The sequence below is a fragment of the Sinohyriopsis cumingii genome, chromosome 2 (assembly GCF_028554795.1).
Source record: "Sinohyriopsis cumingii isolate HCF-2022 chromosome 2, ASM2855479v2, whole genome shotgun sequence".
Taxonomy (NCBI): Eukaryota; Metazoa; Mollusca; class Bivalvia; order Unionida; family Unionidae; genus Sinohyriopsis; species Sinohyriopsis cumingii.
In genome coordinates, this window is record NC_142962.1 from 112946812 (window position 1) to 113090990 (window position 144179).

General features: G+C 35.3%; 2 protein-coding genes across 3 annotated transcripts; one reads left to right on the top strand and one right to left on the bottom strand.

The window, feature by feature from the left end:
- The first annotated feature begins 870 nt into the window (after positions 1 to 870).
- Positions 871 to 64202, top strand: LOC149805626 (uncharacterized). Of its 2 annotated transcripts, none has more exons than XM_089950261.1 (42): positions 871 to 969; positions 5567 to 5682; positions 6240 to 6481; positions 9471 to 9646; positions 10337 to 10437; positions 16753 to 17024; positions 18284 to 18448; positions 18794 to 18837; positions 19523 to 19546; positions 20406 to 20530; positions 25512 to 25832; positions 27937 to 28132; positions 28356 to 28624; positions 29784 to 29997; positions 30367 to 30609; positions 31375 to 31530; positions 31943 to 32137; positions 32874 to 33122; positions 33384 to 33588; positions 33971 to 34143; positions 35373 to 35537; positions 36072 to 36194; positions 37872 to 37997; positions 38577 to 38708; positions 39082 to 39198; positions 41040 to 41294; positions 41647 to 41775; positions 42336 to 42461; positions 43236 to 43361; positions 43906 to 44031; positions 44462 to 44710; positions 46624 to 46743; positions 47396 to 47644; positions 49831 to 50109; positions 50371 to 50406; positions 50858 to 50970; positions 51519 to 51583; positions 54577 to 54737; positions 55747 to 55858; positions 56396 to 56412; positions 59789 to 59925; positions 63510 to 64202. In XM_089950261.1, the coding sequence occupies exons 2-42, from the start codon at positions 5575 to 5577 to the stop codon at positions 63525 to 63527; spliced, it is 6459 nt and encodes a 2152-aa protein (XP_089806387.1). In that variant the 5' UTR covers positions 871 to 969; positions 5567 to 5574; the 3' UTR covers positions 63528 to 64202. The 2 variants fall into 2 exon arrangements, with proteins under 2 accessions (XP_089806387.1, XP_089806388.1); XM_089950262.1 differs by having other exon boundaries at positions 912 to 973.
- A 15282-nt stretch (positions 64203 to 79484) lies between these two features.
- On the bottom strand, positions 79485 to 91513 carry LOC149805627 (centromere protein S-like). Its single transcript, XM_089950264.1, has 4 exons — positions 91380 to 91513; positions 88812 to 88969; positions 87543 to 87609; positions 79485 to 82107 (listed from the first exon to the last, which is right to left on the bottom strand). The coding sequence occupies exons 1-4, from the start codon at positions 91422 to 91424 to the stop codon at positions 81979 to 81981; spliced, it is 399 nt and encodes a 132-aa protein (XP_089806390.1). The 5' UTR covers positions 91425 to 91513; the 3' UTR covers positions 79485 to 81978.
- Between the last annotated feature and the right edge of the window lie 52666 nt (positions 91514 to 144179).

Consider the following 144179-nt stretch of genomic DNA (forward strand, 5'->3'; position numbering starts at 1 on the left):
ACAAGAACAGAGACGTTTATATTTAATATAGTCCTTTCCATGACACAAGAACATAGACGTTTATATTTAATATAGTCCTTTCCAAGACACAAGAAGAGAGTCGTTTATATTAAATATAGTCCTTTCCAAGACACAAGAATAGAAACGTTTATATTTAATACAGTCCTTTCCATGACAATACAATCAGGATGAAGCAGCTCTATACTCTAAATGCTATTTGGTCATACGAGTTCGTCTTAAAGGACCAAGCCTTCGCTGCCTTTGTATCAATGACGCTTTCCTTCTCTGACATTTCTTTATTTATAATGAAACGAAATAAATTTGAGAACATTGTATAATGGTCTGCATGTATTTATTACTATACTATTATTATAATTATAGCGATCTAGTTTTCCCGAGATCTCTCACAAGTCTCGCGTTACGAAAGGAACCAATGAATGACAGACAGACATAGATCGCGTTTTTATATATGTTACTTTTTTAACTTTTGCGACATTGATTTACCATTAAATTTTTCGATATGTTCAAGTTTTCAAAACGCTAGCAATTTTAAATATATTTCAAAACTCCCACGGCACACCTGCAAATCTTTCGCGGCACACTAGCTATATATAGTTATATATAGTTATATATAGTCATATTGATATACAACTAAAAGCCATTGAGCTAAGGAAAGTATCAATGCTTAACACTAGACATCAAATCTGAAGGGTGTGGAAAACCTCAGTGAAAGAAGGCGAGGATCGACAACTGACATGAAAACAATAAATCCGTTATAACCGTCTAACCTATCAATTTGGAGAGCATAGATGGGCTTCCAGTCCAAATAATCGATACAATCCTTGATGTATAAAGTCTGGTAACTTCCTAATTCAACACATTGACCACTGAATGCAAAGAACTATGGCTCGAGAGAAACATTGATTTTCTTCAAAGTATTTTTTCTTTTGATTTTCTGAAGACGAAAAGGTAGGTAAGTTTAATTTCATATTTGTCTTGACTGTTTAAAGGCTATCAGTTCGGACATGGTTTTTCTTTGTGCCTCAACATAATAAAGATTAATTCCGTTGAATAATTGAAACTTTTATATTTAGTTCTCGAGGATATAGCAAAGATGCAAACTTTTGTATACATTGTTTTTTCATTTTTAAAGATCTACTTTATCTAATATTATCTTTTCATTACCAAAGTACAGCCCGCATTTCTCCGTCTTCTCTGAGTTTTTCCTTGTATATGGTGTTAGACTTCCAACGAGTGCTTGGTATAAGTTAAAATCTGCCTCTTCTAATTCTACTCACCTGCACATTATCATTATTATTATTATTATTATTATTATTATTGTTATTGTTGTTGTCTCCATATGCAACTCTTGTTTCTAATGAAGGTTCAGTTTTGTTGAGGTTTTTTTTACTTTCTCTTAAAACAAAAGATAAAAGATAAATTGACCTATCGGCGATTGGTGTATCGCTAAGAGCCTCGCCTCCTACGATTCTCTTGGATAGGGTTTTTATAGCACGAACTTTTATTAGGAGAGCAGTGTTTTGGACACTAGGCATTTTAGGACCATAACTTATCTCCGTTATGACGTGGAATACTAGAAATCAAACTAATGCAAAATATTATCGATATAAAAAGACAATGATAGATTTAGTTGAAATCTAATATTCCTTTGCAAAGTTCTGCTGCATAATGGAAATTTTGGATTTTAAACATAGCTTTAAAACGAATTCAGCCATATCGCAATGAAGTCTGAAGTGTGGTAGTTTATAGCGTTGTCCACCACTGGGGCAGCATGTCACAGACATGTAGCATGATACCCCACCCAGTCACATTATCCTGACACCAGGCCGACCAGTCCTAACACTAACCTCTTAATGCTGAGCGCCAAGCGAGGCAGCTGTTAGTACTATTTTTATAAGTCTTTGGTATGACTCGGCCGGGGTGGAGGAGTCATGACTTTTCTAGATAATGATATAGACAAATGGAGATCGAAATCTTTCGAGGTGTTATCAACATAATCCTGCATATCAAATATGAACAAAATCCAACAATAACCAGTAAAGTTGTCTAATGAGAAATCAAACAGTGGGAAAAAAGAGATGACGAACGGACGGACGGACAATGTGATTATTACAGACTCTGTCGACTTCCTCCAACTGAGCCCTGATAATGTGCTTTACTTTCAAATATTGTGAAATATCCTTTCCTGTACTTGAATCGTGTGGACCCCTAGATACACTTTCATTCACTTTCTGATGGAGAAATTTTTTTAAATGTACCTCTAGTTGGCACTATATAGCCACTATTGTGCTGAGATGATGTAAAACGTTACTATATACATGCCTAAATCACGTGGAAAAACTTGAGTTTGTGATATTTGTTCATATCTTTCTATATCTAGTCACACACGCGGATTATTTGCTATTGTTCATTTATTTCTATATCTAGTCACACGCGGATTATTTGCTATTTTTTCCTATCTTTGTATATCTAGTCACACATACGGATTATTTGCTATTTGTTCATATCTTTCTATATCTAGTCATACACGCGGATTATGTTGTAAGATCCATACAAATTTATTTCAACATTTTCATTTCTAAAGCATGAACTGTTTTTTATTGTATCTGGTCATAGTTTTGTTACACGTACCTCCACCGAACGAATCTTACCCCATTTACCTTTATCCTTTTGCGATCCCCACCGCGTAAAACTTTACAATTTATAACATGTAGGCAGGTCCGATAAGCAATGGAATCAGGAGCATTTTTTCGACGAATAAAGGTAAAGGTTGTTTATTCAGTATTTAATTAATTGTAAAGTTTGAATCTGCTATAGCCAATGCTCTTCCTACGAGCCAAGAGACGCATCACAAACCATGTGACTTGTTCCACACACACACACACACACACACACACGAACACACACACCAGTCTGATAAAATAAGAACGATAGAGTAACTTGATCGAGGTGCTTATTTCGTAGAGTGTGGTAGTGGAAGTACGTTGGATTTTGTGAGACTGGTAGGGGTGCATCGTGATCCGATGTCATTCCGCCATGAAAAGAGGTACGATACCACAACCCATATCAATTTAAAGTAGTGGTGATAGTTATGTTATATATCCCGAATAAGTATTTTACAATAAAAATACACATTTTAATTTGTTATTTTTTCCTTTTTCCTGGACTCCCCATAATTCTACTCACATTGTACATTGCGATAAATTCAGCGTATCAGGAGTCCCTTCAATCAACCATTATTAGACTGCAAAGAATCACAAAGAATCATATGCGATTCTGATATGCGCTTCTAGATCAGTTTCGATAAAAGTATCCCTTACCAGGAGTTGTATAATGGTGAATATTTAATAAGTGTAAATATAAGATTGCCGATTGTTGGTGTCTTCATCAAGCTAGAGTCTCTTTGGTGCAGTTCAGTTGATGTAGCTATAGCTACAATGATTAGACAGTGATTAGATAGGTCGGTAGGTAGGTAGATAGATAGATGGATGGATGGATAGGTGGTTGGATGGGTGATTGGATAGATAGATAGATAGATAGATAGATAGATAGATAGATAGATAGATAGCTCTGTAGGTAGTAGTTAGTTAGGTGGGTGGATAGATAGATAGATAGATAGATAGATAGACAAATAGATAGATAGATAGATGGGTAGGTAGATAGATATATAGGTAGGTATGTAGATAGATAGAAAGGTAGACAGATAGGTATGTAGGTAGGTAGTTAGGTAGATAGATGGATGGATGGATAGATGGATGGATGGTTGGATGGATGGATGGGTGATTGGATAGATAGATAGATAGATAGATAGATAGATAGATAGATAGATAGATGGGCGGATGGATGGATGGATGGATGGATGGACGGACGGACGGACGGACGGACAGATAGATAGATAGATAGATAGATAGATAGATGTAGTTGTTGTAGGGTTTAACGCCATTTTCAGCACACGATGGACCATACATGGCGGCCAGTATTAATGATGGAGGAATAACCCGGGATAACCCCGGAAAAAACACCGACCCACTAGATAGATGGATAGATAGATAGATATAAATTCCGAGACATCAACCCAACATTAAAATGAATTATTCATATAAGGCTATGATCAACTTTAAATGAGACAAATACTCTTAAAAAAGAATATAGAAATTTGTTATTTTTGGCACGTTTAATTTTATTTTGCATGGTAATAGTGTATAATTTTATAATTTTATTCCTTAAGACAGCGATAAAAACTTATATTGCCGGCAATTTGTGCATAGTTTGTCGTAGGTTGAAAAGAAAGATACTGAAGATCGTTTTTAATTTTTTTCAAACATTTTAATTTTTCCTCTAAATTTAAGTCCAATTTTTAATTACTTTTCACGAACAATTTTCTATTTTCTTCAAACACTTTGTTACAAATTGTGCTAACTATTTTTTTAATAGTTTTTAAAACTCGTTGCGTTTAAAATATTCCATTCAAATGTGTCGGAAAATTCTTAAATGCGGAAATATTTATTAATGGCCCTGAGTAATATGTATTTTCAAATCAATAATAACTAAAAATATATCCTCAAATAATATAAACAAAACGGGCAAAAGTAATAACTTATATATGCAATATCTGAATTTGTTACTTCATCTCTTGATGAATATTTTAAAATAAAAATCGCATGCCATTTGAAGGTTAAATATTACATATTTATCTGTCATATGTACTTTAATAAATTGAAAGGAAAGTAGCCACACCCTAAAAACGGTAAGCTGGAGAAATATAATTATGACATGTTAGTTGATATCTTTCCAAAATATTTTAATGGAAGATCTTTAACGCAAAGTAAGTGTATATAGAAAAAAAATTATAAAAAGATATAAAAACAATTTTATGAAAACCAAACATATATTAAAAACAATTACTGCAAAACGTATGATATTCCATTACAAGTTATATATTAAGCAACGTCATGACAGAAATAGATGCAAAAACTTTGCAAAACAAATCTACATGTTTTAAAAATTCTATTAAGAATGTTTCAAAACAAATGTATAACAAAACTTTTCAGAAATAAAATCTTAGAAAAAAACATTTATAAAATGTCAAACAAATTTGTATTATTCGTCATAAATATATTTTCCCACATTATTTAAAGAATTTACAAGCTTTTACAAATATTAAAAAATGTTTCGAACAATACATTACAAATATGAACAGAATGTTTTTGCAAAAATTTAGAAAAAATAATTTATAATATACGAACGATAAATTTTGAAACGCTATGTACAAATATTTTGTTCAAATTAAACAAAAAATATTTGAATTAACATTAAGTTTTGGGTGAAAAATATTTATAAAAAAAATTGACAATCCGTTATTTGTTATTAATATATATATATATATATATATATATATATATATATATATATATATATATATATATATATATATATATATATATATATATATATATATATATATATATATATATATATATATATATATATATATATATATAATTATTACATATATATATATATATATATATTGTATTTCCTGCAGCTGTGACAATGTCTCTGTTCAATGTTATTGTGTTACTGCTATCAGTGGAATATTGCTTTGGATCACACTTTAGAGGTGGTATGTTTACATGGACACCAACAGAATATCAATCACAGGTAATCTATTATTCAATGTTATGTAGTAATGAGGTCTCGTATAGCTTCTTCTTTGCTTGACTGTAATGTGAAGCGTAAATTCTTTAGCATTGCACAGTTCTGAGTATAATGTGAAACTTAAATTCGTTAGCGTGGCACAATTTTGATAACATTGCACAAAAGATACCTTATAATTATTATTCTTTACTTTTGATTGATATATATGGATTAATGTCGCTTTTAAACAAGAAAGATTTAAGATGAACACAAAAAATGGAAATAATTGTTGCATAATGTACCAACAAAAGTAGGAAACATCGTTGCTGGCTTCATTTCTCTTTGTTCCACATCAGAACACCAAAGAAAAATTAATAATAATAATAATAATAATAATAATAATAATAATAATAATAATAATAATAATAATGATGATAATAATGATAATAATAATAATAATAATAATAATAATAATAATAATAATAATAATAATAATAATTATTATTATTATTATTATTATTATTATTATTATTATTATTATTATTTTTATTATTATTATTATTATTATTATATACCAATAGATCAAGATATCCTACCGAGTGACTTGGAGAAGATCGTCTGGTCATTTCTGTAACAATACTCATATTATATCTGGGAATCTGCTCAGTGGTGAAGGACAACTTCAGTGTGTTACAGGATGCGTAGGTATCCTGTCCTACCTGAATTATTACTGTACGGATTTCAGTGAATCTGAAGACTGGACTACTGGGATTAGATCATTCGTTTACAATCTAAATACTACCTCTACAGAACTCACTTTTGGGTATGAATTCTTCATATTTGCCTCTGAATAAAAATTTTTGTTTGTTAATTTTTCATTCCTTAAAGTTTCCGTATGTAGCTGGTTGCATACAAAGCTAATTGTGTATATAGCTAACAGTGTATCTAACGTATTGCGTATATGGCTGATTGCGTATATAGCTTATTGCGTGTATGGATAATTGCATATATACCGCATTGCGTATATAGCTATTTGTGTATTTAGCGTATATAACGTATTGCCTATATAACCTATTGCGTATATAGCGAATTGGCTATATAGCTAATTGCGTATATAGCGTTTTGGGTATATGGCTAACTGCGTATATAGCTTATTGCGTATATAGTTTATTGCGTATATAGTTTATTACGTACATAGCGTATTGCGTATATAGCGTATTGCGTATATGGCTAATTGCGTATAGAGTGTATTGCGTACATAGCTAATGGCATATATGGATAATTGCGTTTAGAGCGTATTGCGTATACAGCTAATGGCATATATGGCTAATTGCATATATAGCGTATTGCGTATATTACGTCTTTCGTATATAGCTAATTGCGTATACAACGCATTGCGCACAAGCTAACTGCGTATATAGCGTATTGCCAGTATAGCATATTGCGTATATAGTTAATTGCGTATATATATATATATATATATATATATATATATATATATATATATATATATATATATATATATATATATATATATATATATATATATATATATATATATATATATATATATATATAATTGCGTACATAGTTTATTGTATAGATAGCTAATTGTGTATATAGTTTATTGCGTATATAGCTAATTGCGTATATAACTAATTCCATATATAGTTTATTGCATATATATCTAATTTCGTATGTAGTGTATAAGGTTAAATACGTATATAGTTTATTGCGTATGTGGCTAAATGCATATATAGCGCATTGCGTATATAGCGTTTTTTGCATAGAGCTAATTACGTATATAGCTAATTGTGTATTAACTAATTGCATATATAGCTTATTGCATATATAGCTAATTACGTATATAGTTTATTGCGTATATGGCTAATTGCGTATATAACGTCTTGCATATATGGCTAATTGCGTATAAAGCGTATTGCGTATATGGCTAATTGGATATATAGGGCATTGCTTATTTAGCTAATTCCGTATGTAACGTATTGCGTATATGGCTGATTGTATATAAACTTATTGCTTATATAGTTTATTGCGTATATGGCTAATTGCGTATATAGCTAATTGCGTATAGAGCTAATTGCGTGTATAGCTAATTGCGAATATAACTAATTGCGTATATAGTTTATTGCGTATATAGCAAATTACTTATAAATCATATTGCGGATATGGCTAATTGCTTATATAGCGTACTGCGTATATAGAGTATTGCGTATATACCTAACTGCGTATATGCTCATTGCGTATAAAGCTAGTCTTTAGTTCATTGCGTATATTGATAATTGCATATAAAGCTAATTGCGTCTATAGTTTATTGCGTATATTGCTAATTGCGTATATAGCCTAACGCGTTTACGGCTAATTGCGTATATAGCTTACTGCATATATGGCTTATTGGGTATGTAGTTAATTGCGTATGTAGTGTATTGCGTAAATGGCTAATTGCGTATACAGTTTATTGCGTATCTGTAATAGTTGGCGTTGTACTAATGTGTCAACAGTCTCTTGTTTAATCACAGAAAATATTATTCCAGTTTTTGAATTCCATATAAATTCTAGTAAATGTCATTGTTCATGAATTATTAGAGCACTTTTGTATTTCCAGGGAAAACAATCACTTGAATTCAATAATTTGAAGAAAAATTAAAATTCAGCCCAAACTGGACAGAACATAATACAATTTAATGTGTCAAATATTTTTAGCCCGACTGACTAGCTTTTATTAATACACCTGTTATACACCTAATTAAAATGAAAAACAGATTCCCTGATGGCGATCAAAAGTTCATCCTTCCGGAAAAAGATAGAAGTTTGTTTACTATTTGACGCATGCTTAATGACACGTAGAGTATGACCTTGACTCAACTTATTAATTCTTACTCTGAGAAAGATAATTTAAAAAATTTAAACATTTTTTTACTAAAACTTTCACTGACTTTGGAATAAGGTCAGCAACTAGATACAATGTTTCTATTAATAGTTGTTTACATCGAAAATAAAAAAAAATTAAAAAAAACTTAAAAATTAAATTATGGACAATTGCTTACATCGTAAATAGAAAATTTAAAAAATATTAAAATATAAATTCTGGACAATGTCAAACACAGTAAACAATTTACATTACATTAGCAAGTAATGGAATAAAAGAAATTTAAACAAACAAATTAAATCTGCATAACAGCTTATATAGTTAATTGTGTATATATCTAATTGCGTATATAGTTTATTGCGTAGATAGCTAATTGCATATATTGTTTATTGCGTATATAGCTTATTGTGCATATAATTTATTCCGTATAAGGATATTTGCGGATATAGCATAATGCGTATATGCCTTATTGTGTATATAGTGTATTGCCTATATGGCTAATAGCGTATAGAGCGTCTTGCATGTATAGCTAATTGCGTATATAGCTATTTCCGTATATAGCGTATTGCGTATATAGATGATTGCGTTACTCATACAAAATACTTATAAGTTCATCCACTCTTGTGGAAACGGACATAGCGACAGCAAGAAAGATACTTTCGATGGAAACCTATAGTTGAAAACGGAGCAACTATCAGCATGTGTTTTACATTTACATGTAATACTTTTTATATAGCAAATATTGCTAACGACAATAACCTTTCGAAACATCTGGTCATAAAGGATTATATTAGAGTGAAATAGTGACTAGACATATTTTAATTGCTTCCATTGCGGACTTTTAAATGTTGTATGAAGTATACCACATTACAATAGAATTGTCTCAAATCAATTTTCTTATCATCTGCTCCTTCTTTATTGAAAGATTTTCCGGTTGTTGCTGGATCCCTCTTCTAATGGGAGGAAGCTCATGGTCTTTGCAAGCAAGGGGAACTGTGAGTAGAAGAGAAGACACGGGAAAAATAAATTCTTCTCCCTCTACAAGTATATCACCGATAGTCCGAGTCGCTCATGGATGTAATGCCACAATAAATCTTCTAGGTAAAACTTTAAGCATCCAAATAACATTAAAACGTTTGCTTTCTTTCTTATGATGTAATAACAATATGTGGATCCCATAAGTTTTGTTTTTTTTGTAGTTTTTTTTTGTTTATTTTTTTTTTTTTTTTTTTTTTTTTTGCACACGTAACATATAAGTACAGCGGTGCCCTAAATTCATATTTCCCAAATAACATATAGGAATTTCACTATGCTTCTGTCATAATCTAGAATGCAAGTTTCGCTATTCATTCATGTAAATGATGTTAGAGTAGATAATTGTGGAAATGCAAAATATGGAAAGAGTTTATTATTATTGCTTCCTTGTCTAATTGATGCGGTCATCCTCCTGTTTACTTTTTTCGGTAGAACTCCTGTCATAGATAAGTGTTTTTTTTTCTCAGGCTACAAATATCCTCTGCAAATGTCAAGTCGTAGATTGAGAACGACTTGCGCAAAGAAAACTGCTCGTGTCATTTACATTTGACCCAGAATAAAGGTACATAATTAGCAACCATTGTGCTAAAACAAATACGCTTGCCCAATGTACAAAGCATTTGAAACATAGCAAACAAAATCGTGCAATCCTTATAAGACCGTTTCAGGCTCAAATAATACATTCTTTCAACATCCAAGCAAAATAAAAATAAAAACAAAAAGACAAGCAAAGCCGTATTTATTATTTCATCTCAGTCTCGGATCCTGATGGTGACACTGTACGATGTCGTTGGTCCAATGGATCTGAAGAATGTGCCGACATCTGTTTATCCTTCCCTGAAGCGGTTTTGAACGAGGTTTGTATTTCTCTATGTATCTCTCTATGTATTTTTAATGTATTAACGGTACCATAAAGGCAACTTTTGTTTCCTAATACGAAAGTTTTTTTTAAAATAAATAATACGTTTATCTCAGATATGTATTCTCTTAATAGCATGAAAAATCAACTTTCAGATAATTTCAGAAATTAAAATGTCTCTAAGGGAGCATAAGAGATTGGGAAAGCAAGGAAATATATATAAAACCATCCATGTACGATTATTGCAAAAGTGTTTTCTTTGGGGTTGGGGGTTTCTGTCATTTTAGATCTAGAGTGGTTACAGCGTCCGTATCGGATGCGGGATGTCTTGGGTTCGAACCCCGGCCGAGTCATACCAAAGACTTCTAAAAATGGTACTAACAGCTACCTTGCTAGGCGCTTAGCATTAAGAGGTTAGTGTTTGGACTGGTCAGCATGTTGTCAGGATCGTGTGATTGGGTGGGACATCATGCTACATGTCTGCGGCATGATGCCCCAGTGCTAGACATCACTTTAAACTGCCACACTGCAGACATCGTAGCGATATGACTGGAAAATTGTTAAAGCTACGTTAAAAATATAAATCACACACACACACACACACACACACACACATATTTTAGATTCATTCTTAATTTATATTAAACTCACTGCTCTTCACCACTGCAATCCACACACACACACACACACACGTGCGCGCGCACACATACATTTTATAGTTATGTATATCTAATTTGCATTGTATGCTGTCATTCGTCCATGATTATGTACATTTAATTTGATCGCCCTTTATCCATAATTTAGTGGATCAGTTTACTAATGTCTCCTCTTTTTAAACAATATATTCCATAGATAAGTCTTGTCTTTGATTTTGGAATATATTTTAATATCATTATTATTTGTAGGTAAATATCCTTATGTAGCTTGTTTAGCTTGAAACTTTCTAGAAGGAGTATTGTTTATAAATTAGGTAAATCACCCTCATCCTGGTTCAGTTATCATGTCTTTGTTTTTTTGTTTTTTTGAGGGAGAAAACAGACCTTCTGTATTCCATATCTTAACATCAGTCTTAGTGGAAGCAAATTTAGTTGTTAACACATAAACACTATTCAAGGTAATTGGTACATCAGTGCATTTAAAATTGAAATTTATTTGGAACACTACTTGAATTTACTGGAATTCGTTCGAATACTCTAATATGTTGGACTTGTGATGGAACGTTCAGGACTATTTGGGATTTGTTACGATCGTAAGGTCATAAACAAAGTGACAGAAAGAATACAAGCCAACAAATTTTGCTAAACTTAACAATTAATTTAATTATCAAAGTTATTAATGAAATATTAAGGAACGTCCAGAATTATAAATTGAATACAAAATAATCCTGAAAAAGTATATGAATGTCAGAAAAAATGAAAGGTTCCTTATAAATTTCAGAACAGGAAATAGACTGGTCCCTCACTAATCGTAATGTAGTCAATACTGCGTAGTCCAGAACTTCTTTGAATAATTTACAGTAGTTCCAGAATAATAGTGTAGTTCCAAAAATTTGCAGTTTCAATTTCCACTGAACAGCGCAAGCGAATGATTTTCCTCTCGAACAATGTCTAAGTATAATATAAAACACGTCAGCAGACTTGATGTTACAACCTGGACATCAGAAATAAGAATGACTCCAAAATAGGAATCAGTCTCATTGCTGAGTTCTTTCCTTATATATACCTACAATAGTCTATTACAAAATTATGTCGCAGTATACCCCACGTGACAGATCGTACGCCTCAATTTACCATTTCAAAATACCTATTCACGTGACATAAGTCATCCAGTAGGAATAAATTACTTCTTTTAAGATACCACCTGACTGGTCTGTCAAATGGGAAAAAGACCGAACCTCGTAAACATATTTACTAATACTTCTATTATTAGTAATTGTCAACACATGCGTAGGCATCTATTTATAGATCCTGTACACTTTTACATTCTTTGATATCTTAAAATATACCCTATATACGCATGAAATCAAGATATAAAAAAATCGCTAAAGTTTACAGTAATGAATAAAAATTAGAAATTATATACCAGGAATTTTTAACAAATATAGATATAACATAACATATTTAATTCAAAATACTTGTTTTATTTTTAAATTTTCACTTAGTATTCCATTGAAATCTTGAATTTTACAAAACTTATAGGTTTTCGCTCTTTTATGTTGCTTAGTGTAAGACCGTGGAGCTGTAACAGGGTTTATTATCAACACATTAGCAGAAAGACAGGAAAATTACATTACGCATTCATCGAAGGGGCACCTGAATTAAACAGAGTTTCAACCTGATTTTCATTTTTATGTTTTTTATTTATTTATTTTTTATTTATTTACTGATTCATTTACTTATAATTACTATTATTATTTGTAGTAGTAGTAGTTGTTGTAGTAGTACTGCTGTTTTTGTTGTTGTTGATACTGTTGATGTTGTTGTTACGACCTATATAATATAGTTATATGATTATACGGTTGCCAGGCCCCTCCACATTGTTGCTGTTTGTTGTATACAGATAGTGCTTCTATTCCCAAAAAGCTGCACAGATGTTTATGAATTAGTTTTTAATTCATTTTTTTAAATATCTGGGGGTGGGTACATTTACTAACAATGGGATAACTAATTTTTGCATGACGAAAGTTAAAGAGTAATATATGTACGATTAAGGAAATGGTCAAGTCGCTTTATATTAACCTAAACTGGTCCAAAACTGCTCCATTGGTCCAAATTTATTATATTAAAATTATAATCTATTAATTCTATAATTAACAAAATTATTTACTACAAAGTTGAACTTAAGAGAGAGAGAGAGAGACTATAACTGTTATGGCTTTGTTTGAAACTCTATGTGGCTCAAGAGGAGAGGGAATTCCGCTGAATATAATCTCGATGAAAATGTAAGAAAGAAAGTAATCTAGAAAACAGAATCGTACACTGTTTACTATACATAATCATAAAGTTTATTTTTTTTAAAAAAAAAAAAAAAAAAAAAAAAAACACCCTCACCCGGTGTGTCCCTCTGGTCTTAACGTGCTCGCCTTATCTAGCCATTGTGGGTATGTGAGAAAGCTTATCGGTAACTTCCTGTAGGTCGGTTGTTTCTTCCCAGTCTTTTCCCGGGTTTATCCTCCACCATTTATACTGGCCGACATATATAGCATATCGCGTGCTGAGAAACGGCATTAAACCCACAGGAACAACAGTTTTTATTTAATCAGAAATCACATATAGAGCAGAACAACAAAATACTATTGATGTTACTGAAATTGTCGACGGCTACTAAAACTTTGTACATCCAGGAAGTGTTTATGTTGAAATAAGCAGAACATTCGACTATATTAGGTACACGAAAAGTTTTAAAAAGATGTCATTGAAAAGTTTTCTCACTTACTGTCATGAGTGTAATATGACACTTTTCGTCAGATTTTACAATGGATTAAATGAAGGATTTTGCCCTGTGATACATGTTGCTATCTCTTTCTTACATTGGAGTTTTGCTTGTTTTGTTTTATTCTGATTATAAATATAATCATGTTTTGGAATAATTTATTATGATATAACTTTTAGAAAACAATAGAAAATAATGCATATGTCCTCATTCTTGAAATAAACCGAAGGAAAAAAAACTTTTAGTGTGAATAAAAATAAATCGAATGTTAAAATAAACCAACATGAAGATGATAGCATCTTTTTAAGTTTGCAAAATACGAATTATGCTAGAAGACACGTTAATTTGAAACTGAATGGTCCTGGTGACAAAATGTACAGACTATCGGAATATGAACGCGTAGCTGCAAACATATTACACGCAGAATCAGGCTTCCTTGGGACTATTTTACGGTATGTCATATAATGATTTGCCGAATTAAATTCGAAAAGTATATATGTATGTATGTATGTATGCATGTATGTATGCATCTGTGTGTGTGTGTGTGTGTGTGTGTGTGTGTTTGTGTGCATTTTTTGTTGTTGTTGTTCTGAGGTTTAATACCATTTTTCAGCACAAGATAGGCTATACATGGCGGCCAGTATAACTGTTGGAGGAAGAACCCTGGAAAACCCAGGGAAGAACCACCCACCCACGAGAAGCTACTGGCAGGCTTTCCCACGTATCCACGCTAGCCGAGCCTTGGACTCGAACCCACGCAGACAGAGTTGAGATGGTAGTGATCCGGAACGGTGAACGCTTTAGACCACTCGGCCAACTCGGAGTCGCCGCTTGTATGTATTTATGTATGTATGTAGGTCTCGAACCTTCCGATTGCTCCGGCTGACTGGGCGGATGAGATCAATCAGAAAATCTATCGGGCAAGAAGGCGGTTCAGCAGTGCACTGTGGAGTGCAGAGGGCACGTCGGAGCACAAAATAAGACCTGGATATAGACTGTATGCAGAGAAGTTGCCAGCCGTAACAACTTATCGTGATATTGAATCCGACTTCTGCGGCCGAGAGGGTGAGGTTGTTCCAGCGCAACAGCCTCTTCACCATGATATACTTCACGCGCAGGTTTTTCTTGTGTAACGCTCGTCACTCAAACCTCTGCGTCCTCTTTCTTTCTACTCTGCGCATCTTCAAAGTCCAATGGCGATGGAGGAGAAACGAAGCGGAGGGTAGAGGTTACTACTGGCACTCATAGTTCCAAACCTATACGGAGGCGGTCTGTGTACAAGTGGTCGTTTGTCTTTGAACCAGGAGAGCAAAAGAAGTCCGGCAGCATCCCAGGCTATTGAGCAGCCATGTTTAGGTCAGCACTGCTCACCGTAGTAAGGCAAGGGACAAGAAATCGTGTCCTAAAAATGGCCTCTCCTATAACCATATCTGGACGGATATCCGCGGTTGGCAGTTAACCCTTAATGTGGACGACACTATAAGCATGAACAAACCAAACTCATTATCGGCACATGGAACGTACGCACGCTCGTGGACAAAGAAGATATACCCAGGCATCAGAGAAGAACAGCCCTCATAGCCAGAGATGTGGGCCGATACAAGATTGACATTGCAGCTCTTAGCGAGACACGTCTAGCCATTGCAGGATCTGTCTGCGTACCCAAGGGTCGCTACACCTTCTTCTGGAAGGGGAAAACAGGAATTGAACAGAGAATCCATGGAGTCGGTTTTGCCATTCGTACTGCACTTTTGCGTCTATTTTCAGTGGTTCCTATGCATGGGAAAGAACGTTTGTTGAAACTCCGCGTCACCCTCTCTAAGTTACGGTATCTCACCTTCATCAGTTGGTATGACCCGCAGCGAAGAAGACAAGGAGACCTTCTACGAAAGTCTCGATATGGATTCAGACCAGATCGGAGCACGATCGACATGATCTTCACAGTGAGACAAATATAGAAGAATTGCCTCACAAAGGCCTTCGATACAGTCAACAGAGATGCACTTTGGGTCATATTAGCACGAATCGGTTGCCCTAGGAAGTTCATTAGGATGATCCGACTTTTCCACGACGGCATGACGGACTCGTTATTCTAAAACCGGGATGTCTCCAAGCCATTCAATGTTTCTAATGGCATGAAGCAGGGTTGTGTTCTTGACCCAGTATTAATCAACCTGTTCTTCACATGTGTCCTGAACCATGCTACACGTGATCGCCAGAAAGGAGTGTACTTAAAGTACAGACTGAATGGCTCTCTCTTCGACCTTCGGCGACTGAAAGACAGGTCCAAAACAATGGAGAAACTTATTCTTGAAGCACTTTTCGAGGATTACTGTGCTCTCATGGCACACACAGAAGCAGATCTCCAGATCATCGTTACTCGCTTCTCGGAAGCCTCGATACTCTTCGGAGTCACTATCAGTCTGACTAAGACAGAGGTACTTCGCCAACCATGTCCCAGGCACCATCGCTCTCCCCAGATTGTGTATATCGAATACACTCAACTGAAAGCTGTCGATCACCTCAAATAACTTGGAAATATGTATGTATGTATGTATGTATGTATGTATGTATGTATGTATGTATGTATGTATGTACGTATGTATGTATGTATGTATGTATGTATGCATGTGTGAGTGTGTACATATACATATGAGTATTATTATCTGGAGATGGGTGGGATGTCGTTGCACCGTGTGCAAGCAATAGTTTTTCTTTCAAGAACTAGTCACATTCTGAACTAAAGTATATAGTCTTGTTTTATACAAATATTTTACACCTCCTCACGTTGATAGCCTATCCAAAAAATACTTTCAAATATGTAATGTAACGTGTAGAAGTGAAGATATATGTTCCAAAGAAATACTGCAATGTGTTATAGGAGACGTGCACCATATCATACCAAGCGACCAAAAATGCAGGCTATTACGTAGTGGCCGTGCAAGTTGAGGACTTTCCAGCAACTGGAGGCACTGTTCCCTACAGCAGCGTTCCAATACAGTTCTTGGTAGATGTTTATTCAACGAGTCAGGGGTGCTACAATCTACCAGAATTTATACCACCTACAAGAGCTGATCAAGATGTTGTGTACATTAATGTCAATAAAGCTTACTTTGATAAAATCGTTGCCATCAGCAACGTCCAAACTAAAAGGTATACTAGTATCAAGACTATTAATTAGTATCAAGCCAATTAATTAGTATCAAGTCTATTAATTAGTATCAAGTCAATTAATTAGTATCAAGCCTATTAATTAGTACAAAGTCTATTAACTAGTATCACACCTATTGATTAGTATCACACCTATTAATTAGTATCAAGCCTATTAATTAGTATCAAGTCTATTAATTAGTATCACACCTATTGATTAGTATCAAGCCAATTAATTAGTATCACGCCTATTAATTAGTATCAAGCCTTTTAATTTGTACCAAGCCTATTAATTAGTATCAAGTCTATTAATTAGTATCAAGCCTATTATTTAGTATCAAGTCTATTAATTAGTATCAAGCGTATTAATTAGTATCAAATCTAGTAATTAGTATCAAGCCTATTAATTAGTATCAAGCGTATTAATTAGTATCAAGTCTATTAATTAGTATCAAGCGTATTACTTAGTATCAAGTCTATTAATTAGTATCAAGCGTATTAATTAGTATCAAGCGTATTAATTAGTATCACACCTATTAATTAGCATCAAGCCTATTATTTAGTATCAAGCGTATTAATTAGCATCAAGCGTATTAATTAGTATCAAGCCTATTAATTAGTATCAAGTCTATTAATTCGTATCAGGCCTATTATTAACTTTGTCACATCTTCTGTATTTTCTAAATGCCTTTGCCTCTGTTAGTTTTCTATTTGCACTTCTATGTTAAACTAAGGTAACTTATGAATTGTATTGTTCAACATTATGGTTTTTCGTTTGGTTCTGATATACAAAAAGGATTTGATTGATGCTTTGTCGCAGTTTCTTAAAATTTTTTATTCTCATGCATTTTTGAACAGTGTAATATCTACAGCAATATTGATACATATATAAGGAATGAGCAAATATAACAATGGGTTTTTTTTAGAAGATCGATTTTTGCACATATATCAGTAAGGTGATGCCGTCGACTTGACGAGCTTTCAGTCTGGTAGGAATTTTCAAGCATAAATGACGAAGATGTAATATATCAGCGTTCTTCTCCTATATTTATACGAATCAGTACTTGCATGAAAGACGAATATTACACAGAGTCGTTGTTAAGACTAACACCTACATTAATTTTTTTCTGAAATATCACTGCTGGTTCTAACACAGAACATAAACTTTTCTTTTTATTGAAACAATGACCAAGTGATTAGCATCCCTTATTTGTCTTTAATGATGTGTATCTGGTTTGAGATAAGTAATGATTTATCTTCAGAATTGTTGAGATTACAACAGTCTCCCCGAGCGGTTTCATAAAATCTAATTTGGCCGAGTATTCCGACGTGCCAGGATCGTGGTATGTCAACATCACCTGGACGCCTTCTACTTCTGATGCAAACAAGATGCACATCTTCTGTTTTACAGCTACCGATGAACTGCGGTAATTAAGTGATTTTATATTATTTCCCCGCCGAGACTTCGTGCCTTTTCAGCCAGGGACTCGATTGCTTTCTGTTTTAAAAATTTGTATGTAATTTTAGAATCACCCTTAGGCAAATATCACGTTGGGCTAAATTTAGCAGTTTATTGCTATCCCAAATGAATGTTTCACCTGACTGGACACTCCTACCTTTATCCGATATACATTATATTAAGATGGTTACTTACATAGCTGGAATATAGCACAATACTTTACACCTATAAATGCAAATCAATGATGAGAAAGACATTTCAATTTACTTTTGTATTTTATGCAAGTTTAAGGTCTACGAACTTCTCATTGCAGACTAACTAGTCAACAACGATGTATCAATTTAATTGTATCACCCGGTGAGTACATACATACATACATGCATAGATACATACATACATACATACATACATACATACATACACGCTCGAACATACACAAATACATACATGCACCTATCTACCTGACTACCTACCTACTTACCTACCTACCTAACTACATACATACATACATACATACATACATGCACACACACATACATGCATACCTCCATACCTCCATACATACATACCTCCATACATTCATACATATATAACATGCATACATACATTCTTACATACATACATACATACATACATACATACATACATACATACATACATACATACATACATAAAGAATTATATGAAAAAACAGTTTACATTTAATGCATTTAAATTTACTATCATTCGTAGTATAGTTTCTTATATTTTGTTCAGTAAGTACATGTATTTGAGATGATGCCGTAAACGTCGTAAACAAATCCAATCAAAATTTCAGGTCCACCTTACATCGCTAAGCACTTCAAATTCCAGAACTTGGCTTCAAATTTTGCTGTTTATGCGAATCCATTTTTATAGGAGCGTTATAGTGTTATGTATTTGTTTATTAAGAAAATCATAACATTTTATTGTGGTCATTTCACATTTATCTCAACGTTATATTTATGTTCTCAATTCTTGTATTGTTTTCAATGTAATATTCATAACTTGTACCTATTTTCAGATGTCGTTATAGACGGATCTGAAGGTAAGAGTCAATACTTAATTACATGGTACGTTACATATTGAATAAATTGAACATAATATGATATTCTATTTTTAGGAAGGTCTAAACATTCTACTTTCAGGAAAGTATGACCTATTATTGTCAAGGCGTACTTTCAAGAGTTGCAATAACTTTTATATTGTTTTATGCTAATCGACAATAAATATCAAAAGTATACAATTGTTCTGAGTCTATGGAAATGTAGCCATCCTGGCCATTTTGGCATCGCTGTCAAGAAAATGTAACTGTTGAATACAAGTATCAAAACGTTTGCCCTCTTTTGTCCGCCTTTTTTCCATGATACACTTATCAAATCTGTTTAGAATTTGCACTTAGGAAAGTTTTGTGGTACGCAGAAAAAAAATGGTATTATTGTTAGAAGGAATAAACATCATACGGAATCTGATTCTAGAAACTATATTGAGGCACCAGTTCATTTATTTGAATCCCATACAATGAAATGGTCAACAAAAATTATCATGCCCACTTTAGTTTAAAGTTTCACGCAATACCATGATGAAATAATAAGTCCTTACAAATTGGTATTCCTATTTTTCATGGAACATGGAATATGACAGTGTCTCGGCTACAATTGATAATACCAAGTTTGACTGCATAAATTACTTGAATACATGAAGATATTATGCTGTAAATATACCGTACAGAACAAATGGAATGGGTTCTTTAAAGATTCTTACATTATTATTAGTATTATTATTATTATTATTATTATTATTGTTAGAACTTCGACTATTTATCAGTATACATGAAAACTATATGATAGCCTTATACGGAAAATACAAAAATGAATACATGCAGTTCTTTTAATGACATATTTCAGCACTGCAGTTTCAGTATGGACCTGCAATCGGGGATACTACCGTAGGAGTCCATGACGGAAAATGCAAACTTGTTTCCAAAGAATACACATTTCCGATATTCCGTTTGACTCATTCAAAGGTTTTTGTAAGTATATTTTCTTTCTTCACCGAATAATTTCATAAATATTTTAGCAGAAAGTAGCCATAAATCTTAATTCTCAGAATGTATGATTTTAAGACAGTTTACGCATCTTGCATACTTAATAGTTCACAAATTTAAGTCACTGTATGTAAAATAGCCACTTAAAAAAATTGTGACTAAAGTTTAAAAAAAATTAAAGAACTATAACTGTGTTTCATAGTTAAAGAAAATACAATCAGTTGCTAGCAAATTTGAGAAGGTAATATATTTCTCGTTAATACTTTTATTTCTCTTGTATAATCTGCTTCAATGTATGTTCTAGGTCTGTAGAGAGAGAGAGAGAGAGAGAGAGAGAGAGATGATGATGTTCTGTTCAGTCTAAAAGAGTCACGTCAATTAAAGTCCTCAATTTTTCTTTCAGTTAATATATGCATCACACCCATTCCAATTTTTTCTTCATTCATTCATTCATTCATTCATTGGCGACTCATTCTCGAAAGACCATGCGAACAACGCCCTTGGGGTGTTGTCTGTCTCTGTTGGCATCGTCTGCTGTGGCTGTGCAGGCCTATACGTGAGTGACAGTCCCTATTGCAGTTGGTACAGACATACTGGGAAGTCTGCGTTACTGTGGTTGCTGCTGCGTTCTTCTTTCTCTTACGTTTCTCTGCCGCCAACTGGCCTCTCCTCGCATCAGCGACTGATATGCCATTGTTTACCATCAGTCTCCAGGTGCCTCGGTCCTCGGCCAGCTCTTCTCAGCCATCCGGTGAAATGTTGCATGCCTTCATGTCCCTCTTGCACACAACTTTGAAACGGAGTGAGGGGCGTCCGACTCTTCTCATGCTAGTGGCCAGCTGTCCATATAGGATGTCCTTTGGCAGCCTTCCATCCTCCATGCGTGGGATGTGTCCCAGCCCTCGAAGGCGGCGTTTAATCAGCAACGAGTACATGCTGCGGGTACTTGCACGCTGAAGGATCTCGCTGTGTGGAACACGGTCTTGCCAGCTGATTTTCAGGATACGTTTTAGGCACCGTATATGGAAGGAGTTGAGCCGGCGTTCTTGCCTCTTGTAGGTACTCCAGGTCTCACTTCCATATAGAAGGGTGCTGAGAACGCAGGCCTGGTAGACTCGGACCTTGGTGTGCTGTGTCAGCGCGTTGTTTTCCCACACCCTCTTCGTTAATCAAGCCATGATGGTGTTTGCCTTTCCAAGCCTTCTGTCCAACTCCATATCAATCGAGAGAGTGTTGCTGATGGTTGACCCTAGTTAGGTAAAGTTGTTGACTGCTTCCAGGGTGACACCGTTGATTTTGATGGAAGGGGCAATGGTGGTATCTTGCACACTGACATTTGTTTTTTCCAAACTGATGGTGAGACCAAACTTCATGCAGGCATCAGCAAAACGGTCTCCCAGTCTCTGGAGGGCTTCCTCGGTGTTGGCCACAAGAGCGGTGTCATCTGCAAAAAGCATCTCCCTGATGAGCACAGCTCTCACTTTGGTCTTTGAGCTCAGTCGTGCCAGGTTGAACAGCCTCCCGTCGGACCTGGTGTGTAGATATATGCCATCCGTGGACGTGTCGAAGGCGTAGGACAGGAGCAGGGAGAAGAAGATCCCAAAAAGTGTTGGTGCCAGCACGAAGCCCTGCCTCACGCCGCTGTTAATTGGGAAGGAGGTTGAGGAGGATCCATCATACAGGACTGTTCCCTTTATATCTGCATGGAAAGAGATTATCATGCTGAGGAGTTTTGGGGGGCAACCAATCTTACTGAGAAGTTCAAAAAGGCCCTTCCTGCTGACCAAGTCAAAGGCCTTGGTGAGGTCGATAAACATCATGTAGAGTGGTTGACCTTGCCCTCTGCTCTTCTCTTGGAGTTGTCGTAGTGAGAAGATCATGTCTGTTGTCGACCTGCCTGCTCTGAAGCCGCACTGTGATTCCGGGTACACACGGTCCGCCAGCAACTGCAGCCTTTTGAGTATGATGCGGGCGTACACTTTACCAACGACACTAAAGAGCGAGATCCCTTTGTAATTATTACAGTTACTGCGGTCGCCCTTGTTTTTGCAAAGGGTCACAATTGTGGCATCTCGCATGTCTTGGGGGACTACTCCTTCCTCCCAGCAGAGGCAAAGTAGCTCGTGCAGTGGTTTAATCAATGTTGGTTTTCCACGTTTGATAGCTTCGGGCGGGATGCTGTCACTACCTGGTGCTTTGTCGTTTGGATGGGAGTCGATTGCTTTGCTGAGCTCCTCTAAGGTTGGAATTTGTCGAGCTCTTCCATGGTGGGCTGATTCTTTATGCTGCTGAGGGCTGCATCGGTGACTGACGTTTCTCGGGAGTATAGCTCTGAGTAGTGCTCCACCCATCTGGCCATCTGTTGCCCACGGTCTGTGATCTTCTCTCCCGTCAGAGATTTCAGGGGAGCGACCCATTTCACTGTAAGGCCTAGAGCCTTCTTGATGCTACTGTACATACCTTGGATGTGTCCGGACTCGGCACTGCGCTGGATCCCTTCACACAGTTGTTGCCAGTACTCGTTCGCACACATTCTAGAGATGCGTTGGGTGTTACTTCGGGCACTTCTGAGAGCAGCAAGCGTCCGTTCATTAGGGCATTTTTTGTAAGCTATGAAGGCTTTTCGTTTATCCTCGATTTGTGGTTCCATCCTTGATAGGTGTGCATTGAACCAATCCTGGCTGGGTCGTTCCTTCTTGCCAAACGTTGACTTATTTTTACTGTAGATGGCATCCTTCATGGCGTTCCACTTGGCTGTAGCGTCGTACTCAGGCAGGTCCTGGAGAGCCTTGTCCAGGGCGGACACATACTCCTCCACCTTGGCAGGGACTGACATCTGCGCAGTGTTTATGCGAGGACGTCCTTTTGGTTTTGAGCTGTGTAGTATGTGTGGCTGTAGTCGCACTATGCTGCTCACGAGGGCATGGTCGGAGTCGCAGTCTGCACTGTGGTAGGTTCTGGTGGAGAGGACGCTGTTAAGGGCAGAGCGCCTGGTGATGACCAAGTCGAGTTGGTGCCAGTGATGAGATCTGGGGTGTTTCCATGACACTTTGTGTTGTGGCTTACACTTTGTGACGCACAGGCCATGGTAGGTGCATAGCTTCAGCAGTCTCTGACCGTTTTCGTTGGTCTTTCCAGTGCCATGATATCCGAGGCAGGTAGGCCATGACTCGCGGTCCGCACCTACTCTGGCATTAGAGTCGCGGAGGAGGAATAGTGGTTCGCTTTTGGGGCATCCTCTGATGTGTTCGTCCAGCTGCCCATAGAAATGATCCTTCGCGTCTTCTGACGACGTGAGAGTTGGGGCGTAGACACTGATGATGTTGACAGGACCTGAAGCAGTGGTGAGGCGGATGGACAAGAGACGCTCAGTGCCCCCTGTGGGAGGTTCAACCGAGGCTAGGAGATTGTTTTTGATGGCAAAGCCCACTCCGTGCTGGCAGGGCTCCTCAGGTTCTCGGCCCTTCCAGAAGAAGGTGTAGTTTTCCTCTCTGAGGGAGCCACTAGAGGCGAGCCTGATTTCCTGGAGGGCAGCAATGCTGATATTTAGTATGGTGAGTTCGCTATCGATGATGGCCGTCTTTCTGGTGTCGTCTACTTCTCTGAGGTCGTCGGAGATGCCTGTACACATGGTGCGTACATTCCAGCTTGCAAATCGAAGAGCTGGAGTCTTCTTTATTGGTTTCTTGTTTCTTTTGTCTGGTGTGGGATTACCGTCTACTTGTCATGCTGAACAACACACTGAGCTCCAGACACCCACTGGAGCAGGCAGACGATGGCGGTCAACACCTTATTGACCGGGGGCTGCCCGTCTTGAGGCGGGAGATAGTTGGCCAGTGGGTCACTAGGATCCCTCCCACCGTCAAAGCTGACCCGTGGCGCCCCTTCCCTACGCCAATCGGGTGGGACTTATAACCCGTAAACTGTCAGCTTCCGTGTTGTTTCCTCACTCAGTAGCGAGACTGGAGTGTCCTCTTCAGGGCGTAAACCTGGGCGTGGAGTATGGAGATCCTGGGCTGCCCAGACGTCAGGATCCCCCTCTCGACCTTGCTGGTGGGTCCAAAGGAATGCTGAGCATGACATTTGGCACCAGTTTGGATGCAGGAGCTGCCTGAAGGAGGTTGTAGTCGACCCACAGCCGCCTTAGGAGCTCCACTCCGGATTTTCTGTATGGGTTTACTCCCATAGCCTTTCCTTCTCCCGAAGATATCCACAAGGCAGTGGAGCCATAATCCAATGGCTGGGACTTGGTGGGTTTTGAATCAGAGTTTCCTTCTCCTAGATGAACTGCCTGACAAGGCTAACGAGCTTCATCTGCCCGGGTTTGGAGTCAGAGTTTCCCTTCTCTTAGACTGGTTGCCTGACAAGGCTAACGAGCCCAGTCTGCCCATCCAGTTATACCGCCGGGCACTCGGTCGCGCCACACAGCAGGCTCTGTTTAAACAGGGGGCCTTGCGTGAAGGTGCAGCTGTGGGCACAATAATGTAGGAGAGACCATATGCAAGTAACCTCCTGCCACGCGAGACATTGGTCCTGCGCCGATCACTACACCTGGGAAGGAGAGGCTATGAGAGACGCTTCACTTTCCTTTGGCAAGCGGGACGTCAGGCCCAGGCCACTTTCCTTTGGCAAGCTGGACGTCAGGCCCAGGCCTCGCACACCCCCCTTTAGATTTATCTCATCTCATCACATGTAAGCGCTTAGATTTCTTAAGCATAAATTCAAGTAAGATAGTGTTTGTTTCGGAGAGGAGATTAGTTCAGACTTAAATTTTATTCAGCAACTATGTTTCATTTGTACGAATTATTATAGTTGGAGTTACTAGAAGATATACATTCCCTTGTGTCATCAAAATAGAGGTCAGTAGTTTCGTTCTATGTTACGTTTGAAATCTATATGATGTTACTTCTCGTGCATACTCTTATGACATCTAAACATAATATATTTGTATCTTGTCGTCTTAAAGGTCTGCATCACCGGTATCGTAACGTTTGATGAGCCTTTTGAATCACCTGGGACAATTGATGGATCGGATATGAAAAGGAGAGCCATCCTAGCGCCATATTTTTCTGATATAGACAAAGACAGCTGGAAGTATGGAGGGAATGTGTACTACCATGTCCATAATTCACTGAATAGTTTTATTAATGACTCTTCTAACGTACAGACTGCCATAGAAATGATACGAAAAATTCATCGAGATGTGGGACATTTTGAAGCCCAGTATGCTTTGTTTGTTACCTGGCATCGAGTTCTTCCATCCAGGGCAATCAACCGTCATAATGAGGTAGGACAATACGAGCGCTTTGAAGAAAAACACAAGAATATTTATGTAAACGTCTAGGTAGCGGATACAAAAATGTCAGCGAAAAAAGAAAATCAGTAATACAAACCATATGGCGAATAACAATCCTTTCAAGTGCACCGGATCCAGCAAGGGATCACGTGTGTCAGGGATTGATTAAGATAAATGCAATAAACTGACAACAAACAGTGTGAAACTCATATCTAGCTAGCCTAAGCGCTTTCGATTCTTTAATGAGTCTTTTACAAAACATATACAAGAAAAACAAATTAAACATAAAATCGTTTATGTTTGCGAAACGTTACATGGCTGTTTCACCAGGAATTCAATCTTTCAACTTTATTATGCTTTAACTAGTTTATTTCAGCTTGTAGTTGATACTGAAAAATATTTGTATTGACCTAGAAATTGATGAGCCATAACGACGTCTGTTATTTTATGTAAATTTATGTAAGCGCAAATTATATACCGGATATTTCATTGTTATAGTAGTCGTAGGCTATTAAGACGATTTAGAGAATGTTTTAAAAGAAAATGTGTCGGCCTCAAAAGATAATTTTATTTGTGCATGGTTGTCTTTTTCTAGTCTTATAGTCTAAAAGTGTGGCCAGGGGAGGAGAAGTGTTCTGCGACCGGGCTTCTGTACAGCTTCTCTGTCATCCAGTCAGATCTATGAAGGTTGATCCTTTTGTGTAGCTTTTCATTTTCTCCGGTATACTGAAGGCCACAGATCTTTCATGTGATGAGATAAAAGACATTCTCTGTTTTGCACGTTTTGTTTGGACCATGTATGTTTTTTAGTTTTTCTCTAGTCACTGTGCTAAAACGATGTCCTGGTCTCTATCGTATGTTGGCAGGTTATGCACCTATTATCGCCACAGGGGCCAGATTGGCTAGGGTGGTCTTGATTAGTGATTGGTGATAGCTTCGCCCTGACTAGGATTCCCTTCAGGTTTTTGGTCTCCGGTAGGCTACTACAGGTTTGTTAGAGAGGATTAACTTTAATGCGTCTGACGATACCACGATGGACCAGTGTTTCCCGATGATTTACCTACATTGTGGTTGTCTGGATGGTAGGTCAGGATAAATGGTATCCTATCAGCTTTTTCCTTCTTTCCATATTTTAGTAGGTCATCGCGGTTTGTGTGTTTAGCTCTTTATGTTGCCTCCGTAATCAGGTCATTGTCCTAGCCTCGGTAAATTAAATGTTTAGATAGATCTTCATGCCTTTTTATGAATGTATCATCGTCGGAGCAAATACTGTATATCCTCAGTGCTTGGCTATATGGGATGTTCCTAATGCAGTGTTTTGGATGACAGATACTTGGGAGGAGATACTGATGTTTGTCGGTTGGTTTCGAGTAGATGTCTGTATGGAGTTTGTTTTGTACAACTCTGGTTGTTGTGTCCAGGAAGACGTAGTTTGAGTTGGAGAGTTCTGCCTTTAATTTTATTGAGGGATGGAAGTTGCTTGCCTTTGATATGAAATCATCCAGACTTTCTCTTCCACAAGTTATTGCCAAGAGCCAATACGATTTGTATTCTTTATATTATCAACCTCGTATGGCACGATCTACCTTTTGTGTGATCTAACATCCTTTCAGTTCAGTATTTTTTGTCGTGTTAGTGTATACGTTCCAATTATTTCCTTCTTGTATTTAAATATTTGTATCATCTAGTAGAATGGAGACGATGTCTCAACCAATACAGAAAACACTCAAATCTTTTCGCAATGAAACTAATGCCTTACTTCGTCTAAAGCATCATCGCACCTTTTCGCATCATTTCCTCGAAACAAATACAGTCACTAAAGGTCTTTAAATTCATGTCAAGCCGCAAATTATTGGCAAGAGCTCAAACAGATTCAGAAAGAGACCTCACACATGACCTTTTTCTGAAATACAATTCAATATATGGAGATACTTTTATAATTCGTACTTTTTCGATTTTGAATGGATGGAAAATAATTGACCTATCATATTAATTGTTTTCAAATGTGGATGAAAATCTCTTTATATAATATGTTGTTTTGGGTTTGTGTGTTTTTTCACTAAGTATACTGTTCAAAAAATTCCTGTATTTGCAGCGGATGAGCTTTCAACTTGCATTGGTAACAGACGGTGTGTATACATTTGCATTCTACATCTACTTTAAAGATGGTATGAGATTAAGAAATCAACAAGTTTATGTTGGGTACACAACTAAGGACGGTCATACATATATGGATTATCGATCTTTTACCTCATCTGTTCGTAGCATGGACGCTGCAGTAATATCATTCGGTAGGTCAATCTTTATTTTCTCAATCTTTGTAAAATTGTCTGTTGTTGATTTAAGTCAATTTTAGTCGAGCATCGACTGAAATATCGCATTCCTTATTACATTTTTAACAAATCGTTGCATTGCTACAAAGCAATTACTTTTGAAATCAGTATTGGGACTGAACCAGAATTCGATATATACTCTCAAGAGATTCATAGTTTTATTCTGATTCTTCTGATTCAGGTTACACAGGAACATTGCATTATCGTCTCACGTTTCCATCCCTCGGCCCACAAAGCTCTCGTCAAAGGTGTATCAACTGGTACTTGAAGGAAAGAGTGCACGAAGACGAAATTCGGGAAGGCTTGAATAGAATGCCGTTATGTCCGTGCAATGCAATCCATCTTAGTCAGGACCGGTTTTACAGCGATACCGACTACTTCTATCAGGGAGATGCCTTTTGCACGTACATTCTTCCTAATTGGCAATTTCACCCTAGGGAATCTGGAAAGGTATTTATAAACATATATCTTGCTAGCCTATTGACACTGACGTTTATAATTGGTTTCAACAGTAATATGTTCACACTAGTATAGCCAACGCATGCAATATGACATCATTACAATTTTGTTCTCACCATTGATTAATATACATACCTAACCTTCCTAACCTTAATCTTTTGGATTTTATTAATTTAGTGGTAGTAAAACATGTCAGCTAAAATATTAAAGATTATATTAAACATTTGTGATACTAATCAAGTCTCTTCAATGTAAAGAATAGTCAGTGTACGACTGTTTTCAAACTTCCTATCTTCTTATGCTTCAGGTATAACAATCTTGTGGTGAAGTACCAGATAGTATTATATACTAAAGTATGAAATATAGAAACTTGGCAAACATTTTTTCATATTTTGTTTAATTCCTATGTTTTCACATGTGAAACATATATCCTTATATATTCACATGTGAAAGAAAATTATTTTCCATCATGCCATCAACACATAATTGAGTGGGCCGACAAAAGTTGTACCTGCAACAACAAAAAAGAGTAACTTGTTAGCTAGAACAAATAGATAGAAACTACATCACATTTCAGAAAATCAATCTCTGATAAGATATTTGACCAGACGCCATTCGCGTCGCTCTGAAGTTATTTCACTTTACTTCCTTAACAACAACAACAAACCCACAGTGATGCATTGCTGAATCGGACTTGCACTGTTTTCAGATAGGGTCAAATAGTTTAGAACACGACAAAAAGTTAATTAACTGCGACAGATTAGGTCCACTCTATCCTACCGCTTTCTTAACTTGCCTATATGTATGTGATCATGCTATGAAAGTGAGGTGAATTTACGAAACAGTAGGTGGTGCTGAGCGTGTTGTGCCGAGTAAGTTTAATCTTCCAAACTTATATTATGTTGCATGTCCCGTATATAATAAAAAGATTTCTCCTATGTTAATACCGATTACATTTCATCACGTGGTCCCAAAAACTATGTGTTTTAATTCTTGACTTTGCACTTTTTAAAATATCATGTTTTTGGCACCACACGATGATATATATCTGGTATTAAGGTAGATAAACTAAATAGTGGAGAGAATACCATTTTTATTATTCAAGGTAACGATTATTAGTCTGGCATGATGTATACAATTCGAATTTCAGACTTGCTGCTATCACAAAACACACGGTTATTTCCTTGGTTATGGTACTGACGCTGGAGGATTTGTTAGGTACCATCCATACAGGCAGATGGTGAAACATCTGAGTTATGACAAGGATATGAGAAAAGTATGCTGCGTGGAAAATCAGCTCTGTTCCCTTTACCACAGCGTCCGACCAATAGGACAGTGTTATACTATATTTCCTCCATGGCATGGTACGAAGAAACATGATACGTTCACACATTTCGACACATATGTATCCTTTCCTAATGAATGTAAGCTTCCCTGTAAATATGAATTTGTGTTATGTGTTTGATAAATTTGATTGTCAAGTGTTTGTTGAAATATAGTACAATGAACACGCAATCACTGTTGCAAGTACTGAGGCAAATTTCGAATGTAAATTGTATTTAGGCTCCTGTATTCTATTTCATTTTACTGTACATAGGAAAGTTTACTATTCTTGATGGAGTGCTAAAAGATAAGAATTATTAAGCGTATAATTTCAGTACATGAACTGTATAAGAAATACATTGAAGAAAGTAGATTTGTTTTTTGCTTGCTTTTTTTTTTTTCATTTTTAGCACCCGCACGTGGTGATCCGCATATAATGACACTTGATGGACAGAAATACACTTTCAACGGTTGGGGAGAGTTTACACTGCTCAGAATCAATTCATCCACGGAGGAGTTTGAACTCCAGGCCAGAACTTCCCGGGCAGTGACGAAAGACGGTAACATGAGTGACGCAACAGTATTCTCGGCTTTTGCTGCCGTCGATAAAAATGGTGCAAATATTCATGCCGAAATGAGTGCCACAAAGAATGGTGAACTTTTTTATATTTGTATCTTCTCTACTGTGATGCATTATATGTTTACATGTATGTTCATTGTATTCTGGACCTTTGTTTAGCTATCTGTCAACTTACGCGTAATATGAAACAAAACCATGAACACAGAACATAGCACCTTACAAAATGAATAAACAAACATAAAACATGTTAATGTGTGTGTGTGTGTGTGTGTGTGTGTGTGTGATAACAAGTGAAACACTGAATTAGAGTAGAGTACTCTTTAGGCCTGTGATTGCAATAGTCACTGAGCTAGAATACAGTACCCTCTCAAGTCCGGGATGATGATATAAGAACTAGGTAAGAGCACAGAAATATCTTAACTCCGTCATGACAGCAGAGACAGCGAAAGTAAAGTATCCTCTCGGGGTTGTGATAGCAAACGAGGCACTGATTTACAATAAATTATTCTCTCGGGGATGTGATGAAAGTGAAGACACAGAGTGCTGAAATAGCCATGGAGACACTGAGTTACAATAAGATATCCTTTCAGAGCTGTAATAACACTGCAGACAGCGCTTTAAAATAATATATCCTCTTTAGACTGTCATTAAGGTGCAGACACCAAGTTAGAGTACAATTCAATGCATAGATCTCTTTAAAGAATATAATGTTAAACACATTTGATATACTCCAATAGACTGTCATTTATTGTAAGGTTTAATTCACATTTGCCAGGTTATGTATTTAAGATTGTTGTACACATATTAATTCATCATCATGTACATTTCTTTGTTTCAGGCCTCAACGTTTACGCTAGGATGGGCCCAGGATTGCCGCTCGATGATTACACATCTGACTACATGAATGTGCACAAAGATTTCAAATTCGCATCAGACTACCTAACAATTTCTAGAAATAACGAAAGCAACGAGTTGAGAGCTGTTTTCTCCTCAGGTACCAAATTACACAGTGCAATAAATAAATAACAACGTTGAGATTTCTTTTATGTCGACAAAATGAATAAGTGGGGACTTGTACATTAAAAAGCCACCAATTAATTGTCAGAAAGAGAACACTTTGAGATTGATCAGGTCATTCTAATACCAATATTTGACTAAGATATTATATTCTTTGCATAATATAACACGCCTGCTTTACATAAACCATACTTTTTCGAATTAAAAAGACTTGTAGAAACTCAGTAATTGCAAATCTATTAGAATAAGTGCACGTTGTATTTTGGACGTACTTTGTATATTAAAATATGTCTTTAGTTGATTCATTATGATTTGCGATATTTAATAATATTACTAAAATAGTAGTACTAGTAACGCATATCTCAAGTTATTATGCATAACCATTGCAGGTATAGCTTTCACTATCGGAGTTTCAGTCGATATGCTCAACATCGATGTTGTGGTACCTAAAACGTTTACCGGAATGACTGTTGGCTTAATGGGAAATTTTGACGGTGATCCTCTGAATGACTTCCAATATAAAAATGGGACAATGCTATCCAACAAAATGGAAGACAAAGACATATTCGAATTTGGAAAGACATGTAAGTGACTATGATTATTAGGTAAGATTATGTTTAATTTTACATGGTGTCCATATAGTCACTTTGTGTGTTTCGAATTAATGCGGTATTATGCGTGTCTTAGAATGTTTTGTATTACCTGGTTACCTTTCATTTCTAGCAAAACCAACAGGAATTATTACTTCACCAAATGATGTTCAACAGAATCAATTGCTATTTCGTCTTGTTGGCTAAAAATGTATACCTGTAAATAAAGAAGCACATATTTTGTCAAATTGTATGTTTTGTATTAGAAAAGTATTGCTTCAAGTAAATATTTAATGTCCGCAAATTCAAGTAAATATTTAATTTCCGCAAATTCAAGTAAATATTTAATGTCCGCAAATTCAAGTAAATATTTAATGTCCGCAAATTCAAGTAAATATTTAATGTCCGCAAATTCAAGTAAATATTTAATGTCCGCAAATTCAAGTAAATATTTAATGTCCGCAAATTCAAGTAAATATTTAATTTCCGCAAATTCAAGTAAATATTTAATGTCCGCAAATTCAAGTAAATATTTAATGTCCGCAAATTCAAGTAAATATTTAATGTCCGCAAATTCAAGTAAATATTTAATGTCCGCAAATTCAAGTAAATATTTAATGTCCGCAAATTCAAGTAAATATTTAATGTCCGCAAATTCAAATCGCCTCATGTGAGCAAGTGATTCTGAAAAGGAACGCTTATTTAAACAGATAATTCCTTCATTTTAAAGGGGCTATTGAGCCTAACAAGTCTGCTTTCTGGTATCCACGTGGGACAGACTACAATGATTACTCCTACCTCAATTATACGCCAAAGTTCCTTGCCGACGCAAATAGAACAAAGGTAGCATATGCAACGGATTTTTGCGGCGCACAGGAATATGAGTGCATCTTTGACCTGGTGTTTACAGACAACGAAGCTGTTGCAAATGAGACCAAAAGACTCGTACAAGTCTCTGTCGAGATGAATAAGTTATTAGGTAAAAAACATTACTAAAGTGATATCTTTTTTCAATTAAAAACCAAAACATATGAATGGCAATATAATTAGTAATTCTGAAACATTAAACAATGGAAGTGAATGAAACGGTTGCTGTGATTATTATTAGTTGCACCAGAAGGAGCAGAATGAATGCATTTGAATTCTTGAAAAACGTTTATGCAATTTCAGATAATTTAAAAACAATATCGATTCATTAGACATGCATGCACCTATTTAAGCCTTATTACTTTGATTTAAGCCAATCAAGTGCCAAGTATCAACGGTCCCATGATAGTCAATGTTACCACCAACCAAACCGTCACCTATCAAGTGAACGCAACAGATGATGGTGTACTTCGATTTCATCTCCTTGACGGCCATGGCCATGTTAATATTACCAACCAAGATAACAGTACAGCACTTGTTACTCTTTTGCTCAAAGACGACTATCCCATCAACGTCATGTAGGTATAACATGTTAAAATATCTGATATCCTTATATTTTTGGCAAATCTAAAGAGACATCTTAGTCTGAAGCCAAAATACAAAGTAGAAATGACACATAAATGTAAAATATGTCATAAAGGTAAAATATGTCGAAAAGGTAAAATATGTCATAAAGGTAAAATATGTCATAAAGGTAAAATATTACCCATATGTCGTAACTTAGCTTTCATGCTGTAATTCTTGACAATTATTTATCAGATTGCGAATTAAATACAGCTGTGAACATTAGTGACAGCGTCTATTTTCAAGAAATAAAAAAAAATTGGCGAATCGTATTCATTTGAATACAAAATTTGGTTTCGTTGTTGACACTACATTGATATAATTTTCGTATTTTAGTGTTACAGTTATGGATGAATTCAATGTACAAGCAACACCTCACCAACCCATTTTGGTGCTCTGCTCAACTTGCAATCAAAAAGGAACATGCGACTTTGCAGACTATAGTGATGACGAACGTTCTTCAGACACATTCAAATATGCCACATGTAACTGTGACCCGTATTGGGACGGTGGGTATACATCAAATAAATCTGTTCAAAAATATTAAAAGCTTTTTTGCACCATTACACAACTATAGTTTCATTTAAATCTTTGATATGATACCAGATGCAAATTCATATCTTGTATTTTATTTGTCAAGCATAAGAATTATGTTTTTAATACTTTTAATTAGTGTCACTTGACCTGAACACAACTGTATGATTGCACTCGTTATACGATAAAAATATATTATTGTATTGAATGAAAGTGTACATCGGCAAATTGTTACTCATGTATGGTCTAAAACTAAGTAACAGAAAGAAGTAAAACCATCAAAGTAAAAATCTGAAAGGAACTTGTAGTATTGTGAATTAAATCCCAAGTAATCCTACATGTTAAAACATGTAGATTCCGAATGAATTCTAAGTATTGAATGCGCTGATGTACCAATAGTTATGAAAAAGCCGATGTAACAATAGTCTTTATGTTTCCCAATGATAAAGTCCAGAATATCTTTGAATTAATTCACAAAAATTCAAAAGTAATATTTTAGTCCTAAATATCAATAAGTATTTTGTGATTCCAATGAATAAATGAAGTAAATGATTCCACTAAAATTATATATGTACACAATTAAATAATAATTCAGAGACTGATTTTAAAGTAGGAAATAATAATTTGTCTACCTTAACCTTATCTAAGAAGCAATGCCACTCTGAAATGACCAGCAATCGGCTCACACGATCACTCTCAGAATTAAAGTTTGTAAATAAGGCCAGACCTTGAACTGAAATAGCAGTAAACAACTTACAAACATGACATTAATCAGGTAGGCCCAAAATATGTCCTCAATCACGGACAAAGGTCAAGCTTATAATACAAATTACATATACATAATACAAATAACTGATGATTTTAATTAAGATAAATCTTACATAAAATATAGCATATGTGATTCCGTTTCTCGTTTTTGCACATTGATCCTCACGGGATGTGTAAATGACTTTCGTTTAACTGTAATCAGTTTCGTTTACACAGCGTCTCGCAATATTGAAGGGAGGGGGGCGCTTGTTTGTCTGGGTAGGGAAGTTTTCAGAGTTTCAAGCGATTTAATACAAGGCTAGTGTATAATAATAATGTCATAGCTTCATACCTTCATTCATTAATACATGCATTGGAAACAAATCTTCAAGTGTCTTTATTGCATGCTTTTACAGTTATATTAACATTAGTATAATTGTATATGTGCAAATGACAGGCCCAGAGTGTGAATTCGATAAGAACGGATGTGCTTCACAACCATGTTCACCGCTACGACAGTGTACCGATATCCCAGCAGATATCCACCAGTCTTCTGGGATTGGATACAATTGTTCTGAGTGCCCAGCAGGATTTCTGTCCATGGGTGATGGCAGATGTGAAGGTTGGTATATACAGGTCAAGGAAAAAATAATTCGTCATTAAAAACACTCCTCTACAAATCAAGTTTAGTCACAGTTTTTAACATTGTCAAATACACGTCATTAAACACTTGTGTCCAATATATATTCGTTAACTTCAAACTCAAGGACTTCACAAGTGTAATTAAAAACGTGAGCTAAAATATTAAACTCCAATTATAAAATTATTGTTTTCTATTGTGCTTATAGTTTCTCAGTAAAGAAAATAATCGTGTTTTTTTGCTACAAAGAATTATAGTCGCCACTTTCAACTGATCTATTAAAGCATTTACTCAATACTTTTTACCTGGGAATGTTAAGAATATTTATTTCCAGACTCATAATTAAGAACTGAGATTTTAGATACATGATTTGTTTTGCCTTAGCACATAAATATCCCAACAAAAAATGCAAATGAACCAGAACAGAATCAGCTCACAATATGATTATAAAGTAGAACCTAAATAATGGCGCAAGACTTATTTGTTACTGGTGCATTTTCCGTTCCATATTCACAGATATCGATGAATGTAATTCTACCAATGGAGGGTGCTCGCAGAGCTGTAACAACACATATGGAAGCTTCATTTGCTCGTGCTTTCAGGGTTTCAGAAAACCAGTTGGCTCAAATATATGCCAAGGTACCATTTTAATTCATTAATGTACCATTTTGATTAATAAATGTACCAGTTTCATTAATTAATGTACCAGTTTAATTCATTAATGTCCAACTTAATTCATTAATGTACATTTTCATTCATTAAAGTACCAGTTTCATTCATTAAAGTACCAGTTTCATTGATTAAAGTACCAGTTTCATCCATTAAAGTGCCAGTTTCATTCATTAAAGTACCAGTTTCATTCATTAAAGTACCAGTTTCATTCATTAAAGAACCAGTTTCATCCATTAACGTACCAGTTTCGTTTATTAAAGTACCAGTTTCATCCATTAAAGAACCAGTTTCACTCATTAAAGTGCCAGTTACATTCATTAAAGTACCAGTTTCACTCATTAAAGTACCAGTTTCATTCATTAAAGAACCAGTTTCATTCATTAACGTACCAGTTTCGTTTATTAAAGTACCAGTTTCATCCATTAAAGAACCAGTTTCACTCATTAAAGTGCCAGTTTCATTCATTAAAGTACCAGTTTCACTCATTAAAGTACCAGTTTCATTCATTAAAGTACCAGTTTTGTTCATTAAAGTACCTGTTTCATCCATTAAAGTGCCAGTTTCATTCATTAAAGTGCCAGTTTCATTCATTAAAGTACCAGTTTCATTCACTAAAGAACCAGTTTCATTAAAGTACCAGTTTCACTCATTAAAGTACCAGTTTCACTCATTAAAGTACCAGATTCATTCATTAAAGTACCAGTTTCATTCATTAAAGTACCAGTTTCACTCATTAAAGTACCAGTTTCATTCATTAAAATACCATAAAGTACCAGTTTCATTCATTAAAGCACCAGTTTCATTCATTAAAGTGCCAGTTTCATTCATTAAAGTGCCAGTTTCATTCATTAAAGTACCAGTTTCATTCATTAAATTACCAGTTTCATCCATTAAAGTACCAGTTTCATTCATTAAAGTACTAGTTTCATTCATTAAAGTGCCAGTTTCATTCATTAAAGTACCAGTTTCATTCATTAAACTACCAGTTTCATTCATTAAAGTACCAGTTTCATTCATTAAAGTACCAGTTTCACTCATTAAAGTACCAGTTTCATTCATTAAAGTACCAGTTTCATTCATTGATGTGCATTTTCATATTAATAGTTGTATTGAATAAATATGACTGCCTATTAGAAAGTTAAATACCATTGTCAATAAAATGTCGATTTGAAGTAATGTAAATTAAATGCCCGACTTGTTCCGGTTATGTTCATTGCCTTCTTAAACTTGGAATTGTCCTATATTCTCAATGACTTGAAAGGAGAATATATGATTATCAGAGGTCAAATAAATGCAATTTATACTTTCTGGTAGTAGAAAATAGATGCCTTATGATGAGAGTTGGAATATTTAAAGAAGACATTTTTATTAAAAGAATAAATCGACCGGGAGCAGCATTAGTATCTTAAAATTTTGGAATAAAATAAAAAGAAGTTGGATGTTCCATTTAAGATTTAAATTTTTAGTTGTATTTCTTTTCGGCAAAAACAATCACGCACCCATATATATATATATATATATATATATATATATATATATATATATATATATATATATATATATATATATATATATATGGTATTTTTATATTCTTCTATTAACTTAACGAACTTGTGCTACAGTTTGAAATATCTTATGTTTAAGATATCAACGAATGTTTTGATGAGACAAATAATTGCGACCAAATCTGCACTAACGTTATCGGTGGATACAACTGCAGTTGCTTTGAGGGATTCTTTTATGACAGCATGGCGGGCAAGTGTGAAGTTGGTAAGAATTTTGGTATTACAATTTGCACCAATATTATGAACGACACGCGGTCTACTTCTCATCTTTGCCTGTTAGTGTTTCTCACACTGGCTTGAGCTATTGTTAGATGTTTGGGGTTTCTTTTGTTTTGAACATCATACCTTAACTCCTCGGTCAAATGTATAAAATATATTTGATTCAGCAGACAACAATCGTGCAAAATAAATTACACTTATATGTCAGCCACATTTATCAAGCAATGCATAAATACGTCTAGCGCCCTCTTACGGCCTTCAAATGTCTCACAGATCATATTTGCGCTTTTCCAATATCGTATGCAGATAGAAATCGTCTACAGGCTGTACTTATATGAATCCGATTGTTAACATTTGTGCCCATTAGTATTTCCTTTGTTTCTTAAATTATCATTGACAAACTCCAAAATTCAGACAAGGTTCGATGTTCATATATTTATTTAAGGAAAGTAATATAAATAATGCAGATATTATATGAAAAATAATATAGCAAGGCAACTGACAACTGCCTCTGACATTTTAAGGATGGAAGATTGATCACCCATAACCTTTTGTATTCCTACAGGAAATATACCTGCTGGATGTATGTTTCGCGACTGCAATGGTACCCATGGTTGCAAGACGGACGAACACGGAAATGCCACATGTTTCTGTGCAAAGGGGTTTCAGCTGAGTTTAGATGGAACAAAATGTGTTGGCATGTATCTCAGGTGGTTTCCATTAAAACATAGATCTTCCGTGGCCTGTATTCAAACAGTTTTTTGATTGCTATCTTATCAAGTTTTCGTTACAAGAAATAATAACTCTCGAACTATCTTAAGCTACGCCGATTGTGAATATGACTGCAAAATCTTTATATTGCGTAAATAATTTCGAAACAATTGCAATATGTAGATGCGTAATTTGACATTTCCTCCATTATCTTTATTCCCAAGTTACTAAAGTATAGCATGGATAAATTCTTCAGTTACATGTACTTGTTTGTAATTTTTAAAACCTTTCTGACTCATCAGCGACAGTCGTTATCGAAGTAGGTTTCTCACATAGAGGTGTACTTTTGTTTTAATTAGATATAAATGAATGTCAACTGGGACTGTGTCACCACCGCTGTACAAACACAGAAGGAAGCTTCTACTGTTCTTGTTTTGATGGCTACAGCTTGGAAACCGACAAATCTTCGTGCATGCGTTAGTATATTGTATCATTTCAGTTTTGATTCCTTTAAAAGTTTTTACATTTCACAACTTATTTTAGATATATTTGTCTAAATTTAAAACAAAGTTTTAAGCTCTTTTCGACCGAGAGAAGCAGTTAATAAAGCACAACGTCAAAATGATTCACTGGAACAGTACTAAGGCCCACAGGGTCTAAATGTTCTAAAGTACTAACTCATTCGAACAGTACTAAGGCCCACAGGGTCCAAATGTTCTAAAGTACTAACTCGTTCGAACAATACTAAGGCCCACAGGGTCCAAATGTTCTAAAGTACTAACTCGTTCGAACAGTACTAAGGCCCACAGGGTCCAAATGTTCTAAAGTACTAACTCGTTCGAACAGTACTAAGGCCCACAGGGTCCAAAGGTTCTAAAGTACTAACTCATTCGAACAGTACTAAGGCCCACAGGGTCCAAAGGTTCTAAAGTACTAACTCATTCGAACAATACTAAGGCCCACAGGGTCCAAAGGTTCTAAAGTACTAACTCATTCAAACAGTACTAAGGCCCACAGGGTCCAAATGTTCTAAAGTACTAACTCATTCGAACAGTACTAAGGCCCACAGGGTCCAAATGTTCTAAAGTACTAACTCATTCGAGCACTACTAAGGCCCACAGGGTCCAAAGGTTCTAAAGTACTAACTCATTCGAACAGTACTAAGGACCACAGGGCCTAAATGTTCTAAAGTACTAACTCATTCGAACAGTACTAAGGCCCAAAAGGTCCAAATGTTCTAAAGTACTAACGACCATGAGGACAAAAACAAAATCTTTATATTTGCACATAACGTTTCTATATCGATAGGACGCTGAATGCGATAAATCTAAGGCTTTTCTGTTTCCCAACATTATTTAATAAAATATTACAAAAACTATGCTATAATGTCAATGCTCATTCTTTTTACGCAAACTTTATCAGACACGATGCAAAATTTAATTCAGAACTTTGTAACGTTTTCACGTTGCAGATACATATTTTGTTTTACTTTGTCACTTATATATTCGATCATGTTAACTATCGTGCCACCGCGAGCTTATTCCGTACTTGAAACGAACGATAATTTGAATTTTAGTGTAAGCCACATGCATTCGATAGGCGATCCGTAACATAGGTGCTCGACGCAAGCTTGATGTTGAGGAAAAAAAAGCGATAATCTGAAGGAAACAAATCATACAGAGTGACAAAAATACCTCAGATTACCCCCATGATCCGTTCTGACATAGGACCCTCTCTATCATAATAAACAAGAGAAGGTACGTAACTTCCAAATATTTCGTTCCACCCGTGACCCTCGATTTCCTTCTGCTATTTCCGTCGTTAAAGGCACACGACCATACTATGTGGCTTGTTTTACTCCTGAGATATGTTTCTATTCATCAAGCCATATTGACTTTTTCTGCGTTGTATTAAACTGAAGTTACGGGCTCCGAAACGTGCGGAAAAGAATCATTTTTAGAATATTACCGTTCTGTACTGTTGAACTTATATAATCGTGATATATAATCGTGATATATAATCGTGATATATAATCGTGAATTCTTTAAAGGTTACATCGAGAGGTCATAGGATTTCGGAAGTACTCGTGGGAGTAACGCCTTTAACGTTAACTATAAAACGGGGCAGGGGCGTAGCTGCCACATAGCAATAATATGCAAGCATTTGGGCCCACGAATTATTTTTTTACACTATAGATTAGACATGGGCCCATCGGTAAGCTTTGCATAGGGTGCCAAATATCATAGCTACGCCACAGAAACGGGGCTCTATATATGTCTTAATAATAATAGACAGAATTATTTTCTTTACCCGATAGCATGTGCAATCCCTACATACGGCAAAAACTGCAACAACACGTGTGACTGTGGACAAGGCGGAATCCGATGTGACCATATAAAAGGTTGCATTTGCACAGAGGGATGGACAGGGAAAAGTTGTGACGAGGACATTGATGAATGCAAAGTCCCAAACATATGCAACGACAGTTATAAAGATTGTGCTAACACAAATGGGTCATACACATGCAATTGTATAAATGGGTACACTTTAAATGCCCATGGATCATGCGAGGGTAAGTTGTATTTTTATTATATACTGAGTAGATAATTATAAGTAATATATATATATATATATATATATATATATATATATATATATATATATATATATATATACAGAGAGAGAGAGAGAGAGATAGATTCCAATAAAAGTATTTTTTTAATTATCTCAACCTTGAAAGCCCAGCGTAAGAGTTCATATATTTTGTCTGACTACATTTAGGTTAAATAGTTCACAAGTATGTCGTCAAGTAAAATTTCTTTCATAGATAACTGCATTTTTAATATGCCAAAAAACTGACGATATTTACAAATCGTACATTTCTATGGAAGATATTGTTTTATTCTCTGTAAAATATATTTCAGATGTGAATGAATGCATTGATCCTGAATTGAATACATGTCAGCAAGTTTGCAACAATGAGATTGGCGGATTCTCATGCAGTTGCCATTCTGGTTATGTACAAAGCAATAACTTTACAAATCTGTGTGAAGGTAAAAGAGAATATAAACTTTCTTCTCCTTCCTATATTTGTCATACAATAGTGTTACAATTAATAACAAACTAATTGGAATTTTCATCAGCTGCATATTTGAAGAAAAACGCTTAAAATGTTATACTCGAAATTCGAGTGTTTCTGAATATGAGAAAAAATGTAAAAATATCCTTGCATCATTGTCTTTAGTCAAACCACTGATATGTAAACAGAATCGGGTATTTTTTGCATTAATGTACTGTTGTTGAGATAGTAACGCTTTTTGCCTGATCGTAAAAAAAAAAACTAAGATCACCAAATGTCATCTCATCAACAATTAAAATAGTTTTGCACATGAGACCAAAATCAGGGAAAACTGTATCCGTTTCACATATGATTCTTACCAGTTCTACAGAGCAAACTTGAGTAAAGAGCATTTGGCCTTTGATTATATCGATATGCTTAGAATAACAGGAGGCCTTCGATTATACTGTCATGGACAGAATAACGCGAGGAATAGATTATTCCGTTATGCATAAAATAACATGAGATATTAAAGAAAAACTCTGTTCAATCTAGATGTAAACGAGTGCCTGATAGGTCAAGCTGGCTGCCAGCAGATATGCGAAAATGGGGATGGCAGATATACTTGTAACTGTTACTTCGGATACGTTTTAAACAACGACAGAAAGACATGTATGCAAGGTATGCAGGTTTAATTATATACATACCACAGCTTGTTATGAAAGCATGCGCGTATGATGTAGATTGATGTAAGACATAATTTGGCTGTAAGGTTATATCTACTGTGATGATGTGTTGATTTTCCTGTTGCTCATAACAAATTCTTAAAACCTCAAAAGGTAAAGCAAAGACGCCAAAAATTGGCGATTAGTCAATCCTAGTGCGAAAGCAGATAGCCATAAATTGACAAATGAAAGCAAACGTTATAAAAACACCCCAATAAAAACATTTTTATAGTATCTTATCTCGTGTTATAGTACATAAATGCGTTTCGATGACTCCGATTAACTAAGTGGGAAGTGTCTGATACAAGACGGAAATGGAAAGCAGTTGAAATAAATAAGTATTGTTTAATTTTTTTAATTCGTATTCATATACTGTGAATCGCAATATCCCAAACGCTTAGAGACCCTCCGCCTTTCAAGTTTATTTTTTTATTTTTTTTTATTAGTTTTTCTTTCCTTTTCTTTTGGATGACATATCAATCTAAATGTTAAATTCAATATAAAACATTTCAGCAATAAATGTTTTCCTATTACATAATTGTCTCTTAAAGGCTTTATACCGTAAAGATAAGAAATCTTGAAGGTCATGACATAACATTTGATTTTACAAAAGATATTACGGATATGAATTAATTTTATACAAGCACACGGTCACACACTTTAAATTAGTAGACGGAGAGAGATTTTATTTATGATTTTTCTCATTATTCAATTAATTCTGCTTTTATAGTCAAAGATCCGTGTTCGCAACTTGCGAATTTAAACTGCAGCCAGATCTGTGTCCTGGAAAATAATCAAGTTTTCTGCTCCTGTTTTATTGGATATAAATTAAAATCTGATAACCAGACGTGTGAAGGTAAGAGATACATACTTTTCATGCTTGAAATTAACGAACAGCAACCTAAGTGTATTCCACTATTCAGAATCATTGCGGTAGTTACGATAATGATGCAGAAAAAGGAATTTCGAAAACAATTAGCTACCTTACACTAATTATATTCAAACAGAAAAACAAGGTATAATTAACTATGAATACTTATCGATACGTTACCCTAACATTAAATGTTATACTTTAAGAATTGTTACGCCCATGTATACATTACCCTAACATTTTATGCTATACATTAGCCCTAATCTCTCTCTCTCTCTCTCTCTCTCTCTCTCTCTATATATATATATATATATATATATATATATATATATATATATATATATATATATATATATGATTTAGTATGCCTGTTTATACGTTACCTTACAGGTATGTCAGATCATAACGTTTCCTATTATACTACATCTGATATTGATATCTTTCATTTTTCAAATGATTTGTAACATCGTAATTCCTATAGCAGTAGTAACATATATCCATTGTTTTCAACTTTAATTACATGGCGAAGATGTCAATGAGTGTGAAGACGCGACGTTGAACAAATGCAGTAACAACTGCACGAATACAGTGGATGGATATATTTGCTCCTGTCCAGATGGTTTCCACCTGGACAACGACGGACGAACATGCATAGGTAAGCAGAACTTCTCCAGCAATTACGTTAGTGCATAGACGATTAATTCTGACGTAAATCAAAAATAAACCAAGTAAATTTGCGCAAAAGCAGGAGGATGTAACCCTCAGTGCACAGCATCGTTAACATGGTACAATACATGGATGTCCACTGAGAAATCTTTAATGTCAAAGTTAATGCAACTCAGTAAAGCATCCAAGCTGTCTGGGGAAAAGATGAAAAACCTAACTTTATAGTCTAGTCGCCTAGATAGTGGTTAGTCTTCTTTCTTTTTAGGGAACAGTAACCGATTGTAGAGAAAAATTATATTTATAAATTTCCTGGACTTGGAGGATACCCTTTTTCCTTGCTTGCAATTTAAATTTATTTAGCACATGTTGCGGATTTTTTTTTCTTCTTCTCAAATTCCTCTATTCTGTCTTTTCCAAAGTGTGCGATGCGTTTCACTACGGACCTAATTGTTCACAACCATGCAACTGCGATATTGGTACTGACAGGTGCGATCATAAAAAAGGGTGTCTCTGTAAGCCTGGATGGACTGGCACACATTGTAACCAGGATATAGACGAATGTGCCTCCCATCAATGCATAGGTGCTAATTCCACGTGCATCAACACCTTGGGATCCTATGTTTGTGATTGTTTGCCTGGTTTCAAGAACGTAAGCAGTGTTTGCCAAGGTTTGCATATTAATTCATTTTTTATATCAAAATGTTTCTTTAAGTCGAATGGTTTCTATTTACAACGACGGTCTCTATTAGCTTAGGCTTTCAAGTATAGTAAATACGTTTACTTCTTTAATATTTGTTTACATTTACCGATCAACATAATAAGAGATACGTACGCTACTAATTTGACTCTAGAACATCCATGGTAGAACATACTCATTACAAACTATCCCATTCATATATCTTGGATGTGGGAGATATTATTACGAACTATCCCATACAAATATCTTGGATGTGGGATCATATTAATATGAACCATCCCATACAAAAATCTTGGTTGGGACATATCATTACGAACTATCCCATAGAAATGTCTTGGATGTGAGACATATCATTACGAACTATCCCATACAAATATCTTGGCTGTGGGACATATCATTACGAACTATCCCATATAAATGTCTTGCATGGGACATATCATTACGAACTATCCCATAGAAATGTCTTGCATGGGACATATCATTACGAACTATCCCATAGAAATGTCTTGCATGGGACATATCATTACGAACTATCCCATACAAATATCTTGGCTGTGGGACATATCATTACGAACTATCCCATAGAAATGTCTTCCATGGGACATATCATTACGAACTATCCCATAGAAATGTCTTGCATGGGACATATCATTACGAACTATCCCATAGAAATGTCTTGCATGGGACATATCATTACGAACTATCCCATTCAAATATCTTAGCTGTAGGACATATTGCGAACTATCCCATTCGAGTATATTGGATGTGGGACATATCATTACGAACTGATACAAATATATTCTATGTGGAACATATTAATACGAACTATGCCCTATAAATATCTTGGATGTAGGATATTTCATTACGAACTCGCTGATACAAATATCTTGGATGTGGGACGTATCATTACGAACTATCTCATATAAATATCTTGGATGTGGGACATATCATTACGAACTATCTCGTACAACTATCTTGGATGTGGGACATATCATTACAAAAAACCCATACTAACATCTTGGGTGGGACATATCATTACGAACTATCCCATAGAAATGTCTTGCATGGGACATATTACGAACTATCCCATAGAAATGTCTTGCATGGGACATATTACGAACTATCCCATTCAAATATCTTCTATGTGGGACATATCAATACGAACGATCCCATATAAATATCTTGGATGTGGGACATATCATTACGGACTATCCCATAAAAATATATTGGATGGGACATATTACGAACAATGCCATACAAAGATCTTGGATTGGACATATCATTACGAACTATCCCATACAAACATCTTGGGTGGGACATATCATTACAAATTATACCTGTGTATATACTTTGGCTTGAGTCAACATTTATTTGTCAATAAGGGCAAATGATACTCGTGTTGGTACAACCTGAATTGTATATCTTAAAAGCAGTTTTGTTTTTGGTTTATTGAAGACGCTAGTAAATATCGATGAATATTGGTGTGAAAGCTATCATGTATTGTGCTTTTCAAGGCTTAAATGTACATTGTTCAATTCAAACTTTCATGAGTATCAAAAAAAAATTCAAATAGTTTGGTACTGCAGACATAATGACATACTTATGTCATCTTTATTTCCTCCGTAAAGATGGATGTCAAAAAAAAATTCGTAACAAAAGACATAATATATATTTTAAGTGCTTCTATCTTTAATTTTAGTTCAGTTCATTTTATAGTGCTTATTTGCTTCCTTGTTTGTTTATTTATTTGTTTAATTTTAATTCGTGCATGATTTATATTTTGTCAGAAAAGATTATACTTTTTGTAGGACATGTTTTATTTTTTATTTTAAATATAATGAAATACTTTCTCGCCACTTAATAGATAACTATATTTATCTACAGATATCGATGAATGTGATGACGGCCGGCTAAACGAATGTGCTCAAATCTGCAATAACAGTATTGGAAGTTACAGCTGTTTCTGTCATGACGGATTTTTCTTAAATGGAACGTCATGTCATGGTAATTGATTTTAATAATGGTTTTCTATACTTTTCATTATACAAAAAGTATCGCCACTACGAACAATTAAATCCAGTTAATATTTATCCCAGTTATTTTTCCAACATGTTTTAGCTTCTTTAACAAGCTTTGGTGACCACATCAGTTCAAAACTCATGTACATTCGAAATACCTAAAAATCTTATGTGTTTTGTTTTTCCTTTTGTTTGGCTTTTTTTCTTTATTTATTCTTGTTTGCTTTTTTTAAATCCTCGGGTATGGTACTAGGACGATTTACATACGTTTCGCTCATGCTGTTTATTGTAAGATGTAAATCTCATATTTGAAGCCAATTTTATCATATACTTCTAATACTTCTTTCACTCATCTAGTGGATATCTTCTTTCTTTTAAAAGAACCGTAAAGGATTGTATGGAAAAAAGTATATTCAGTTTGCAGTGAAATTTCCCGGACTTGGATCATACCATATCTGGTGCTAAATCATCTAAATGAAGCTTTTTGTTTGTTTGGATTTTAAATGTACTTACCTTTACTTGAGTGAGTTGTATCTACTCTTTTATGTGAATCACTTCTCAAGCTAATTTACGATACGTTAAATAAGAAAATGTTATCTTTATTTTTTATCGTACCTCAATGTTCCTGTTCTTAACAGTGTGCGATGAATTTCACTATGGACCTAATTGTTCTCAACCGTGCAACTGTGGTATTGGTGCTGACAGGTGCGATCATAAAACAGGATGTCTCTGTAAGCCCGGATGGACCGGCACACAATGTGACCAGGATATAGACGAATGTGCCTCCCATCCATGCAAAGGTGCTAATTCCACGTGCAACAACACAATGGGATCCTATGTTTGTGAATGTTTGCCTGGTTTCAGGAACGTGAGCAGTGTTTGCCAAGGTTTGTATATTGGTTAATTCATTTTAAATCAAACTGTTTCGTTTAGTGAAATGGAAATTTATACTTGCATGTATAACCAAAGTCTTAATTGGTTTAGGCTTTCAAGTCAACTAAATCTGGTTAAATTTTCAATATTGACACTAATGCATGCAAATAATAAGAGAGATGTACCGTACTAATTTGACTCTTTAATAACCCATGCAAATCACTTGGATGAAATATATCATTAGGAACTATCCTTGTGCAAAATAATAATGGTTTGAGTTAACGTTCTTTTGACAAAAAGGCAATAGATAAGAATGTGCCGATAAATCTATGTTGGCATGTCATCTAGTTTGGTTTTTAAAAGACGCATGTACATCTAGGGGAATGTCGATTTGAAAACTAGTATTTGTTGTGCCCTTTCTAAATATGAATGTTCATTGTTTGGTATTCTTTGATATTAGATAGATAATGACAGAGACATATCAACCCTGTTTACTCACCCAAGATGGGTGTCAGCGGGCATGGAAATTCCTAGCGGTTAATTTTTTTTATATTTCTTTTCGGTATATTTTATTGGGTTTTTTTCTTCAAATTTTGTTGCTGTAATTGTTTTTTTTGTATTTAGTTTTGGGGGTTTTACAGTCCAACGTTGGTACTAGGATGACTTGAATGGCATTTATCTTGCAGTTTACACTAAGTCGTAAATCTCGTAGTTAGAGGTTAATTGTATCATATAGTTATTTCGCTTAAGTAGAAGATCGTATTCCTTTTTCGTCAGTGAACAGTAAAGGGTTATATGGGAAAAGTATATTTAAGTTTTATTTAAATTTTCTGGACTTGTATCATTCTATATTTGGTACTAAAACATTCCAATAAATATTCTTTTGTTTGCATTTAAATCTTATTTTTCTCCAGTTAATTGTGTTATACATTGTTTTAACGGCATAACTCTCCAAGCTAATTACGATACGTTCAAAAGTATATATATTACGTGTCTTTTCTCTTTTGGCTCTATGTCGTTTATCAAATGTGTAATACATTTCGCTATAGACCTAATTGTTCCATACCTTACAACTGTAACATTGGTGCTGATAAGAGCTGAATGGGTTTCCGTACTTTTCAATTTGCAAGAAATATCGTCACTGCGAAAGATTAAATCAAACTGGAATCTTAAGACAGGTTATATCTCCAATATACTTCTGAAAACGTTTCAGTGACCATTTCGTTTCAGAGCTCTTATACATTAAAAAATAACGAAAAATTCTGAGTGGAGTTTCCTTGTGGTTTTTCCTTTAAGTGTCATGTTTGGTACATTTACGATTGGTGCAACTTTACGTACTGTTGTTTACTGTAAGTTATAGTTGTTATATTTGGAGGTTAACCTAATTATATAGTTATTTCCTTTAACTAGTGGTTATCAGTTTTTCTTTATGGGGAATCTTAAACGATTGTATGTAAAGAGTACATTCAAATTACTGTGAAATATTGTAGCATTGCGTTGTACGATATTTGTTACTAAAACCATCTAGAAGATTTTTTTCTATTTTTTTATATTTTGTCCTAATTTTTTATTTTATTATATTTACTTTTTTTATTTGCATCACTTCTCAAGCTAATTACGATACGTTAAATAACAAATGTTATATTTGTTTTTATTGCGACTCCATGCTCTTGTTCTTAATAGTGTGTCATGTATTTCATTATGGACCTAATTGTTCCAGGCAGTCCACCTATAGTAACGGTGCTATCGTAAAAAATAGTCCCTCTGTAAGCCCAAATGTGCTTGCAGATAATGTGCCCAGGATGTAAATATCTATAAGTATTCCGTGATCTACTAAATGTATGACGACGATTATGAGCATCGATATAAAGCACAACGACGGGAACTTCGCTCATAAATGTCCAATTGCTATATCTGATAAACGGGCATCACATGCTGTTCTATATGCTAAAATTTGCACGGAGACTCCTTTTATGTGCAGGTAAAGTGTAGTCATTTTGTCTTCCAAACGAAAGTTATATAATTTAAAGTAACTGAAATTTTTTGTGGTAAAGTTACATATGTAATTAACTTGGATTTGTACTCCGTTGATTTACCCAGATCTGTATTTGTATTTTATTTTAATTATCTAATTATTTCTGGTCCAGTAACTTGATGGTGAGATTTACCCATTGCATCGAAATTTATCTGCCTTTTTCAGCTTGCACAGACAACACATTTGGAAGCAATTGTAGTTCTTTGTGTACCTGTAATATCTCTAATTCACTCAATGAAAAGCAGACATGTGATCCTGGTAACGGAATCTGTCTGTGCAAGAAAGGCTGGATGGGACCTAGCTGCTCTCAAGACATAAACGAATGTGAATTGGAACCAGGAGTATGTAATAACATTTCCCATTCGGGATGTTACAACATGCAGGGATCCTTCCTCTGTTCGTGCCATTTTGGGTATAAACCTAACGGAAGCGAGTGTGTTGAAGGTATTACATATTTTGCCTTTTATCATTATCTACTTAGTCCTATACAGTTGGTAAGAAAATATTATCTTCAAGAACTGGAAGAATGTAATGATATCTGTGAACCTAGATCCTTATTATATTACTGTTATCCAAACTAGTTTCAATGCAAAATGAGAGTAGTAGAGATGTAAACATTGCCACATATGTTTCCTGTCCCAAGAATTTAAACGTTTCGCAACGTTCATAGTAGATGAATCTATACTCTGTTTTCAATTTAAACAGATTTGCTGAAAACTACAACACCAATATCAATAGATGGTAAGTGTATATACTTTCCTTTGCATCGTCACTAATTGTTTCAAAATACTTATTCGAAACGATTCGTCTTTCATTCACCATGTCGCAGAAAATTATTTCTCAGGCACGACAATATTCCTACAAAGTTAAAGTGTCTAATTAAAGGTTTTTAAATGAAAACATTATTAATCGGAATGAAACCAATTCAAATGCAACTAAGTGCAATCCATTCAAACGTATAATTGCTGTGTAGGATTGGAAGCAAGCAGTTACGTGTTAAACAATCTCACGAAATAGAATAAGTACCATTTATTTTCTTATGCAATTAAATGGGGAGTCCATCCCCTCATTCCATGCAATGCCTAATAAATTAAGCAACAATGAATTTTGAAATAATATTTTGAAGTATATTGTACATACCTAGTTAATTTCAGCAACATTTTGCAGTTTTAATGTATATGCATTCTTTCAGCCGAATATACCTCCATTAGGTGTAGTATCACTATGAACTTAACGCTTCTTCCATCAATCGATATTAAAGTTCCTGAGAACTACGCCAGAATAGAGTCTGATTCTGTGAATGCGGTAAGTTGGTATTACGAGTCGAAGAGTCAAATGTAATTGTTTCCTCTCTCAACATTTATTACCTGCAATGCAATACCTTTACCAAAGTACTATAACATTACAATTTTAGATACGCTGGCCTACGAATTCATTCACTGAGTTTCATGAAAATAAAAAAATCCTTCCTTGCCTTAAGTCGATTTGGAGGATGAAACATAATATTTGTAAAAGAAATTAAAGTCCCATAGGTTTCACGTTTGTTTTCTTAATTTATCTGGGCTTTACAATATGATCATAAAAGGATAGAAATTAGGTCGTTGTAAAATGAATATATTACAAGATTATAAGTGTATATTATTTATATGATTTGGGTACCCTTCCATGTTTTGTTTTTTTCGCTTGTATTCTTCTCTTTTATATTTATATTCTAATTATTTCGGAGTAAGCTTATCTGTCATCGAATAAAACTTATTTAAAGCCACAAAAGAACCTAAATTGACTCACTCAATGCATAATTTTTGAATATGCAGAGAATTAAAACATATTGCAACACATTTACTTTATTTTAGCTTAGTGATTTCTACCGACGCAAGATGGCTCAGATGTTTGTAAGAATCATCATATTTGCAATTCGGTAAGATTTTACATCCTTGCATCTTTTAAGCAAGCAGTTTTGAAACATATTTTGTACTACGACCCTATAAGGGGTTTCACGGTTGCAACGGAGTTACTGATCTTAGTGCCTAAAATTACCTCCCTTAGCTCCAATGCGAATGCCCACAAAAAAATTCTAGTTCCAGATAGTTCACCGTTCTACGCTTGGTTAGTGAAAAAAAGTCAACAAAGGAAGGAATCTTAGCTGTACTACAGATCATTATGGTTAAACCAATGAATCAATTGTATATGTCAAACATCATTTGTTCATATTAGGAGAATAATTATAGACATTAAATAAGATAATTACTATCAGATAATTAAATATTTAATTTAACATACTTAAATGATATTAAATACACTGTCCATACCTGATAATATAGATTCACTATTCATAATTTCAGATACATTTGTAGGAACATTTCACTCTGCTCTCCGATTTTAAACATGTATTGCACATTTTTGGCTATATAACTTTAACGAAAACAATCTCAACAATTTGCATTTTTCATATGTTGATATATCCTTCTTTCTCAGTTACTTTTGCAAGGCTAATAGGTTGTTTATAATACGAGTTAAGACAGTTATAACACAAGTTCGATAAGAAAATTATAACACGAATTCGATACGTCAGCTGATTTGTAATGCTGAATATTTTAAACCAGATTTTTTTTATTAAATGGAACACAGTATTTTAATGTATTCAGAGGAACTTGAGAAAGCAATAATTACATTAGCTCTCATAGCGATAAAGGAGTGTAATTAATGCAGACGGAATATTTATTCATATTTGGGTGTAAATAACGTGCAATATTCAGATTAAATAACATGCCCAATGACGTTTTTTTTGTTTCATTTTCTTTTTGGCTTTTGACACATTAAGTATTGGACGGTATATGCAATAACTTTCAGCATGATTTTTCTTTGCTTATGCTGACACGTAATAACTCAAATTTGCTGGGGTCTTTAGACAACATTTCTGATTGCCACCAGCAAATTCATCTAGAACAGCCTTCTTAAAATTAGTTTAATTCTATTTAACTTTCTTGCATCAAATAGGTAAGTTTTAAAGATCCAATTATTTCACAGATTCCGTCCTATTACTTTGGTTCGCCTTTTTCTGATTGCCACCAGCAAATTCATCTAGAACAGCCTTCTTAAAATTAGTTTAATTCTATTTAACTTTCTTGCATCAAATAGGTAAGTTTTAAAGATCCAATTATTTCACAGATTCCGTCCTATTACTTTGGTTCGCCTTTTAAATCAATATTGATCCACGTGACCGGATGTAAAATTGCAAACAGTATGATTTAAAAAAAAGAGACTGCTTGTAAGAACATACTCTACAAGTCAATAATAAATGGATGCTCACAAATATTCATATTTGTTGTCTTTATCAGTCACTATTTCTACACGTATGCAAACACATATTCATTCGAGGATATACATACCCATACACCAGATGAAAGGAGACAGACATACATACTGACAGACAGGCAGATAGGTGAGAGCCACACATGTCCTATACATGCATAGTATGTCTAACATCGATATTTCTCCAAATTTCATACTCTAAAATTTCAAACCGTTCAAGGAAATAAAATTAAAATAATCATCAAGGAGACTCGTACGTGCGCCTGTCTGTTTAAGCGTGGTTGACATTTGTGCATTTTGAAAAAAACTAAATTTCATGATAAATATAATGAACATTAATAGAAAAGCAACAGTCTAAATCAATAATAAAAGAACCTTAAGAAGTTAGAATTTTTTTCTCGTCGTTCAACTTCCATTAACTGCGATGATTGAAGCTGTAAAAAAATAAACATATTTTCATTATTCTTCAAGCGAGATAAATTGCAATAACTTTATGCAGCGATACACTTTGACACAATCAAATAATACAAACTAGAGCACAAGGTAGTAATGGGAAGATAACGAAGTTCTGAAATGGGCAGAGAATATGTATTTGAAAGCTGGGAGCCGCGCAAATTAGTTTTAAAAAAAGATGTAAAATTAATTTATCAAACATTGATATAATTTCTTTTTAAGATAGTGAGATATCGATCCTGCTTGCATAATGTGAGCGGTCTATCACATTTTCTTGATCTACATCTGCCATCTTAATTGATTGAACTATCCGAAGTGAGTTGCACCGATATGCCCTCTGGTGTTTTCAAGTGGAGATACTAACCGTGAAACCCCCTATTGTCTTAAAATAAGTTATAGAAAAGAATTAGAAGCAACAAGCTTTGTAAAAGTCAACAAACAAATTAATTTTCCTAGAATACAAAGTGAAATGTAAAACAAGAACTTGCGGTATTGGGAATTAAATCTCACGGAAGGCTAAAATTAGAACATGTCCTAATAATTAAATTTCTGAATAAACTTTAGTGAAGATCCAAATTAACTCCAACGCTGAAGGTGTTGAGGTGCCTGTGGTTACCAGTATAATGCTAATATGCCAAGTCTTTTGTTGGACTTAAATACTATATAAGAATTAAATCCTTATTTGAAACGTAATTATAACTTGAAGCTTCTATTTCCAAGAATGATATTTTAATGAGTACTTTATATTTCCGGAGAAGAATCACTTCAATAAAATAAATTGAATAAATCAACTCGAGCCCAAATGAATTACTGGACACAAACAAAAATACAACTGACTCTGTTAAGATACTAAAGCACGAATGAGTAATTTTCAAATAAACAATATTTACATTTGAAAAAAGACGTAAAAAGAGACCACGGATAAAGGTAAAATGTACATTATTCTATTCTATTATATATATATATATATATATATATATATATATATATATATATATATATATATATATATATATATATGAAGTATAATATACATATCTTGTTAATTACAGCAAAATTTTGTATGTGAACCTTGACAAAAAATGGCTCACCTGGAGAATAACTGCTCAATCGTGGTGTAATTTTTACTTTTGTATTTTATACCAGTCGAGGCAGCTTGATTCTGGATTACAGCATCATCACAAAGAATTCAGATGAGGCCCTCCTAAAGTTAGCAGAGGCGAATGCAAACTTGGCATCAGGAGAGAATGTCCAATTAGCAGGGGAAGAGATTTCAACACTTAGACTTTTTGTGGAAGGAAAAGAATGTAAAATCCTAAAAAATATTTATTTTGCTTGAACAAATATGAACCATATCTAAATAATAAAACATGAGTCACATTTCTGAGTGAAAAATATTACATTTTTATAAGATTCATAATTAGGTATGCCTTTACTTGTTGTCAGTTATATTCCAAACATGTTGTGGCAGTAGTTATTACCTTTGTTCATCGTACTGCTGATTACGGACATGGTTAAAACGATAATAACCTTTATTCATTACTCATCACTGCATCTATCTTATTAAGATAATCAATTGTTATGTAAATATTTTTGAGGTTGTTTCCTGTCTGACTATATAAAGGAAACTTAAAGAAAATGGCTTTGGCACTGATGTACTAGTACAGATTAATGTAAAACTTCTTTCTTAGTGCCCATTAGTACCAATGAGCGTCAGACTCTTTCCATAATGTCTATTAGTGCCAATCGATGTAAAACACTTTTCTCAGTGCCTATTAGTACCAACTCACATACAACTTTTTCTTAGTGTGCATTAGTACCAACTGATGTAAAGCTCTCTCCTTAGTGTCTACTTGTTCCAACTGACGTCAAACTCTTTTCTTAGTGTCTACTTGTTCCAACTGACGTCAAACTCTTTTCTTAGTGTATACTTGTTCCAACTGACGTCAAACTCGTTTCTTAGTGCATACTTGTTTCAACTGACGTCAAACTCTTTTCGTAGTGTCTACTTGTTCCAACTGACGTCAAACTCTCTCCTTAGTGTCTACTTGTTCCAACTGACGTCAAACTCGTTTCTTAGTGTCTACTTGTTCCAACTGACGTCAAACACATTTCTTAGTGTCTACTTGTTCCAACTGACGTCAAACTCTTTTCTTAGTTCCTATTAGTACCAGCTGATGTAAAATTAGTTTGACGTAAAACTCTTTTCTTATTACCAATTGACACAAATCTTTTTTTAGTGCCTATTAGTACCAATTGACACAAAATATTTTTAGTGCCTATTACTACCAACTGACGTAAAAATCTTTTTCTTAGTGCCTACTGATATCACAACAGATAAGTTATTGTGTACGAGTTACCTGTCTGTGATAGGAGACTGTGCCTCCGGCAAAGAATGTGTCATTATCGACAAACGACCAACATGCACGTGAGTATGGAATACATAAATATTCCCCACATACATACATACATACATACATACATACATCCATCCATCCATCCATACATCCATCCATCCATCCATACATACATACATCCATCCATCCATACATACATACATACCTATATACGTACATACATGCATACATACATACATACATACATACATACATCCATCCATCCATCCATCCATCCATACATACATCCATCCATCCATCCATCCATACATACATACATACATACCTACATACATACATGCATGCATGCATACATACATACATACATACATACATACATACATACATACATACATACAAATGAACATGTTATGGAATGCTGTACTTAAAAGTGAATAAGCAATCTACTAAACAGTCATGTACATTCAGTCTTTATTAATCTCCTATATCTTCAATTTAGAAAGTTTATTTTCGTTCAATTTTATTTTGTCTTTATAATAGGCACTAATTCTATTTTCTTATTTGCTCTATGTCCACAATAACTTCCTGTTTGTGTGTTTCTGTTTCAGTTTGAAGAAGCAAGAAGGTAAATATTTCTGAATCCATTCACTATGAAGAAGAAGGCGGGAAAGAATCTCTGAGTCCTTGACCTTTCAATTTAATCCTATAGTGACCTTTCACATTTAAAGAATATTAACTTTTCACTTTAAACTTATATTATCCTTTCACTTTAAGCTAATATTAACCTTTCACTTTAAGCTAATATTAACCTTTCACTTTAAGCTAATACTGACCTTTAACTTTAAGCTAATATTGAACTTTCACTTTAAGCTAATACTGACCTTTCACTTTAAGCTAATACTGACCTTTCACTTTAAGCTAATAATGACCTTTCACTTTAAACTAATATTGACCTTTCAATTTAAACTAATATTGACCTTTTACTTTTAAACTAATATTGCTTCAAAATATTTTGACATAAAATCTGTATCAAAGACACTGCTGTAAATTTGTCACCAGTCATAATAGTACAGTGGTAATGATCTCATTTACTGTTTATATTGTGGCTATGTAACAAAGAGTTTATAGTATGTAGTTTATAATTTGTACATGTATTTTATTTTTATTATAGAGGTTTAGCTTTCACATATATATTTTATTTCATATAGACTTTAAACTGTGACCTTTAACCTTTTATGTTTAACCTTGTAGTATATTTATTTTAAATTATTTTGGAAAGGTTAAACTTGTAATTCATGTTTTCATTAATTTGGAAGGGTTAATCTTGTAGTACAAGTACTTCATATTTGCAATAATTTGGAAGGGTTAATCTTGTAGTACAAGTACTTCAGGTTTGCAATAATTTGGATGGATTAATCTTGTAGTACAAGTACTTCAGGTTTGCAATAATTTGGATGGATTAATCTTGTAGTACAAGTACTTCAGGTTTGCAATAATTTGGATGGGTTAATCTTGTAGTACAAGTACTTCATGTTTGCAATAATTTGGATGGGTTAATCTTGTAGTACAAGTACTTCATGTTTGCAATAATTTGGATGGATTAATCTTGTAGTACAGTACTTCAGGTTTGCAATAATTTGGAAGGGTTAATCTTGTAGTACAAGTACTTCAGGTTTGCAATAATTTGGATGGATTAATCTTGTAGTACAAGTACTTCAGGTTTGCAATAATTTGGATGGGTTAATCTTGTAGTACAAGTACTTCAGGTTTGCAATAATTTGGATGGATTAATCTTGTAGTACAAGTACTTCAGGTTTGCAATAATTTGGATGGGTTAATCTTGTAGTACAAGTACTTCATGTTTGCAATAATTTGGATGGGTTAATCTTGTAGTACAAGTACTTCATGTTTGCAATAATTTGGATGGATTAATCTTGTAGTACAGTACTTCATGTTTGCAATAATTTGGAAGGGTTAATCTTGTAGTACAAGTACTTCAGGTTTGCAATAATTTGGATGGATTAATCTTGTAGCACAGTACTTCAGGTTTGCAATAATTTGGAAGGGTTAATCTTGTAGTACAAGTACTTCAGGTTTGCAATAATTTGGATGGATTAATCTTGTAGTACAAGTACTTCAGGTTTGCAATAATTTGGATGGGTTAATCTTGTAGTACAAGTACTTCAGGTTTGCAATAATTTGGATGGATTAATCTTGTAGTACAAGTACTTCAGGTTTGCAATAATTTGGATGGGTTAATCTTGTAGTACAAGTACTTCATGTTTGCAATAATTTGGATGGGTTAATCTTGTAGTACAAGTACTTCATGTTTGCAATAATTTGGATGGATTAATCTTGTAGTACAGTACTTCATGTTTGCAATAATTTGGAAGGGTTAATCTTGTAGTACAAGTACTTCAGGTTTGCAATAATTTGGATGGATTAATCTTGTAGTACAAGTACTTCAGGTTTGCAATAATTTGGAAGGGTTAATCTTGTAGTACAAGTACTTCAGGTTTGCAATAATTTGGATGGGTTAATCTTGTAGTACAAGTACTTCAGGTTTGCAATAATTTGGAAGGGTTAATCTTGTGCTACAAGTACTTCATGTTTGCAATAATTTGGATGGATTAATCTTGTAGTACAAGTACTTCATGTTTGCAATAATTTGGATGGGTTAATCTTGTAGTACAAGTACTTCAGGTTTGCATTAATTTGGATGGATTAATCTTGTAGTACAAGTACTTCAGGTTTGCAATAATTTGAATGGGTTAATCTTGTAGTACAAGTACTTCAGGTTTGCAATAATTTGGATGGGTTAATCTTGTAGTACAAGTACTTCATGTTTGCAATAATTTGGATGGGTTAATCTTGTAGTACAAGTACTTCAGGTTTGCAGTAATTTGGATGGATTAATCTTGTAGTACAAGAACTTCAGGTTTGCAATAATTTGGATGGGTTAATCTTGTAGTACAAGTACTTCATGTTTGCAATAATTTGGATGGGTTAATCTTGTAGTACAAGTACTTCAGGTTTGCAATAATTTGGATGGATTAATCTTGTAGTACAAGTACTTCATGTTTGCAATAATTTGGATGGGTTAATCTTGTAGTACAAGTACTTCAGGTTTGCAATAATTTGGATAGGTTAATCTTGTAGTACAAGTACTTCATGTTTGCAATAATTTGGATGGGTTAATCTTGTAGTACAGTACTTCATGTTTGCATTAATTTAGAAGGGTTAATCGCAAAGTATTTTAAATTAACATTTATTTTGATGGGTTAATCTTGTAGTACAAGTACTTCATGTTTGCATTAATTTAGAAGTGCTAGTCCGCCAAATATGCATGTGCCACCTTTTGTGCATGCATTTTTACAACTTGAAATCAGTACTATCTGGCCATTATTGTGCCGACATGCAGGTAATCAAATATATATATATATATATATATATATATATATATATATATATATATATATATATATATATGCATGCATTCATGCTTACTTATCATGATCCAAAAATGGACAACTAAACTTCCCAATTAGTTAATTTATACAGTTTTGTAAAAATCCTAAAGATAGATTTGCAATTTAAGCAGTGAGAAATACTTGTTATACTTTTTGACTAAACATATTTATGAAGCATCAATGAACTACAATTTTATTCCAGCTACCTCAAATACAAGACATTTAGAGATGGCAGCATTTCTATTAGCTGTAGAGATCAGCTAAAGAATGTAAGTTTCTGTCTGGGAAAAGACACATATTGCAGCACTAATCATAGCAACACGTTACAGAGAGAAATACCATAATGTCTACCAGTACAATGGTAGCAAAAAACATTTGGTTACTTTTACGTTATTTCATAGTAGTATTACTGTACACATAGTAGTACTACTGTACTCAGTAGTGATCGACGAATCTTGAGAACAATACTACTCTGAAAACTTAATCCACTTTTAACAGAAGACATATTTAAATTAACTTTACTGTTTACAGATAACACCCTCCTCTTCGTAGCAATTGGAATAGGTTCGGCATTTTTCGTCCTGCTATGTCTCGTTGTTACTGTGATGGTTTTACGTGCCAGGAAATCAAGACAGAATTATGTTACCAAAAAGGACACTCTACAGAAGGTATTCCATTTACAACTACTTACAATCGATGAATGCAACATGTCACTTATGTTTACCATAGGAAGAGGTATCTGAGAACATTCAACGAATCATTGCATAGCTTTATATTTATCAGATTCTTATGTAAGGAATCTAATCCATTGGCTTGTCATGTTTTGATAGTCTCTGCACTACCTATTGAATAGCAAATTATTTAACCCTGGTTTATCTCAAAGTTGTTATAAGCCTTCAAGAAGGAAATCATGTACCAAATGCATCGATTCTCTTCGCTGAAAATAGTAATGCCAGCTACATCACCAATGGATCCATGTCTAAAGATTTGCTTCAAGATTTTGCTTAGAAATAAACAGCTGGCTAAGGCATCTACACATCTATACAGAAGCACTGTACATGTACAATTATGACATTTCATATAAGTAACTAATAAATTAACCAATTAACAAGATTACAGAAAATGGAGTGACTTACCAAAGTGGTTTATGAGGTAAAATATAGTGTATCAGGTATTGTTGTATAAAAGTGATAGAAGTAATAATAGCATTTATAATAAAACAATAATGGTAATAATAATAACACCGACATTTATTGTTGGAACATTAACATCTGGCCTCAAAATTACATTACTGTTACATATACAGCATGATATATTGTTATAAGTTACATACTGATTGATTGATATGCAATGATATCAACAGAAATAGTCCAAAAGTATGCAATATTTTATTTTTATGACACTAGTTTTGCGTAATGTTGTAAAGCCTTAGCATCATTATATATATAGTATATACAAGTTGTTGAAAAGGACACAGTATTTGTCGATATAGATTTTTATATCTACCTAAATTGACTATGACAGGGAAGATTCCACTTTCAAACGTACACACTAAACGAACAATATACAATGCAATCGTATTCAAACTGTTTATATTATTAATAGCAGAAATCATATCATATCCTGTTATAAAATCGTGGTTTTTCCACTAATTTCAGAACTCATTTCATGCAAGAAAATGTATATACTTCTCTACTTTGACACCAATAACGCTATGCTTGTCAACCTCGCCCTTAGTAATTCAAGATTTTATCATACCATATGAAAAAGTAAATGTTCAACTTGATTTACACAATATTTCCAGTAATCAGCCCATGTTACCTGTAACTACAGTTTTGTTTTGTAAATCTAGTGGATGGCATCTTTAGACGTTTAAGTAGGTATTTTATTATCCTACCATACCTTATCCTTTGCATTAGCATTCTCCCAGGTTGGTGACAAATAAAGACGTTAGGTGTTTGTTCAGTGATTTCCAGTGAGCACATTTCAATATCTTCATCAAAACGACCACATCTCTGACCTATAGTATAGAATTCACATCTCTGACCTGTAGTACAGATTTCACATCTCTGACCTATAGTACAGAATTCACATCTGTGACCTAATGTACAGAATTCATGTTTCTGACCTACAGTACAGAATTCACATATATGACCTATAGTACAGAATTTATGCTATTTTATCAAAAAGTTTGAAAACATTCTGAAGACAATGAATAAGCGCAATGTATTGTTGGTTTTCAAGTGATACAGTACTATTGCTGCTTGTGCTGATAGTATTTCAGGACACATAGAACACACAGAAAAGAAATTTAAAAGAGAAAGTTATTGCTGGTAGGCCATCCTCGAAACACCAACTTTATGTACTGTTGTAAATATCCCACATCGAATTACAATGCACTCGTGTTTTCTCGGTTTACTTTCAGTTTATAGATACTGTAGTGCTTCTTGAGTATATCAATTTATAGCTAATATCAAGTTACAGCTAATATCAAGTTACAGCTAATATCAGGTTACAGCTAATATCAAGCTACAGCTAATATCAAGCTACAGGTAATATCTACTTACAGCTAATATCAACTTACAGCTAATATCAACTTAAAGCTAATATCAAGTTACAGCTAATATCAGGTTACAGCTAATATCAAGCTACAGCTAATATCAAGCTACAGCTAATATCTACTTACAGCTAATATCAACTTACAGCTAATATCTACTTACAGCTAATATCAACTTACAGCTAATATCAACTTACAGCTAATATCAAGCTACAGCTAATATCTACTTACAGCTAATATCAACTTATAGCTAATATCAAGTTACAGCTATATCTAATTACAGCTAATATCAACTTACAGCTAATATCAAGTTGCAGCTAATATCAACTTACAGCTAATATGAACTTACAGCTAATATCAAGTTACAGCTAATATCTACTTACAGCTAATATCAACTTACAGCTAATATCATCTTACAGCTAATATCAACTTACAGCGAATATCTACTTGCAGCGAATATCAACTTACAGCTAATATCTACTTACAGCGGATATCAACTTACAGCTAATATCAAGTTACAGCTAATATCAAGTAATCTCTGCAGTTGAACTCTAGCGGAACTCCAGTTACATCAAATATCAAACAATTTCTTTAGATGAACTGCAGTTACAGCAAAAATGAATAAATCCTGAGAATAATAATGCTACCAACGCAATACAGCAATTCAGCACATAAATATGGAACTTCCAATCATTAAAGTATAAAACAATAAGTGATAAGATGCAGCGTTATCTGTTACCAACAGGACAGTTAACTAAATGTTAAAGTCACACCTTGCGTCATCTTCCAACACACTGTAACTTTTTGATACATAGCCTTAAGCATCATTAATAGTTTGCTAGTCAAACATTTTAATTAGTTTAGGAAGAAAATAATAATAATAATAATAATAATAATAATAATAATAATGTGTGTGTATCATTTGGATTTAAATGTATCTTTAACCATTTTCAGTCATATTGCTAAGGTGTCTGCAGTGTGACAGTTTATAGTGATATCTGGCACTGTGGCATCATGCCTCAGACATGTAGCATGATGTCTCACCCAGTCACATTATCCTGACACCAGGCCGAGCAACCATAACTGTAACCTCTTAATGCTGAGTGCCAAGCGAGGCAGCTGTTAGTAACATTTTTTTTATAAGTCTTTGGTATGATTCGGCCGGGGATCGAACCTATGACCACCCGTATCCAAAGTGGACACTCTAACCACTAGGTATCCGGAGTGGTCAATAATAATAATAATAATAATAATAATAATGATAATAATAATGATAATAATAATAACATGTTAATGCTAGTATGATATATAGATCATCTCAATGTGACATATGATAGAAAATTTATCATACTAAACCAATTTCTCACTTTTCTATTTCATGATGATTCTTTACTTATCTTTTAAGTCTTTAAAAACAGCCTGACAAAACTAAAGCAAATTCAAAATGATATCGACATAATTTGTGTAATTTCATGTTCTTTAACTCTGTACCTGTCTGGTCTCCTCGAAGAAAACAATAAGACCTTCATTGTATACATAAGTGCTTGCCAGAACAGCTGTATTTGCTAAAAGTCAAACTTACTGGCTTCGGAATAGAGATCTACCCCAACTTCAGTATCACATCCAATTCGCATTTCCTTGCTGAAAGCTTTCTTGAGAGAAATCATCTTACATCTGATCTTTCTTTACTTGCAGATAGGAATGACCAAATAATGCTTTGAGCGATACAGCGGAAAATACGGACGATCCGGATTAGTAGACGAATACAAAATTTCGAGAATCAGTATTTTTAAATTGTATACATAAGAATTCAGGAAGAACATTGGAATGAACCAGATTTTTTTTTCTGTTAGTAACTAAGTAGTAATGATTTAGCATAGCAGCATAAGTGTAGAATTTGCATATGTACATATAAAATTGTCCATAATATAAGATTAGTTTATGATAAGTACTTTAGAGAGCTACTGCGTACCCAAAGTTGTTGCTTAGCTACAGGATAAAGCACATCAAAGAATGTTACATTGTTCTTTAGTGATGCCCATTACATGACAATATTGGTAACACAATTTCATTTTGATGCCTTCACCAGATTACGACACTTTTAATTGTCCATAGCCACGTTAATTTCAAAGGATTTATATATTATATTTATACAATTAGGATTATGTCCCTTTCTTTGTTATGTTCTGAATTCCAGACGAACTTTAAAATAAAATTCAAAAAAAGGAAGGTCAGAAGAGGGAATGGGCAAGGATATAAGAAAAAGTTATTAAATTGCCAATGATTTAATACATACTTTGCATTTCTTTCTACTCCAGCTTTTCAATTTCTTATGTTTTATGCACTTTATTTAAATTTACAACATAAAAAGAAAATTTTTTGTGAATATATTACTCCCTTACTTACATGTAGCTTTGCCCAAGCCAAAATTTGTCAGTAATTTATCAAATCACGCATTTTCACGCTGCTACCAGAAGTATTGGAATATTTCTACAGTGACTTACCAAGATATGTATTGACCCACAAAAGAAGTAATATGAGAAGAAATGAGTAACATATGACACGAAATTTCACAAGATTTGTTTGAATATCTAGGTCTCTAAAAAATAATGAACTGAAATACATGTGCATAGCACTGAAATACATACTTGACCTATTAGTTCCTACTTAATATTTCACAACAGCTAGCATGAAGAATTTATACATGCCTAGTGAAAGGATACAGACCAGTCTGTTAGAGTGACTAAATTAAGAAAAGGAACTGTTTTTACGGGGGGGGGGGGGAGGAGACAAGATTGCTTACATGGAATCGCCACCAAACATGTACAAAAAAATTACTAATTTCTAATTTATTCTTTTTGAAATAAAAAATGAAGCGATTTCAGTGAATGAAGTAGAGTTTGATTCATAGAAACGTTTTAGTGTTGCAATAAAGAAATGACACAATACAGCTTTACGAGAGGCCGCTACACAAGTGGTATATGGTATATATACAAAAGACAAAATGATACAATGTGTGAAACTTGTAATAATTGTAAAACAGGCTTAGGGAAGAGAACCTGGCTTATGGAAATCTGTCAAAATAATATTATCAAAATACTAGATATGGACTAAGCAACATGATGTAAGTTGTCAAGTCTGAGCCATGTTTCGGGAGCTTAAAAGCAAAATACAAAATGTAATATGTACTATAATAAATAAGTCACAACAGCAATCAATAACTTGTAAAAGACGTTTCTGAACTTAATTATATCCCAATTACACAAAGGCTGATGAATATTTCGCAGAGTAGGTGTATCGACTCCATTAAACACAACTAAAATATTACAGTTATTTCTGATCACTTTAGGGATTTGTGTATATAGCTGAGTAACATAATCACATCAGTATTTTTATGTCTGCCTCGAGAACATATTCTAGCTGGATGTGATTGTTTTTCCAGCATTACTTCGTCATATACTACGAGATTATTAATAAATCCGTCGATGTCGTCTACAGATGGGGCTTCATCAATATCGGTGATAAAACTAATATCATTACCGTCTTCGTCCAACAATTTTGCATTTTCGTTAAAAATTTTAAGTACATCATAACATCTCTGTTCATCAACTGATGGAGCTACTAAAAACAAATTATCTAATTTGAGCAATCTCATTATCAGATTCAGTATTAATTGCGTTTTACTAGACCGAGATGGACCTATGATAATTGCTCTCATAGAATTTGGTAGCGCTGGATGATGTTTTACTGGCTCTTGCTTTCGTATTGCTGAGAAATCAATGACATCCATGTTATACAAATATAATAAATGATATGGATTTATATTATGTTCGATGTAGAGCATCCACCCCCACAAGTGGATTAACAACAACAATAACAAAAAATAAAAAGCGTGCACTTTCAGGTAAATGTGTAAAATTTGTAAATCTTTTAGAGAATCATTAGCTAATTGGTTGATAAGATCTGCGATGAAAAGTAAATTAGTATTACGAGCCGGAAATTAATCAACCGATTATTGAAATAATGGAATCGATTTATTATAGTCCAAGAGGATATTGGAGGGGTAGAGCAGCGATTAGTAAACTCGCTGATGCAGCAAATGTTACACGTTATATTGCTGCAAATTGCTTAGCACAACAGGCAATATGGCAAATTTACCTACCACCACCTAAAAAAATTCAGCATGCATATTTTGATGTCAGCACTCCTAATGAAGTTCATCAAGCAGATATTTTATTTTTACCACACGATACAATTAAAACTGGTATACGTCAGTCAGTACATACAAATACACGTTGACTGTCGTTGTTGTTGTTGTTCAGTTTAATTATAGTGGTGTGCGTACAATTGTGCATGTGCCACTTTTTTCTGACTGCACCGCAGCCTGTTAGTTGTTCTTGGTGAATGAGAATGGTGCCACCTCCCCCAGGCTTATATGGGTTCAAGGAACCCTGATAGTTTGACCTCAATCTGTGGGTCCATAAAGGTCCCTTACAGTTGAATGGTTGGCCGTCATTAGTGGGAGGGAGAGCTCTGGAACGGTCCTGGTTGCTTTTCACATCGCTGGTTTCTTGTTGCATTTGCCTGGTGTTTTTTTTTTTTTTTTTTGTTTTTTTTTTTTGTCGTTTTTTTTTTTTTTTGTCAAATCGTTCTAAAAAGAGAGGGGGTGTTCTATGCTGTTTATAGAGGCTGTTAGTACAAAACATGTATGAAGAGAGATTTTCAAGGTTGACGTTGCAAGTAGATATAAGGAAGCAGATCTATTATCAACTAAAACAGCAGCTGACGTATCTGCTTTTGGACGATATTATAAAAGAGCACTCTTGCGATGGCCAGTTACTATAAGTTGATCCTGGCAAAGAATTTCTTGTTTCAGTATCATCTCTGATGAAAACACAGAACGTCAAAATTAGACCAGGACATACCGCAATGCATCGTGATCAGGCACTTGTTGAACGATTTAATCGAACACTTACTGAGCGGTTATTTGGATATCAATATGCGAAGGAATTAATTCAGGAAGATATGAGATCTGGCGAATAGGTTGCAAGATTACCAAGTGTGATAGCTGCCTTAAATTATGAAATTACTCGAACAACTGCCATGAAACCCATTAACAAAATTTCAAAACTACATACCAATACAACGACATGAATTTTCAAAACAACCAGTATTAGGTAATGTGACTGTAAGATATTTATATGAACCCGGTGAAGTTGAAGGTTTGGTCCTATTTGGAGTATTACGATACATAAAATTTGCAGCGTGATAAGATGCAAGGGTAGACCGGCAATCTACATATTAGATTCAATTGCTCCTCAATGTGGATTTGTACGTGAACAATTACAAGTAATTCCTGAAGACAATATTTTACCACCGCATTTACTTTTGTAAACTAGCACCTCGACGTCGATTTCGGTCAAGACAGGTCAGCGTCACATTTTCGCGTGTATGACTAACATTACTATTAATTCTGCCTTCGGTAAATTGTCGTGGATTATATTCTGAATATTGCCACAACATTACTGTGTTACAGCTTGCACAATGATTATTTTGCTGTTGTTTTAATGTCATGATAAATTCAGCATCGAGATCAAAGTCGCGCTCATTTTTTTGTCACAGTGTTATAACTATTTTTTTCTTACTACATCATCACCGTTGACAGCAATGGTTTCCTGAATTTGATCATTATTTTCTGTGAAGTCTATGATAACCCTCCGCAGCTGAGATATTCTTCTGACTCGAGACACTGCTAGATAAACTAAATTTGACCATTCAATGCGATCATCGACGATCAAAATATTTATATCAGAGATGGTTAATCCTTGTGATGAATGAATTTTCATTGCGTATCCTAGCGTCCATGGAGTTGAATCCATAGTTAACACGCCCTCAACACCATGTACAGGAAATAAAACAATATTATTTAATGCAAGATTGTGTTTCTCTGACGATCCTGGTATATCAACGTCGATGTTCTGTCGATATTCTGTCGTCACGTATCTGCTGCTCGATAACACAATGGTACGGGTAGATTTTTAAACAAAATTCTTTATGTAACATAAATAATTGTTGCTGAAGTGTATCACGAACTATCGTTCTATTTGCCACTATCAAATCATTTGGTCTCCATAAATTCCAAATATTGTTAATAGGAGTTTCTAAAATTATTTCACGCATTATTTCACATTGAATTTTATTCGGGTGTAGTCTGGCTAATTTCTTAAACTCTCGTAATTCTGGATCACGTGTACTATGATCATCAGTTATGTCCACAAAATTCCTCAGCCATTTATGTGGAGACAATCCAACAAAAGGTTGTTGGTTGACCATGATCGCCACACATTATTACAGCAGTATTCTTTTGTCAATAACCAATCAAGAAATAATGTTAACGTTTCTAATGAAACGGTGTATATTTAATCCCAAACAATAATCTATGGAATATATTTATTTCATATTCGTTCAGGAGTCCATTTATCTCCCTTTCATCGAAAGAATGCGTGATAAGTGCATGATTTAATATCTTTGTCATTTCTCTTGCGGGTCTGTGTGTCTGTGTTAATACAACTATTAATACAACTATTTCTGAACAACTGTTCAAGAATAATTCGATCACACGAGTTGTTTTTCATATAGCTACAGGATCATTTACAGATGGTGCAGATGACAATTTTGATATTTGATTCATTTGGTAATAAAGATCCTTAATTTCAACGTCGGCGGATTCAGAATAATTAAGTATATTTTCTTGTTATATTCTCCATTCACCCGATAATAAATAAGTGCAGATATTTAGTTGTTCTAGCAATCCTGTATTTTATTATTGAAACAAAACGAATCCATAGCGACTCTGACAGCAAACTCAGAAACTCTATCATCGATAATAGATTTATCAAAACGTACACGAGCATTGAAGATCTTAAATGAGTAAACTGCGGTGACTCACCATCAATATAACTCACAATTGTACCTAATTTAATTCCGTCTGATACATTAACATTACATCGAATTATAAACGTATTTCTATTCGTTGTATTAGCATTTATAAATCGAGTTCATCGTCATCTATAATTAAACTTATACAAGTTACATCAGGATTTTCATCGTCAGAATATTACTTTTGTTGTGGTAACCAAATTTCAATCTGCGGACGATACAATATAATTGCTTCACTTACTGTTACCAATAATAGTATTTTAACATCGAGCATATATCGTAATAATACTGTTGGTGCCCATATTTGTTCTGAAAAGTGTTTTCTGTACCAGACATAACATGTTAGATGAAGATTTTAAGCAAACTTAAATAACTCGATACAAGCGAATCCAGTCAAGTCAAAATCCGGTAATGGTCCATTTTTCGATACTCTGGTCATCTCGTGTGTTGGATATCCAAATCGCTAAAAATACTTAGAAAACTCTCCCATACCAAGAGAACTTCCCAAATAGCATGCAACCATATCAACCGAGATAACATCTATATAATCGTATCTGGTATTCCATAATCCACCTTGTCCATATTCGACACAACTGCGTTGCATTTCTTCAAGAGAATCAAAATGTGTTGGTTTCCACGAATTTTTCTCTCTGGCAAAATGAGCAGCAACTGACGGAACGGTAAAAAATAAAGTCGTACAAACGGACCACAGTTTCCATTATCTAAACTTTGAAACAGCCACACGGATACAGGATCATTCTTACTTATTTCGTTAATAAAATAAAATGTATCTCCTTGATAAAATTTAACAATTCCATTTCGTGAAAATATTGTTACTGCATTAGTCAACGCACGTGCATTCTGATCAATACTTTCAATCGAAGCTCCTTTCAATTTAAACTTTGATTCGTACAAAATCTATCCGGTTATTGTCCATAATGTCATTGGGAACTTTAATTTCTTTCCGAATTCTGCAACATCGATTACTGTAGTTCCTTTATCCTTGACTAATTCAGCCTTATTTTTTCACGTCGCTGATCATTTAAACCACTTCCACATATCGCTCTTGTAAAATGTTCCGTCACTCGTTCTGCTGCACAATTTAGCCTTCACAACGTCAAAGACGAAAATTTCATCAGTTTTAGATCATGAACGCCAAGTTTATCATTTATTGGATAAATTCATTAAATAACCGCGGTTACGAGATACGCTCTTTCATAATATGGTTCGTCAATACCAGTACACATTCCTGGTTTGGAATTTTTACTTAATGCGGCAATTTTTTCATTATGAAGGACATGGTCACGTTTGTCATTGATAATCCAAGTACCTTCTGCTTCCTTAATAAACTTTACTCTGAAAAATATCTTTGATTGTTGAGATAATTAATAATCGTCGCTGCTCTTTGATCGTTCATTGTAGAATCGACACCATCGGTGTTGCGCGTGATTTTAAATACTGACCATACATGTTTGGCGCCATCTGTACGAAATTCTTTTTTAGCATTACGAATACTTTTAATCAGAGATTCCGTCGGATCAACCCGAGCTCGTCTTCGTGGGTCGAGCGGGGGGTGTTCTTCTATCAAGACCGAATTTATCTTCAGGCTTAATTTAAATCTCTGATAATAATTTTCCATATCATAATTAAGACAAATTATTATTTAAACAAATAATATTATTAAATAAATCGAACAAAAAGAATTTGTGAAACATCTCGTGATGGTGTAATCAAAAAGTGTCGACTAAAAAACAGTGGGTTATGTCATTAACACTGGGTATCTAATGTTTGGTGTTAATGAGAATAAAAAATATTGCTCTCTTAAATTGTGTACAAATGTTTTCGGGGGTAATCGAAGACGGTCTTGTGATAGATCATATTAATGGAGGAAAACTCCATAACTCATTATATAAATTGCAGGCCATTACTTAGACCCTAAATTGTAAATTTGGAAATTCTGGGCGTAGTAGTAAGATTGCCAGAGATGTTGCATCTACAAACGTCGAGATTGGCGAAGAAAAAATATTTTCACCGATATGTGCAGCTGATTTTGATTTGTAACGTAGCTTTAACAATTTTCAGTCATATCGCTACAATGTCCGCAATGTGGCAGTTTATAGTGATGTCTAGCACTGGGGCATCATGCTGCAGACATGTAGCATGATGTCCCACCCAGTCACATTATCCTGACACCAGGCCGACCAGGCCTAACACTAACCTCTTAATGCTGAACGCCAAGCGAGGCAGCTGTAAGTACCATTTTTGTAAGTCTTTGGTATGACTCGGCCAGGGATCAAACCCACGACCTCCCGCATGCGAGGTGGACGCTCTAATCACTAGGCCACAGGAGCGGTTGTGTGTGTGTGTATATATATATATATATATATATATATATATATGAATTACGAAAATATTAATGATTTTATTTCTGCAGTTAAAAAATTATATTAAACAGCATAAAAAAATTGTGATTCTGAATTATTACAGGCACGTAAATTTGAAGATAGATATACACTACCATCTGAATATAGATTTATAAAGCTGATCCAACAATGTATGTTCCAATCTTTGGCTATTTTAAAAGACACAGAAGCTTACAAAAAGTTGCATCTCTCTCAAGCGTGATTGAGAAAATTAGATCATAATTAGCTCAGGAACAAAACAAATTACTGAAAAAGTTTATGTCAGGTAACAATGACAAAGTTATTAAGGAAAAGAGTAAATGGGATTTTGAAAGTGAAAGTAGTGACGAAAGTGAAAGTTAATATTTATTCGGCAATATTTATTCAGATTATAATATTTATCCTTGACTTTGTCAATGGATTCAGATTTTTATCTTTTTATTCTACCAGATTATTATTATGTAATTTTAATTGTTTCTGTTTTTGGTAAGAAATTCATGTAACATTGGTTCTGGCGGTCCTTTATACTCTGGTGCTATCATAGGTCAACATGAAACAGACCTGACTGACGATTGTTAAATATCTACAACACAACCTTGCGAATATATTTCTATCGCAGCTAATAAGGTTGGTTCGCGAACGGTGATAGCTGGGTTTTTTTTAATATATTCTTTTCCTGTTATAGATTTGATTCTGCACTGGAATTCATCACTGATTTGTTCAATATGAAACTACATGTTTTCCAGTGTTCTTCCTCCACTAGTCATACTGGCCGCCATGAATAGCCTATTTTGTGCTGAAAAATGGCGTTAAACCCTAGAACAACAACAACTCTTTTCCTTATATTCTTTACTGCTTTTTCAAATTGTATTAAATCTGGGTGATTCCAATTAATTCTATCTAAATCACCTACTGCTCCAGATACCTCACCAAACCATTGTCTGTTTTTGTAATCTTGTCGTTGTACATGTTTTTGTATTATCTACTATTGTAAAAGATTCAGTGCTGTAATAAGTCCACATTATTATTATCATTATTATTATTAATATTATTATCTTAAAGTACATGATTTGCTCTTTCAGTTCCAATCTGGATTAAAACATTAGTTCTATTTTTAAAATGTAGTAGACCATTGACTCATAAAAAAATCCCCATACATTTGTTCCAGCAGCAGGCAGGAATCCAGTCACTGCTGGGATCATGCCTTCATAATGGCACTATAGACAACTAAATGCCTTCATAATGGCATTATGGACAATTAAATGCCTTCATAATGGCATTATAGACAATTAAATGCATTCATAATGGCATTATAGACAATTAAATGCATTCATAATGGCATTATAGACAATTAAATGCATTCATAATGGCATTATAGACAATTAAATGCATTCATAATGGCATTATAGACAATTAAATGCATTCATAATGGTATTATAGACAATTAAATGCATTCATAATGGCATTATAGACAATTAAATGCCTTCATAATGGCATTATAGACAATTAAATGCTTTCATAATGGCATTAAAGATGATTAATAGTACCAAATGTGGCAACGACTATCAGGAATCAAACTGTTTGGAAAAACCAATTGTCAACACTGGATCTGTGAAAATATTAATATAATAGCTGATTGCATCAAAATCACACAAGCTAAGACCTGAACACTAATTCAAACCAAAAGGAAATGTAAAAGCAGTAATTGTCAGATTTTCCTCATCTTTTATGGATCAGAGTTCTGAACAAATACAAATATCTATTGAAGTCACCCAGAATAATATCACTTCTCTTTTTATTTAATGCAAAATTGTACACTGCTTATGAAATAAACCACTAAATCTGATTCTATTCTTTTTCAATGCATGCATTATGTCTGCACTTTCTGAATCGAGTCATTCCTATGTTGATAGTGACCCAAGTTAGCCATTTTTTTTAAAACCTTTTTTCAAAATTTAAAACAACTTCATTAGTTGCAACTAGAAAAAGTTATTGCTTTGATCACCTTATGTGCATATGATTTAGTCATAGCATAGAAAATCAGCTGTAAATTTGAAATCTCCTTAAATTTTAACAATTGACACGTAACGATACCAATCTGAATTAGTAGTTTACCTGTCTGTGTATGCCATCATTTACTAACAGATCCACAAATCAAAATGGCAATCTTTGCAAGCAGTTCTCTGTACAAAAGCATTCCTGTGTGAAGCATTAGGATATTTAATATGATTACTTCCCATGTCTTTGACACTTTTTATTTACTCGAGTCATTTGCATTTAGTGAAGGGAGGCAACTCTGTCATTACAAAAGTGTTACTGTGTGAAGTGTAAGTGCAAGGAGAGGCAACTCCTTCATTATAAAAGGGTTACTAGATCAAGTGTTAGTGGATTTAATTTGATTAATTTGATACCTTAGATTTGCATCAGATGAGTACACTGAATTTACCATCCAGTATCCAAGTTCATGAGTACAATGAATTTGCCATCCAGTATCCAAGTTCATGAGTACACTGAATTTGCCATCCAGTATCCAAGTTCATGAGTACACTGAATTTGCCATCCAGTATCCAAGTTCATGTGGTTTTGCTCAACTTACTCAGATGAAGTGTCCTAATAACTTAAGAATTTGATGTAAACTTAATACTTGTTATTGATTCCTCTTGCAAAGGTAACTTATAGTTTACAGGACTGAATTAATAATATGGAATCGCTTGCAGAGACAGGCTAGCTTTGATTTGAAATGTTTCATGCGTGACATAATGGCAGAATAGTTTTAACATAGGACCAAATTATCATGTGACTTTTAGGTGAAAAATTAAAAGCTGCTCAATACTGTGGGTTGGCAAACAATGAAAGTTCATCTTTAATACTCAATTATTTACATGATTAAGAATGCTCCCCCTTTTCTAAATAAATGCTTGAAATGCATGTTGAAATGAGGTAATTAAGTTACATGTGACTTTTGTGTTACCGCCCCTGGACCATCCTCATCTGTTTCCTGTGCGAGTTGATTACCTTTGCTATATTCGCTATTTTTGAGAAAATAAATCATATGTCTATCGATTTCATGCAGGTATATCTCGATGAATGGTCATTTTAGTTTGCTAGGCCAGCTAGTAAGTGGCTACCCTATGCCGACACCAAATGGTGTTGTCAAATTCCAACTTTTTGATTGGGAATTAACTCTGACCCTATACCCAAACATAAATGTCCAAATATAAAAAAAAAAGGGTGGCAAGGGTTAGAGAAAACTCAACTAGTCAATGTGGTAGTCACGTAAGACAACAAAACTCAGGAAGTTGGTCTCGGAATAAATATAATGAATTTTGTGCCCTTTTGTTTTTGTATTTTTATTTAAACGACTTTCATTTAATTTTTTTCTACAATATTTGAAAATGACGGTTGTGAGATTATGTGTTCTTGTGCGACTAGCAATCGAAATCGCCAATACCAGCTCAAATTTCATCAACGCAGCTTTATCATCGTTCAGCAGATTAAAGACAAAATGATTTGAATACTTGCAATTTCGGAGAAAATAAATAATTTTCATATCGATTTCATGCAGGCATAAATTGATTTTACAACGTTTTTTTAAGATTGCTTGCCATCTGCTAAGTGGCTATACTTGAACCCACTATGTTGGCCTCTTGTGATGCTAGACTGGTTTTCATACCTTCCATAAAAATAAAAAAAGTAAGAATATCGAGCTGTGAAACAAAAAGTCTACTAGATGAATCCACTGAGCGTTTGGATTGTCTCAACAAATACATTTATGGCAAGCAGCCAAACGATCCATACTGCAACCTCCTAATATTCTGGTTAGAACTCGATAAATTTAACTCACGATCAGTTCAGTTACGACTCCATTATGTAACTGTTTCAGGCGTCAGGTTGTGGAGAAAAATTCCAGCGTTTTTCCCAACTTTCTTCAATATTTGCAAAATTCAAGGAATTTTCACGGTCATGAAAAAAGTTACCATTTCTCCCGACTTTTTCTTGGTAATGTGGGAACCCTGTAAGAAAACAGCAGCTGCTGAGATGGCCACTTACCTGCTAATTTTTATTCGTAGTTCTTTCTAAAAGTATTACATGCATTCGGTTCAAATAATTTTATATAGCAATAAAGATTCATGTCATAATTTGTATTTTGCAAGTTCTGTTCAGCAGGTAGTCACTTATGAAAGGGAACCAATATAATAAAACTGACCGATGCAGGACAATATAATAAAACTGACCAATGCAGGACAATATAATAAAACTGACCGATGCAGGACAATATAATAACACTGACCGATGCAGAACAATAAAATAAAACTGATCGATGCAGAACAATAGAATAAAATTGACCAATGCAGAACAATATAATAAAACAGATCGATGCAGGACAATATAATAACACTGACCGATGCATAACAATAATAATTAAACTGATCGATGCAGGACAATATAATAACACTGACTGATGCAGAACAATATAATAAAACTGATCGATGCAGGACAATATAATAAAACTGATCAATGTAGCACAATATAATAAAACTGACCGATGTAGGACAATTTTGTTTATAAATGGTAGGTAGTCACCCATAGCAGAGGTCACTTAAATCGGGTCTAACTGTAAAATAAGTGAAACAAAATAGTATTTCATTCTGTTAAACACATTGGCATATGTATAACTTTAAATTTGTTTGTAATGACATCGTAATGTTACAATAAGTGATGGTCCCTCCAATATAAATTACTGAGGAAACTACCCCAATATATTATATCCCAAGTCATTACCCCAATATATAATATCCAAAGTCATTACCCCATTATATAATATCCCATGTCATTACCCAAATATATAATATCCCGTTCATTACCCAATGGTTGGAGACAAAACATCCATTAAGCTGAGCTCAAATGTAATGCCAATCCTGAGCTTAGCGAATTTGCCAACGGACCACAAGTAGCTATCATAACAGTTAAGAATTGGTCAGGAGTCAGAAATCCCTTTATGAGTTAACTGATTGGTTTACCAAGCTAACCAAGTACCCACCAACATCCGGAGTCAGAATTCCCCTTATGAGTTAACTGATCTGTTTACAATGTTAACCAAGTACCCACCAACATCCGGAGTCAGAATTCCCTTTATGAGTTAATTGATCTGTTTACCATGTTAACTGAGTACCCACCAACATCCTGCAATTAATGTGGTATAATAAAATGCTCGTGGTGCAAATCGACAGCTTTTAAAATCCTCTCATTAGTAGACTAAGAGCCGATGCACACATGAAACTAACGAATAATCCAGAATTATACCAATGTTGTAATAAACATTAAATACATTGTGACAGCTGAAAGCATGAGGAAGTATCTGCAATGTTGTAATAAACATTCAATACATTGTGACAGATGAAAGCATGAGGAAGTATCTGCAATGTTGTAATAAACGAATACATTGTGACAGCTGAAAGCAAGAGGAAGTATCTGCAATGTTGTAATAAACATTCAATACATTGTGACAGCTGAAAGCATGAGGAAGTATCTGCAATGTTGTAATAAACATTCAATACATTGTGACAGTTGAAAGCATGAGGAAGTATCTGCAATGTTGTAATAAACATTAAATACATTGTGACAGCTGAAAGCAAGAGGAAGTATCTGCAATGTTGTAATAAATGAATACACTGTACATTGTGACAGTTGAAAGCAAGAGGAAGTATCTGCAATGTTGTAATAAACGAATACATTGTGACAGATGAAAGCATGAGGAAGTATCTGCAATGCTGTAATAAACATTCAATACAATGTGACAGATGAAAGCATGAGGAAGTATCTGCAATGTTGTAATAAACGAATACATTGTGACAGCTGAAAGCATGAGGTAGTATCTGCAATGTTGTAATAAACATTCAATACATTGTGACAGCTGAAAGCATGAGGAAGTGTCTGCAATGTTGTAATAAACATTTAATACATTGTAACAGCTGAAAGCATGAGGAAGTATCTGCAATGTTGTAATAAACATTCAATACATTGTGACAGATGAAAGCATGAGGAAGTATCTGCAATGTTGTAATAAACATTCAATACATTGTGACAGTTGAAAGCATGAGGAAGTATCTGCAATGTTGTAATAAACATTCAATACATTGTGACAGTTGAAAGCAAGAGGAAGTATCTGCAATGTTGTAATAAACGAATACATTGTGACAGCTGAAAGCAAGAGGAAGTATCTGCAATGTTGTAATAAACATTAAATACATTGTGACAGTTGAAAGCAAGAGGAAGTATCTGCAATGTTGTAATAAACGAATACATTGTGACAGATGAAAGCATGAGGAAGTATCTGCAATGTTGTAATAAACATTCAATACATTGTGACAGATGAAAGCATGAGGAAGTATCTGCAATGTTGTAATAAACGAATACATTGTGACAGCTGAAAGCATGAGGTAGTATCTGCAATGTTGTAATAAACATTTAATACATTGTAACAGCTGAAAGCATGAGGAAGTATCTGCAATGTTGTAATAAACATTCAATACATTGTGACAGTTGAAAGCATGAGGAAGTATCTGCAATGTTGTAATAAACATTCAATACATTGTGACAGATGAAAGCATGAGGAAGTATCTGCAATGTTGTAATAAACGAATACACTGTGACAGCTGAAAGCATGAGGAAGTATCTGCAATGTTGTAATAAACATTAAATACATTGTGACAGTTGAAAGCAAGAGGAAGTATCTGCAATGTTGTAATAAACGAATACATTGCGACAGCTGAAAGCAAGAGGAAGTATCTGCAATGTTGTAATAAACATTCAATACATTGTGACAGCTGAAAGCATGAGGAAGTATCTGCAATGTTGTAATAAACATTCAATACATTGTGACAGCTGAAAGCATGAGGAAGTATCTGCAATGTTGTAATAAATGAATACATTGTATCAGTTGAAAGCATGAGGAAGTATCTGCAATGTTGTAATAAACATTCAATACATTGTAACAGCTGAAAGCATGAGGAAGTATCTGCAATGTTGTAATAAATATTCAATACATTGTGACAGTTGAAAGCATGAGGAAGTATCTGCAATGTTGTAATAAACATTCAATACATTGTGACAGCTGAAAGCATGAGGAAGTATCTGCAATGTTGTAATAAACATTCAATACATTGTGACAGCTGAAAGCATGAGGTAGTATCTGCAATGTTGTAATAAACATTCAATACATTGTGACAGTTGAAAGCATGAGGAAGTATCTGCAATGTTGTAATAAACATTCAATACATTGTGACAGCTGAAAGCATGAGGAAGTATCTGCAATGTTCACAGCCAGAGCTAAAATGGCAGAAATTAGATGAGAGATAGCGCGATTACAAAAGTATGAGCAAGTATGACAAAGTATGACCAAGCAGAGGCTGTGATGATGTGTACTGTCCACACATACAATTCAGAGAAATATGAAAGAGTGCGAGGTATTGTATTCATTGATGGGTCTAGCAAATTTTCATAAATCATCCCTGGAATTAAGGCATTCTCTGACAGTTGTTGTTGTTGTAGGGTTTAATGCCATTTTTCAGCATGCGATAGGCTATACATGGCGGCCAGTATTATTGGTGGAGGAAGAATCCGGGAAAACCCCGGAAAGAACCATTGACCCAGGAAAGCTACTGGCAAGCTTTCTCACATAGGCTGAATCCGAGACTCGAACCCACGCAGACAGAGGTGAGATGGGAGTGATCCGTAACAGAGAGTGCTTTAGACCACTCGGCCACTCTGGGCCCCCATTCTCTGACAGAGATATAATTAGATCAAAACAGAACCGAAAAAAAAATGTAAATATCTTCAAGTTTCCAGTATAAAATCTTATCTATCAAGAAACCTAATATTATAAACAATGGCATTGTTTAGGACTGGATCATTAAACAAGTAAAATTTTTAGATCTATTACTACATTTATTTCTAAGCAAATTCTGCAGACTTACAGAGACATTTACATTGTTTTCAAAAAGACTGAGGATATAAACATTAATAATGTATGGTGGCAATATACAGTTTCAAATTTACATGGTGTTAGATTTTTAAAGAAAAAGTATGTAGTATATGTAGAGTGCCCCCTATGCCGATATCTACTCCTCTATACTCATTGACAGCAGAAAGTTTGTAACAACAAAAAATTCTTCAACCCCAAAAACTTAAATGATTATAATCCAAAGTCCGAGCCTAAAATAAAAAATGTAGCACAATTTCAAAATCAATGTCTGAACACTGGAGTGACATGAAGCCGATGTCTGCATACCTGACTTTATTTTAAATAAAAAATGAAAAGAACAAAAAGGATTTTGTCAAATTTTAATTATACTGGCAATTCTGCAGCTGTATAATGACTTAAAAACATAAATAAAACCAAATTAGGAAATATACTGGAGTTAATTTTCCAAGGCAAGATGACAAGCGGGATGGGTAATGCTAAGCAGTACTAACAAAAACAAAACTACATGTAATCGAATTAATGTCCAATAATAGTTCACAAATTTTTCACAGCTCTGGTGTGAATACATTTTTAATTTCCCAAGTAATAACACTGTGACAAGTTGCTCACGGCGATTAGGATGTATTGGGCAGTTATCAATTTGGTGATAATCCATACACTCACTCTGATAAACATTGTGATAATCCATACACATCCATAGACTCACTCTGGTATACATTGTGATAATCCATACACTCACTCTGATAAACATTGTGATAATCCATACAATCACTCTGGTAAACATTGTGATAATCCATATACTCACTCTGATAAACATTGTGATAATCCATACAATCACTCTGGTAAACAATGTGATAATCCATATACTGACTCTGATAAACATTGTGATAATCCACACACTCACTCTGATACACATTGTGACAATCCATACACTCTCTGATAAACATTGTGATAATCCATACACTCACTCTGGTATACACTGTGATAATCTATACACTCTCTGATAAACATTGTGATAATCCATACAATCACTCTGGTAAACATTGTGATAATCCATACAATCACTCTGATAAACAGTGTGCTAATCCATACACTCACTCTGGTAAACATTGTGATAATCCATACACTCACTCTGATAAACATTGTGATAATCCATACACTCACTCTGGTAAACACTGTGATAATCCATACACTCACTCTGGTATACATTGTGATAATCCATACACTCACTCTGATAAACATTGTGATAATCCAAACAATCACTCTCTCGTAACATTTGTTAAGATGTATTTATGGTTAACTTCACTGGTTAAGTACGATGCCCATTTCAAGGAAGACACATACTGTGCTAAAATTAGACAATATGCATACATGGACTGTTCTTGGACATACAGATGAAATAAATTAGACATAAGCAACATGGAGTTTTAGTTTTGTTTTCTATTGTGCTCAATGGATGTCAACATTTTCCATTTAATGCATAATATAGGGTGACAAAAGGCTATTTTATCACTGTCCTAAGAATTGACACACTGACCATCACCCTAATAATGGCAGAAAAGACTATTATTCTTGAAGCAAATTTACAATTTTAAAACTATTTCAAAATATTTTTGATTGTCAGCCGAAGAATTATTATTCCCTAAAGTGACATCTGTACAGAACAAGCAAATACCTTTATACAACAAAAGTTTTGTTGCAGAACACGATATTGTTTTTGCTATTTACAGAACATGATATTGTTGTATTTGCAGAACTCAATATTGTTGTTGTATTACAGAACATGATGTTGTATGTGCAGAACACGATATTGTTTTTGCTATTTAAGGCCCCTCAACCATAGATAAAATGTCAGGTTAATGCACGTATTATGTTCATCAGCACACATATTAGTTTAGCTGCACTCACGTGTTTCCACATTTTATATTATTCATTGTATATTACACATTTTATATTATTCATTGTATATTACACATTTTATATTATTCATTATACATGACTAATACCTAACCTTGATGGACATGTCCATTGCATTAGAAATGACCATTTAGTCTTATGCACTAATTTCAACAACGGAAAATGTTCATATTAATCATTGCATATGCCCAGCTGTAATACATGGTAATTAACAGTGGTTAGGTAGTTTAAGCCAAAAAAGTAGGTTATTTAATTGGATTAAGTACCTTGCACATGGACACATACAGCCAATACTGGCTGATCCAATGGTAGGATTCAAACCTTCACCCTTGTGGTCAAAAGTCCAGCACAGTGACCTACGATTAAGAGGATTCCAACAGACTTTATCATTATTTTTGTGAAGTACATGGACAAAATTGATTTTTAAAACAATACAAATAAATGTTTTCAAGCCACATTCTGCATCTTCATAAATGGATTTACTTGAGCTGGATTCCATGGGAAAATCATGCCTAGAAAGTGTCCTTATGATTATAGGAACTGGTGTGATGAAATATACTGGCATAATCCATGATCCCCTTCAGGCACTGCTGTAGAAATAAAGCAAGGATTCTTCTGTACAGCAGTCTATCTATACAGTAGTCTATTTATACAGTAGCCCATCTGTATGGATATACAGCAGTCCATCTGTACATTAGCCCATCTGTATGTATATACAGCAATCCATCTGTACAGTAGTCTATACAGTAGCCCATATGTATGTATATACAACAGCCCATCTCTTCAGTAGCCCATCTGTATTTATATACAGCAGTTCATCTGTACAGTAGCCTATTTGTACAATAGCCCATCTGTATGTATATACAGCAGTTCATCTGTACAGTAGCCCTGACTGAAAGGTGAATCTGACCCACTCCAACCACTATGATCTGCTATTTTCCTCCTCAACTTCTGTGACAGTTAAAGATGTAGATTTGGGTTTTCTTCCTTTCTTCTTTGTTTCTCCCTTCTTCACCATTAGCTGATCATTTAATTCACTTATGTGCTTCAACTGCAAGACAAAACAAAGTTTTGAAATCCTTTCAATACTACTAATGGTGACCAGTGTCCCCAGGATTAAATTACATTTGTACACTCATGCAAAACCGATCCTGATGGGACCTATCATAATATACTGCAAAGCTTTTACTCCATTCCAAAGAAAATTCATCTGAAAAAAATAACAAACTTTCAACAATACTTGATGAATTTCACAATGTTCGTTGTCAAATCAACCTGTTCTACAACAATACTTGATGAATTTCACAATGTTAGTTGTCACATCAACCTGTTCTACAACAATACTTGATGAATTTCACAATGTTAGTTGTCAAGTCAACCTGTTCTCCAACAATACTTGATGAATTTCACAATGTTCGTTGTCAAATCAACCTGTTCTCCAACAATATTATTGCTGAAATTATTATATGTGCATGTCAGTGTTCACAAAGGAATTCAGTCACAATAATTTGTCAATTTTTGCAACAAATATACTACACATTCCTCTTTCCAGAAAGAAAAAAAAAGATAAATAAAACACCCAAATATATCAACTATATACAAATAATCACAAAAATTAATTTGTCTTTTCCCCCAACGGACACAACCCGATGATACTAATATGCCCCTCTTGCTTTTTTTACAGCCTTGGTGAATATTTAATCCGCTTTCCTTTTTGTCACCACTGATATTCTTGGCTGTGCTCAATCTTTTCTTTTTTTGTCAACAAGAGTTTTCTTTTCCCTTTCAAGCACCTCTTAGTATTGGCTGTAATTTCCCTTTCAAGCACCTCTTTGTATTGGCTGTAATTTCTCTTTCAAGCACCTCTTTGTATTGGCTGTAATTTCCCTTTCATGCACCTCTTTGTATTGGCTGTAATTTCCCTTTCAAGCACCTCTTTGTATTGGCTGTAATTTCCCTTTTCTGATACTAAATTTCTCTGTATACAGCTTCTTTTGGATGTGCTGGCTGCTGCTCCAAACTCTAACCACCACGATTAACATAATTCAGATATTTCTTGCAAAGATCACAAAATGACAGTTCTCTGGCATTCAGTTTTCTAATGAATTGAACAACTACATTTCCAGACCTGCCAACCCTAACGAGTCCATCACAGTAAGGCAGCTGATTTTTTTCTCCATAAGACTGACCAGTTTTCAGTAAGGTGTAACAAAATATCATTAACCACAACTGTAATGCTGGAAAACGTAATTAAAAGTTTGACACATCGACGATAAACATTATGTTCAACTGAAAAGTTTGTAAAGTACATGTAGACTTTATTTACCGCTAGTACAGTTGTACGAACTCAATTCCTAAACCCTATGCAGCTCAATGGCTTGCTGCTATCTCTCAGCTTGACATAATTCTTGGAAATTCTTTTCCATTTCACATGACAATGGCAATCATATCTCCCACCACGAGACAGACTCAAATTGGCATGTGATGTCCAATAAACATAACTGTGTCCTTTCCAGCTTTTATTCACATGAATCTAAATACTACATTTTATTCTTCTGTGTTGATTATTAACACTTTTCTAGAAGCTTATTTTCCCTTTTGCATTAAACATGCATCGCTTTCTGGATGCCATTTTTAAAAATTCTATAATCAACAATTTGATCATGCAGATGCTTCTCATGAACAAATAAGGTGCAGTTTTAAGCCTCTGAGGTGCTGCTGTAAAGTTAGTCTGGTTCCCTGACTAATTTTACTAATTCTAAGATGAAACCTAGATCCAAACAAAACACGGATGAACCAATTATCCGGATGTTTAGGCAACCATCATTTTTCCGGAGTTTCTGCTAGTATGCCGTCCATATTTTAAGGGTAATTTTCATAATACTTAAGGCATAATCATAAGAGTTGGCAGGTCTGCATTTCCATCGACTTTCTCCTTGAGCCATCCTCATTTCCACACATTTTTTCAAACCTTTATCCAAACATTTTGTGTCCTGTTTTCTCTCAAAAGCTTGAAATGCAAGATTCATTGGATGAATACAAACCTTTAACCTATCAGAATACTATTAAAAATAATCATGTACAGTAAAACCTGTCATGAGCGACCTCTGCTATGAGCGACCACCTGTCACTTCCGACCACAATCGTAATGCATGGATCGATTTTACTATATAAACGCTCTGTTATGAACGACCACCTGCTGAACGTGACCAGCGACCGCGATTTCTTGGCAAACTATGCATTTTGACACTGCTATGAACGACCGCATCGCCAAAAAAACAAAACAGATTGACACCACTGACTTTAACTTAATCCTTTGTAAACACTAGAGCTCGGGATAAATGTAGTATGCAAACAAAGTGCACATTAAATAACACTATAGTTGAACAACCATATATCGAGATAAACACCTCCAACCATCATTTAATCCTTTGTAACAAAGACTGCATAAATAGTAAAGATTGCTCTAATAAAGTATTTAAAAAGAATTTGTCTTGCTGCAGTACCAGTTTTGTGAAATTTACAACTCCACGTACGGTGACATTTGTAAACTGCAGTAAACCAGACTAAAGTACATGTCACTAACTGCCATTGTAGTGCCTAAGTCATGTGAATAGCCAGTAAGAGTAACATCAAAGGGAGTAATGATGGATATACACAGTCAATTTAGAGGTCTGTATTTTTTCTTTATCTTTATGAAAACTCACAAAACGCCGGTAGTCCTTATGTCCCAGTGAGAAATCGTTTGAAAGGGCTTCAGTGTACGTTTGAGTACATCGTTTGTCTTTCCAGTTAATCCATAATGCCTGGAGGGTGAATGAGCTCAATGTCTTTAATACTAGTAAGTGAGAATCATTTCCGGATTTTTTTAAATTATTTTTTATTTCTTTTGTTAGTGTTTCACCAAGCCACCATCTGTTTACCAGTGTGCAGATGGTCACAACCTTTGTTACTTGAGCTATAATGCTGTTGATTTAAACTTCGTCTCAGAGTTTCTTGATGAGTTAATTATGTCTTTTGGTTTCATTCCTTGGTACATAATATATATTTATTCCACATTTCCCCCAAACCTGATCAAAACCGATAGTCTTTATAACGTCAACACTAATAACAATGGCAGAACCTCCACTGAAAAAAAGAAAAATTTTAACACTGGAAGAAAGGATTAATGTCATTGAAAGAAATGAAAAAGGGGAGACTGCTTGCAAAATAGCAGTCAGCTTAAGCGTCGGTAAAACGCAAGTTCAAAATGTAATCAAAGACAAGGTCCATTAGAAACGAATAGCAGAAAGGTGCACAAGCACAGAGGAAATATGCCACGGCATGACGGACAGTTTACGGAGATCTGAACGAGCGAGTATGGGAGTGATTTTGTGTTGCAAGGAGTAAAAACATACCAGTAAGTCAAAAGTTGATTCAGGAAAAGGCAATAATTGAGATACATGTTCAGACCAAACAGCTGAGTAATACATGTCAACAAAGAAGTATAATGGATTTCTTAAAAAACAAGTGAATAAGTGTATAGAATGAGATATATACATCATATCTAACTGTTCATTTTTTGTACATATTAATGTTATGCTGAAATATAAATTTTATTCTCGTTGTTTGATAGATGTATATCTTTATTATATAAAGATATTTTGAGAGGAATGCATGCAATATTTAAGAAGATTTATGAATAAAGGATATGATACATGTACAGTGAGTATGGTTATTATTTATTTTTCAACAATGTTAACTATTTACCCCGAAACCAGTCCATTTTCACACACCTCTTATGAGAGACCACCTGTCTTGAGAGACTGCTTTTGGTTGGCAGAAGGGGCGGTCTCTCATAACAGGTTTTACTGTATTAATATACAGAAAAAATATTTTACAAGGATCGTTGCGGAATGGGACCAAAGATACTGTCTTTTAAAAACTCTACTGGAGACGATATAAAAAAACAGACTAAATTGAGAAGCCAATTTTTCTTGTCAGCAAAAAAGCGAATTGTGCTTTAAAATGGAGAAAGATCACGTCTGAAAATGTAATGATTTCACATCATTTTCCAAACCAAAAGCCTTTTCAAAGTCTACCAATATGAGGAGACCAGACTGATTTTTTCCCTTAAAGATTGGGTATCAGGTCAGTGGCGTCACTCGGGTTGGTGTCACCCAGTGTGGTAGCTCATGGTGTCACCTCCATGGTCCTCCTTCCGTAACAGACCATACAGAATCCTTAGTAATGTCATTTTGGTGTCACCCCCTCTGATGGTGTCACCCGGTGCAGTCCGCACCCGACGCATCCCCCTAGCGACGCCACTGCTGTGCCTGCTAGTCATGTATTTAACTATGATCAGTTATCCGCTTATGAAATCCGACTAGACCGAGCAGTGTGTGCTCTGTAAAATTTGAAATTTTTCATTTTGGTGTCACCCCTCTGAGATGGTGTCACCCGGTGCGGTCCGCACCCCCTGCACTCCCCTAGCGACGCCACTGTATCAGGTCACACAAAGTTCTTTTATTTTCACCAATAAACCTCCCTTTCATAAAACCCTTTTGGTTGCCTTTAATGACAAAAGGGAAGACTTTTTGACCCTAGAAGCCAAATCTTGTAACCTATTTTATATAGTGAGATTGGTGTCCATTTTTTAAAATAATTTTTTTGTCTTTATCTTCTTTTGGAATGCAAGTAATGATTCCCCAAAACTGAAATTCTAACAAATTTTGCATATTGTACCCATTGCTTATAGACCTAAAGAGAAAACTCCCTAGTTCTTTCAAAAAGAATTTGTAGAATTTAACTTTGATGGACCAAGGCTAGTTTTCAAAAACAATTATCTGAATTAAACTGTAAATTCATCGGGACCAGGGCTAGTTTTCAAAAGGAATCTGTAGAATTCAACCATAAATTCACCAGGACCACGGCTAGTTTTCAAAAGGAATCTGTAGAATTCAACCATAAATTCACCAAGACCGGGCTAGTTTTCAAAAGGAATCTGTAGAATTCAACCATAAATTCACCAGGACCACGGCTAGTTTTCAAAAGGAATCTGTAGAATTCAACCATAAATTCACCAGGACCAGGGCTAGTTTTCAAAAGGAATCTGTAGAATTCAACCATAAATTCCCCGGAAACAGGGCTAGTTTCATTCCTCAAACATTGACTTGCCTTCACACAAGCTTCTTTTAAGATATGAAAGTTTTTTATCATGACTAAAAATGTAACGGAGTTTGCAAATTATTGGTTTTTGCTTTAGTAGAATTTTTTTAATTAAAATCATCACATTGATTTAATATATAATTTTGACCTGACACCATTATCCCATAATCCATAATTCTTATATTACTCTGTACAATTTCTCTTTTCATGATGAAGAAAATATTTGGAAATTTTTGTTCACCAGACTCATACCATCATGCCTTTGATCTCAACATTACACCTTCCATCTCTTTTTTTCCTCATTTCTTCAAAACCTGTTTCTTATCACATTTTACTTACTAGTCTTGGACTCTTCCTCACAAGTAGCTTGACATCTTCTGAATTGATTGTGTTTCGTTTAGCATGTCTGCAAGAAAGGTAAATAGAGTATATAATGTACATTGTAAACACACACAGATCGTCATAAAATGTATCTGAATTTTTAACGTTAATGCAAATGAACTCTCACTTTAACAGACAGGTCAAGACGACTTTCAAATATTTTGCAGTACAACTTTGTTACCTATTCCTTGAGTTCCATAAGAATTCATAGAAACTATTGCAGCTACGTGACCATCTGAATTATGTGATCCATGCCCATGGGAACTGTCTTCTACAGGCACTGATGATACTGAACCAGTTCTTAAAATTTACAACAAAAATAAATAAAATACAAAAATACATATGGATATAGAACCAACACTTAAGAATTTCTGCTAAATTCTTGCAGGAAGCCATCAATCTCCCATGCACAATGCGCAACACAGGTGAAAGCCTTTTAACAATGATGAGGAAGGATAACAGTTGTCTGGCATTTCTCATTAAAAGTTGTTTCTTATTTGGGACTATTCAAAAGTGAAGCTATTTAAAACCAAGGGGAGTGGACGATATGACCTCAACTCATCTGAAGTCAATGTATGGGCAAGTTCTTTCAGCACTATAAGGATAGCACGAAGGCATGTCTTACTCTAGTTTCCTCTGTGGAATGATTACTAAACATGCATATTTTCAAGACGTTACAACACGTTAAAAAAAATTATATTGTTTTACCCAAATTTCACAATGTACAAAACCATATATTCTTTCCACACCTATACAAAAGTGCTCAGTCATAGGAGACACCCAAAAGTTAATCACGTTCAACTTCAATAACAGAACAGAAATAACCACAATACATATTTCACTGATTCACAAAGAAAATTACATAAGTATTTATTTACATTTTTTTTCTAAAGTGCATCAACTTTTGAGCATGTTAACATTTGGGTACGTGTAGCCTGGATATGTATATGTGTCGTACCATACACTTCAGCAAACTTTTAAACCAGCGTAATATAACGAGAAAGGTGCTGGTTTTATTACACAGTTTCCTGTAAATATCCCACTTCTTTTAAAAACCACACACATAAGCATCTGTTAAAAATAAGCACTCATATAAGCATTGTGTAAAAACTGCACTCATCAACATCTGTGTAAAAACTGCACTCATCAACATCTGTGTAATAACTGCATTCATAAGTGTTTGTGCTACAGCAAGGAATAGATGTATATTGTTGACTTATAACTGACTTTGCAAAGAGTTCCAGGTCAAAAGCAAACTGTTCACACTTTTTCCATGCTGCCTCAGTTATGACCGCTACAACCTGTCTGTTAAACTTTATGTTCTGGTCTGCCGCAACTTCCTGACAGATTCTCCCTGTAGTATAGTGCACAGCTGCCTTTAGCCGCTGAAATGACAAAAAAATTCTTCTTACAAGATTTACAATTTTATACTTAACAAATAATGGTTTTAAGCTTTATGTAATCTTTTGATAACTGTAATCTTGACATAACACGAGATATTCTTGACATATTCTTCAAACATAAAATCTAGCAAACTGTGATGAGACCAAGCAAATTCTCAACAGCCAATCAGCAAGGAAAGCAATAGTCCACAACAACCCTTCCCACCGCATTTTTTTTACAACGACGTTGGTGTGTATCTTTCTTGACCAAGAAAGGGACTCATGAAATCTGTATACATACATAGCATATGCTTTAAAAAAATAAATACTAATGTTTTGGGGATAATACTTCTTTTACAGGACTTTGGGGAAGGTGCTTTGACGCAATAAAGCATTTTCTATGCCTCTCTATGTCTGAACTTTTAGAGCTTTTATTGTCCTACAATGTAAGACATAGCACATGTTTCTGTTTTAGTGCTGTCTTACTATCCAAATAACGCCCTTGTACAGCCTGTTCTGATGTTGGTTGACACTGGAATGAGTAGTCAAAGTTTCCGGAATATCTCACACACTTGGCCGCTTATATTGACAATCTTCCACTAATTTATGTGTAATTATTATACTTACTGTGCTGTCTTTATCCTGGCGGAATGAAAATATTGCACTAGCAATTGGACGCATTTTCATGTTCTGTTGACATACAGTTGAATTTGTTGTAATGTGACAGTAGTCAAGGTATGCCGAAGTATGTTTAAGTAGGTTCATGATGGGGATATGTTTCTTGAACAAAATGAAACATTGCTTCTAGTTCCAATAGGCATAATATATTTGTATTCATTTTTTTAAAGAATAATATTTCAACTTAACCCGATTTCGCCATCCCCCATTTTCATCGCTTTCCATGTAGGCAAACGACACACTTGAAAACAGGTCCAATTCTTTTGTGAGAATTTGAATTTATTATAGAAAAGACATCAGGGTCAGTAAAGACTGGCAAAAGCACTCTAACTTTACTTTGTAGAAAAGCTTCGTTATTAGTTGCCAGTTGTGTGTATTCCTGAAAATTTTACTTTTATTACACTGTTAGTCAACATCAAAAGGCACTACACAACCTGAACAAAAATATCTGGTGATGTGTCTTACATTGTAGGACTAAGTTTACATAAAAGCACTAAGTATGGTTAACCATGCCACTGCAAAAGATTTCTCAATGCATATTTAGTCATTACCCTTATCCTCTTCAACTTTCACAAACCTCTGAAACAACTGTTGTTTCCTATGTTCAAGTCTACTATAGTATTCACACACACACTCCTGTTTGTACCTAACCCCAAACTCCCAATTTAAAAAACAATTGCCATCAAGAATATAAAAAAGCACAAAACTTATTTCATTGATCAGTTTATAAATTTTTAACCTGTCAACAGGGGGTCTCAAACCTTGTCAATTTATTGGCAGTTCAAATCAAATGGGAGTTTCTGTAGTAATATGAATGCCATACTGCATGGGTGATTCTGTTTTCAAGCAACAAATGTGATGTAGTTCACCATCTTTGGTAATCTCAACAATTCTGACATTCTTTGACATTTCATCTCTTTGAACGCATGTATACAATAGTTCGTCGTTTTCATTTGTCAAATTTTTTAAACATTATTGGACACACAAGACAGTTTATACTGAAATGAACTGCTCTAGAAACAGAAGAGGCCAGTAAACAGTTTTTCTACTTGTTTACATCAAGAGCTTCCTTTTGGTCTTAAACACGTATAAGATGACATTGTTGGGGGGGAGGCGAGTGGTCTAAAGCGCTGTCCGTTATGGATCACTGCCATCTCACCTCTGTCTGCGTGGGTTCAAGTCTCGAATTCGGCTAATGTGGGTATGTGAGAAAGCTGGCCAGTAGCTTCTCGTGGGTCGGTGGTTCTTTCCGTAATTTTCCCGGGTTCTTCCTCCATCATTAATACTGGCCGCCATGTATAGCCTATCGTGTGCTAAAAAATGGCGTTAAACCCTACAACAACATTGTTGGGGACCCAGTGGAGTCAATCAGGTTAGACGTTATAAACTGATGAATGAAATGGCTAAGTTTTGTGCATTTTTTTTATATTCGTTATGCTTTTCGTTTTCAAAATCGGTAGGGGGTACATAAAAACGGGTGAGCGAATACTATACATTAATTTCTTGTTATTTTCTATCACATGGTTCATTTTACAATGAAATGCTTTCCCTCTCGCTGTAAGAATATGAGAGGCAGGAAACCCTATCCCCCCACCCCACACACACACACACGGTCTATACAGGAGGAGCGGAGCCTTTACGAAATTCCTGCCTTCCACTCCATTACTATCTTCCTTACAGTAATGGCCCAAATCCTTGTGCTTTGATACTAGTAAATACAGTAAAAGGGAATAACCTGCTGCTTATTGAGTTCATCAAACGACTTAGATGTGTCAGCCATTGTCACTTTAAATCAAACATCCAAACCATATTCTTTGAAGGCCCAAAGAAAGACATGTAAAAACTTCACGCAACCGGATCATCCTCGGCTCTTTTCGTAACAACCTACAAAAAGACCTGGGCTGTAATGGGGGCACTCTATATATATATATATATTTTGAACTTGTGAAAGAGCAGTGGGTGAAAGGTGAAGTTGTTTAACATTTGCAGCATGCACAGTGGCGAGAGTATTGGTATTTCTCTATACTAATTTTCATGTACTGTGCCTGAAATGTCTTTGGATATTGTACTTGTGGAAACTGTACATGAGATAATCATACCGATAAAATGACTGCTCCCTTGTGCTAAAAAGTCGGCCTGAATTTGTCTCAAGTACACTATCTTTAGTAGCTATTAAAATAAAGAAAATGAATTTTTTCAGTCTAGACAATACCAGCTTCTGAAAATGCAATGACTGAATTACCAAATACATAAAATGTATATACAGTTATCTGCTTTTATTTTCTTTTCTTTGTTTTCTTTTTTTTTTGGGGGGGGGAGTGATGGTGGATGGAAATTTAATATGTAATTTACTTTAAGTATTTTCTTTAATATACGATATGGTTCATTTAAGTTGGTTAATTTATAAACCCAAGAGTCTTGATTTTAAGGCTAGTGCCCTCTACCTGAAGCGTTAAATGTGTGTGTGTGTGTGTGTGTGTGTGTGTGTGTGTGTCAAATTATGTAATTATCCAGTCATACCTTGATAAATAACGATTGATGGTGTTTTAGTCAAATTTTAAACCAGTTAAAGTTAAAAAACATTTCTCGGTATCACAAAACTTATCTTGACACACTCTATACCATTATCAATGCCAGAAGCATCATTGTATGTTGATAAGGATATCATTAAATATCCTTTCTTTGTATTGTTATTTTTCTAAAAAAATAAAGATGTTTATACAGAAATCAGTGCAGGGGTGTGTCTTAACTAGCGGTAAAACGATACACTTGTGCCGCGTATTTATACGATTCACGAAACGAAGCCCACGATACGATACATATCGATACACATATGAACTCCATCTTTGGAAGGTAGGTGGTACCCGTTCATGTATGTTAACTTTCTTGGTTGTATTTCCAGTATGCAGACTACATATAGTTATCATATATTTATATGAAATTCTCATTGATGAAAAGATATCAACAATACTTTCAAACAGACTACCTGTTGGATGCAGTGAGTTTTATTCAATGTTTTAGGACATTTAATGGTGGCTCCATTTAATTCCCTTTGTTTTGTACAACACGAATGATTTTAAAACATGTTGTTACCAATTTCGTGTCTCATTTACACATGGAAGACATTACGATGTTATCTTCAAAACAGAAGAAATAATGCAGTTTCCTCGTGCACAGAAAGTCTCATCTAGAAAAAATATGGGCATGGGCATAAGACTGAATACCAACAAAATCTATCACATTTTATTTCCTGCAGATGCAAAAGACTGCTGCAGCCACACTTACTTGTATTTGTTAGTGAAGAAGAACGTGACGATACTTAGTCATATTGATAAACTTGAACAGTTTTAAATCTGCCCCTTCGCTCATTCTATGCTAATTTCATTTCTTCCATCAGCACCTTCATTCACTGGATAAATATCTCTGCATAGAAAAGAGAAATTCTAAATTTGTTTCCCATGTACAATTTAACGAGAGATTATGACACGATTTTATCTTAACGGAGACCTCTCTCTTAATCAAAGAAAAAAGGAGGGGAGTAAGAAATGGTCATAAGTCAATATTTATGTAAACTTCAATATCTGTCTCTCTTTCTTCCTGCTCCACTTTCTTATAGCTCTGTTGAACTTAACATCTTTGACAGATGTCACCTCTAGTCGTTTAAGCATTAACCTGTTAATACTGAGCATACTGCTCCATTTCTTTGTATCAATTTTGTTCTGTGCTTCTTTCTGAAGGGGCATATACATAACTAGCTTTGTCAGCTTGAATATGTTGGGCCATTTAATGGCTGTTATGTATAATTTAACATAGATCACAGACATGATCTGCTCCAAAAATAGGATTTTTCACCAACATAAATTTCCTTTCTTAAAACAGTTGTCTACTGACTACTATGCCAAATTTCTCATTTGCTCCATAATGCTGTATAAGGGTATTTCTTCCATCAATGCTTGTGCAGACAGATGTTTTAAAATAAATATCTTTACTGCTTAACTGCATTTTTGACCCTTATTTTATTCAGTTTATCTTAACACCGATATCGATACATGTGTATGGTTTTGTAGCATATGATACGCGGGCCGAATTTGATTAATAAAAAAAATGAAAATTGCATTATACTTTTAAATTGTCTGTATTTTAAATGGGTTGAGTATTCTGCCCTTTGTATATTTAATTTCGAAATACAACTCATACCGTCTATTTTTGGTCCATCCATCATGGACATCTGACTCGTATTTAACATCACTTCGGGTTCAAAATCACTCACTAGTGTCTCCGTTCACACTTTCCCAGTTCCAATAACCTGATACACTTCATAACTTTAAAAATTATTGTCAGCATCACTATCATCAGCAAGTATTTGCCAAACGAAATCGTAATGAACCACGCCGGGAATCAGACTATTTTGGGTTTTCTAGGTAGCCCGTATTGTAAACACACATGTTAGTACAACTTTCTTCATGAATGGTTCAAACAACGCTGTAAGTTTTATTCCTGTGCATGTTGTTTAATCAAATTTAGTTTCATAACCATTTATGTCGTGCTTGAAGAACCCAGATGTTGAACAGTTGCTACTCGAAAAACAAATGTCTCGACAAGAACGGTTAAATAAAAATTGTATACTTCGCCGAGCGCATTTTCATATGTGGGACATTCAACGAATGAGTAAGTTCTCCATTTCACTGTTCTCCAAGCGCGCGAATTCGTACAAATTTTGCACGATTCGCGCAACGGCACACACTGAGAGCATCTCCTCTTAATGACTTTCTAAATTTAGAAAATTTCTTGATGGCTAATTTTAGAGAACTTCTTGGTGTCTAATATTAGAGATCTTGAAGGTGACTAATGTTAAGAAATTTCTTAATTACATATATGTAATTCTTCAAGAATTACATTTTGCATTGGTGCATTTTATAATGTATTTGTTTTTGTTTTAGTTCAGTGAGGTATGAACCGAAATAAACAATCTGCAAAGTTTCAGATCCGGGTCAGTGCTCCCTTGTTCTAATTAATCATATGTATATGTACTGTGAGGAGACAAAGCTACACACTAGCTGAATTTCATCAGATTCGATTTTTATTTATTGTTTATAAATAACTAGATGCGTAAAATATGGGGAAAAAAATCACTGATAACTATTTCGCTCCACGAGTCAACAGAACTGTTCACTAATTACGGGACAATACTCTTGTCAGAATATTTAATCAACTTTTGATGACCTCCCTTGCCCGTAATTTTCGGTCCCGAAAGTCCATAGGATTAAGAGATATCTTATGTACTAATAATTAGATCATATAAAGTTTTAATTCATAATGTCGACATCTCCACATAGGTAGATATTTTTTAAAAATGCTTATTTATCTTTGCTATTGCAGAGCTTGCCGAGGAAATGGGTTGTAAATTTCGGGGGAACTGTTCAAATTCATTACATAGCAAAACATACTCTTCTAGATATATTTAGAGGATAGTACACATATTTTTTTTTAAAAGCCAATAAAACAAATTCACCAATTACATTTAATAGAATAAGCATGCATGGTATGGCTTATCAAAATTATACAAAATCTATAACCTTCATCTCTACAACGTTGTATTTAAAGACAGCATAGGGGGTCCCGAGTGGCCGAGTGTTCTAAAGCGCTCTCCGTTACGGTACACTGCCATCTCACCTCTGTCTGCGTGGGTTCGAGTCTCGGATTCGGCTAATGTGGGTATGTGAGAAAGCTTGCCAGTAGCTTCTCGTGGGTCGGTGGTTCTTTCCGGGGTTTTCTCGGGTTCTTCCTCCACCATTAATACTGGCCGCCATGTACAGCCTATCGTATGCTGAAAATGGCGTTAAACCCTACAACAACAACAACAATAAAGACATCATATCGAGTTCATATCGAGTTCAACGTCGTTATTGTAAACTTCTTATTTAAAAGGAGAGAGGAGTAAGGATGGAAAGGTGAAAAAGAGGCTACATATAGAGTAAAGGATAATCGTCAATCCTGTGTTCATAAACTATGTAAAATAGCATTAAGAACAGATGCAAAACAATTTTATAATGACAAGCAGTAAAGGTTGAACTTTATACGGAATAATTTTTCTCCATAACGAATTCAAAGAAATGAACCATACTTTCATGAATCATTACTATTAACATCTTCAGCTGTTGTGTAGCTCTACAGACTGAATATTTTTTAACAATAATCATCACAATATGTACAGACTGAATACCCTTACAAAATAATAATCACAATCTGTACAGACTGAATACCCTTACAAAATAATAATTACAATCTGTACAGACTGAATACCCTTACAAATAATCATCACAATCTGTACAGACGGAATACCCTTACATAATAATCATCACAATCTGTACAGACTGAATACCCTTAACAATAATCATCACAATCTGTACAGACTGAATACCCTTACAAATAATCATCACAATCTGTACAGACTGAATACCTTTAACAATATTCATCACAATATGTACAGACTGAATACCCTTAACAATAATCATCACAATCTGTACAGACTGAATACCCTTAACAATAATCATCACAATTTGTACATACTGGATAACCTTAACAATAATCATCACAAACTATACAGACTGAATACCCTTACAAATAAACATCACAATCTGTACAGACTGAATACCCTTACATAATAATCATCACAATCTGTACAGACTGAATACCCTTAACAATAATCATCACAATCTGTACTGACTGAATACCCTTAACAATAATCATCACAATCTGTACTGACTGAATACCCTTACATAATAATCATCACAATCTGTACAGACTGAATACCCTTAACAATAATCATCACAATCTGTACAGACTGAATACTTAACAATAATCATCACAATCTGTACAGACTGAATACCCTTAACAATAATCATCACAATCTTTACAGACTGAATACCCTTAACAATATTCATCACAATATGTACAGACTGAATACCCTTAACAATAATCATCACAATCTGTACAGACTGAATACCCTTACAAATAATCATCACAATCTCTACAGACTGAATACCCTTAACAATAATCATCACAATCTGTACAGACTGAATACCCTTAACAATAATCATCACAATCTGTACAGACTGAATACCCTTAACAATAATCATCATAATCTGTACAGTCTGAATACCCTTAACAATATGCATCACAATCTGTACAGACTGAATACCCTTAACAATAATCATCACAATCTGTACAGACTGAATACCCTTACAAATAATCATCACAATCTCTACAGACTGAATACCCTTAACAATAATCATCACAATCTGTACAGACTGAATACCCTTACAAAATAATCATCACAATCTGTACAGACTGTATACCCTTAACAATATGCATCACAATCTGTACAGACTGAATACCCTTAACAATAATCATCACAATCTGTACAGACTGAATACCCTTAACAATAATCATCACAATCTGTACAGACTGAATACCCTTACAAAATAATCATCACAATCTGTACAGACTGTATACCCTTAACAATATGCATCACAATCTGTACAGACTGAATACCCTTAACACTAATCATCACAATCTGTACAGACTGAATACCCTTAACAATAATCATCACAATCTGTACAGACTGAATACCCTTACAAAATAATCATCACAGTCTGTACAGACTGAATACCCTTAACAATAATCATCACAATCTGTGCAGTATGAAGTACAAATTTTCTTGTCTTCATCATAAAATACTTTAAAAAACTGGAGGGGGTAGGGGATGGCTGGCGGAGACATGTACTGTGGAAAAATACTCATACTTCTCGACTTCAAACCAACATTTCATGTATCTAATAAGGAAATCAATGGAAGTGTTACTGCACTGAATCCAAAATTCTGGAATATACCACCCACCCACCCACGCCTTCAAAATGTAACGCAGTTGTTCTTGTAAGTTTTCAAACCAAAATTTCGTGATTGAATGAACGCATGAGCTAGGGAAGAAATTAAGAAAGCACAGAAAGAAACAAAAGAAGGAAAATGTGTGTTTTGAGACTGATAATTGATGGAACAATGGATTTATAGAACAATATATGAATGAAACTAGATTGGATGGATGAACCAAAACATGGACGAATATATCATGTTTTACAATAAAAATGCTGCAGAACCAAAGATACAGTCAAGCATAGATGGACTGGTTTATAACTGATACAAGTGAATGGACAAGTCAAGAATAGATACGTTGGTTAATAACTGGCACGAATGAATGGACAAGTCAATAATACACATGCTGGTTAATAGCTGGTACGAGTGAATGAACAAGTCAATACTAGATAGACTGATTAATAATTGGTAGGAGTGAATGGACAAGTCAGTAACATATATACTGGTTAATAACTGGTACGAGTGAATGGATATCAAGAATAGATAGACTGGTTAATGACTGGTGGAATCAGTTCACAATTAATACTTCCAGTTCAGTACCCACGAATGTAGTTCTAGTCTATTTTTAGAACATTTTTTCCTCTCTCATTTTGGTGGTGATAGAAGAGTTTTATTTATGCATTTTTGGTAGGGATTTAAAGGTAACTGTTTATTCTTGATAATATGAGCTCAGGGTGTTGTTGTCTGTATGTATTTTGGCGACAGTGCACAGTGAGTAATAAGGCCTTGGTGATGATCCGGAAGTGAAATTCGTGTTCTGGTTACATGCTGTTATGTTGACAGTCAATAATCTAAAAAAAGAGCAGGTCAACCTTTGACAAGAACTTCACCGTGAAGTCATCTTTGAAGGTATTTTAGATTAACATATGATTTGCATTGATTGTCACACAGTGGAAAGGTCAGTACTGAGAAACAAATGTAGAGAACATATAGTAAAATTAATTGTGTACTATGTCCTGGTACAAGTGAATGGATATCAAGAATAGATAGACTGGTTAATGACTGGTACGAGTGAATGGACAATTCAGTAATATATAGACTGATTAATAATTGGTACGAGTGAATGGATAAACAGTTAAGTTAATGGATGGAAAAACGAGAGAGAGAGAGAGAATGGCCAAATAGACGGATGCATTTATGGATGAATAGTTGAAGGTGACATTTTGAATAAAGGAATGGGTCGTCAATGAACGTTAGAGTGTACGTATGGACGGATGGAGGGTGGGATGAATTAATTGATGGATGAAGGGTGGGATGAATTAATTGATGGATGTTTACCATTCGTATGTGCTTCTGTATAAAATAACATAAAACGTTCACATCTCGGCATTTATTTTGGCTTTGCAAGTGACCTGAATTGATTTATCTGGTAGTTTATAGTGAGTAAATACAGAGAGAAAACACACAGATAACTGCTGTACACAGGTTTATGATTCTTTTATTCGACTGCCCCATTCAAATGACCTCCCTCAGTAGATTGATCCTTCTCGAACAAATTGATAGACAAACACAATACATCTGCAATAATACATGTACTCTGATACTTACAAGACCCATTCAGTGAAAATATCAAGAGACACATTTCGTACTCTGGAAAGATCTACTAGTGACCAGTCAGACAGTAAATGCAAATACATGTTATGATCGAAAAAAAGCAATAAATAAAGTACATAGATATCACACTACTATAAAACGGTGACTAATTTAAGTAAACTGAAAACGTATCTCTAAAATCACTTAAAGCATTTGCAATTCACTTAAGTGTTCTTTGATTAAGTATGTTCACCATTTACATTACTTAGACAGCAAAAACGGTATCCATAATTTCTTACATTGTTATAAAATGTCTCCTACTTTCAAAAATTGACCATCAAGTTTTAGCACTACATTTAACAGTATCAGGATTAGATAAAACACGTCAAAGTTTCTCTTCTTCATTATATGTATTAAAATGAGGGCATACTTTGGTAGTGTTCTTAAACATCTCGAACATAAATTATATTAAAATGGACGGACAATGAATTAGAACGTGCAATTCCTTTTCAATTTAGACAAGTTCTTTCAATACCGTGACATTATAATAGTTTTAGATTCCAAATGCACAGGAGCAGTTCCACTTATAACCTAGATAGTTCTTCTCTGTTTAATCTAACCCAGATTATGCTCAAATAACATTTAAGTTCTGAAGTTATTTCCCCACCCCTACCCCTTTCCAGTTTAAAATGTTTGTTTATTCAGATCTAGATAAGAATCACATGAAAATAAGGCAAGAAAAAACTCACAGGACAAAAGTCACCAGCAAAAAATATCACGTAAAGTGACACAGAAAGCGTCATAATTATTGAGAAGTTAATTATGCTATTTTTCTCTATCAAAGTTGAATTAAATTAAATTTCTAGTATTATTATGAAAACCTTCATCTGCCCAAAATAAAGAAGACAGTCGTGCTTTCTCATTATTCAACATGCTTAAATTTATTTCATAATTTATAATAAAAACAGACAAAACAAAAATTTTAAAGGGCTGTACTAACTCACTTGCCAGACGCCCGGAACAAATCTCAAATCCGGCACAGGCAAGCTCAAGTCTGAAATGGACCATAGCAAAACGTTGGGAGGTGGGGGATCATTTTTCTGGTCAAATTACATCATCACCTTTATTTATCTTTTATATGTACCCTATGCTTCTATTGTACAAGTGCCTACAATATAATTTATCTATCGATCCTTTATTATTCAATTATGTAGAAAATTGTATATCATCCAAATTTGTATGTTACAGTTTCCCTGTCTTTTCTTCTAACTTATTTTTGAGATATTTTTACCGGGATAAAAGTGTGATTCTATCCGTTGTTTATTTCTTATGACCATCCATCATGTGTGTGTGTGGGGGGGGGAAATATGGTCTACATTACTTCGCCCTTTTCAAAGCACGTTGTTTCTCTGCCGTATTGCGATCATCGTCTTCCCAGCATGTTGGTCTTGAGTTAGACATACTGAAATTACACTTTATAAACTACCAGGGTCAGAGTAATTCACGTGTAACCAAACGGATTCCAATATCACGTGTAACAAAAAGGATTCCAATATCACGTGTAACAAAGAGGATTACAATATCACGTGTAACAAAGAGGATTCCAATATCACGTGTAACAAAAAGGATTCCAATGTCACGTGTAACAAAGAGGATTCCAATATCACGTGTAACAAAGAGGATTCCAATATCACGTGTAACAAAGAGGATTCCAATATTACGTGTAACAAAAAGGATTCCAATATCACATGTAACAAAGATTCTATACCAGCAGAAGTCTGAAATACCGGAGGCTAGTACATAGCTCAGAAAATGATTGAACCCTTCCAGTCAATGAGCACTCATGGAGATATACCCCAGGAGTACAAAAATGCATCCCTCGTTCACTTGTACAAGTGGAAAGACTACGGACAATCATGCGACAACCAACAGGACATCTCCTTGCTCTCAATAGGTGCCAAATCCTCTCTAGAATTCTCCTGAATTGCCTTGTGCATCACATTTATCACGAACTCTTGCATGAGAGTCAGTATGGCTTCTGGAAAGGACAAGGAACTATACACACGGGGTTTGCATCTCGTCAGCTTCATGAAAAACACAAAGACCAAAACTCCATCCTTTAGAAGTACTCTCTTCGATCTGAAAAAACACATTTGAGACAGCCAGTCGTGAGGACCTCTGGAAGATCGTGGCAAAATTCGGTTACCCAACCAATGGGATATTACTTAATCCTTATAGAGCAGTCTAAGCCACATCAGCCAATGAGAAATTAAACCAAAGTCGTCATTAAGATTATTATTAATACTTGTCAACGCATACGTAAGCATCATTTTATAGATCTTATGTAATTTAACTCTCTCATATCACGCAGGCAAAAACAAACTAAAGAGATTCCATACAATTTACAGCCAGGAATAAATATTATAATTTTTTTATAGATAAAACCATGCACTAGGATTTACAAAAACTACAGACATACATAACAATGTGTATTAAAATAACAATGATTGCTCGGCACAACACCGAACAGAAAGATGACATGAATCCTATATGATGCCCGCATTGTGAAGTGGCTAAACAATCCATTTATGTGTTTTGATTTGCCTCAAACCCATGTGTCAGGCATTTATGTGTTTTGATTTGCCTCAAACCCGTGTGTCAGGCATTATGTGTTTTGATTAGCCTCAGACCCATGTGTCAGACAATTGTGTGTTTTGATTTGCCTCAGACTCATGTGTCAGACAATTGTGTGTTTTGATTTGCCTCAAACTCATGTGTCAGACAATTGTGTGTTTTGCATTTGCCTCAGACCCATGTGTCATACAATTGTGTGTTTTGGATTTGCCTCATACTCGCGTGTCAGACAATTGTGTGTTTTGATTTGCCTCAGACCCATGTGTCAGGCATATCATACATACATTTGTCTTGAAGATACAAAATAGATAACGGATACCATACTACATTTTAGGGTGTGTTTATTCCACATTTAGTCGAAGTCGGAATGGCGCAAACGGTCAATGCATAATGCAGTCAGTGTTTCTTTTCCAAGCGCAGGCAGACCCATTAGCGTACTACCATATGTCACTCATACGTACGGTCTAGCAGCAAAGGGGGCGAACAGACCGACTTTGGAAGCGTCCTAAAACCGAAATAAGCCTCCTGAAAAAAAGGGATTAATAACCTTAAAAATCAAAATAACTAACTACAGAGGCTCTCTCAAAGAGTCCCTAGAGTCCCTAGGTTAGTCCACGTTATTTCGCCAACTAAAAACTTGTTAATGGCGAGTATATTACAAAAAACGAACCAACTTGAGGTCCCGCCCCCTCTGCTGCTATAATTAAATCATCATCATATTAATAAATGCCACCGGCTAGTGAATCTCACACTGCTAGATTAGCTCGAGAAAGACTAGAAGCAATAAAGAAATTTATTCCTGTTCGTGATTCTGTTAGACAAAAAATGCAAGAACGTCAAGAAGCACAGGTTGAATTTTCAGAAGGCACAGAACAGTTAGTTAAGCCTGTTACAAAAGTCACTGAGAGTTTACTTCCTCCGTTAGAACAAACCGCTGCGCAGACTAAAAAAATAGCAGAAAGAACCAAGAAAACAAAAAAGATTTTACGAGACCTTCCAACTGACATAGCTACAGCTACCTCCACCTGTCGATGAAGAAATACTTGAAAATATTGGAAAACTTCGTACTGAAGTCGCCGACGTGAGAAAAGAACTTGCATCTGAACCCAAACCAATAGGAGAAAACTTAGAATTGATTGCAAGATTTAGGGAAGATTTTGTTGAAGATATTAGAAATACTAAAAGAGAAAAATTACCCAAAATAATATTATTTGGTATATTTAATAAATCTGGTATTTTAAAACCCCGTCATGAAAAAGTAAGTGATGATAATCTTATTAAATGGATATATCGCGTATATAGAAACAAAAAACAAGCCAGAGATCTAGAATACTAAAATCTTGATAAAGAAGTAAAAAGACTTTATAGAGAGAGAGAATAAAACAACTAGAACAAGAACAACTCTCCCAGCAGGAACCTTCGTATCAACTTCCTCCACCTCTGCAACAAGTAGAACAACAACAATCTTCTTCACCGCAGCAAAGGTTGATGTCGGAACTTAAGAGGTCTGAGAAGCTACTTAAAAAAGAAAAAAAATCACCCTTAAGATTATTTAAGAAAATAACAGAAGAAAGAGAACGGATGTTGGCAGGGATAGAACAACAACAATCTTCTTCATCGCAGCAGAAACCTTCACCCCTGCAGCGATTATATACCCGACGACGTACTACATTGAGGGACCCAATTGAGAAGTTTGAGAGAGAAAGGGAACAGATGTTGGCAGGAAAGGATGATGATGATCCTCCGAGTGCTGTAGGAAGTGGTTTTCCTTTGGTTACTCAAGGAAGTGGTCTTATTGCCTGTCCTAACAGTGTTATTTCTGATGTGTCACGGTTAGACGTTCTCATAGGGAGAAAACGTGCCGGAAATAACTCACCAGAAATTGTTAATGAAATATCTGATATTTGTCGAAGATTATTTCAAGGCGGTATTATGGATCGCAGCATTTATCGTACCCTTATTGATGAAATTGCTGATGATTATCACAGCGACTAAACAATTAATTAATCAGTATATAAAAATGATTATACACACTGCTCAACGTGGACCGATCATGGACAGGGTAGTAAACTCACGACTGCCAAATTACAAAGCAATTTACGGAGATGGACTTGGTGATGTTGTTCATGGTCTATTTAGAAGGATGGCTCCAAAAAGCAATACCGATTGCAAAACAATTAGGGATAAAGGCTATTGAGGCTGTTCGTGATAAAATTCCTGGCGCTATTGGTAGTCTTGCCAGTAAAGCGTTCTCGACAGTCAAGGACAGACTAGCTCGATTAGTACGAAGAAAACAGCAGCAACCAATGAAACTGGCCAGCACTGAAGTTATGCCCGCAAATGTCAATAAAATAATAAATCAAGCCGCAAATCAAAAACTAGCGGAATTATCTGAAGAAGCAGAAAGAAATATAACTGCAAATTTAATGGCGGGAAGTGGTCTTCATGTCAGACAATTATAATTTAGATCACCATTTGGAAAATTGATAATTATAATAAAATGTTCAAGCGTATGTCCGACCCAGCATTTGACATGGATGCACCGGTCCTCAAAGATGAATCAGTACGTGATTATCAATTTTATTCCTATGACGCAAGACAACCAAATCAGCGGGGGAGAATCGAATTACAGGTTCAGGATACAAGTATATATTTCTTGCCCGCTGAGGCGTTTATTGAAGTATAAGGTGAGCTTGTAAAGGCGGATAATACTAACTACGGCGTCAACGACCGAGTTGGTTTTGTCAACAACGGGATTATGGCACTGTTTAATAGCGCCACATACATGATTGATGGAAAAAATATTGAATCAGTTCAGAATGATGTTGATGTTGCTACAACAATAATTGGTCTAGCAAGATATTCTGATGATTACACAAGATCAGCCGGTCCAACAATGATGTTTGCTAAGGATATTACCAACAACGCTGATCATGTTCAATATATTAAAATACGGACACCAGTAGGTACTGCATCTGATCCACAACAAGTTGCTGATGGTCCTGAATATGCAGCCAGACCAGGTGCTACTTTTGATATTATAGGAAGCGTTAATGCAACTCACAACTTAGGATTTGCAACACGTCGAGCAGCGTTGTCAGGAAATAATAGAAATTTTTCATGTGCAATTCCATTGTCTCACATCTTTGGATTTTGCAGAAATGTTAGAAAGGTCATCTTTGGAGCTAAACACACAGTTGTGCTCGCAAGAAAAGGTGACGATAATGATGCAGTCTGGCGATGTGTTGGTGATGCTGATGCTGGTAAAGTAAATATAACGAAGCTTTCATTGTGGATGCCAGTAATGATTCCATCTATTGCTGAAGAACAAAAATTACTCTCTTTTACGGATCAAGGCGGTAAATCATTGCTATTATGGCTAATAGTAACCACAGATGCTGCTCAAAATAATGCTAATGGTTTATTTACATGGAATATAGCATCACAGCAAGGTGTTTCTGCGCCACGACATATTTTTATTGCGCTGCAAAATAATGATCGGACGAATAGTCAAGAACGTTCACATATGATATTTGACAAACTTGGAGTTGATGAAGTTTCCTTGCAGATAAATGGACATCAAGAACCAGCTGAAGATATATTGTTAAATTTTGGTCAAAATCACGTAGCGCGAGCATATCATCGTTTGATGTCATTTATGGGACGTGATCAAAACGTGGATACTGGGCTGCAAATATCACAATTAGATTTTACAACATTATATCCGATTTATTACTTTTCGCTGGAGCATCTTGATTTATCCAAGCAATCCGTCGTTGATATACACTTTCGAGCTCGTGTTACTGACCTGCCAGGTGGTGGTATCTACAGAGGAATCGCGGTTATACTCAGTGACAAAGCGATGTTACTTGAAGGTGGTAGTGGTCGAATGAGGGTTATTGATGCACCAGTGGAAAATCTTGAATCACCATTTGGAAAATGGCGAGTATTATCATAAAATGCCATATCATCACGTTAGTGTCAGTCTGACTCCTGGTCAGATTAAAAACCTTCAATCAAATTCAGCAAAAAACTGCGGAATGAAAATATCAGTAAAGCGAGATCAGATCACGGGTGGTCAAAATAAATTATCATTATCAGAACGTCAACTTAAACATTTCAACGGCGCAAAACAATCAAAAACAGGCGTCAAACTTAATCTCTCTGCGGGTGCGATTAAGGACTCAGTTAAAACCGGTGGTATTTTTCCACTTCTCGCGGCTATTCCAGCGTTAATAGCTGCTGCCGCTCCAGGCGTAGCAAAAGCAGCCGCGTTAGGTGCTGTTGGAACCGCTGCTGGAATGGCTCTAAAGAAAGCAACAGGAAATGGATATAAAAAAAGGGACGCGGCCTATCCTTATATCCTTAGCAAATATCCTTAGCAAACATCATTGTTGGACCGGCTGATCTTGTGTAATCATCAGAATATCTTGCTAGACCAAACATCATTCTGAATTGATTCAATATTTTTTCCATCAATCATGTATGTGGCGCTATTAAACAGTGCCATAATCCCGTTGTTCACAAAACCAACTCGGTCATTGACGCCGTAGTTAGTATTATCCGCCTTTACAAGTTCACCTTCTACTTCAATAAACGCCTCAGCGGGCAAGAAATATCTACTTGTATCCTGAACCTGTAATTCGATTCTCCCCCGCTGATTTGGTTGTCTTGCGTCATAGGAATAAAATTAATAATCACGTACTGATTCATCTTTGAGGACCGGTGCATCCATGTCAAATGCTGGGTCGGACATACGCTTGAACATTTTATTATAATTATCAATTTTCCAAATGGTGATCTAAATTATCGTTGTCTGACATGAAGACCACTTCCCGCCATTAAATTTGCAGTTATATTTCTTTCTGCTTCTTCAGTTTTTGATTTGCGGCTTGATTTATTATTTTATTGACATTTGCGGGCATAACTTCAGTGCTGGCCAGTTTCATTGGTTGCTGCTGTTTTCTTCGTACTAATCGAGCTAGTCTGTCCTTGACTGTCGAGAACGCTTTACTAGCAAGACTACCAATAGCGCCAGGAATTTTATCACGAACAGCCTCAATAGCCTTTATCCCTAATTGTTTTGCAATCGGTATTGCTTTTTGGAGCCATCCTTCTAAATAGACCATGAACAACATCACCAAGTCCATCTCCGTAAATTGCTTTGTAATTTGGCAGTCGTGAGTTTACTACCCTGTCCATGATCGGTCCACGTTGAGCAGTGTGTATAATCATTTTTATATACTGATTAATTAATTGTTTAGTCGCTGTGATAATCATCAGCAATTTCATCAATAAGGGTACGATAAATGCTGCGATCCATAATACCGCCTTGAAATAATCTTCGACAAATATCAGATATTTCATTAACAATTTCTGGTGAGTTATTTCCGGCACGTTTTCCCCCTATGAGAACGTCTAACCGTGACACATCAGAAATAACACTGTTAGGACAGGCAATAAGACCACTTCCTTGAGTAACCAAAGGAAAACCACTTCCTACAGCACTCGGAGGATCATCATCATCCTTTCCTGCCAACATCTGTTCCCTTTCTCTCTCAAACTTCTCAGTTGGGTCCCTCAATGTAGTACGTCGTCGGGTATATAATCGCTGCAGGGGTGAAGGTTTCTGCTGCGATGAAGAAGATTGTTGTTGTTCTATCCCTGCCAACATCCGTTCTCTTTCTTCTGTTATTTTCTTAAATAATCTTAAGGGTGATTTTTTTTCTTTTTTAAGTAGCTTCTCAGACCTCTTAAGTTCCGACATCAACCTTTGCTGCGGTGAAGAAGATTGTTGTTGTTCTACTTGTTGCAGAGGTGGAGGAAGTTGATACGAAGGTTCCTGCTGGGAGAGTTGTTCTTGTTCTAGTTGTTTTATTCTCTCTCTATAAAGTCTTTTTACTTCTTTATCAAGATTTTAGTATTCTAGATCTCTGGCTTGCTTTTTGTTTCTATATACGCGATATATCCATTTAATAAGATTATCATCACTTACTTTTTCATGACGGGGTTTTAAAATACCAGATTTATTAAATATACCAAATAATATTATTTTGGGTAATTTTTCTCTTTTAGTATTTCTAATATCTTCAACAAAATCTTCCCTAAATCTTGCAATCAATTCTAAGTTTTCTCCTATTGGTTTGGGTTCAGATGCAAGTTCTTTTCTCACGTCGGCGACTTCAGTACGAAGTTTTCCCTTTTCCAATATTTTCAAGTATTTCTTCATCGACAGGTGAAGGTTGAGCTGCAGCTATGTCAGTTGGAAGGTCTCGTAAAATCTTTTTTGTTTTCTTGGTTCTTTCTGCTATTTTTTTAGTCTGCGCAGCGGTTTGTTCTAACGGAGGAAGTAAACTCTCAGTGACTTTTGTAACAGGCTTAAATAACTGTTATGTGCCTTCTGCAAATTTAACCTGTGCTTCTTGACGTTCTTGCATTTTTTGTCTAACAGAATCACGAACAGGAATAAATTTCTTTATTGCTTCTAGTCTTTCTCGAGCTAATCTAGCAGTGTGAGATTCACTAGCCGGTGGCATTTATTAATATGATGATGATTTAATTATAGCAGCAGAGGGGGCGGGACCTCAAGTTGGTTCGTTTTTTGTAATATACTCGCCATTAACAAGTTTTTAGTTGGCGAAATAACGTGGACTAACCTAGGGACTCTAGGGACTCTTTGAGAGAGCCTCTGTAGTTAGCTATTTTGATTTTTAAGGTTATTAATCCCTTTTTTTTAGGAGGGCTTATTTCGGGTTTTGGACGCTTCCAAAGTCGGTCTGTTCGCCCCCTCTGCTGCTGGTGTAAAACCAGCACTATCGCTTGCAATATGCAGGCACACTGGCAGCGCGTCGGGTATTCAGGTCTGTCTACATCCATGCAATGCAAATTAAACACACACACGCAAGCACACATACATACACAAGGACATATACACACCTATACATGATAGAGAGTTTCATATGTTTTTACAAGGATTTACATGACGCATGTATCTACGTGCATACAAAATTGCAGAATAAACATAACGTTTAAATTTTGGGGCCTAAAACCTATGCCTTATTAAAAGCAATAAAACTGAAGCAACAAAGCAACATGTGCATCAAAGAGTTAAATGTTTCAGCCAATTGTAAAATACATTCATTCATAAACTCCAATTGTAAAATAAGTTCATAAAAGCCAATTGTAATATGCATTCATAAAATCTTGACATCTGCTAAGACTTAAGTGAAATCCATCTGCACATTGCTCATTTGCAATTAATCCTAACTTGTTATAAACTTCTTAGGCCATTAAAAGAAACTGTGATTCTGACGTTATTTGGAAGCGGTTTCCATAAAAATGCCGCATCTGAACTAAAACTGTTTTTACTTTGCCTGACTGTTTTTGATGTTAGTATTTTCATCCTGGTATTTCTGCCATATTTACATACCTGTATGTTATATTTGTATTTCGACTATATCTACATATTTGTTTTTGATGTTTGTTTTTCTACCGTATTTTCATACCCGTTTTTGATGTCGGTATTTAACCATATTTACACAACTGTTTCTTTATTATTTTCTTGCTATTTCTACCATATTTAAGTACCTATTTTTATATTTCAACTACCATATTTACATACATTTTTCATGGCATTTCTATCATATATACATACGTGTTTTTATCTTTATTCTGCCACACTTACATACCTGCTATTTCTACCATATTTACGTACTTGTTTCTATCTTTATTCTGCCAAACTTACACACCTGCTATTTCTACCATATTTACGTACCTGTTTCTATCTTTATTCTGCCACACTTACATACCTGCTATTTCTACCATATATATTTGGGAGCCTATTAGTTTCAGATGATCGTGAAGGTATGAAGGACTAATGTCACTTAAAATCATGAAGGTCTCAGAAGCTTTGTGACTCCTCCTGCTTATATTATTGATACATGCATTTGTTTTTGTTGGTTTCTTTTTTTGTTGTTGTTGTTACTTTTGCCTTGCTTTTATTTTTTTTTATATTTTTTTTATTTGTTTTTACATTTCTTCATGATATACAAATCCGACTGGTCTAACCCCCTTTTGAGACTTTGAGTGTTAGCTAGGCCACGAAAATGCCTTCCCTTTGGATAAGAATTAAAATTTGTCGTGATAAATGGTTGGTATTTGTCTCTGCTACCATCTATATCAGATAAATTCCAGTCAGTACATTTTTTTTCGTGATGTCTTTTTATGCACATTAAATAATTGTCACAGTTTCATTGCTGATTTCTAACGTGGACCCACTGTATCCCCAAAAAACAAAAGTCGGCTTATGATCAAACGTTTTCTGTACTAATGCTGAACAGTAAAATATATCCCAATTAACCATCATCTGGTTATCCGAAAATCTTTTTAGCAAGCGTATACCGCAGCATGCTTTCGCTTTATTGCAACGACAGACTCGTAATCCAATGATCGCAGGTTCTATACCCAATCAGGCCAGTCTGGATCGGCTGTCTCGAGGTGTCCTTGTGAAAGGCACTTAGCTCCTATTTTGTCGGTACGATACAGCCCATAACGTGCTAAGCTTGTCTGTTAAAACCAACAAAAGCAAAACGAAACAAAAGGAAGTCTGTTAATTAAATGGAGTTGGCGTGGGTGGTCGGCTGAACTGTGCGAAACACGGCTTTGAATCAGCGCAATTGAAACTAAACTAAGACATAATTTGCTTTAAATGGTTGATTTTATCTGCTGTTTTAAATTCTTCATTAGTCAGATAAGGAATGTATAGATTATGGTAAGAATGTCTAAACTACTATATGAATAAGTCCAGGTGCCATCATTAGTCCAGGTATAGCAAGTGCCATCATTATAGAGTGTTCTTGGTAAATTAAACGATGATACACCCTTAGAAATATTTATGTAATTAATATTGTGACTGCCCAACACAACACAACACAACACAGTGTTATATATTACTCACAGTAAACCAAGATCCACATCATACAACCCATGCTGTCAAAGACATTGGAAAGATCCATTTAAACTGCACTTGCATAATGATCCTTGTCCAATTCCACTCGGCCATTCCTTGGTGCTAGCCCTCGAGACTGGCTGTCCTACCCACTCCTGAAGATCGGCAGCAATTGGTAAAATAAGGTGTGGCTGATACGTGCATTTAGCTGTTCCCAAAATGCTGTCTCAAAGATTAAGACACTATTTGCTAAATGCTTATTGGTCGATAATTCTGTTCATCTGAGGACTCATTTTCCTATTCACATGGGTTACTCTTACTTAAGTGTCTTGGGAATGAGTTTGATTGGATGGTTTTATTAACTAGATTTGTAATTCAGCTAAGTATACTGTTTTAAACTAATGTTAAATTATGAGCAATATGTAATCAATCCCACTTTTCCTCATACTAATACACCTGGGGTATTATGGGTATTTTCCTTCTTAAACTGTCTCCAAGATGAATTTAGTTGTATATAAAGGAATAGTGGATACATTGCTTGGATACAGTGGTGCATGTGTGGTCGAGTGTAACTAGCTTGATTTCAACATTAGAAAATATTTACTAAGCATAATACATACTTCTTCGTCGTTTGGTCCAATTTTATCTTTCTCCATTAGTAAGGATACTTATATAATTATTTGCCTCTTTTTTTTTCTTTTTTTTTTTTTGCTTAACATGGGTGAATTGCTGATCAGAAATTAATTGATTTTGCTACACCTGAAATGTTGCTTTATATGTTGCCTTATAAACTGCGGAACACGGATTCTTTATATTCTATATTTGGTATGGATTTTATTTGATTTGCATCAGTTAAATTTCCTGACCAACGCCATTTAATTATTAATGTTTTTCTCTTGTCGTGCGGTTAATAAACACCATCAGTGTCATTAAATATTAAATATGTAGAGCAAATGTAATAACATTCGACTGAGATCCCTCATGAGAGCCACCTCATCCAGATGTTTAAAATTGTTGTTGTTTATTTAATGTTGTCCCTTTCTGTCCTTTCGAAACGATGACAGTCATACGATGCCAGTCTATTATGTGAACACTGTGACAATCATATGATGCCAGAATAGTATGTCAACAGTGTAACAGTCATAATGTTGCCAGTCTATTGTGTCAACACTGTGACGTCATACGATGCCAGTCTATTATGGCGACACTGTGACGTCATAAGATGAAAGTCTATTATGTCAACACTGTGACAGACATATCATCATCATCATTGGCGGCTCACTCGAGAGAGACCATGCGAATAGTACCCTTGGAGTGTCGTCTGTCTCTATGGTGTTGACATCGTCTGCTGTGGTTGTGCATGCCTATGTGCGAGTGACAGCCCTTGTTGAAGTTGGTGCAGACATACTGGGAAGTCTGAGTTACTGGGGTTGCTACCGCTCTCTTCTTTCTCTCACGTTTTTCTGCCGCCAACTGGCCTCTCCTCGCATCAGCGACTAATATGCCCTTGCTTAACGTCAGCCTCCAGGTGCCTCGGTCCTCGGCTAGCACTAGCCAGCTATTGGGTGAGTTGCCGAATGTCTTCGTGTCCCTCTTGCACACATCCGTGAAACGGAGTGAGGGACGACCGACTCTTCTGGTACCAGTAGCCAGCTGTCCAATGTGTGAGTCACAAGAGCCGCGTTATCTGCAAAAAGCAACTCTCCGATGAGCACCGACCTCACTTTGGTCTTCGAACGCAGCCTGGCGTGTAGATATACGCCATCAGTGGGCGAGTCGAAGGCGTCGGACACGAGCAGGGAGGAGATGATCCCGAAAAGGATTGGGAAGGAGGATGAGGAAGATCAATCATACAGAACTGTTCCTTTATATCGGCATGGAAAGATAACATCATTCTACGGATTTTTTTTTTTTTTGGGGGGGGGGGGACCAATCTTACTGAGAAGTTCAACAAGGCCCTTCCTGCTGACCCGGCAAAGGCCTTGGTGAGGTCGATGAACATCATGTAGAGTTGTTGACCTTGCACTCTTCTTCTCTCTTGGAGTTGTCGTAGTGAGAAGATCATATCTGTCGTCGACCTTCCTGCTCTGAAGCCGCAATGGGATTCCAGGTACACACGGTCCGTCAGCAGCTGCAGCCTGTTGAGTATTATGCGGACATACACTTTGTCAACGATGCTCAGGAGCGAGATACCTCTGTAATTATTACAGTCACTGCCGTAGCCCTTGGTTTTGTAGAGGGTCACGATCGTGGCGTCGCGCATGTCTTTGGGGAGTGCTCCTTACCTCCCAGCATGGTCAAAGTAGCTCATTCAGCGGCAGAAGCAATGTTAGTTTCCCACGTTTGATAGCATCGGGCGGTATGCTGTCATTACCTGGTGCTTTGTCGTTTCGGAAGAAATCGATTTGCTTTGCTGAGCTCCTCTAAGGTGAGCACTTTGTAGAGCTCCTCCGTGGTGGGCAGTTTCTTTATGCTGCTAAGGGCCCCATCGGTGACGGATGTTGCTCGGGAGTATAGCTCTGAGTAGTGCTCCACCTATCTGGCCATATGTTGCTCACGGTCAGTGATCTTCTCTCCCGTCAGAGATTTCAGGGGGGCGACCCCTTTCGCTGTAGGGCTTAGAGCCTTATTGATGCCACTGTACATACCTTGGATGTTTCTGGACTCGGCACTGTGCTGGATTCCTTTACACATTTGTTGCCAGTACTTGTTCGCGCACTGTCTAGCGATGCGTTGTGTGTTGCTTCGAGCACTTCTGAGAGCAGCAAGAGTCCGTTCATTAAGGCATTTGTTGTGAGTTATGAAGGCTTTTCGTTTGTCTTCGATTATTGGTTCTATCCTTGATAGATGTGCGTTGAACCAGTGCTGGCTGGGCCGTTCCTTCTGGCCAAACGTTGACATGGTTATGATGGTGACAGCCATATGATGCCAGTCTAGTATGCCAACAATGTGACGTCATAAGATGCCAGTCTAGTATTTCAACACTGTGACGTCATAAGATGCCATTATAGACAAGTATAACACACATCTCAGGTGTAATAATGAGAAGCATACGTGGGTAATGGTTGACAGTCTTGAAAACAAAAGTTTATTTCCTAATTATGAACATATAGTTACTCATCAAGAAGTCTATCATTTCTAATAAAAGGTGTTGTTAGAGAAAGATTTGTGAGGTTAGGGTATTTAAAGACCAACATATATCAGTCATTTATCAATATGAAAGGTAACCACAGTGGAGAGAGTTTATATTTAATTCAACTGTATGCTCCACGCTTATAGGCTAATCGCTTTGTCGATAGCTTGCGTGCCGGAGGGTTGACTATACTCTGTCCTCTCGTAGTTATGCATAGTAACCGTGCCAGGTCTGGCAACGGAAGCCGCAATAAGCCACAGTTTAAGCGCCAAGAAACAACGTGTGGCCATATTGTGCAATTTACCGTGGAATGTTTTTTTTTTCATTATTATTTTTGAGGGACATGCCAGCACTTTATAGACATGAGCATCATGTGCAGACAGTTCCGGATTAAGTACTGAAAATATTATGGTGCCCCCCTCCTATAAAATGTAAAACTCAGTAAAACAATATTAGGAGCTAAAAAAAAAGTGGGAAAATACCAGTCTTTTCATCATCCAAATCAAAATACTCGTACTTGCAGATTGAAATAGTCATATATAATTCATTCAATTTTAGCATCAACAACTAATTTACATTTTTTCCGGATGCATTTGTTGGGCTAGGACAGGGGTGCACAACCTTTATCGGCCAAGAGCCAGACTGCATTGTCTAAGACCACTCCAGGGCCGGAAACACTAATTTCTTTAATATAAAAATTGATCACGGTCCAGATTTTTGTGTTGTTTTAATTTGCCATGATGGCCGGACAACACGTTCGCGGGCCGGATCTATCTGGCCCGTGGGCAGGGGGTTGTGTACCCCTGGGCTTGGGCCATAAGCACAAGCGTAGAGTAATAAATGGGTAATCCGGCACTGTGTGCAGATGACGTTTTGTTTGTTTGTTTGTATGCAGAAAACAATATAGATGTTGAAGCGAAATATCACCGATTTCAGCGGAAATTTGAACTGGCCCTTCAGGTGCACATCGATATTTCATCTGGTAATATTGTACAACTCGACCACCCAGAGTCCTTAAATTTACTCAAAAAGGTTAGAAACATGACATCTTGCCCAACACAGCAATAACTGTAATTTACTTCTTTCAACGTTCGATTAGACCTAGCTGCATATTTAGATATCAACATGTGTAGGCATGAGTTTTCCAATGCCATATTTTCACGTGCTGCAAATAAAGATTTATTTTCTTTAGAAAGGGAAATACAAAACATAACCGCGAAAGCTGCATAGAAACATTTGGGTTGGGAGGTCTTGACAAAATGTGCCGAGAAAGGATCAATTGGGCATTTGCCTTTTTTCCTTCGATTCTTTTGTTGTTGTTTTTGTTGTTGCTTTTGTTGTCGCTGTATGTGCATAAAGCCAATAGAAGCATGATTGTTCAGCCTCTGACATTCGCACTTTATATATATCAGGTAATAATGACTAGTTATATATGGCGAGTCGGAATCGACGGGTTGATAGGAACAGTGAGCATGCGCAGGACACATTTCGTTAGTCGTTTTCATGTTTAAAGACGTTATTAGTTGACCGGGACACAACTTTGTAAGAATAATTGTAAATGGCCACCCTGCAATTTCATAATTCTTTCTACCATTTCAACTTTGACTGTATCAAGCCAAGCTGACAACGACAATAATATCGCCTTCATCATGTATAATACACACGAAACAGCAACCAAGAAAGATCCAACTTCCCATTATGGACAGCCATAATTGGGGTCTACTTGTTATGGTTACACGTGTACACGTATTTGCCAGGTCATCATACGACGACGGTTCTAGGTCTATTATTCCGTCGTAAACTGGTAAATACTGTAATAGACCTGGGGGCTCTAGAACTGTAATATGATGGATGGCGAGGATGGTTTTTCTATGTCATTAATTTAACATGTTGTTCATGTCAATGAAGATATAAACTGCTGAAAGAATGAATGTAAACATTGCAATATATTAAAAATGTATAGATCACGATTTACCTTGATATCTGTATTTTACCGTTCATGTTGTATGTCAGGTGTGATTGCCGGTCATGTGGTAACAAATGTCATCGAATTCAACCTCGCACATCGTTAAATACTCGCAAAAGCTTCTGGAATCTTATTTTATATGAATATGTCACACCCAGAGGTATGTTAATCACACCTAAATTCCCATCCAAATCATCATTTGAATAGCACTAAGCTCGATGACTCCAACAGCTGACATCACGAACATAAGTCTGCAGGCAAGATGACCGACACTAGATCACATGACCGGTTCCAAACTGTAAATTTGTCAAGTTCACAGTTTTGATCAAATGATTAAATTTCAATTGTATGATTGTAAATGCTGGCCTTCTTTTATACAGGTATAAGTATGTTTTGAATATCTGATAGTGAATTCTTCATTTATATGCTGGTCAATATATGTGCAATGTTATCAGCGTTCGTTGGTAGTTGTGTACTCGTCACTCAAGCTTAAAGTCTTGGGTACGACTTCATGTACTTTGACGTTTAACGGACACGACATAACACGTAATGTTTATATATTAGCTAATGACAGAGTGTAAAAGGACAAGTGATGATTGTTAAATTGTATAGTAATTGTACCTGGTAAAGCAAAATAAAATTTCCATTGCTCAGAATGTTGCCACGTGATCAAGATGAATTGTATTTATTTCTGTATGCACTGTAAGGTGAACTACTTTTCGAATAATACCCACTTCTATAAATAGAGTCACGTGTACAGAATAAGAAAAACACTGCCAGTGAAGGCATACACGAAGTAAGCATCAAAGGAAAAGAACATTCTAACAATTTTTTCAAAAATTAATTGAACAAATTTGCCTTCCATTGGTTGAAGGACTGTTATTATGATCACCTTATTGCGATCAAGCAGGACAATCCCAAGTGATATAAATAGCTACTTAACAGAAAACCCCAAACATGTATTACTACGCTCAGTTAAGATTTCTGTTTTTTAATGGTGCAAAGAAAATAACATAACGAATAATTGGAATTTCAATTATACGAGTTTAACGTTGTCTTTTCTGCGTTTATCGGGGTATAAACTGTCAGTTGCCGAGTCAAACAGCTTACACACCGCCCTTCTGGCGTTATTTGCTGTGTGAGTCGGCAACTGACAGTTTATACCATGATAAACTATGAAAAAAACAACATTAAACTCTTAATTAACCCTCAGTCTGTGTCGCTGGTTGTAGAGTATCTGTTCTGCACCATCAGACCTGTTCAGCCTCCCGCACATGACTATTTACCGAAGAGTATAAATAGGGGTGAAATTCGAAATTCGGCAGATAGCTGTCAACATTAGCGCCTCTATCAATATCTCTCCACCAAATAAAAAAGAGCACTGTATCGAAGACGTTATCATTACAACTTTATTGGATAACATTAGAAAGCTCATTTGTACTTATAAAAACAAGACCAGTCTGCGAATTTTAATTTTCTTTATTCTCCAAATAGACTAAAAAATAACATATATTTAGTACATCAATAGGAATCAATTCAATTCAGACAAGTTCAATACACTGCTATTGATTCAAGCTTAATTTAAAAGTAACTTTGTGCCACATAAATAAGCAGCTATCTCCCGCCACACTAAGAATTTAGGGTTAACTTTCAAAATACTTACTCCGTGGGTCGTCCATTTTTTGCTGAATCATTACGTTATGGTTATGAAGGCCAGCATATTATTGCATTTGTGTATTGCATATGTTACACGTAATCAAATACATACATTCGTGTTTTAGTCATATTTTTTGTATTAAGCATCTTATCACAATTTCATAGTCAAAAATAAAAAGGTTCTGACTTCAGCATTCTTTAAATTTATTATTACATTTACACAAGTTAGCCCATACCCCCCCCCCCCGGCCATCTGTTACAATATCCAATTAATTAAAGCATTGTAGATTATCCTTCTGTTGTTGTTTGATGTTGTGGGATTAAAGCCATTTTGAGCACATGATATGATATACATCGCGGCCGGTGTCACTAGAGACGGAAGAACCCTGGAAACCCCAGGAAAGAACCAACGACCCACGGGAAGCTACTGGCAAGTTTTCTTATATACATTGCCTTTATACCACTCGGCTTTAGACCGCTAAGTCACCCGGTGTCTTATACTATTCGGCCAACCCGAACCGTATACCACTCCGACACATCTGGCTTTATATCACTTGGCCACCTCGTGCTTTGCACCACTCGGTCACCCGAGGTTTTAGACCACTAAGCCACCCGGTGTCTTATACCATTCTGTGATCCCGGGACTTATCTCACTTGGCCACCCCTGGATTTATATCACTTGGCCACCCCTTGCTTTATACCACTCGGACACTCCGGGCATTATATCACATGGCCACCCCGGGCTTTATATTACTTGGCCACCACGGGCTGTATACTCGGCCACCTTTTGCCTTACGCCACTCGGCCACCAGAGGCCCCAATTGTCGATATGTCAAGTAGATTTTACTACTACAACAGATCATGATGCATGCACATTACAGATCCACCTCAGCGCTTAGTATTTCGGACTCATAACTGAAAAGGTGCGGATTCGAATCCTGCCATCAGCCTGCATCGGCTGCTATGGTGTGTTCCAGGGCAAGACAGTGTACTCTGCTTGTTTATGCACGATGGAACCTTCCTATTCTCATATGCCATAGAACATGAAACCAAACCAACACACCAAACCATCCTGTTCTGTGTTATTGTTTATATGATTTTAAAGTGAGATTTGAAAATTAACAGCAACAACACAGTAACAGCAGCGATACTACTGCTGTTGTTACTACTACTACTGCTACCACTACTACTACTACTACTACTAATAATAATAATAATAATAATAATAGTAACAAAATTGTGATTCATATACAAAAGCAAACAACAAATATTTATTTTAATTATGCAAAACATTTTTTGCGCCTTGAAGGTTAAATGTTACCTTAAGACAGAACAACTTTGGCACATCTTCAACCGATATTGTATGCTGAACACGCTTCATTATCATTATAATTTTACAACATGCCAGCAGCTGTAAAGTAAACAACATTCTTTTTCCAGGTTAGACAAATCCAGTATCAATACTGGTCGATTAAATTGGTACATTCTTTATTTTTATTGTCTTCGATTTTCTTAAATACTGTGATTTACTCCCCATGTTATTTGCCTTGTCGAGAAATCGTAAATACCCAAACACTGCATGCAGCACGAAAGGTATCATTTAAAAGTGTTTGCATGTTTTCATGCAGGGAAAACTGTTTGCAGAATAGAGACTCCAGTCAATAACACAGCAATACTTTACATCTTTGTTATAACGATCAAAAGCAAACTTGTCGCCCCAGTGTGTGACTCGCAAATTTAATTATGCTGCGGATGGGGTGGTTTTGCACAGAATTAGAGAAATACCATTTGAAACCTATTAAACTCTACCCCGAGGTACATTATTGATGTTTTACCAATTTGCGAATAAAAGAAAAACACGCAAATTGAAAAGATTCGCACGATGATCAAACACCAAAAAGCGAATACTACATAATTAGGGGCAGGCCTATGTGTCAGTCGCATTTGATTAATGGACAATTTGAGAACAGTTTTATGCGATGCAAAGGAAAATCTTTCAAATGGACTGGGCATAACGGAATGGACTTAGTAAACTAGACTTTAACTCGTTTTAGGCCAGAACAGTCACCTGTAACATAGGTCATGCCCATGGATATTGATAGAACCATCATTTGTTCCTTGGTGGCCCCCAGTGGATAAACGAAGAAAGAGTTTTCAAACTAATTGGTAATTAGCGATCTTAGTGTGCTCTCCTTCTTTTTTCTTTATTGTTTTTTTCTTTCTTCTTTCTTCTTTTTTCTTTATTTTTGTCTGAAAGTATTAAAGAGAAATGCATGAAACTTTATATTTCTGTGCGTGGTCTTCCTTGGTTTCAGATGACGGTCTTTGCACAAAGTTTCTCTGGAACATTTGATGACCACCAAAAGAAAATGAATCGTATTTTCGTATACTTATGCATTTGACAGATTTCCGGTACCCAATATAAAGGAATCGTACGATGACGGTACACAATATAAAGGAATCATATGATGACGGTACCCAGTATAAAGGAATCGTGTGATGACGGTACCCAGTATAAAGGAATCGTGTGAAGACGGTACACAATATAAAGGAATCGTGTGATGACGGGACCCAATATAAAGGAATCGTGTGATGACGGTACCCAGTATAAAGGAATCGTGTGAAGACGGTACCCAGTATAAAGGAATCGTGTGATAACGGTACCCAATATAAAGGAATCGTGTGATGACGGTACCCAATATAAAGGAATCGTGTGATTACGGTACCCAATTGTGATAAAGGAATCATGTGATGACGGTGCCCAATATAAAAGAATCATGTGATGACGGTACCCAATATAAAGGAACCGTGTGATGACGGTACCCATTATAAAGAAATCATGTGATGACGGTACCCAACAAAAAGGAATCGTGTGATGACGGTACCCATTATAAAGGAATCGTGTGATGACGGTACCCAATATAAAGGAATCGTGTGCAGACGGTACCCAATAAAAACGAATCGTGTGAAGACGGTATCCAATATTAAAGAATGCGATGCTAGAATTTTGAATGCATATGCATTTGCAAAACTTTAAATATTTCCCTGGAATACGGAACGTTACCGCATATTCTCGGAGAGCTAAATGCTATACACTGAGGTTTGTGAAGCGACAATTGTATGAATATATGCTGTAATTTATTGCGTTATGCATAAATATCTGTATTCTCACAAACAATGAAGCTGTGTTAATTTCCACATAGTTGTATTATGTTAGATTAGTCAATAATTGCTTCTTAAGTTGGGTATATCGCATCATGTCAGAGTAGTCAATAATTATTACGTTTCCTACAAATGTTAACGATCACCAACAGGGAAGTTGTGTATACTGTAACCATGGATTACAGGAAATTTGTGTATATTGTACCCACGACCAACAGGAAAGTTTGTATATTATAACCATGGTCAACAGGGAAGTTTGTATATTGCTACCATGGCCAACAATGAAGTTCTGCCTATTGTAACCATGGCCAACAGGGAAGTTGTGTATATTGTAACCATGACCAGCAGTTAAGTTGGGTATATTGTAACCATGGCCAACAGGGAAATTGTGTATATTGTAACCAAGGCTTATATGAAATTTGTGTATATTGTAACCATGCGGCTTACAGGAAAGTTGTGAATATTGTACCCACGACCAGCAGGCAAGTTGTGAATATTGTAACCATGTCCAACAGGCAAGCTGGGTATATTGTAAGCATGGCTTACTTGGAAGTTGTGTATATAGTAACCACGGCCAACAATGAAGTTGTAGACATTGTAACCGTGGCCAACAGGGAAGTTTGTATATTGTAGCCATGGCCAACAGGAAAGTTTGTATATTGTAACCATGGTTAACAGGGAAGTTTTATATTGTAACCATGGTTAACAGGGAAGTTTTTATATTGCAACCATGGCCAACAGGGAAGTTTGTATATTATAACCAATGCCAACAGGGAAGTTGTGTATATAGTAACCACGGCCAAAAATGAAGTTGTAGACGTTGTAACCATGGCCACCAGGGTAGTTTGTATATTGTAACCATGGCCACCAGGGTAGTTTGTATGTTGTAACCATGGCAACATGTAAAAAACATTCTCCGCTTACAAATATATATTGTGAAACATTTACTTTGCATCTATAGTGTCTACATTCGATTGCATAATAAATAGATACATAAGATAATACATAAATCATGTATCCTGAAACATTTACTTTGTATCTATACTGTCCACCTTTAGACAGGTCAATAGATAGGTAAATAAATAATACATAAATCATGTATCCTGAAACATTTACTTTGCATCTGTAGTGTTCACATTTAGATTGGTCAACAGATGATAAATAATATAATATAATACATAAACCATGCATCGTTAAACAATTACTTTGTATATATAGTGTCCACATTTAGATAGGTCAATAGATAAATAAGTAAGTAACATAATACAAAAAACATGTATCACGAAAAGTTTACTTTCCCAACTGCTCCTAAAAACGACGCCTGTTCAAGTATATTCCATGCCGTTCACACCTTCCTGGCATACGCATGCCCCGCAGTATACTTCATCCATACAAGTAGTATATATTATTAAAGAGTCAAAATAAAACCTGGAGAGATTCTATCAATGGACTTTCTTTGAAAGTCCTAAGTGTGGAGTGATTCTGTCAATGGACTTTCTTTGAATGTCCTAAGTGTGGAGTGATTCTGTCAATGTACTTTCATTGACAGTCCTAAGTGCGGAGTGATTTTGTCAGTGTACTTTTATTGACAGTCCTAGGTGCGGAGTGAATCTGTCAATAGACTTTCACTGACATTCCTAAGTGCGGAGTGATTCTGTCAGTGTGTGTAGTGCTTTATGTCTGTCACGTGGAAAAAAGGATGATAGTGGTTTATTTCTGTGTATTTATGATATATGTGTGTGTTATGCAATATGTATGCTATAGATGTATATTTCGGTTTTTGTGCTACGTGTCTGTTATGTGTGTGCATATCGCTGCTATGTATATCTGTTTCAGGACTCGTTCTGGTCTTTATTTTGGATAGTTTAGTTTCTCTCCCCCTATTCCCCACCCCCTCTCTATATATACATACATTCTTTATATATATATATATATATATATATATATATATATATATATATATATATATATATATATATATATTGGTTTGCTTTGTAATCATGTTCCTTCGAGTGGCCGAGTGGTCTAAAGCGCTCACCGTTACGGATCACTGCCATCTCACCTCTGTCTGCGTGGGTTCGAGTCTCGGATTCGGCTAATGTGGTTATGTGAGAAAGCTTGCCAGTAGCTTCTCGTGGGTCGTTGGTTCTTTCCGGGGGTTTCCCGGGTTTTTCCTCCACCATTAATACTGGCCGCCATGTATGGCCTATCTTGTGCTGAAAAATGGCGTTAAGCCCTACAACAACAACAACAACAACCTTCGAATATCTTTGGACTTTGGCCCATATCAGTATTATTCAGTATTATTGCTGTGTACATAATACGTACTAAATATGATGTAATATCTTGGATAAGTGGGACTTCTGTGCGTGCAGTATCTCAAACCTGCATTTTAGGATCTCACGACTTTCGTAAATATACACAACAATACATGGACAGTAATTATGACTTCAGCGTTTGTAAACCACAATGCAATACACGGACAGTAATTATGCCTTCAGCATTTGTAAACGACAATGCAATACATGGACAGTAAATATGCCTTCAGCATTTGTAACCACAATGAAATACATGGACAGTAATTATGACTTCAGCGTTTGTAAACCACAATGCAATATATGGACAGTAATTATGCCTTCAGCATTTGTAATCGACAATGCAATACATGGACAGTAATTATGCATTCAGCGTTTGTAAACTACAATGCAATATATGGACAGTAATTATGCCTTCAGCATTTGTAAACGACAATGCAATACATGGACAGTAATTATGCCTTCAGCATTTGTAAACGACAATGCAATACATGGACAGTAAATATGCCTTCAGCATTTGTAACCACAATGAAATACATGGACAGTAATTATGACTTCAGCGTTTGTAAACCACAATGCAATACATGGACAGTAATTATGCATTCAGTGTTTGTAAACCACAATGCAATATATGGACAGTAATTATGCCTTCAGCATATGTAAACGACAATGCAATACATGGACAGTAATTATGCCTTCAGCATTTGTAAACGACAATGCAATACATGGACAGTAAATATGCCTTCAGCATTTGTAACCACAATGAAATACATGGACAGTAATTATGACTTCAGCGTTTGTAAACCACAATGCAATATATGGACAGTAATTATGCCTTCAGCATTTGTAAACCACAATGCAATACATGGACAGTAAATATGCCTTCAGTGTTTGTAAACCACAATGCAATACATGGACAGTAATTATGCCTTCAGCGTTTGTAAACCACAATGCAATACATGGACAGTAAATATGCCTTCAGTGTTTGTAAACCACAATGCAATACATGGACAGTAATTATGCCTTCAGCGTTTGTGAACCACAATGCAATACATGGACACTAATTATGCATTCAGCATTTGTAAACGACAATGCAATACATGGACAGTAATTATGCATTCAGTGTTTGTAAACCACAATGCAATACATGGACAGTAATTATGTCTTCAGCATTTGTAAACCACAATGCAATATATGGACAGTAATTATGCCTTCAGCATTTGTAAACGACAATGCAATACATGGACAGTAATTATGCCTTCAGCGTTTGTAAACCACAATGCAATACATGGACAGTAATTATGCCTTCAGCGTTTGTAAGGACAATGCAATACATGGACAGTAAATATGCCTTCAGCGTTTGTAAACCACAATGCAATACATGGACAGTAATTATGCATTCAGCGTTTGTAAACCACAATGCAATACATGGACAGTAATTATGCATTCAGCGTTTGTAAACCACAATGCAATACATGGACAGTAATTATGCCTTCAGCGTTTGTAAACCACAATGCAAGTCAGCTGCTTATTCTACAGAATAACCCGGGCCTTTTTTTTTTTTTGGAGGGAGGTGTATTTTTCTTTTCTTTTTGTTTGTTGTTTTCTCCATTTTTATTATATTTAGGATACATAATTCATTACCGCCAGTTACTGGAAATCATAACTTCCAAGCAAATGATAATCGCTTCTCTACACATTTATTTTTAGAATTGTTCTTTACCTGTCTCGTCATGTGCAGCACGAAATGCCCGCAGGTCATGTGACTATTCCGAAAATTATAATGTCTTAAATAATTCAATTAGTTTGTTAAATTGACTATGTATATGTCATGATTAAGCTCAAGGCCATATATTATTTGATGCCTATGGCTGGTTTCGTTGCAAGAATCTATCAGTGTCACATCTAAATGGAATTTTGTATCGATGTAAGAGATATAAAGGTTCGTGTATTATTCATGATCCGCATAACAATTATTGGCGTCATGTACACATGCTTGTAGCATCAAGGCATATCTACATTTAAACGAAGCCAATATTTAGTCCATTCTTGCAACTCACACAGTGGATTTTAATGTGTGTGTGTGTGTGTGTGTGTGTGTGTGTGTGTTTAAAGAGATAAATATGCACTTTCTGTCCTATTTACGATATAATTTAAAATTTCGATTTGGTGCTTTTCCGGTTTGTTGTTCCACATTGGCGGAAGCTCTATATAGCAATCAATTTAATGTCCGTGTACATGTGCGTGCGACCATCCGTCCTTAAACTCCCTATATCAAAGTCACTGCTTTATTTTAGATCACTGAGCCAGTATTGTACCGAGGTGTTGTTAAATGTAATAAACCTATACACTTTCCAGTATATAAATCCTAATAAAAAGTATACATAGCAGTGTATAAATCCTAATAAAATAAATACATCTATACACAAAGCAGTGTATAAATCCTAATGAAATAAATACATATATGCACACAGCAGTGTATAAATCCTAATAAAGAAATACATCTGTACACATAAAAGTGTTTAAAACAAATAAAAAGATAAATGCATCTGTACAAATAGCAGTGTATAAATCCTAAAAAATACATATGTACACATATCAGTGTATAAATCCTAATAAAAATACATATATGCACATAGCCGTGCATAAATCATAATAAAATAAATGCATCTGTACACATAGTAGGGTTTAAATCCTAATAAAATATATACATCTATCCACATTGCAATGCATAAATCCTAATACAATAAATGCATCCATACACATATCAGTGTATAAATCCTGATAAGACATATACACCTATACACATAGCAGTGTATAAATCCTAAAATAATGCATATGTACGCACAGCAGTGTATGAATCCTAATAAACATACATACATACATACACATAACAGTGTCTAAATCCTAATAAAAGAAATACATATGCACATATAGCAGTGTGTAAATCCTGATAAGATATATACATCTATACACATAAGAGTGTATACATGTTGATAAGATATATATATATATATATATATATATATATATATATATATATATATATATATATATATATATATATATAAATCCTAATAAAAGAAATAAAGACTTTGCTTTAAATAGTTCTGTTCATAAAATAATTTTTAAGTATTAATTACAAGTATAGTAATACTGAATCGTGACATGCATAAAAAGTTTCCTATACCATTCAACCCTGTTAGTGGAAACATAATATGTCAATATGTTTTTCTTTTAAATTTATTTACATTTTATTTGAAGTGTGTGTTTTTTAATATAAGTTTGTACTTACAAAATAATATTACTGATTAATGTCTGAATAAGAACTCATTTCGCCCCCAAAATATGATAGTAAATATTATCCAGGTTTACTTATGGAAATAAAAACAGTATAACGATGTTTTGCTCATGTAAAGAAATAACCACCTAAGATTGCGTTTCTTACACTGTGAATTCAGGTTTATCTATTACTGATAGAACCTGGTTTTCATGTCAAATGTATTTACCACATTTTTCCTAAACATAGACGATACGTCAAAAGTTTCTACAAAATGAAAGACAACAAAATGATTTGTATTTAATTTTTAATTATTATTTACTTGTAATATGTTTATGAGGTTACGCTGATATGTTTTTTTTCTGGCAACACCTGTCCCCGTGTATGACACACGTAAACATGAACTAAATAGCTAGCCATAAATATTTTAATACAAGGCATGCATGGCAATTAATAGAATAGATTGAAGTAAAGCTTAACAAATTCAAAAATGACCTTTTTTCCAAATCACCTGTGGTACATTCTAATTACACTGTCACATGCCAAAGTGTTGAACGGCTATTCATGTTATAAAAAAGGACCACCTAACGCGTCATCACAAAAAAAACTTTTATACGACAGGAGTGAAACAAAAATGTAGTTTTCTTGCAAACATCAGGACACGAGCAAATTGTTTACTGTGCCTCAGGGAGATACACTGTCTCACATATCATTAGTTACAAGGTGCTATCTGAAAATTAGTGTTTGCTTCCAAAACTAAATTTAATTTGTTTGATCTTAGATGAAGGGTACAATGCCTGGTGTGACTAACAAAGGTATATCTCTTAGGAATTTCCCTTTGCTTGGCTTGAATAACAAAAGGAATTTTTCTTAGGAATTTACTTTAGAAAAGGGCTATTTATTCAGAGATCAAAATCGCATGAATGGTAAACCATAAATACTTTGCTAGAAAACAAAAGGAGGAGAGAAGGACAGCTACAATGATGTAATTTACCGATTATCCATGTGAAAGAATGCTCAAAGCAACGTTCTTGATATTATATGCTATCTATAGCGCGTCTACGAAACTTGGAAAAGTATTCCCTTTCGACTCAAGTGATTTCCGTGGTACACTTAGCGGGTTTCGGTTGTACACACACGTGGTTTCCATTGTAACTAGGATGGTAAGTGAAACGAAGACATGAAGAAAATATGCAGTTTTATTTTTTAAATTTTGTTTTTGTATATTATCGGAAGGACTAGCAAATGCATACCACTAATGTATATCTTCATTTCCGTGGGATAACTTCTCAACTTTGGTGTTTTAAATTCGATCTACTAATATGTACTTCATATATGTAATGGAAAATGTACTTATTAGCTAATTAGCGGGGCTTGTCAAATGTGTATGTATTTCTAAACCTTTGTCTTGAAATTTACTACATCCTTATCTTGCAGGGTCTTTGACTGATGTACCACGTGACACGTCCATCAGAAATTGAGAGAATCTTCGATTTTAGTTTCATGCATGAAATATTGAAAACGATCGCCACCTTTTAAGGTAAATATACATCATAGTATGGCTTAATAGTTATGTAAACTGCGATCCGGACTCCTTAGTTATGTACACACTCTGCGATCCAGACCCTGTGATTGCGTGAGTGCGCGCCTTCGTCAATCTGTGTGATTGTGCGTGCGTAATGTCCTAATGTTCTCCTTTACTGTGTATGATAGATCTTTTTATATGAACATGTCTGAGGAACATCTGAACTTACCAAATATATATTCATGCAGCCCTGAAGTACGTTGGTTATGATGTATATAGGCTATGGGGTTTACATAATGAATAGACCTACTTTGACTTTAATATATGGGCTATAGGATTTATATAAGGAATTAACCTATTTTGACTATGTTTTATAGGTAATGAGATTTACCTAAGGAATGGACCTATTTTGACTGTTTTATAGGTAATGAGATTTACCTAAGGAATGGACCTATTTTGACTGTGTTATAGGTAATGGCATTTACTTAAGGAATGGACCTATTTGACTGTGTTATAGGTAATGACATTTACCTAAGGAATGGACCTATTTTGACTATGCTTTATAGGTAATGAGATTTACCTAAGGAATGGACCTATTTTGACTCTGTTTTATAGGTAATGACATTTGCCTAAGGAATGAACCTATTTTGACTCTGTTTTATAGGTAATGACATTTGCCTAAGGAATAGACCTATTTTGACTCTGTTTTATAGGTAATGACATTTGCCTAAGGAATGGACCTATTTTTACTATGTTTTATAGATAATGAAATTTACCTAAGGAATGGACCTATTTTTACTCCTGTTTTATATGTAATGAGATTTACCTAATGAATGGACCTATTTTTACTCTGTTTTATAGGTAATGAGTTTTACCTAAGGAATGGACCTATTTTGACTGATATATAGGCAATAGGATTTATATAATAAATTGACCTATTTTGACTGATGTAAAAGCTATGAGATTTACATAATGAATGGACCTATTTTGACTCTGTTTTATTGGTAATGAGATTTACATAATGAATGGACCTATTGCCTAGTTTGTCATATGAAATTAAAATAGAAATAGATCATCGACTTTGTATGTTGTCTTGGTTGTCATATAGGACTTGTATAAATGATGGATTTTTATGTTACCTACGTGTTCGTATGGGGCTTGGGGATTGGGGATTGGCCATTTAATTGTCCTTGACTGTCATATAGAACTAACATAAATCGTGGACTTTTATGTTGCCTTGGTTGTTTTATGGGACTTACATAAGAGATGGACTTTATGTGTTGCCTAGGTGTCACATTCACACATCTGATACAAGTATAATTGCCTTTCTGTTTCTGTAAGCCTCGGTTGTGCTAAGATAAAACTACGCTTTTTGAAATATTACACAGCAATTGCTTACATATTATGAAATATTACACAGCAAATGCTTACATATTATGAAATATTACACAGCAAATGCTTACATATTCTGAAATATTAGACAGCAGTTGCTTGCATATTATGAAATATATCACAGCAATTACTTACATATTATGAAATATTACACACCAATTGCTTACACATTCTGAAATATTACACAGCAGTTGCTTACATATTATGAAATATTACACAGCAATTGATTACATATTATGAAATATTACACAGCAAATGCTTACATATTATGAAATATTACACAGCAAATGCTTATACATTCTGAAATATTACACAGCAGATGCTTACATATTATGAAATATTACACAGCAAATGCTTACACGTTCTGAAATATTACACAGCAGCTGTTTATACATTCTTAAATACTACATAGCAATTGCTAACACATTCAAAAATGTGACACAGCAGGTGCTTGCGCATTGTGAAATATTACACAGCTGGTGATTCCAATGTTAAATGTCGCACGCTGGACTCACCTTTCATCCATTCACAAGAAAAAAGAATTACTGTTTACATTTCAATTTAGATAAACATCCATTGCGTAGCTTGACTTCCATATTTTGTAATATGACATTATACAACGATCTTACTATATTTAATTTTCTAATATAACACCTCATAAAAACACGCATTATGTTGAATATTTACAACTGGCATATAAGCTCTATTAATTTCGACATAAACAACTTTCTTAAAAGCTAATACAACTTTTCAGTCAATTCCACTCAAGGGGCTGTTGCGTATAGGAAAATGAAATAAATTCCAACTTTCCGCATCATTTGCGTCCGGAAGATATTCAGATTTGTTTCTTGAATATCTTTTAACCTGACTAGATATGTTGTTTTTTTATGACGGCATTATTAATAGGATAATCCCAACTTAGTATTGATCGTTGAAATGTAATCCTCTCACAAGGTGAATCGGTTAAAAAATAACAACCACCCCCTTCAAAAGAACATATCGATTATTAATTTTTGGATCAATCTATTACACACAACTGCAGGAAATAACTGTCTTAAAACGCCATAGGTCTTATATATTATGCAAACACTGTTATTTTGGAAGGGGGTAGGAGTGAGATATTCTAAACGCCAATGTAATTTTAATGATATTTCACAAACCCTGTTTTCGAACACTCGATATTTAATTGCATCCCCAAAGTAATACATTTAAATAAAAGTTAGCTGTTTCGCACACACGCCATGCAGCTGGCAAGAAGAAAGACTTAACTGTTACACAACACCTGTGGCTTCCGTCGAGAATGCCAGGACATAACTGTTACACAACACCTGTGGCTTCCGTCGAGAAATGCCAGGACATAACTGTTACACAACACCTGTGGCTTCCGTCGAGAATGCCAGGACATAACTGTTACACAACACCTGTGGCTTCCGTCGAGAAATGCCAAGACATAACTGTTACACAACACCTGTGGCTTCCGTCGAGAAATGCTAAGACATAACTGTTACACAACACCTGTGGCTTTCGTCGAGAATGCCAGGACATAACTGTTACACAACACCTGTGGCTTCAGTCGACAATGCATTACTTTATGTTATTTTATAATGAGAGTTTTTTAATAATTTGCTGTTAAATGTTGATTTTCAAACACGTTTCAGGTGCCTATTTAGACGTTATGTTGTTTTTGGTTATTTTGAAATCTACGTATCATTTGCAATAAAAGTACATCTACGATGCATTCGTTCCAACTCCTCCAAAACTATTGACTGCTCCACCAACTCATTAACGTATTTATTTTTTTAAAACAAAATTCAAGTGACACAAACAAGAGTTAGTGTACCCTATGAGGAAAAAACCATTCACTTATAATCTACCAAGAATTGACAAAATCCAGCGTGGTGTTGACATAACAGTATGCATATTAATGTTTCTAAAACAAAATGTCAGACAATCGGAACAAGGCAGCGCCTATCTACTAACATGGATTTACTTCTGACTCAAACTGGCTTAGACCTATCAAGTGTAAAATGTCAAAACCTTCTTTGTACCTTCATTTATCAACGTCTCAAATGAAATACACGTCACTTAATCTTTATTTTCCTGGATATATACTTCCACTGACTGACTACTGCTATACCATATGGGCAAAGACATCCAACTGTGATCTACCCAGAATTGACAAACTTAATAGGGCAGCTCGAATAATTCTGAAACTTCTTTTTTTACGATTCCCTCGATGATTGTTTTATTTTCACGTCTACAATGGCTAGCTATTTAAAAAAAATACGTGTTCTTTATTGTTAAGGAATAATGGCATATATCTTTAAACGATCTTTCTCCAGATTGTATATCCAACCTAGATGAATATATTGAGCGTACTCTCCGATAAACGACTAACAACGAGCTCCAGATTCAGGGTCGAAAACCAACCTGTACAAAATCTCTTTTACTGTATCTGCAAGAACCATTTGGAGTTCCTTACCTCTGATTATACTTAATTAAAATTCCCTCGATTCGTTTAAAGGCTCATTAAAGCAACTCTTTCTTGACCAACTGGATTGATACATTAAAGCTGGATTGATACATTAAAACTGGATTGATACATTAAAGCTGGATTGATACAGAAGCTGGATTGATACATTAAAGCTGGATTGATACATTTCAGCTGGATTGATACATTAAAGTTGGACTGATACAAAAGCTCGATTGATACACTAAAGCGTTCCAATAAAGAATTTGATAATTTTGTCATCAAAATTACACGGATGCTTTATTCGATGTATGATTTGTAAAATGCTGAAATGTGTATACCTGTATACCTGTATAATGTATAGTGTTTATATATGTAATTTTATATATGTAATGTGTATACCGGTATATTGTATAGTGTTTATATATGTATCGGTTGACCCCTCCAGGTACACATATTATTTCAGTTTAAATCTGTGTGAGCACGTGCGCGCTTATTTGATTGAATGTAAGATCAGTTATAAAAAGAAACAAAACATTTTTAACATAACCTGTACAAATATTAAGGACCACATGGCAAACTGGTCTTTCATAAGCAATTGTGTGATACTCATTAAATAAAGATTATTATTATAATTAGAATCAAAATTATTATTATTATTATTAGTATTATTATCTTGCGAAACTTTCACGAACATATTTGTTTAAAAAGTTTGATGTTTTGATGGCTGATACGTTACAAGTTAATTAGTATATCATATTTATTTCCAAATTCGGTTAGGCAAGTTTGTGTTTGCTCTCCCCCCCCCCCCCCACAATATGTAAAATAGCTTACACCTAACTTGCTATTTAATTGGTCAGCAGTCGATCTTAATCTCTGGTACGATGTAGATAAATTGACAGATGAATCCCGTGACAGGGTAGACAATTTTTATAACAATTTTAAATGTTTTGACATGTATCTTTATTAAGATTTTGTATCATATTAATAACCTAAATATAGACTAGTCTCATAGATAAGGTTAAACATTCTAGCATTTAATTATTATGGCATTTGTGGGTCTTTTTATACTGGAAACTGGATTAGTGAGCGTGAAATCTGGAAACCTAAGGCGAAACGTTAGGTTATATCGGTCATAAAATACGCCATGACGATAGGGTAATAACTTTTCACAATTTAAGAACATAAATTTAAATATCTTAAAAATACTTTGTCATATGTAATATTACAGTAATTTTGTTTAATGGCATGTGCGACATTATCAAAATTTCTAGGTGTGATACTGTCAAAAGTTCCAGGTAAGCTAAAACGTTCCAGGGAGCCAGGCGGCTCATTTGATAAAGCGCGAGGCTCGTAATCCAAGGGTCTCAAGTTCGATGCCGCACCCAGGCCCATCTAGGTCGGCTGCCTCGGTGTGTACTTTGGAAATGCACTAAGCTCCCACTGACAATGTGTTAAAAGTGCAGTAAAACTAAACAAAAATAACAAAGATTCTATCGTACTTTGCTTATTGGTTTCAGAACCCCCTTATAATTACCATGATAAAAAAATATCGAAGATTCATCAAAGACTGATGACCGAGTACGGTCCAGATCAGCGAGGCTTGGCCGAGATGTTGTACTCCATAGGCAGTTTTTGCCAAATGGTTCACGATTTGACTCTCTATTATTTGGATATCATTCCATTACGAAAAATATTTTATTTCAAGGATTAAATATTTTCTGATACACTGGCTAGTAAAATTTATCATCGAGGCATTTTCAAATTGGCTGTTACAATGCTTTTATGTATAAAGAAAACAACTTCAATAATCACAGGAAAGTCGTTATGTCTTGTCGCCCTGTAAACGGTAGTATAGTGTATTAGGTATGACGTAAGCAAATTGTGCGCAACGATGTTGGAGTGGAGCATATGTGTGTGTGTGTGTGTGTGTGTGTGTGTGTGTGATTTGGATTATTAACGTAGCTTTAACAATTATTCAGTCATATCGCTACGATGTCTGCAGTGTAACAGTTTATAGTGATGTCTAGCACTGGTGCATCATGCCGCAGACATGTAGCATGATGTCCCACCCAGTCACATTATCCTGACACCAGGCCGACCAGTCATAACACTAACCTCTTAATGCTGAGCCAAAAGCGAGGCAGCTGTTAGCACCAGTTTTGTAAGTCTTTGGTAGGACTCGACCGGGAATCGAATCCACGACCTCCCGCATCCGAGGCGGACGCTCTAACCACTAGGCCACCGGAGCGATCTGGAATGTAGCATATGAACAGCACACTGGAAACCGATCACATTATGAAGCGTTTTGATTGCGTTGAGTCCACTCTGTCATTCATAAAATACAGGTAAAACACATAAAGTGTATTGCCTAGAATGGATAATACCTTATCATACCTACAAAAATCTCTCCACGAAATGCGTCTAATGGCTGTCAATTTGGACTTCAGATTTATTGCAGTCTCAAGGCATATTACAAGCGTTTAAATGTAGACAAAGGCCAGTTGGGTTTCAATTGTTTGCACACAGAAAAGTAAACTTAATTCAATTTTTTAAGTTTATTAATTTAATTTCCATTTTAATATTGTCGTATATTTGATGATTATGGACGTTCCACCGCCCCTGTCCGCCAATAAACTCGATGTGTACCATACATTGAACTTTTATTCCAATAAATGTTTACAACGATGAACTTTAGAATATGCATTGACTCGAAGTGTGTCTGATTTACTCTAAATAACAAAGATTATCCATCTTGGATTTACATTCACTGTTTTCATAGTATTAGCAACTAATGAAAGGAAAACAGAAAAAAAAAACGGAATAGACGCCTGCGGTGTGACTACGTGCAAATACCGCCAGAACTTACCCCCTCGTTGGTTTTGTATTGACGATTCTGAACTCCCCTAGATGATTAACACAAAAATCTATATACTTGACACAAATACTTAATCCGAGAATATAAACATCACCCTATGAATAAAAAACTATATGGAGTGGAATAAATGATTAGAATCTGTTCCAATGAAGGAATAAGAACTAGTATATAAGATTCCCTGGGGTCAAAGGAGTGTGAACCTCTAATTTTGCCCGCACTTGAGTTTTCAATGATTGCTTTATGTTTATTTATTCTACCTGAATCCAGTTCACGAAATCTTTAAGTGAATGTATGAACAGCCTTTCTGATGAGATTCACTCTTTTCCAAGGTATCGTATTACGAGTGTGGGCTATGTAAGTTATGTATGTATGTATGTATGTATGTATGTATGTATGTATGTATGTATGTATGTATGTATGTATGTATGTATGTATTGTTGTTCTTCTTCATCTTGATATTGTCAGATCCATTATTCCCTTGCGTGAAAGCACATATATTTCAATCAAATACCTCAGCTATGCAATCACCTGTCTAAGAGAGTACATTTTCTCATGTCATAGTGAGGTTTGGCTACATGCCTCACTTAGTAATGAAACCTAGCTAATTGCCTCACTTCGCAATTAAGCCTGGTCACATTCCTTACTCATTGTGAAGCGTAGCTAACTGCCTCACTTCACAGTGAAGCCCGGCCATATTCCTTACTCATGGTGAAGCCTAGCTAATTGCCTCATTTCACAGTGAAGCCCGGCCATATTCCTTACTCATGGTGAAGCCTAGCTAATTGCCTCACTTCACAGTGAAGCCTGGCCACATTCATTACTCATAGTGAAGCCTAGCTACATCATACATGCCTCACTGATAGCGAAGCTTGGCTAAGTGCTTCACTCATAGTGACGCCTGACTATATGCCTCGCTCATAGTGAAGTCTGCCTTCATGTCTCACTTCGTAGTGAAACCTGACTACTTGCCTCACTTCGCAGTTAAGCATAGCTACATTCGTCACTCATAATCAAGCCTGGCTACCTACCTCACTCATGGTGAAAGCAGCTACATGCCTGACTTATAGTGAAGCCTGGCAACATGCCTCACTCATAGTGAAGCCTGGCTACTTGCCTTACTCATGGTGAAGCCTGATTACATGCCCCGCTTACAGTGAAGCCTGGCTACTTGCCTCACTTATGGCGAAGTCTGGCTACATTAATCACTCATAATGAAGCCTGGCTTCATGCCTCACTTCATAGTGAAGCCGGGTTACATGCCTCACTCATAGTGAAGCCGGGTTACAGGCCTCACTCATAGTGAAGCCTGGCTACATGTCCCACTTATAGTGAAGCTTTGCTTCTTCAAAGCCAGATTACGGCTTTGAGGGGACAGGGGGTTCTAGTTAATCTTGAGGGGACAGGGAGTTCTAGTTAATCTTGAGGGGACAGGGGGTTCTAGTTAATCTTGAGGGGACAGGGAGTTCTAGTTAATCTTGAGGGGACAGGGAGTTCTAGTTAATCTTGAGAGGACAGGGGGTTCTAGTTAATCTTGAGGGGACAGGGGGTTCTAGTTAATCTTGAGGGGACAGGGAGTTCTAGTTAATCTTGAGGGGACAGGGAGTTCTAGTTAATCTTGAGGGGACAGGGAGTTCTAGTTAATCTTGAACAGCATTGACAGTTTTTCCTTTTAAAAAAAGCTAGGATGGCATGTACTGGCCATAATTCTCCATGCATTTTGCTAATAATAATAATGATATAAATTTTAGTCCCTAACATTATGACGATCCCCAAAATGAACAGTCTAGAATATTGTCGTATTCTTTGCTCACATGTCTTTCTGTACATGGCTTACATCTATCTATATATCTTTTCTACCACAATTGGTAACTTAGTTTCTTTATTTTATTAACTAATGAATCTAGAGTCTTAATCTGTAACTACTTTTTTTGTATTTTAGTAATGGATTCAAGACGAAAACGTACACAAAGTAAGACTTCAGTTCAATATTTCCCGTTTATTTAGGCCACCAACCACGTTAAGCTTCCATGATGTATCCTGCTTTCTAACTCATCCCATGTCGTTGCAAATAATATTGTACAACGATACGAACTAGCTTACCAAGTTCAAATGTCGTACACTTAATACCATAAATCAATATTTATCACAAATACGGAAAAAATGTCACTAAGCCATTACTAACATGTAAATAACTAGTAGTACAAATAAATGTCAACTCTCTCCCTATAATGACATATTCATCATACGTTAGAATCCACTGCAAGAAGGACATAGATATATACAATTACATGTCAAATTCACAACAACTAAGCATGCTGCGCTATACTTAATTTATGACTCACAATTAGAGACAACCCTAGCATCAAACAAAACTGAACGAATTACCATCTTGTATCTTATATGTTCAGTTTGTAAACAATTTCTTTTTTCATAATTTTGAATTGCATTCTTGTTTGTGGGAAGTGTCTTCTCACACACTAGCGGAAACGCATACCACAAATACAAGTTTAATATGGGTTTCAGTGGAGTACAATCTTAACTTCCTTTTGAAGATTGTCACGTCATATCCGGTCAATTACCTATCTGTCTAAAGTTTAAATGCTCGAGACAGACGAACTGACAGACAAACAGTCAACGACAGATTGATAGACAGATATATAAATGTATAAGTAGACATATAGACAACTGTACGGATGAATCGACAGAGAGAAATATAGATAACTGAATGGATGAATCGACTGAGATGCAAACAAACCAAGAGATAGACGGAGAGATTAGAAAAAGATATTCATCAACGCCTACTTGTCCGCTTCAATGTTTTGACACGTGGTCTTGAAACACAAGGTATCAATGCCTTTATTTTTCAGGCTGAATTTCTTCTATATGGTTGGGTGAGGTGGGGGTTAAAGCGATACATCAGTGTATGATAGGCTATACATGGCGGCCTGTATACATAACTGAGGAAGAACCTTGAAAAATCTCTGTAATAACCACAGACTCACGGGAAGCTACTGCAAGCTTTCTCATATAACTACACTGGCCGAGCCGAGACTCGAACCCACGGGAACTGAGGTGAGATGGCTTTGACCGGTAAAGGCGAGCGCTTTCGTCTATTTGGCCACCAGGTGACGCCAGTGATAAGGAAGGATATGATTTGCTTGGTAAAGTATATAGTGGGGACTAATAATTAATATGAGCGTTTTCCTCACGATTATTAGCTCATCCGTTCGGATTTGGAATAAATGGATGTCCCCCTCCCCAAAAACCTCAAGCATAGGTATCAGCATGGTCAGTATGAATGACCTGTATCTCAGCCTAGGTGGGAAAACGTAAATCCCGGGCTAGGTGGAATGTGGGAAAACGTAAATCCCGGGCTAGGTGGGTTAATTGCACAATGAAAATCCGGGCTAAGTGGAATAATGGGAAAATGTAAATCCAGCTAGGTATAATGTGAGGCAAATGTAAATCCCGATCTAGGCGTAATACTAGAAAAAGTGTATCACTTGCACGGTGGAGAATAAGGAATATATTATCCCCTGGTATTGTTGGCTTGATAAAAAGAAACAAAATGTAAAACAAAAGTCATCTTTCAACCGGACATCTTTTATATTTCAAGCTTTGTGTGTCGCCATTGATTTCGAACTTTTAATATTAATGCATTACTCAGACCTTACATCGAAAACATCTTGCAATTATAGTACATCCACTCTTTTTGCGACACAGGTGTACATTTGATTGAAGCTAAAATGATATAACGTGTATTTCATTCACTGTAAAGTTTAACTGGATGAAAGTTATCAGCTCTTGAAAGTTAAATGTGTATTAATGTGTACCATAAATAAAACAGTCAACGATATGAAGTGCTCGTAAAGGCACTCTCAAATAGGCATAGCCATTTTAAATTGCATTTTAAGTATCTAAATTTGACACTTCACACGCCATATACATATTTTGCTGGCCTCGCTAAGTTCTTGCTCCAGTTATCGAAAATTGACATTTGTTTACTCGCGAATTTGCAGGATATTAACCGGTCGACTCGTGTAATCTAATTTAGTTCACTCACGAGTTTCTAATGTCTCTAGTCTGCCCCATGTCGTCTACGTTCGAGTCCACATTGAGTTTACGTTTGGTCCATATTGAGTTTACTTTTGATCCATATTTCTTTGCGTCTGGTGCAATATATAAGCTTGAAATATGTCCAGTCATTGCGTATTGTTATTGATGAAAGCCATACAGAAGATTGTGTCAACCATGACATACGTACGCCACTGTAATTAATTTCTATGGCTCTGTATCTACGTATACGACTGATGAATCCTTAGAAAGGACTGAACATCATCATATTATATCACTGCAGTATTACCTATAAATCCTTCACTTTTGGTTTCGAGGCTTTGTAATATGGTTTGGTATCGAGGCTAATCTCCGTTTGTCACACAAATCAGCTGTCCATTTGGGTCTCATACTGCATTTCTGAAATCAAGTATATTCAAACTTACCAAACGTATACAGTTCTCTCTCTCTCTCTCTCTCTCTCTCTCTCTCTCTCGTTGTTGTTTTGGGGTTAACGCCATTTTTCTGCACATGTTAGGTTATACATGGCGGCCAGTATATGTCACTGAGTACGAAACCTGAAAAATCTCGTGAATAGCCAACAACACACGGGAAGCAAACTCTCTCACACACCCACACGGGCCGAGCCTGGGACTCGAACCCATGCGGAAAGAGTTGAGATGTTGGTGATCTGTAAAGGCCAGCGCCTAAGACCACTCAGCCACTGGGACTCTTATTTAAATATGTTAAAATCCTGAATTATTAAATGTATGAAATGTTCGTATTGTATTAGCAATGGTCAAGCCATACATTACTAGTATTTGCGGAAAAAATTGGTAAATGTTGATTATCTATAATATGCTTTCAGATATAAAACGGAATATATCTATGGAAATATATAGTATGCATAATCCATATGAGATCTTTGAAAACATACATTATGCATAATCCATATGAGATCTTTGAAAACATACACTATGCATAATCCATATGAGATCTTTGAAAACATACACTATGCATAATCCATATGAGATCTTTGAAAACACACTATGCATAATCCATACGAGATCTTTGAAAACATACACTATGCATAATCCATATGAGATCTTTGAAAACATACACTATGCATAATCCATATGAGATCTTTAGAAAACACACTATGCATAATCCATATGAGATCTTTGAAAACATACACTATGCATAATCCATATGAGATCTTTGAAAACATACACTGTGCATAATCCACATGAGATTCACACAGTCATATCATATTGAAACCAATCTATGTGGTATAATAAGAAACCTGCTGGTCGTAGTCAGAGTACCTTTTTAACTGCTGGGGATACATGTTAGTCGTGATCAGGATTCATTGGAATCTGTCAGCATTCCGAACAATTCAGGATTCATTGGAATCTGTCAGCATTCCGAACAATTTCAGGATTCATTGGAATCTGTCAGCATTCCGAACAGTTCCAAAAGTGGGTCCAGGGAATTGCGTGGGTTAGTCATAACCCATTTGTCAGCAATTAGAATAATATACTTTTCAGAGACAATCAGACATATTTGTAGCTTTTAAACATAAAAACACATCATCCTCAAAAACGGACCCTCTTAACGAAATTCTAATTACCAGGCTCGTAATATGTTTTGTAATGTTCACCCATCCGCTTATGATTAGCAACAATACACCTATCTCCTTATGATTGGTAGTAATGTTTATGGTCACACTATTTGCAAAAAGTAAAGGAACGTTTATTTTTCTTTTTGTCCACATGGAAAATAAATGCAAACACGAAACAATATTTTGTAGCCACTTAATTGGATATCAATGTCATATGTATTTGCTGGTACTAGAGAGGCGTTGGAGTGAGAGAAACAAGAGCCAGAAAACAATCTTACATGGTGGGGGTGGGGTGAAGAGTTTATTAACCATTATTAGGGGCGGATATTGGATGCAAAATGTGGTAACTAGTATGACATATGGATGCTGAATGGAGATTTTGATCAGCAATATTACAGACTGGAATTGGCTGGAGGGTTTCGTAAGCAATCTTACAGACTGTGATGGGGTAAGCAATGTTATAGGCGGGGATTGGATGGAGAGTTCAGTAAAATGAAATGTCTCTCGTGATTTCCTGACAGAAACAATTCTGGGAATATTTCGGCCAGGACTATGTGATTTAAATGAGGACTATGTGATTTAAATGAGGTCTATGTGATATAAATGAGGACTATGTGATTTAAATGAGGACTATGTGATTTAAATGAGGACTATGTGATATAAGTGAGGACTATGTGATATAAGTGAGGCCTATGTGATATAAGTGAGAACTATGTGATATAAATGAGGACTATGTGATATAAATGAGGACTATGTGATATAAATGAGCTGGTCCGTAATGAGTATGTTCGTGGTCTACACAAGACTCAGTTTGATAAACAAGCACTCTTTTATTCAATGGCGTGTTTTGCAGAATTCCCGAGATGTTTTTTCGATCACTGTCGGAAAAACTCGAAAGTGTTCCCATTGCCTCGAGACGTACCTATGTCCTGCATTACCTTTTTGCACAGGAAGACTGATTCATCCCTTAAGAACATCAAACATTCGTTGTATGTACATAGCGGCTTGTTCTATTAAACATTCGTTGCATGTACATAGCGGCTTGTTCTATCAAACATTCGTTGTATGTACATAGCGGCTTGTTCTATTAAACATTCGTTGTATGTACGTAACGGCTTGTTCCATATTGATTCACTAGGATTGTCCACTCTGAAAGAAAAAGAATTGTTCAGTCATATGAACATTTTCTTACCAGTATACAGCTCATAAATATAAAAAGTGAAAGCTTAAAACTATGCTTTAATGGGAAATATTAGCTTACGCTCCACGACTGTGAGGATATCACAAAAGAAAAAAAAAGTAGATGAAACATTTCAGTAGGTACATTGCCAAGTTTTATTCATAATTCTAAACCACGTTGCGAACAAATGTATTATATGATCAAAGATAAGAAAAACGTAGTCCATAATTGATGTGATCAAAGATTAGACAAATATAGTCCATACGATCTCATTTTAAGAGTGCTACGAATCCATGGTCTTAAACAAAGTAACAAGAGCGAAAATCAGCGAAGTTTGTAAAAATCAACAAATAATTTCCCTAAAATAAAAAGTGTAAATGTAAAATAAAATAACTTAGTTATTGCGAATTAAATCCCAAATAATCCTAGAACTTCTAAGTCAATTCCAAATGATTAAAGTTCTAAATAAACTTTAGTGGTGTTCTAAAATAAATCCAGACTGAAAGTGTTGATGTGCCTGCGATGGTTTGAATATTAGTGTTGTGCCTACAGTCTTATGCTGAATCTCAATAATAATAATAATAATAATAATAATATCCAAGAATATGTCATTTTTTTTAATTTCACTATACATCCAAGAATATTATTTTAGATTAGCACTTTGTATTTCCAGTGAATAAATAATTCCAAAAATAAATTCCTGCCAAACAAGAAACACTGGACACAACATTAAGACTGATTTCTGCTTGCGATATTATTGCAAGAATAAATTGTTTTTCCCTTAAACAAGATTTTATACTCCTCTACTTGACCTAGGTCACAATTAGCAGTCTGTAAAAAGCTATTATATAATGGAAAATTTCATTATAGAAGACCCAAATGACTGCAGTATAAAAGCTTAGTTATAATAATTAGAAGGTCTGTTACTAAAATTATAATATAAAATTTGGCAAACAACAGGTAGGGAATTTCCAATGTTCTGGACTCAGAGTGAGATAAACATGTTGTTTACAAAACAAAAATCAATGATTTATGTCAGATATTAAATGAACTTTATACTGGACAAGGTCAAGTCCAAAATAGAATTACCCACAGCACATGATGAATACAAACGACTAACAAACAATGCAAATTAAATATACATAAACAAAATGAATGTACGATAAAAAAAATCAAATATTACTAGTATTTATAAGGAGAGGACAAACAGAGAAAGAAACCTGGACGCATATTATGATTTTTACCACCAACTGGTAGATTATTACAATATTTACCACAAACTGTGTGTATCGTACGTAATTTACCACCAAATGTGTGTATATTACGTAATTTACCACCAAATGTGTGCATAGTACGTAATTTACCACCAAATGTGTGCATATTACATGATTTACCACAAACTGTGTGTATAGTACGTAATTTACCACCAAACGTGTGCATATTAAAATATTTGCCACTATATGAGGATATTTACATCTACTAGGATGTAAAATACGATAGTTAGCACCAACTGGGTGTATGTTATGATATTTACAACCAACTGTGTGTGTATTACGATATTTGTCACCGAATGGGCGTACGTTAGGATAGTTGCCACTAACTGGGTGCATATTAGGATATTTACCACTAGGTACAGTATATCAGCTAGTATGTAGACAGTCATCAAATAATATTTGGAAAGTAAATAATTGACCTTACAGCTCTAGTCCAAGGAAGTACTCAATACAAACCATGTTCAGTATAATCTGGTATAAAAAAGTATGGACTAATCTTTACATTCTATGATCATGACGCCTATTTTATGTTCACTTTAGCACAGTTTTGGCCATAAAAAGACATTAAATAGCTTCATATGTTTACCTTTACCTGTAGAGAGGGTATTTTATTGTCCAAAATCTTTATGGAGAGTTGTAACATTAGGAATAACTTAATTTAAATACTTTTACTTGGCTACAAGGCAATGTAAAATTAAACCCAAGATAGTCTATGGCGTTACCTGATGAATACTAGGATACTGGGCAATGTACAGTTAAACCCAAGATAGCCTATGACTTTATGTCATCAATACTTGGATACAGCGCAATGTAAAATTAAACCCATGATAGCCTATGGCGTTACCTCATGAATACTTGGATACAGGGCAATGTAAAATTAAACCCATGATAGCCTATGGCGTTACCTCATGAATACTTGGATACAGGGCAATGTAAAATTAAACCAATGATAGCCTATGGCGTTACCTCATGAATACTTGGATACAGGGCAATGTAAAAAAAAAAAATAAACCCATGATAGCCTATGACTTTATGTCATCAATACTTGGATACAGGGCAATGTAAAATTAAACCCAAGATAGCCTATGGCGTTACCTCAGGAATACCTCGATGCAGGGCAATGTAAAATTAAACCCATGATTGTCTATGGCGATACCTCATGAATACATGGATACAGGGCAATGTAAAATTAAACCCAAGATTGCCTATGGCGTTAATTCATGAATACTCGGATACAGGGCAATGTAAAATTAAACACATGATAGCCTATCATAGGTTTACAAGGCAATGTAAAATTAAACCAAAATAGCCTATGGCGGATACAAGGCAATGTAAAATTAAACCAAAATAGCCTATGGCGTTAACTCATGAATACTTGGATACAGGGCAATGTAAAACTAAACCCAAGATAGCCTAATGCTTTACCTCACTCTTCAATACAAGTTACTGAAAGTGTTTTCTCTTTCGTTCTGACTTAGGTTCGCACACGTATCTGAACATTACAAAATTCCATATACCTATAAAAAAAATATATGTTAAATAATATTTCGGACAAATGCTAAAGTGTACATGTAGCAATAACAG

Coding starts and splice junctions, on each gene's coding strand:
- LOC149805626 (XM_089950261.1), top strand. CDS start 5,575: ATGTCTCTGTTCAATGTTATTGTGTTACTGCTATCAGTGGAATATTGC. Junction 10,438..16,752: donor CTGAAGCGGTTTTGAACGAG/GTTTGTATTTCT, acceptor AATGTGTTATAG/GAGACGTGCACCATATCATA. Junction 32,138..32,873: donor ATTCGAATTTGGAAAGACAT/GTAAGTGACTAT, acceptor TTCATTTTAAAG/GGGCTATTGAGCCTAACAAG.
- LOC149805627 (XM_089950264.1), bottom strand. CDS start 91,424: ATGGCTGACACATCTAAGTCGTTTGATGAACTCAATAAGCAGCAG. Junction 87,610..88,811: donor GACCTGGAACTCTTTGCAAA/GTCAGTTATAAG, acceptor CCTTTCTTGCAG/ACATGCTAAACGAAACACAA. Junction 82,108..87,542: donor TGAGGAAGAGTCCAAGACTA/GTAAGTAAAATG, acceptor TTTGTCTTGCAG/TTGAAGCACATAAGTGAATT.